Below are 143,279 nucleotides of genomic sequence, written 5' to 3' on the forward strand. Positions count from 1 at the left end.
TCTTACGAAGTTATCCTTCTGATAAGGATTGTATTTGTACTGTACTGCCAGATGAAGAAACAAACAATCAAATCAAGTGCTAATCAAATGAATGTAACCGAGCTAATTTTACTGCCAGTGAATAGGGTCTTTCACTCTGGTTTTCCCTGCCCTCTAGTGGATTTATTGGTTAAGGGTTGAGGAAACATGAAGTTATATTACATTATATCGTGAGATTATATCGTGCACACCTTTGAAACTGCTCAGGAATTTAATGGCAATACCGTCAGTTCAAGCTTGTATAATTTCGCCTTGGTTCTAATAAAGTTTATTCAGTCAAATTACTAGTATCACATTCATATCTCATATGTCCCCTTTAAAGCTTCTCTTCAGGCTGATGTCATCAGAGGTTCGACTGCTGTACCTAAAAAAAGAAGCTGCATCATCAGCTAACTGACTAGGCATCCTCACGTTAGACAAAACATGCTTCTTCTCCTTAAAATATACTTCTTGTCAGAGGTTGTTAATAAGGCTATAAAATATTCAGACAAAAAAATGCATCTAAACTTGTGATGGAAAAGGTGGAAATTACATGTAGTGAGCTGGTGATTGAACTTTTAACACAAAGCTCTTGTCCCTTGCTGAGAGTCTTTTTTAGTATGTCTTAGACCAAGTGCACAGATGTCAAGCTGCTTGATATGGGGTTACAGGCGTTGAAATCAAAAGTTCTAAGCAACAGCTTTATAATCAGCACAGACTCTAAATATCTACTTACATAAGAAACACTCCAGCTTCTAAACAGCCTGTGTTTCTTTTCTTATTATGAGGTTCCACTGAAATTTGAACTCAAATCATTGGATTCAGAGTGCCGGGAGCTACTCATTACACCACTAATGGCCCACTCAGGTTTGGTCTTCTTTATAAAGGCGGAACACGTTCCAGTCGCTCAGACTCAGTGTAACTCATGCGGCCCTGATATTATTTTCAGTGGAAGGAAAGCTGCTGGACTTGCGTAACCACGTACATAATTGGCCACACAAGATTTAAGAAGTAAGAAGCAAAGCCATTGCTTTGTATGTGTTTCCCAATAAACCTTGAAGGCCTATAGGCTGATATATGCTAGACAAAAGCAGATAATTCATGGCGTTACATTCAGCAACCTGGTCTGTAAAAACAGTGATATGCAAAATAGGTTTGTCACTGATTTTTGTGGTGAATGCACCATTAAGTAGGTTTCCTCAATGGTAATTTACAAGGTTGTTATGACCAAAAATAACTGGCTCATAAAGAGCTAGTTCTCCTTTGGTGCCATTTGAGAATCTGGTTTTAGCAGGTTTGAGAAGTGAGCATAACACATAGAAGCAACACACAGAGAAGTCAGCATAATATCAGAGAGATATCAGCTGAGGTTTCACAGAGCAGCATTGCTTAAGCAGTCTTTTTAGAAACACATCAAACATTTACACTGCTATGGAGATGAAGCCAGACAACATAAATGAATCTGTTAATCTACAGCTACGTGTGGGCCTGCCTTCTTTCATTTGAGCAATATTGTCAAAATTGTGAACATGCTGTAGAAGAGTGTATAAGAGTGATGTAGAAGAGTGATGAGGAAAAACTAGTTAATGCATTTATTACTTGCAAGTCTGATTATTGTTATTCCTTAGCGAAAAGCCTTCATTTGATCTAAAATGCTACAAACATATCCCTCACAGATCATCTGCTCTTTGTTTACTCCCGGCTACATCCAGAATTGAGATTAAAATCCCATTTTTTTCATACACAAAGCTCCGAATAACCAGGCCCAGACATTTCAAACACATCATATCATCAAAACCACCCAGCCGAACACATTTCTCACAGACTGCAGGCTAGCTTGTGCTTCATAGAGTGTCTAAAAGTAGAAAGGGAGGCAGAGTCTGCAGCTACCACCCCGCTCCTACAATGACTGATCACGTCTCCCTGTGTTTTTAGACCCCATGCATTTAACTTTGGTCTTCTCTCTCCCATAGACTATGTTTTGTCGCTGTTTGTTGCTTCTGGTCTTTCCACACTTCTCTTTTCTGTCATCATCAAAGCAGTTAAAATTGATAGCTGCCCATCCCTGAGCATGGTGCTACCACAGGCTGTAAAACGAGAGTTCTTCCTCCCTACCTTTGCCAGGGTCAGGTTGGTCACAGGAGATCATCTGATCTGGAACTGGAAACTCTTTATTTTGCAATATAAAAAGCCTTGAGACGATGAAATAAAAAATTGAAACTGCACACTCAGCTAAAATATAATATAATATAATATAATATAATATAATATAATATAATATAATATAATATAATATAATATAAATCTTTGTTTTTGTTAATGATGGTCTATTATCTTGTGTTACAAATTCTTGGGTGTGTAGAAGTGGGAGAGAGACAGAGAGATAGCGAGAGAGAGAGAGAGAGAGAGAGAGAGAGAGAGAGAGAGAGAGAGAGAGAGCGAGCCTGTCACTGGCCGGTGCAGTGCTTGCAGCAGTAGCTTGGCTCAGTCAGCAGACGGCGGCCAATCTACCGATTTCCTCCTCTCGTTTCTATTCTCCCCCTCTTCCCCTTTATTGCACACCTTTTATTTTCTGTAGCAGGCTCGCAGAAATGTCCGCCAGACCGGGATTTTACCGGCAGGAGCTGAACAAGACTGTGTGGGAGGTTCCAGAGCGCTATCAGAACCTGACGCCGGTGGGCTCCGGAGCTTACGGCTCGGTGTGGTGAGTGTGTGCGTGTGTGTATGTATGTGTGTGTGTGCTGTGAGAGTGGAGGGGCGAGGCTGAACAGTCACAACATTTACGGTATTTCTGTTCATGATGCATCAGTAGACTACAGCGCTTTATGTGTGTGTGTCTCTCAGGACCGAGCTGCTTTGTTAACTGATTGTTTGGGAGGTTTTATTGCCTTCACTGCTGTTATTACTGGCGTTTTTTTTAAATTATCATGCTCCCAATATTCAGCAAAACACCTTCAAATTCCATTTCCGCCCCTGTTTTTATGTGCATGAATAAGATTTCATTGCTTGCACTGATGTCAGCCTTATAGAAAGACAGGCAGGTCTGCAGGGCTTGTTTTTGTCCCACCGCTCACTGTCTGTGGGTCTTACAGCCTGTGTGTGGGAGGGAAAGACAGAATGAGACAGTACAGGAATTTCCCCAATAACCCTCTCCTCACCCCCACCCAGCTTCTACACACACAGAAATAGTCTTGGAAAAAAGTCTCGAATCTTAAGATTTAATTTGAGTAGCACCTCAGCAGATATTCATATATATGTGTGTGTGTGTGTGTGTGTGTGTGTAGCACATCTGGAATGGGAACACAGCTGCAAGTTTGATGCTGTATTCCTTGCACCTGCACACTCACTCTCCTTTGTTTATAACCCCCACGCTCTGTGTGGATGCACTATCAATTTTGCAAAATGTAACTGCCTTAGATTTGGATAAATCTGCCTCAGCCGGTGGGATGCCGTTGCCATGGCGATATGTCATGGCATAACCTCCTCTGACAGTTAATATTAATTAAGCTGTTACCAGGAGGCTATGAAAACGCAGACAAAATTGTTATTGTGTTTGTGTGACAGATCCCTGAGGAATAATCACATTGTGCCACGTATTTAAGCGGATTTGCATGTTGCCAGCTTCAGTGGTATCAGTGAGAAATGACTATTAAAGCTGTGAGTAGTCTGAAAAACCTTCCACTACAAACTGATTGATCCTGGCAGCTGAGCAAAACACTTATCTATGAGCCGAAACGCCCAAACACTGTAGAGAAGTTTACAGATATAATATAACGGACCTTCCTCCAATGACTCTAAAAGCCTTATGAGAGGTAGTTAAAAGCTATGCCATCACCTCCACATTAAACCGGGTAGACACCAAGTGACGACATCACATGACACAAGCCCACTCAGCCTTTTCAGGCTAAAATGAGAAACTCTAAAATTTTAGGTCAGCGTTGCTAAGTTCCCAAATCCTGTAAGTCTAAACCCAAATCCTGTGATGCTTTGTAGCAAGGAAATAAAAGAGGCAGATGATATAATATGATATAATAGCAGGGAGTCCAAGTTTCTACAGATGGAGCACTCACTCTGTGCAGCCAGTTTGGAATCGCCTGTCAAGTTTTGATGTGTCATTTTCTGTTTGAGCTTTCTCTGCACGGGCAAAAAAATGTGCCAATAACCGAACCCAAAACCAGGCTGAATTTCCTGCATCTTAGTCTCACTTTATTATCTCCTTCTTACACAGTAGTAGTGGGAGCTTGTGTCCAGTCACACACATATACAGAGCTCATATCTCAGCCCGTTAAACCACACCCAAGATGTCACTGCCTGTGTCCTCACAAAAGCAGTTTATGTCTTGATGGCTAACATCCTCTTCTGTCAGATTTGAATTAAGGCAACATTTGAACTGGGATGGGATGATGGGATGATGGGATGTGTGTCTCCCTCACTTACCTCACGTCGTGATAGAAGCTTTCACAGGAGTACTGAGCATTAGCATCTTGCCTATTTGCAGCTTTAGAGTTCTGCTCAGAATAGCAGCAGACTAAAAATGCACAGGGGTGGATCATGACTTTGCCTTTCAGCCTCGAGGTAATACTCACATGGACATTTTTTAAAGTAAGTTTAAGGTCTGATTCCCATTTTGGATACTCATGGTACAAAGGATGCATTATGAAAAAAAGTCCATTCAACACGTATCTTGTCCTTCTTGAGAAAAAAAAAATGCCCTAAGCAATTCACGCTTGTAACTCATATTCTCTAAAGGTGCAGTGAGCTTGTGTATAGACAGAAAAGTCAATGCCAGAAGCAGAGTTATTATTTATAGCTAGCTACTGCCACAAGACGCACTTTCTAGACTTCTTCTCTGGTTACATAAAAGGATGATTATGATTTGATAGACTGTTTTCTTGAGTCTTAATTACTGAAGTAAACATTAGCATTGTGAGTGACTCTCATAATCCCCCCTTTGAGGACAGATTCATGCTGAAAATGATGCATAACTGTTGCCAGTAGGCTACAGATATGAGCTATTCAAACCCTTCCTGGCTAACACACATCACCACAGCCCTGACAGGTGAACTCACAGAACCTGTTCACTCATATTACTCTGGATCATCAAACTATATTGATTTAAATGAATTTTTTCCCTTGTTTATATATAAAAGTGGACAATGACGCCCTCTTAGAGTTTGCATGTAACAGTTTATAGCCAAATGAATCCGTTTATCTGAGGTTTAGTGGTAGCACTTTAGAATAATGTCACATTACTAAGCATTATTAAGGTATTAGCAAGTGTTTAATTCATCCTTTATATAGCATTACTCCTCCTTAGTATGTGATTTAAAAATATTTATTTATTTATTTATAATTTTAGCTAACTATTTAATCCATTTAACACCTATTTTAAGTTAGCCCAGTTCATCCATTATTTAGCTTACTTACATTCTTTAAAAAAAAAAAAAGTAATAACCACTTATTAATTACTTATCCATTATCCAACGATCCATTTTTTAAAGCTAAATGCTTCCAACACTTATCAGCCAACTGTTTTAACCCTTTAAAGCCAAGCGTATCGTATTTGATACACGTGTTTTGGGGAGTTTTTGAGACTTCTGCATCATCAGCGGGACTTTTTTTTACCCCCCAAAATGATATAAATTGCATGACACATTTGTAATGACTAAATTGCAAAAATATGGCTAATGTAGCAAATGCGATACAAATGAAAACTCATATGCAGATTAACATTTGATGTATTTTTATATATATTTTGTCTAAAGGTTCAACAAACACTTCCTGGCAGTTATTTCATGGTTCAGGTTTTAAAGGGTTAATCAGCTTCGTTCTAGTTGTTTTAGCTAATTAATTTAACCATTTATCCACTGTTTTTAGCTATCAAACCTTTCTTCCATAGCAGGTCTCTTAATCCTTTTATCTTACTCACCTGCTTCTCAAAGCATAATTTCTAGACAGGCCAAGTGCGAATGGTTGAGCTTTAGATTATTATACAATTATACAAATACACAAAGGGCATTCCTCCACACACATGCTGACACCGAGTGCTTCCCTGCATTGTTAATGTTGATCTTGAGCTATTGTCACTGACTTTCTCATGGCAAGACTTGATTAGCAAACAGTAGGGGGATGGGGTTAAGGGTATGGCATCTGTATCTGTCGTGTCGTGATGGAGAGGGGGGGGGGGGGGGGGTCGATACTCAAGCAGTCCAGGTCTTGAAATGTGCACAAATGATCCATGTTCTCAGTGCAATCTCTCGAGAAAATAGGCCTTAGGTCAAGGACCCGACAAGCTCATATAATCCATTATAGCTGGAGCTGAAGAACATCTATCCCCCATCCTTACTGGGAGTAGGGGAATCAAAAGGCAGATTTAAGAGAGAAAAATGGAATAGTTGCATGGAAATACATAAGGAATAACTTTGGAGTACAGACACTAGAGCAAGTAGCACCAAGAATACAAAGCTGTTTTAATAATTTACCATTCACTGCTTCTTGAATTTTGCTGTCATACTCTATGTCTAATATAGCCTCACTGTCTTCTCAGCTTCCTGCCTTGAGCCATAATCCCAATTAATATTCCTTTTCTGCTTCGGTTTCTCGCAACCAAAAAAATGGGACAATTTTGGACCGTTTGCTCGAGATTGAACATCAAGACAGAATATATGTTGAGCTGATCAAGGCTGCTTTCATCTCATGTGAGCATATGTAACATCTGTTCACTAGACTTTGGGCATGAAGCCTTGCATTTGGATTACTATGAATAAAACATGACTGCTTCATTTTCTCCTGTCGAGATTGTTATATCTCTGCTTGTCAGATTGTTGATTGGAAATTTGATAAATTAGGGAGGAAAAAGCACACTGGGATTCTGAGTTGTTGTGGATCTTATGAATAAATAGCATGTGAATGATCGCAGGGTAAAAGCTGTGAAATAAGCTTATTGGAAGACAAATTTAAATGTAGCAGCTGTTTGCGTAGCTTTGCATAATTCCTATAAAAAAATGTAAATAACATAAAATTCTCTTAATGCAGACAACTTGATTTAGCACCATGTAGCAGCCTCCCTCAAATCATTTTTGGCTTTCTCTTAAATTTAATCTGAATATATCACTGTTTAGACTGCTAGCTATCTTATCTATATGAAACATTTCTCCTCATTGCAAAAACAGTTTACTTCCACCGTCTCTGTCTGAGAAACCCAATGTGCATTAAGAGCTGGGATATTAAAGGCATACTGAGACAAAAGGACAGTGGAGAAATCGATGCCTTTGCTAGCTTGTTTGTATTGAGAATGGTGCATCATACCCATGTATGGAAGATGGCAGGGGGGAAGATATGCTCAAGGCGGTGAGGCCTGCTTTATGTCAGACGGAGGAGGCTGGCTGCTGACCTGGACGTAGCCCAGCTGGGACATCCGGGCTGTCAGCAGGTGATTTGGAGACGGAGAGCCGCATGGATGCACTGAAGTGTGCAAAAGTGCAGCAAACTCAAGCACGTAAGCATTATATATCAGCAGGAAAAGATACAGCAATATTTATAGTATGTATAGGAAAAAAAAACAGGACACATGCATCATTTCATGGACACCTCTACTGTAACTGTCTGAAAGTAAACAGACGTCATACCTGCTGTTAGCTGAATCTTTGCAGGTCTTAAGGGTAAAAGAAAAAATGTATTAAGCTGCTAAATGGCCTAAGAACATCATCCACAATCTCTGTAGGGAACAGTACTTTTTACCTGCACAGGAGGACACTCAATTAAACAAAGATGTTATGAATTAGAAGAATAATTTGATGCTTTCTGGTTAAAAGCGTTTTCATTCCCTTGGCATCTTAGGTGAGAAGATGAGGCCACTATGTATATATACTAATCACTAACGTACACAGGATTTCTAAAGCTTAACATGTAGGCACCATCATGTCACCAATCACTTTACACAGTCCCACTCTGAAGCCTTGATTTATGCATTTGTGACTTGATCTTGTTGTGTTTCTGGAAATCAAGGACGCTACACAGTCATATGGTAACAACTTCCCAATTACAAAATGGAAAAATTCTGAATAAATGTACTATAACAATGTAATAATAATATATTAAGACTTAATCTGGAATGCGGCACTGCGCCCAAAGGAGTAACCCCCCCCCCCCCCCCCCCCCCCCCCGCTGGCTAGTAGACATAATGCAGGTTTTAAAGCACTTAGCTCTGGCTTTACTTATCAGAACAGGAAGCTTTGTCCATCCTTTATGTACAGTATGTTATCATAAACCGGAGTAAAACATTTCATCCATGCTGCCAGATGTAAATGATATTTGTTTTAAAATGTCAAATGTTTACAGTCGTTTTATTGCATCAGTTGTTTTGCAAGTGTTGTTCATCACACAAATTTTCAGGTCATAGTTCCTTTTCTTACTTCTTGGTCTATTTTTGCAATGTTATGCATTGTTACTCAATTCCCACCCGCTCTTCCTGTTGGTCTGTTCCACCCTCTGATGGCTGTATTATTATTCTTTCTAAGAGCGGTTGCAAAGCTGGCAGGCCTGAAAAGACACTGGCACCACAAAGGCATTCAGCATGAGCCGCAGCAGGGCTCAGTGTTCAATATGTGGAGTGACATCTACATTTCAAAAGAGATGAGATGAAAAAAAACCCAGCAGCACTTTTACAATATCTGACATCCTCGCTTCCCTTGTTCCACCACATCCTCTTTCACTCACTTCTCCCGTCTGCTTGCGTTTCAAACTCTTCCAGCCCGTTTCTCTTTTTATTTTCAACTTTCAGGCATTCATCACAGCGTGAAGTAGTAGCTTAGCCTAGCTCGTGTGTTAATGGCACTGCATTTAAGTATATCCACACACGTGTTAAATGCTTTATCTGTTTGCTCTTTGCAGTTCGGCGTACGATGTGGTCTTAAGGCAAAAGGTTGCGGTGAAGAAGCTATCCAGGCCTTTCCAGTCTCTCATACACAGTCGCCGCTCGTACCGGGAACTCAGGCTTCTCAAGCACATGAAACACGAGAATGTTAGTGCTCCTTATAAAAATACCCAGAGACAGACAGACGTGGCTCTCTGAATGTTTTTCGCTCCGTTATTGATCCGCTCTGCTTCTGTTTCTGTCTCTGCAGGTAATAGGGCTGCTCGACGTCTTCACACCTGCTGCCACATTAGAAGACTTCAATGAGCTGTAAATCTTTGTTTTTCCCTCGGTGTTTTCTACAAGCTGTACAGCTGTCCACCTTTTTAGATATTTCTCTTATTAGAGGGCATACTGATGCATATATACAGGCAATCCTAGGGGGATTATAGGCTTGTAGAGATGTCAGATGGTTGCTATGGCAGCACCTCCATGTTCTCCTCTGAACTGAAATGCCCTCCCCCATTCACTCATGTAGACTCTCTCCTCTTTTCCAGCTACCTGGTGACTAACCTGATGGGCGCAGACCTCAATAATATAGTCAAATTTCAGAGGTTGTCAGATGAGCATGTGCAGTTCTTAATTTACCAGCTCCTCCGTGGCCTCAAGGTAATTTACTGCATCACGAGTATCTCCTGCATGCCACACTGCAACATGAATAATCAGCTGTCTGTTTTAATGCCAGCAGACACATGTAACAGCAGCGAATCATAGACTGTATACAAAAGACAGACAGACTCTGATTTGAATACACAAACCTGGAATTTTGGTCATCGCCATCTTGTTTTTTTCTTTCTTTCTTGTTTGTTTGTTTGTTTGTTTTTTTAACTGGAGATCACTTTTTTGCATGTTTGTCACACTTAAATGCTTCAGGTCATCAAACAAATTTAAATATTTAGAGAAAGGTAACACAAGTAAGCACAAATTGCCGTATCTAGGTCACAAACGGATGGCCGGACATTCTCCTTCAGGATGTTTTGACAGAAAGCCCCAGACCATCACACTACCACCGGGACTAAAACATTTCAGAAAGTTCAGCTTTTGTCTTGTCAGTTCACAAAAGTCTTTTTGGCAAATGCGAGACGAGTCTTTCTGTTCTTTTTGGTCAGCAGTGGTTTTCTCCTTGAACTCTCCCATGGATGCCATTTTTGCCCAGTCTCTTTATTATTGTTGAACCATGAACTCTGACCTTAACTGAGAAATGTGAAGCCCGTCGTTCCTTAATGTTGTTCTGGGTTCTTTTGTGACCTCCTGGATGAGTTGTTGATATGCTTTTGGAGTAAATTTGGTCGGTTGGTCACTCCTGGGAATCATCACCACTGTTCCAAATTTTCTCGATTTGTGGATAATGGCTCAAACTGTGGTTCAATGGAGTCCTAAAGCCTTAGAAATGGCTTTTTAACCCTTTCCAGACAGATAGATGTCAGTAACTTTGTTTCTCAGTAGTTCCTTTAGATTGTGGCGTGATGTGTTGCTTTTTGAGCTCTTTTTACCTGCTTTACTTCGTCAGACAGCTTCTATTTAAGTGATTTCTTGATTCAACAGTCCTGCCAGTAATCAGGCCTGAGTGTGTTTAGCCAAACTGAACTCAAATTTTCAAAACATGGCGATTAATTACAGTTAATCAATCATTTAACAAGAAGGGAAATTACTTTTTCACACACGACCAGGTAGGTTTAGGTAACTTTTTTCACTTTATCAAGTTCATTTTCTATATACTCAGGTTATCTTTGTCTAATATTAAAATTTGTTTGACAATCTGAAACATTTAAGTGTGACAAATATGCAACACACTAGGAAATCAGGAAGGGGGCAAACACTAGGTCCACCTTTAATCTGTTGATGCCTAAAACGTGCTGAAGACTGGCTGAAAAAAACACATCATTTCTGACATTTTTCTGGTGACTTTATATAACAAGACATTCGTTCTATACATCCCATTATGTTTGGTTTTGTTTTTTGTTTTTTAAAAAAGTTCAATATGCTTTAGGGTGATTGACACACTGCTACCATAGTGTACCACTGACATGTGACTTCAAAAAACAAAAGATGGTGGATGGCGAGGCTTCAAAACAGTTCTGTGAAAATCAAATAGATAACTTTTGATCATTTATATACAATGTAACATTGAAATCACTACACTGAAGTGCACACAGACTTTGAAATCCACAATTCCAAGATTTGCCATCTAACACTGAATCATCCAGCTGCCTGTAGATGCTGGCTCTTCACTCTCCGATAGACAAAAGAGGCAGAAAGTTAAATTCTGAGCTGCACTGTTGACCCCCATCTTCTCTCTCTCTCCTCCCCCTGTACCCCTGCCACGCCACCTGTTGAACAGTACATCCATTCAGCTGGATTGATCCACAGAGTGAGTTCCTTCTTCTTGCCTTGGTCAAGAGACCACTGCTGCACTTTGGTGGTTGAAACGACAACATCTTAAGCATTTTCCTATTTCATTTCTTAAAATGTTTTAAGGTGATAAAATCACCTCCAGACTGTCCGGCATTATAACATAAACATATCAGCATGTTTCATTGGGTGAAATTCTGAGAGTACATTTCACATTTTGAAAAAAAAGTCGATCAGAAAATGGGATAATGGTTATTTTGCTCATGCTGCTGAGTTTCAGATATGTTGTAATTCTTGTGATGTTTCTCTATCTATTTAACCAACGTCTTCAGGACCTCAAGCCAAGCAATGTGGCAGTGAATGAAGACTGTGAGCTTAGGGTAAGACTGGTCTTTAGTTTAACCCTACAAATGCTACATTACACCCAATGAAATCCATCAATCTGGAAATAAAATGTTCACCTGTCCTACAGATCCTTGACTTTGGCTTAGCCAGGCAGACAGATGATGAGATGACAGGTTATGTGGCGACTCGCTGGTATCGAGCACCAGAGATCATGCTCAACTGGATGCACTACAATCAGAATGGTAAGATGCCATCGAATGAAAATGAGGTTTTCAAAGTATTTTGCATTTGGCAGCAATAAAATGGGCAAATGCTGAATGGCTGAACCTGTAGTGTTTCTGTTTCAGTTGATATCTGGTCAGTGGGATGCATTATGGGAGAGCTACTGAAGGGAAAAGTCCTTTTTCCCGGCACTGACTGTATCCTTATCATCGTGGCGTGAGTCCACCGCAATTTGCAGCTTTTCTTCTGTCTTAGTGGGAACCTTCCATTGCCTCTTTAAACCGTCCCATGGATGCGGACCTCTTGTGGATTTGCATTACAATCATAGGCCTTTCTATGGGGGGAGCTGCTTTAACAGAGAGAAACTGGGGAATGAATAGGAGCAAACACAAAAGACTGAATTGTCTAGGCTGTTGTATTCAGTGTCTCGGAGGGGCTCTAAAACAAATTTGATTTACTGATCTTTCTGTGCTGTCAGGCTTCGAGATGTCTTTTAAGCAGCGATCTGCCTCGGTATGTGAAAAGATACTCTAATGAGCCAAATCTTGCGAGTTGATGACTTCCGCAAATCTCGATGGCCCTTAACTCCTCCTGTGCTAAGATATCGACCAGCTGAAGAGAATCATGGAGGTGGTGGGAACTCCGACACCAGAGCTGTTAAAGAAGATCTGCTCTGAACATGTGAGGACTCTACAAAGAGATTGGGAATGTCAAAATAATGCTTTCCGCAAAAGCTGTTTCTACTGACAAAAGCAAACTGCTCTGATTGATTAGTCACTCCATTGACCTGGCTGTCAGTATGTCTGAGTGTTGGACATAATTGATCACCAGTGGTTGGACATGTTATCCAAATTGTGACTTGCCATGAGTGTAACATTGGTGTGTATTTGCAGGCACAGAAGTACATCCAATCTCTGCCCTTCATGCCCCAACAGGACTTGGAAAAGATCTTCAGAGGGGCAAATCCACTGGGTGGGTGATGGACTGCAGATTGGATTATCAGCTTCTCAAATTCAATTGAAAACCATTAAGACTCTGCTAAAAGTTACTCTCTCCAGCCTGCAAATTTGAAATGCATTTTAACCATATAGGCTTAAATTAAATTTTGGACCTCCTGCTATTTCCTTCTTTTATTTGTCTAGTTTTTTGTCTCTCTTTTAGCTGTTGATCTGCTGAAGCGCATGCTGGTTCTGGACTGTGACGGGAGGATCTCAGCTAGCGAAGCTCTTTCCCACCCCTACTTCTCCCAGTACCATGATCCAGATGATGAGCCAGAGGCCCAGCCCTATGACCAAACACTGGAGAGCAAAGACCGAACTTTAGAAGAATGGAAAGGTAAAGCCTCTTTTTAAAATTTGGTGATTTTATGATTTAAAACAGCTGACAGAAGATACCATACTCACGTCTTACCTGAAACACAGAATTCTGCTGTAGTCCCTGCTGTCAAACTAGAAAATATGACTATGAAAGACATTTGTCGAGGTTTTAGATTTGTGGTGCCAGTAGCAACTTCCTCTTCTGCAAATAAAAAAGTACCATTTGAAATAAAAGTCTGTTGGAACAAGAAGACAATATATTCAAGCTGCACTGATTTTCACATTTCATATTGCATGGGTGTTGCAGAAATGCACCATCTAAGCAATATGGTGCAATATTGGAGACTAGTATTCACCACAACACCACCTGCCTCATACTGTGCTGCCAAAACAACTCTGACCAGCCAGGGCATAGACACGTGACATCTGGGAAAACCTTGTGGTGTCTGGCAAGAGCACACTGGCAGCTAATTCATGGGGTCCTGTGGGTGGCAGGACGGGGCCTCTGTGGATGGAGTTTGTTTTGGCAAAACCAATAGAGGCAGTTTGGAGAGTTTTGAGCCTGGGTCTGTGCCTTGGGCTCTTTTTTCATCGTTGCCAAATCATTCTCTAGCAGTTTTAGGGGGTGTAATGAGATGGATTATTCTGCAGGGGGGGCAGCACTGTCATGTCTATAGCCCCACACGGTCTTGATCTTAAAACACCATCTGTACCAATGTTATGGTGGGTGGTATGTCTGTGAAGGTTCTCAGTCATCCAGGCCATCGTAGTCTAAGGAGCGAGGAAAGAAAAGCATCTGGACTTCTTTAAGTTTGTTGAAAACCTAAAGAAGGCAATTTATATTGAACACAGAGATGACCATCCAAGGACCTCAGGGCAAGCACTTGGCAAAAGTGGAAAGGAAAAACTTCCTTTTAACAGGAAGAAACTTCCAGCAGAACCAGGGAGGGGCAGCCAGCTTTAGTTTATGCTTTATGTTTGGGTTTTATCGACTGTAATATGTTGCTATATTGGACTAATATAGCAACCTGAAGAAACTTTAAAGTATGCACATTATATTATCCTGTGTTGTTGCCATGAAACATCAAGAAGGTGCTTTTGCAATGTCACAATTTCTATTGTTTCTATTGTTACATTCCGAATATTGAGCAGCACGCCTAACAGTGTTTCTTCTCCCTTCTTCTTCATTTACGTCCACAGAGTTGGTATTTGAAGAGGTGAACAGCTTCAAAGCATCTGGCAGCAAGACTGACAGCCTTCAGGTGGAGCAGTGAGACTTTTACTGCTCTGCCTCCTCTGCTTGAAGAAGGACCATGTAGTCAATAAATGCAAGGAGGGCTGGAAAAACAAGCAAAGGAAATGACTGTGTTTGATTTCCTGTCATGAGTTTGTCTGAGCAGCAGGGCAGGATGGTCTCCATGGGATCACATGTGAACATTACTATTACAGGGAACATTTTCGAGTTTAAAAAAAGGATTTCACCAGTGCAGAAAGTTGCTTCCTGTTATGGTTCCGCTCACTGAGGGTAAAATAAGGAACTGCTCAATATCAGGGGCCACGGAGGACGTGAGGATTCATGTGAGGAAGCAACTTTAAGAAACTGAACTTTGTTTAAAGACCAACAGAAGGTGTGGGAGGAGGAAAAAATGCACACTAGGATTTCCAAAGCAACAACAGGAATGCTGTGTCATCATCAAGACGAATTCCATTAAGCTTTCATATATAAAAATCATGCTTGCAGTGATACCATTTCACATCACAGAACAGCTTAGCATTCAGCCTGCATACTACTGATGCATGACTTCTGTGCATTTTATTGTTAAAGCATATTACTGGTGGTGTATTATAACCACTGCTTACTGTGTCTGCCACACTGCTATTAAACCAGTTTGGGGTTGAGAAAGAGGCATTACCAGGAAATGTAACCAGTGTTTCACCTCCTCTGTCTTTGTAATTCATGTCTGAAAATGTTCTTCCATGGATGAAAAGTCATCCCATCCTTACAGAATAGTAAACACCAATTGTGCTATTAATTAGCAAGATAATTAATATATGCCAAAGCTGAAACAGAATGATTGCCCTGCAGATCTGTGTTTACAGTGTGAGTCTCTTTCCTCATATACAGATTCCGCTGTCAACCGATCACCTGTTGGCTTTGGCCCTGCTCCGTAAGGTCTCTCTACTGCTCTGCTGTCTTATACAGATCCCCATTTGTGTTTACAACTGTTAACATTACAGACATTGTGCAAATTGTCAGAATCAGTTCCCAGAAGGTGTCTAACAATGCTGGATAATAATCTGTTATGCAACTTGTAGCTTCATCCAAGCATTGACCGGTCAAACACCACATACTGATGATTCACAGAAAGCAGCCATATTTGGCTGCTTGTGGCAACCAGGGAGCTCATTAGTTATCTTTCATGTTACCTAAGCATCTTTTTCTTTTCTTTCCATAATTCTTGGATCATCTCTTTTTTAACCTCCATTACGTGTATTTTAGTTTGCTGCAGTTAAAAGCTTGGTGCAACATTGTAACATAAATATTCATGCTTAGCAACTCTGACTGGAAATATTTGCGTAAGCACACAAGCCGAACGCATATATGCATTTTTCTAACAAATGGCTGACTTCCCCACTGATGTGTCACTCATCTTGCCACAAACTGGAGTTTCAGTTCTCGTAACTTTTTTTTTTTTTTGCTGCTGCTGCTGTTTTAATAATAGCATGGTATTAAACCACTGTAAGCACAGCCAACAAACCACAGATTTTGCCCTGAAGGTCAGTGAAAATATCAAGTGAAAGGTATTTGAAGTTGAATGCAACAAACTAAATAATAGGTTTAAATTGTAATTGAATCATTTTAATTGTCCATGTTGAACAACAGGATAAGAAGCAAAGTAAGCCAGTTAAACACTCTATTCACATTTATATCTGACTGCTGCTGATGTTTAATTCAATATGTAAACTATGTTGGCAAATGTTGGCTAGAATGTCAGGTATAAAACAAATAAGTGAATTGGCTTGCCTTCCGATGTCAGGTATTAGCGCAGGCATTCACAAGACTAGCTAAGGTGAAACTGTAGCTGTTATTGTAGCCTAGTTAGGTTTTTTAAACTAGCTAGAATAAATGTACTGATACAGTTCTGTCAGTAAAGAATGGTCTATACACATCATTGGCACTTATTTAAGGTTTAATACTACAGCATATGAATTGAATTTTAGCATGTGTCTTGACAGATAAACCACTCCTAGCTACATGAAGTGAATTGTATCCCAGACTTGCTCACATGTACGCGGGCATTTTGGTAAACATAGCTTCTTTCTCTGCATTTGGCCTTTTGTCCACTCATAATTAAGGTAAATGAGTGTGACACTGTGATTTTTTTTTAAATACATTTTTTTTTAACAACAAAAAAGCAGAAAAACGCTGTTTTAAAAAAATTACCATGTACCCGTGGACATATCCATATGTGCTCCATCGCAGTAATGCAAAGTCTTCTGAGTTTCTTGATTCAATCTGCTCACATTAAACTCAACCAGCAAGATTACTTCTGCGTGAAGAATAATTCTTTAAGGACACAAGAAAGAAAGTTTATTCTTTTATTTTTCCTTCCCCCCCCCCCCAGATTGGTTCACACTGGAGTGCTACATGTAGCCTTTTGTGCAAGTTGTCCACTAATACTGGATGAAAAATGTTGAATTTGAAGTCTAAATTAATCAAAACTGTGTCTCAGTCAAGGTGTGAGCTCTGAATGTTACAGTGTTATGTGCTTATGTTGTATATGTGGTGGATTTAATTAGCAACTGCAAACTGAATGTATATGTATGTATGTATGTTTGTTACAAGTTATGACTTTTGAATACATGGTGGCGTGTGAGTCAACTGTAGTCCTGAGTTTCAAATCGCTAAAATGAATGTCAGCTCTTAGTTTCCAAATGATTCAAAGGATTTTCTCGTCATCAGACAGTACCATGACTTTTAAGCTTTGGCTTCAACAGAATAAACTCGATCATCTCTGTTTGCCAAAATGTCTCACATAGAGTACACATCATTCTTGCATACTTCATATCATTAAACGTGTGATTTTTATAGTTTGGACTAGAACCATTAATTGTGAATAAAATACATTGTTGACATAAATATATACTGTAAAGACATAAAGCAATCTAGATGATGATGGTGGTTTTACATGTAAAACTCAGACACTACAAACCTCATCATTTAGTATTTGTTTTGCTCTGAAGAAAACAGGTTTTCCATTTTTGTTTGTTTGCTTTTTAATGGGGTGTTCCAACTGACTAAATGGGTTTTCTCACAGGGAATTTGCAGTATATTTTGTATATTTCAAAAATATACAGTGCCCCTGTGAGGAAAAATGCACTGCAATGTAAGAAAACACCAGCACTGGAAAAGTACACAAAGACGATCAAAGTTGAATAAAAGAGAAAAAAAAATAGCAAGAGCCCCCACACAAAAACCCCTCACAAAACACAGAATTTGTTATTGGGGGGTAGTAATTCATGATGACAGGCTAAACAGTAAATAGCAAACATAAACAGTATTTTATGAATAATGTGATTAAAAGACACATTGCCTAGCATCTTTTCTCCCTCACATCACCAGTGAATCCTCCCCTTCTTTTAAGCATGTTTAAGTAAAATCCTTCGCATATTTGGATTTCTGTCGTGTCTGCAGCTGTTCCATCACATCTTTATCTTCCCCCCCCAAACACTAGCATTTTTTCTACTTCCATTGTTTCACTTTTTCTGCTTTTGTTGTGTTTATTTAACATCCACTGTGTTTTTTGTGCTTTCCAGAAATTTTCTAAAGTTGCAGTGCGTTTGAACTCTCAGAGCCACTGTAGAAGGAATTCAAAAAAATAAAATTTGTGTTGCCAATAATTAATTAAGACGGCTGAACATGGATTTTGCTCAGACATCCTATATTTTGGATTTGGGGTCAAGGCACCCCATGCGCCCACTCTGGACATTCCCCTGCTAAAAGCACTGACATGTATATCAGGTATTTAAACTGAGGTGCACACAACCAGGTGTAAAAGAAAATATAACTTAACTCAAAAAAATATCAAAATCCTAAAAATCCCTAAAACAAAAAAAAGAAAGTTTACTGACTTTATGTTAGAAGCCAAGGTTAGCTCTGAAGGGACGCAGGGGGGACCTAACCTTATAGGGTGGACAGATGTTTTGCAGTCTTTCCCCCACATTGTAGACACACCCACGGAGTGCCATGGGCGACCAGAAACAACCACTAACAATTCAGTGCGCGTGAGTCTGCGTGTGCGTCCTGGGGGGCCGTGAGTATCGATCCTCCAAAGCGCACAAGAGATCGCATCTGGAGGAATTTTGCGCCCCAGCAGTTTCTACAGCTGCTCTTTACTGTGGAACTTTTATTTCTTCACATGAGAGTTTGGAGCGGAGCCGCAGCCTTGTTCGTCGGTAGGGTATGGCTGTGCGCTCCAGGACGGGGTTCTACAGGCAGGAGATCAACAGAACCGTGTGGGAGGTACCGGAGCGGTATCGAGACTTGAAGCAGGTCGGAACGGGAGCATATGGGACTGTGTGGTGAGTTATGCAAGCTGTAGCTGAAAGTTTTAAAAGAATTTGATTAAAAAAGAAAAAATCTGTTGTGTTGGACTGATTGTCAACAAACCTATCCTGTGCGTGTTATGCAGTTGGACAAGTCTGTTAGACTTTAAGCAACGTCTGTGTACATACTGTGAAAGGCTATAAAGTACAGTACGGTCTGAAAAGTCTTGAGCCTCCTTTCATTTCTTTATATTTTGCTTCCAGGGAGCCAGGCTTGCTTGTAATTTCTAAATTGTTTCCTCGGGATTTCTCAAAATCTTTCAACGTTTTTCTTTGGCTCCTTTTTGACCCATTTTCAGTCCAGTCCTTGTACCTGACCATTTTCAGAGGGATTATTTTCCCTGCTTACTTGTTCGCTGATTGGTCAGCAAAGCATGAAGAAGACACCTAACTCAAGTGTTGCCTACAGACAACAGTCAGCTTAGCAAATAATCAGTTTTGCACTTTGTTCCTAGCAGCTTGTTGCAAAAACACAACATTTGTTCCTGTTTCTTCAGTTGAATCTATGAGAAATACCAAAGTAACACAGTTGGACAGGCATGAAATGTTGCCTTGCACCAACAAGGTAATTCCCAAAGTGCTATTAGCCAAAAACTTGGCATGTCTTAGCAGCGTGTGCAGTGTGTTGTTAAAAAAAGAGTCCTGTCCTTAAGAAACTGGAAAAAAACAGGACCTGAGAGATGCACCTGACTCTTCAGTTGATCCATTTACTGTTTATTGAGGGCAGCTGTCAAGGAAGGAGGACGAAGAGAAATTACACCAGAACTGGACTGAAAATCAGTGGAAACGGGTGTTGTGGGCTGATGAATACAAATTTAAAAAATTGATTCAGAGGACAGCACAGAGGTACAACAGCAAGTGTCTACAGCCATCCATAGAACATGTTGGAGGTTCTGTCATGGTTTGAGGCTCCATTTTAGCCAGCTGTTGGAGATCTCGTCAAAATGGATATTGATAACAAACACATTGCCAATTGTATGTGTTTGCATTGGCCTCCCCAAGAGTCCGGACCTCAACACTGTCAAAGCAGTGTAGTATCAGTCAGTCAACATCCAAAGGAGAGCTTTGAATGTCCGTCCTGAAGACTTCTTAAAGAAACTACAAGGAAACTTGCCAAAGAGAGATCAGGCTGTGTTAAAGAATGATGTTGGACCTACCAATTATCCACTTTCAAGCTTATTAGAATTATAAATTCTGTTTTTGGCTTATATGCTTTATTTCCATGTATGTTTTAAGACTTGTCTCAATAAATCTCTGTTTCCATTTCCCATTTTTCTAGGAAATTGTAAATAAATGAAAAGCGACTCAAGATTTCTGCACATCACTGCATCTTATGTTGCAATAAAAGCCTATCTAAGCATCAGGTCCTGGTTGTATGTGCTCTTTTGGTCAGTGGTCTCTCCACAGATGGCTGTCTAGGGCCCCTCTTTGCATTGTGTACTGTGACTGAGGGTCAACAAAGAAAACCCACCCCCAACTCTTATTGTTAGGGTCAAGCTAAAGACCCTGAGTTAATTCCTCAGAATGCACTTTGTCTCCAGTCACATTGCAGTCTACATTTTTTTCCACTGCAGACACGGTGACTTGTCCTGCTAGGAAAAGCACAAGTTTGCTTAACTGGGAAATACATCCACACACACACTAAAAATGGGGCAGGTGCCTGACTGAAACCAAGAACACAACAAAAGAAACACATTTCTATGGAAAAAACATGGAAAGATGCAGTTGTTTCTGGTTTTAATTCAGATCATTAAAAAACGTTTCATTGTGCAATCGGGGTTTGTAATTCCAGTTTAAATTTCAGTCTGACAATAAAACCTGTTTTCTTGCTCATCAGTTCAGCATGGGACCGCCGGATAGGGACACAGGTGGCCATCAAGAAACTCCACCGGCCTTTCCAGACCAAACTTTTTGCCAAAAGGGCCTACAGAGAGCTGCGACTTCTCAAACACATGAAGCACGAAAACGTAAGACGCGGGAACAGCAAATACGACTCACATTATAGCAGATGTTGAAGTTCATGCTTGAAGGAGAAGAGATGTGATTAAATATCATTCCAGTCGGATTTTAATTGAGCTTTTTTTCCCTCCTGGCTTATCAGGTCATTGGGCTGTTGGATGTTTTCACTCCTGAAATCTCACTCGACCGGTTTCGTGACTTGTAAGTTTCTCTCTGCTCTCCTTAACCACTCTTAAAGAATCAGACAGAGCTCATTTGAATTGATCCCATGCCTCTCCGCAGTTATCTGGTGATGCCGTTCATGGGCACCGACCTCGGCAAGCTGATGAAGCTGGAGAGGTTATCGGAGGACAGAGTGCAGTTCCTCGTCTATCAGATGCTGAAAGGACTCAAGGTGAATGAAACCCTCATGAAATTTCTTGAAACAACAGGAAAGTGTTTCAGTGAGCTGATCTGATGCCCCCTCTCTCTGCTTTCTCCACAGTATATCCACTCAGCAGGGATCATTCACAGGGTAGGTGACCTTTGACCTTTTAGACTATGAGCTTTGGGGGTGGCGGGGCTACTTTCTCTTTTTTATACTCGGTCCCATTCATCTCGATTCCCACACAGGGAGCTTTGTTATGTGAGTGTGTGCGTTTCTGTCTGATACGCTGACTGTTAGATCGTGTTATTGAAATGTCTATTTTCAAAAGCCTTTCCTTGATTTTTCCTGCCTCTCAGAGAACTGCTTATTAGAGCAGAAAACGTATCAATTACTGCTAAAAAATGTGTCCTTTTTTCACCCTTGCTAGCCCTGCTAAAGAAACAAGCCTTCCAATTCCAAATCCTTTGTGCTGCCTCCCTCCGTTCTCTTCTTCTCCCCTCACCACCAACCACTCACGGCAGATGGCCGCCCCTCCCCGACCCTGGCTCTGCCAGATGTTTCATCCTGTTAAAAGGGATTTTTTTCTTCCTACTGTCACCAAGTGCTTTCTCACAGGGGATTATGTAATTTAATCTAATAAATTTTAGGGTATTTATGCATACAATATAAAGCACTTTGAGGCAATGTCTGTTATTGTAACGGCAGTCTGGCGAAGAAAGAGCGGCTAGTGGGTCCAGCGGGCATGTGGTGTGTAGGTTAGCTGGATAACTCGAGGCCAGTCAGTTAAATCGAACAACAGACCTTATTTGATGTTAGCAACATAAGACCATACATGCCAGGTCTCCACGGCTCTCCTCTGTCCATACTTACATGTGCGGGGATGGGTAGTCGCCGGTGCCATCGCGTTACAATGATGAGGTCTCTCTCTGAACAGACTGTTCGGCTGTAATGGCTGCCGCTGCACTCACACACACACTAGGAGTCTCCCCAACTACTACAATATCAGGACAACACCCCCTAGTGGTGCTGTATCACAATAATAAGGGTTGTTACATGGAATGTAAATAAAATTGAGTTGAATTCCTACTTTTAATGACTAATGTTAAACCTGAATCACATACTGTTTGTATCTCTTGGTCTCATTGGTCTCAACATTTCTTTTCACCACAGGATCTTAAACCTGGAAATTTAGCCATTAACCCAGACTGTGAGTTAAAGGTAATGCCGAATAGCATGAAGATGTATCGATGTGAAGTCTCTAGACGTAGTCACGTTCTGTGTTAAAGTTCAGTTATTTCCTCCACTTCAGATTCTGGATTTTGGCCTGGCGAGGCAGGCTGATTCTGAAATGACTGGCTATGTGGTGACACGGTGGTACAGAGCGCCAGAGGTTATCCTCAACTGGATGCACTATACGCAAACTGGTACAGCTATCTTTCTTATAGGGATGGGGGTAAAAATCAGGAGGATATATTTCTTTCTTAATCCAAAATTGCAGATAAAGATGCTTGGCTTTGGGTTGCAGTGGATATCTGGTCGGCAGGTTGCATAATGGCGGAGATGCTGCTGGGAAAGCCGTTGTTCAAAGGCAACGACCGTATCCTTCACCGTGTTAGTCTAGCGTGTAACCCTTGCCATCTTTTATATGCAGTCTATGTTTAAGACTAACCACCTGAATCCTTCACTTCACAGCAAAATTAAGACTTATTCCCCATTTTCCTATTTTTACTGTCTCTTCATGTTGATCCCATTATACTTGCAAGCTGAAAAGAAAGCTCACAATTGAATATCAAAAATCAGTTAAACACACCCTTCTTAACCATATTTCACTGTCAGACCTGGACCAGCTGAGGGAAATCATGAAGATTACAGGAACCCCATCTCCTGACTTTATTGTGAAACTACAAAGTCAAGATGTAAGTAATAACCCGGGGTTACAGTTCCCTTTGAGTATGAAACACTGGCTGTAAAGTTGAAAAAGGGGAGGGCTGTAAAAGATATGCAATTTGCTCTCTCAGACCTCAAAGGGAAAAGCAGCTGTGGTCAGTCTGGTTTCATAGTTGCTATAATGCATTCCAATACAAAGTTGGTCACAGCGTTTTCACAGTTCTCATCACAAAAAGATGCACAGAAGTTTATCAAAACCATTCCTTTTTTCTCACAGTATGTTTGAAACACATATTTTTCAGATTGAAAGCACAGGAGTAGCTGTGTTTAGGACTTTCTCGGCACTGGGAGTCGAGTGCAGTGCATCTTCCTTACCTATTTTCTTAGTTACTGTAATGCTCTATTTTTCGTACCATAAGGCGCACCGGATTATAAGGTGCATTAAGTGAAACAAAACAGTCAGATAAGTCAAACTTTACTCAACTCATTCTTCTCGCTACTTCCACTTCCGTAACATTGATTCATTAATGTTGAATTCTCTCGCAGCTGCTCGTTTCCCATGTTGTTGCAGTATATTAATGACTAACCTCATATTGTGGATGGATTATCTCAGTTGTTCTCCTGACTGAAGTTTGGTCAGTTTACAGCATCCTGCCATGTAATTGCATTTGTTCCTAACCATCGGGAACCCTCGCATAAACCTTTATTGAGTGGAAAAAAGTTAGCGTTCATCCTCCAGCTTCACTGTGCTTATGTTATGCTAACATAGCTGTGTTGCTAGTGATCACGTAGCACATCATTATATACCAGCTAGCCCAACTTCAGTAACCCTACAAACTTCACTGCTGTTTAGTTTTCTGTCTTCATTTATGTTGGAAGTGACAGCAGAGCTGTACGTTTGAATTTTTTCAGAAATCTCTCAGTCAGAACATGCTATATCATGTTTAGGTGGAAACTAGCGAGCTAACTTCCTGCTAACTTCTAACTCCATTAAATTTAATAAATTCTGTTTTCATGGATGCCTGGATATTAAACTTAATTGTTACACCTGGTAAAGCAGCCACGCTGATCATTTTATTAAAGATGAAAGAATTTAGACAGTTTTTAACTCTCAGTGATGCTGCAGTGTTCGTTTGACTTTGGGACCTGAAGCTGACGGAATTTTAGACCCAGATTACACAGAGTCCGCAAGGCTTCTGACTACGGTAGTCACAATTGTCCGACATTCCATCAAGCGTTGTGTCTTCATAGCTTACCAAAGTCGTACTAAAACATTTTTTGACAGATTTTTGAGCGCCGTGTACTACATAAAATCAGTTCGAGGTCAGTAATCACATCCAGAATTCATACATAAGGCGCACCAGGTTAAAAGGCGCACTGGCGATTTTTGAGAAAATTAAAGGATTTTAAGTGCGCCTTATAGTGTGGAAAATACGGTACATTTCGCCAAACTGGTGCATGCGTCTTATTCTTGTATTCTACATGAGTAGCACTCAGGTGACATTTGCATTGAATTAGACTTTAAAGAATTACTTTCCTGTGTAGACTTTAATCAAGCATGTGGAAAGGTCACCTCTTATGCTCAATTCCATTTCCAAAAGTTTTAATCTTGGTTTGCATTAGATTGATTTGGTGCAGCCCCCTCCTCCTTTTAAAGCAACTTTCTCATGATTGGCTGCCCCTCACAAATAGAAGGTTTGAGCAGTAAGTGGGTGGGGCTTGTTGAAATGACAATAGTAGACATATGTGCTGTCACTGATTTAATATTTCAAATGATCAACCTTCTTCCTCTCCCTCTGCGAACAGGCCAGAAACTACATCAGAAGCTTACCAAAAGTGCCAAAAAAGGATTTGCACTCAATTTTCTCCAAAGCTAGCTCAAATGGTACGTGATCATACACCATCCATAAATTACACTAAGCTACTATCATCCAGAATATGACATGTCTCTGCATTACAGCTGTATGTGTCTTGGAAAAGATGCTGCTTCTGGACCCTGACCAGAGGCTGAGCGCCTCTGAGGCGCTTGACCTCCCTTTCTTCAGTGAGTTCAGAGATACGGAGGAGGAGACCGAGGCGCTGCCATACGATCAGACCCTAGACAACACAGAACTGCCGCTGGACCTGTGGAAACGTAATAAAAAAATACTGGAGTTGTTCAAAAATATTCTGAAAGAAATATGACAGAAGTCTGTTGAATCCAGAATCGAATGTAAAATCATGTTATCTTAGCTTAAAAGACCTCATAAAACCGTGTCCCCTCTACATCACACTATCAGATTGCTGGCTTACTTGTGGTTCTGAAGGTATTTAAAAGTAGAATGGGAGGTACAGCTGTCACGACAGATGGCCCCGCCCCTCCCTGAGGCTGGTTCTGCCAGAGGTTTCTTCCTGTTAAAAGGGAGTTTTTCTTTCCCACTGTCACCAAGTGCCTGCTCAAAGGGGTCATCTGATTGTTGGGGTTTTCTCTGTATATTTGTAGGGTCTTTACAACATAAAGCGCCTTGAGATGACTGTTGTTGTGATTTTACATTATATAAAATAGAATTCAATTGAAATTAACCGAGTTGCAAAAAACCTATTACTCAGCTGTTAATGTTTTGGCACAGATCTTTACTGTTTTGGTCCTTTCCCCCCAATTCTCCTTTTTTTGTTCTAATCTGCAGCCAGCAGTTGTTCTTCAGGTTAAAAAAACAAATCTAAGAAAGCCTCTAATGCTTCCTGGTTAACACCAAACAACCAAACAAAGTGGGGCATTTAACTGCTGAAGAACCAGATTTTTCCTTTAGATAACCCCAAACATACAGAAAAGATGTATAGATAATAGGTAAAAATTGACAATGTGAATGACAGTAAAAAAAAAAAAAAAAAAAAAAAAAATTAATTCCATGAAGTTGCAGTACCTTCCCTAGGCCAAAAGAGGTCAGTGTACGCTAATCTTACTTGATGCAGATTTCAAATCTAATAATACACAGAAGCTGCCTTGATTCGTAACATAATCAGCAAGGCAGGCAGTGTCTTAGTTGTTAAACTTGAGTTTAGCATTGCTGTTAATAACAGTTTCCTCTTTTGTGTTGTGCAGGTCACACTTTCACAGAGATACTGACCTTCAGGCCACTCAAGGACTCGAAAGAGACGTCACTTTAAGAGCACACACACACACACACACACACACACACACACACACACACACACACACACACACACACACACACACACACACACACACACACACACACATTCTTACAAATAAAATTGCACCTACTTGCACCTACACCCACAAGTATTCTTTTCCTTTGACATTTAGTATTTGTGTAGAAAGACTGAATGTTATTAGTTTGTCAAAATGTTTGCTTTCAATAAATGTGGTCTATTCAGTTGTTTTAAGTTGTGTTAAGTTGTTGTGTTGTAGTTTATTATATGCATGTGTTTGATTAGTTTGAGATATATAAAGTGCTTTGAATTGTCAATAAGACTAGAAAACCGCTATATAAATGCCTTTCTATTTAAATGTTTGCTGTTCGAGTGGTCAGACCTGTGACATTTCCTTTTTGGGCTACTCTCTACAACTATCACCACCCTAGATTCAAAGCACTCCTTTTATCTGGCTCTGAGCCTGTAGCCCAAAGATGGGAGTACTGCTGCAGTGTAATTCTCCACTCTTTAAAATCAGCTTCTGGAAAATTGACCCAAGGTGCACAAACTCATCCATCTAAATCGGTTATACATAGCTGATGAAATTCTGAAACCTTTGTGTAACCACTATGGGTCGCACTGTGCTACGAAACAAAAGCAATGGATTGCTCGGTGACGAAGAAGGGTGATTTCTTTTCAGCTCTTACTGATATGAGCTGTGTGCTTAGTCATGTTGACTGGCTGCCTGACTGCTCTGTGTCAGTGGACTGTTTCCCGGAGATACACTTCAGCTTCGTACAGTAAAAATGGATAATACCTTCACATCCAAACCAAAAGGAGAAAACACAAATGTCATCAGAATTTCGGTGTTTCTGTTTCTGGCAGGTAACACAATCCTTCGATGAACTCAAATGTAGCTGTGATAAAAAAGTTAGCGTGGCACACTGTACATAGGGCTAACGCGTTTCTATTGACAGTTAACCTTTTTCTGCTTTTTCAGTTTTGTTGCTGTTTTTCCAAATTCTTACGTTTAACATTCTATATTTATCTACAAAAGTATGCTGAAAAAGTAAATTGAATCAAGTTAGACATTATGAGCACTATTATTTTTGATTCTTAAAATATGTTTTGCTATCGTATATTTTTTGTATAACTTTAAGCTCAACAGCTGCCAAGTTAGTAGTGGGTAACTTATGGATCCATGTGAAGATTATTCATAAAAACAATTTGAAGGCTATGCAATTTATTTAAGCCTCCCAAGTAAAATAGTTACTGGTAATATCTAGTCATCAGCCTCTGTAAGCCTATGCATCAGTAATCCAAGGAGCTTGGCGAGAAAAGCGGCTGGACTTCTTTATGGTGAGGTGAGGTGAAATGAAGTCCAGTTGTTTTTCTTTCCAAGCTCCTTAGATTAGCATGACCTGGATGACTGAGAACCTGCACAGATATATGCATAGGTCTATGGCCATGATTAACAAGATAATACTAACACGGTGTAATTATAAACACAAGTACAGAAGAAGTGTAAAGTCAGCACAAGGCCTGCAGTAATGCTACACTTTGCTAACGTTAGATGATTCTTCACATACCTGTTAGCTTAAGATAAGCAGCAAGTAGAGTTGATTAATAAAAACAATCCCAAATAAAAAACTTGTTAACAATCTGTTCCTTACCTTGTATGACCGAAAACAGCCCAAAATAGCTGAAACTTTGTTTAGGCCTACATTTCCTTGTAAACTTAAAAGCTTACATGTTTTATGTAGTTTGCTTTACTGGTTGTTAGGCTTTCACCCAGTACTGTCTTCAGATGGAAAGCCCTCTGAACTGGCTGACAGTGGTAAGTGATTTTACATTTACATTTACATTTATCAGATAACTATCATATCTGATATCATATCTCACAGTACAATAATATTGAATGGGTTGCATTGTTGTATTTTGTCATGTTTCTCAGGTCTTTGTCTGAATTTCTACGAACATTATTGCTAAGGATTGTCTTATTGCATTGGAGTCACACTGGGTTAAATATGTACACTTGGGTTTTAAGGGGTATTTATTATTTTCTTCTTTTTTTTTGGGTTGTATGGAAGCCCCAAACGCAATTTCATTGTTCTTGACAATGACAATAAATAAATAAATACTAAATACTAAATACTAAATTTAATTCAATACAAGTCTTATGCTAATGCTGTTCTAGGTATCATCATAAACAATATATAATAAATGAACTGTAGCTGTAAATAAATTTGAACATTATGTGCAATAAAGTACTAATTTTTGTGACATTTTCTGAAGGCTTGAAACCAGTCATTATTGGCCCAAACTATGTGACGGTGGGTGTGCCAAGCAGCATTGAGTGCGGTTCCAGTTGTGGGACATGTACCTACTCCATGTCTCTGGATGGACAAAGTGCCGTGGGTCAAAGCAACATGCTAGCCTTTACTATTAATAGTTGGGTACCTTCTTTAACAGTGACATGTACAGTCTCAGGCGACAACGGGCTGAGTGCTACGGCAACAAAGAACATCCAGGTTTTAGGTATGAGCTTGTTAGATCTTTTACAAAACTAAGAGCAGTTCACTGAGTTATTGTCATGTGAAAAATTACGGACACTAGCCCATACTGGTTCCACTAATGACAAATATATATTTTTCTATTATAGCTGGACCTACCAATGTTTCCATTTCAGGCCCCAGTTTGATGAATCCCACAGTGAGCCATACCTATAATTGCTATGCGTACTGTCAGCCATCCTGCTACTACAGCTGGAGGACAGATAAAGGCCCATGGATCCGTAGTCAAGGAAATGTTGTTTCTATCACTCCTCGGGAGATGGACACCTCCAAAACTGTCACCTGCAAAGCCACCAATCGCATCTCTGGGCTGTTTGCCACTGCTACTCAAAACATAGCTGTGACATGTAAGTCAAGATTTGGAGACAAATGCAAAACTGGGAGCAAATACCTTTACACAAAGATTATTTTACTAATAAAAGAGGGATATGGTCATAACTACTTCTTAAGTTCCAGTAATTTTTTTTAAATAGAAGAAATCTGGAAGTTGAATATTTAAAGAAGATTGTTACAGACGGTTAGCCTGCCCAAGCAGAACTGCAAGCCTTTCATTTGCTAACTCTAAAGTTTATAGGTTTAGATGTTTTGTACCATATTTAATCTTCTACAAAAACAGAAGTGTCAAAGGGACTTGTTTTATGTAGTGATGCACCAATTCATTTTTTTCTAAGAACCATAACTGACAGTATAGACAAAAAAATTTTTTCTTCAATGCAAAACTATTAGGTTCATAATAAATATTTACTCCAAACTGCAGTAAGTTCTAATATGTTACCACACTTAAACAACTTCAAACAAAATCACCTACTACTGGAAAGAGCTACAAATGATGAAAAAATGTTTTTCAGATATTAAAATAGTTGTTGTACATCCCATTTTACCTTACATATTCAACCATACCTAACAAAAGCAAGAGATTTGTGTACCAAAAGTTGCACTGATCCTCTTTATTCATCTCACAACTGCTTTGATGCTTTTCTTTTACCAACCCTGCTGGCTGGCTCTGACCCATGGGTAGTAAATTTGTATCTAAGAATTATAAATGGCTAACAATAACCATTTATATGTGTCCCAAAACGTAGGCTGTATCCTTTGGAGGCTGCATTTGAAGACCCGTTACGTCACAGCCAGGCGATGAGGGCTGTCCCAATTCATCGACTCCTTCAAATGCGGCCAACAAATGCGTCCTTCATTTCCCCAAATTTGAAGGATGGGTCGGGTGTGTCCTTCATGGCCCACCATATCCCAGAATTCATAGCGCGACCCAGCCAATTCCAGTTTCCAACAATGGCGGCAGCTACTAAGTTTTAATATTACTCTTATTTGGTCTGAGTGCAGTCAGTTGCCCATAGACATTGCCTGATGAGTGCTAATGACTAAATAGAGTGCACCTGTGTGCAATCTAATGTCAGTACAAATACAGCTGCTCTGTGACGGCCTCAGAGGTTGTCTAAGAGAATATTGGGAGCAACAACACCATGAAGTCCAAAGAACACACCAGACAGGTCAGGGATAAAGTTATTGAGAAATTTAAAGCAGGCTTAGGCTACAAAAAGATTTCCCAAGCCTTGAACATCCCACGGAGCACTGTTCAAGCCATCATTCAGAAATGGAAGGAGTATGGCACAACTGTAAACCTACCAAGACAAGGCCGTCCAACTAAACTCACAGGCCGAACAAGGAGAGCGCTGATCAGAAATGCAGCCAAGAGGCCCATGGTGACTCTGGACGAGCTGCAGAGATCTACAGCTCAGGTGGGGGAATCTGTCCACAGGACAACTATTAGTCGTGCACTGCACAAAGTTGGCCTTTATGGAAGAGTGGCAAGAAGAAAGCCATTGTTAACAGAAAACCATAAGAAGTCCCGTTTGCAGTTTACCACAAGCCATGTGGGGGACACAGCAAACATGTGGAAGAAGCTGCTCTGGTCAGATGAGACCAACATGGAACTTTTTGGCCAAAATGCAAAACGCTATGTGTGGCGGAAAACTAACACTGCACATGACTCTGAACACACCATCCCCACTGTCAGATATGGGGGTGCCAGCATCATGCTCTGGGGGTGCTTCTCTTCAGCAGGGACAGGGAAGCTGGTCAGAGTTGATGGGAAGATGGATGGAGCCAAATACAGAGCAATCTTGGAAGAAAACCTCTTGGAGTCTGCAAAAGACTTGAGACTGGGGCGGAGGTTCACCTTCCAGCAGGACAACGACCCTAAACATAAAGCCAGGGCAACAATGGAATGGTTTAAAACAAAACATATCCATGTGTTAGAATAGCCCAGTCAAAGTCCAGATCTAAATCCAATCGAGAATCTGTGGCAACATCTGAAAACTGCTGTTCACAAACGCTGTCCATCTAATCTGACTGAGCTGGAGCTGTTTTGCAAAGAAGAATGGGCAAAGATTTCAGTCTGTAGATGTGCAAAGCTGGTAGAGACAGACCCTAACAGACTGGCAGCTGGAATTGCAGCAAATGCTGGTTCTACAAAGTATTGACTCAGGGGGCTGAATAATTATGCACACCCCACTTTTCAGTTATTTATTTGTAAAAACTGTTTGGAATCATGTATGATTTTTGTTCCACTTCTCACGTGTGCACCACTTTGTGTTGGTCTTTCACGTGGAATTCCAATAAAATTGATTCATGTTTGTGGCTGTAATGTGACAAAATGTGGAAAAGTTCAAGGGGGCTGAATACTTTTGCAGTCACTCGGATAACTTAAAAATGTAATTGTTTGGCTTTTTTCGGTGTATTATTTTTTCCGGAGTAAATTGGTTTGGCTGAGATCAAAGTTATTAGATTAGATTAGATTAAATTAAACTTTAAACTCGGGTGGGTTCCTCTGGGATTTTCGCACAGCTGAATAAATGTCAAACAGAAAACTGACTAAACAGAAGTGTGAGATGGTCGAGAATTTACGCCAGCGTCCGGTTATATTTAGATAGCAAGGAGCAGATGGCTGAGTTTATTTAACTCCACCGAGACGGAGACGCAGATCTGAAGGCTAGACCGTCCCATTTCACAGCCTCGCACTTCCGGCCTTGTCGGTCTTCGAAGGACCCGATCCACGTAGACCGCGAAGGCCGGTCCGAAGGATGCGGCCTACGTTTTGGGACACCGCTACAGTATAGCCAGCTACTAGCTACCTTCCTAACCTAAGAAACAGAAGTGATAAGCGAATGTTTGCTGTCATGACAAAGGTTTGTTGGTAGTGTGTTTAAAAGAGATATTGACGAGGTAATTGTATATTAACTTTGTACGACAATGTGTTTCACAAATCATCTGTCTTTCAGTTGGACCATCAAAGGTTCAGATTGAAGGCCCAGACGTTGTAGAAATTGCGGAAACGTATAAATACGTGTGTACTGCCGAATGTCACCCTTCTTGTCGCTTCCTGTCGTCTGTGGACAGTCAGACCGTGAGGGGCAATGTGATCGAGATGACAGTGGATCATCCGCTTAAATCGGTGACTCTCAAGTGTGAAGCACAAAATACTGCCTCAAGGAAGACAGTTACAGCCCTAAAAACTGTACAGATGAAAGGTAGACAGTCTGAAAACCATGGTTTGATGTAAAGCTTACAAGATATTAACTGTTTTTACTGATACTTGACTCAGATCTTTGCTTTCTGCTTGTGTTCAGTGATAGACCGCAGTCTGTCCACTCGCCCTGAAGAAACTTCAGCCCTGCTGCTCCTTGCCTTCGGCATTGCTGCTGCCTTCACACTGTGATTGAGTACAGAACAGGTGAGGCTCTTCATGTTGCACAGTTTATTATCATTATTAAATATTACACAAATAGTTTTTGGCTGTAGTAGTAGTAGCATGTTTATTATTACGTTTGAGTATTATTATTATACAGTATTTATTAAGTGTCAGCATCAATTTAGTGTCAATAACATTTTTTTTCATCAGATAAATAATTTATCTTCTTGTCTCTGTGTTCTTTTCTCTCAGATCCTTTTTTAGGCGCTGAGGATCAGTTTTGCGAAGAAATGGCACTGAATTGCTGACTCACCTGTAGCCTAGTGCACATTGATCTTATGCATTTGCCTCACATGTTGTTAATAGGCGGATCCATGTTTGTACTTGATAAATTAACTTGAAATGTTGTATGCGAAGGGAGTGTTCGTACAAAACTGACATTCTTCTGCACTGATACAATTTAAATGTGTACAAAGAACACATTCTTCTTCTGACATGTACAAAATTATCATCTCTATTAATAAAAACGGACCTACTCTGGAACTCAATGACAGTCTTTTTTTAAATGGTTTGGGTAAACCTAGAGGCAAACACTTATATCTTTATAAATGGAAAATCAGTGCTAAAATAAATCACAACTAATCACTATTAATCCATGTGTGGTGTTATCAGCTTTACTACAGGAGCTGAAGCTTCTGAAAATCATAAAGACGTAAAATATATTTATATAAAGCGCCTTGAGGCACTATATAAATAAAAATATAAATAAAATTGAATTAAAATTGAAAAATTTAATATAGTTCAGTTACAAAAGTTGTACCTGGGAAATTTTTGCTTTGTCACCCAATCAACAAAAGAAAAAAAGCTGGTGAAGTCACACATACTTGAGTCATCTCAGTTTCCTACTAAATCAGTAAATAAGAAAAGTTAATTTAATGAGAAAAAAACTTTTTTAGTGTTATATTTTTAAAGGCGATGGGTGGCAGGTGTGTTTCACTTGGCCTTAGCAACATTTAAAGCCAGGAGAAAATGTGAAAAAGTTCAAATTTCTATTATTCATTTATTTTTAATATTATGCCGCTTTTTTACTGGTTTGTCACACTTGAGATTAAATGAGGCTGTTTGTGACCCGTGAACTGAAATGATTTTCACGCCCTGCTTTATCAGAAGAAAGAATGAGTAACCAGCACAGCCACAATTTCCTGTTGATAAGAATCTGCACTTAATGAGCAGTCAAGTGTTATTTAATTTCACAATGTTTGCAGTCTCAGGGAAAATGTCATATGTTTCATAAATCTTATCACATTTAGAACTTTATTTGCGGTTACCTATGAATTAATCTGTTAAGTGTTTCCCACACTTGTGCATTTAAAGGCTGTAATCTCATGTCACAAAGAGCACTGGCAATTAACACTGAGCTGCTAAAGGCGCATGAACTTATTACTTAACAAATGAACTTTTCATTTTGGTTTTATAAAAATAAATGTTGAAAACACCAAACGACACCTCCACGCTGACACTCTAAATCATCGCAGGAAGATGACCTGCACGTATTTGCTCTGACTGCAATAATTAGCAGATTAAGTATTTATTAATTCTATATCTTTTCTGCATAAAGTCAAACCTCTTCTCAGTAAAACTGTGGTGAATTATTTTGCTGAAGATGTGATGAATTTTAAGTATCCTAATGCACATTATAAAAAAGTGTAATATAAATGTCAAATGATTCAGCTCTGTATTAGGTCTCATTACTTTTAAGATGTGCAGCAATTTCCTCATCAGCAGTAAAAAAGAAAAGACTAGATAAAAACAGAAACACCAAATGTGACTTAAATTTGAAACAAACATTAAAACTGTGATTTCCAATCAGCCCAACTTTATATACATGGTTACACAAACAGAACTTTCTGTTTCAGATGTATGGCCTGTGGGTATAGGCATCCAAGAGTGTCAGAAATGCCACCGTGCCGGTGGTTAGCAGAGTTGCCTCACAGCAAGAAGGTCCTGAGTTCAAGTCCACCATCAGGCCGGGGTCTTTCTGTTTAGAGTTTGCATGTTCTCCCTGTGTTTGAGTGGTTTCTCTCCGGGTACTCTGGCTTCCTCCCACAGTCCAAAGACATGCAGTTACTGGGGATAGGTTAACTGGTAACTCTAAATTGCTCATAAATGCGAATATGAGTGAGAATAGTTGTCTGTCTCTATGTGTTTGCCCGGTGACAGACTGGTGACCTGTCCAGGGTGTACCCTGCCTCTCGCCCTAACACAGCTGGGATAGGCCCCAGCAACCCTGAAAATGATATGTGGAAGAGAATGGACGGATGGGAAAAAATGTGACTATGAGACAAACGGATACTGTAAGTGTGCTGTCTCATTTAAATCTAATTGAAGAGGAACTAGAGCCGCAAAGAAACAAAAAGGAAAATCTAAAATAAAGTGTGAAATACAGAAAAATAAATAAATAATCTTAGGAAAGAAAGCTGGACTAACCATTGTGTGTTTGGGATAATAATTTTGAAGTTTATAAAAATCCTGGCAACTTGAATTACAACATATCTGTGATTAACTAGGTTAACTATAACGTTTTAGCTTCAATGGCAAGTGTTTCTACCTTGGCCACATAATACATTTATTTATAGGCGCCTTTAAGACCCTCAAGGTCACCTTACAATAACACAAAAACAATAGCAGCAATAAAATACAATAAACATGGCAAAAAAAGATTTAGACTTAAGGTAAAAAAACAAAAACACAAGCATGAAAGTATAAAAGCTGAGTAAGGTAAAAATGAACTAAGACAGATCAGGTGTATGCAATTCTGAATAGATGGGTTTTGAGACGTGATTTAAAAGTGGAGAGAGACAGATCTGTGAGCACAGGATTAATTTTTTGCAGCACTGTTCAGAGAAAAAAAGAAACCCAGACAAAAGAACCAGCTGATAACCAACATGTACTTCTTTTACCCCTCGAGGTTGTTTGCTTTTTGTGTTGAGTGGTTGATAACAGTGGGCATACCATTTCTCCCATGTATTATAAGGACTGTACAGTCTTTATGATCATAAGAGAGTGGATACTTCAGCATCTGCGGACACCATGGTTCATCAGTCAGCCTGTCTGCTGCTGCTCACGTGTCTGCCTGGTAAGGAAGACACACACACCTCACGTCCGCTTGCATGAGTTGGAATTATCTAAGCGCAGGTTATCAGATTTTTATGAAAATGGTATGGTGAAACTTTTTTATGGACTTATTGAATTAAAAGTTGAATTTATTTATTGTAGTGTGACCTGGAACATATGGAATATATGGTGTTAATTTGACATGAAATTTGTACATTTTTCATGATAAAGGATTTTATGGCAACGCAACTGAGCTACTTAGAACCACAGCAGACTCTACATGTAAGATTCCTCGATCACTATGTTTCTAAATCTTTTAAAAATGATGTTTTATCTCGAACTTTTGTCAAAAATTACAATCCAATAACTTACTTGAATGTAACAGCTTTATCTGTTCAACCATTCCCAGCAGATGGACCATCCTCAGTGGTGCTCAGTGGGGTTGATGTAGTGACTCTGGGGATACTGTACAGTTTTCAGTGCTCGGCCAGTTGTTACCCTGCATGTCAGTTCACCTGGACCTGGGGGAATGTGACTTCCCAGGGCCCAGAGCTGAGCTTGCAGCTTACAGAACTACAGGCAGCCCAAAACCTGACGTGCACAGCTGTCAATCCTGTTACCAAAACAGCAGCCGCTGCCCAAAAGATGCTGCAAGCAGCAGGTAGTGACAGCAAGATTCAGTTTGATCTCGTAAGTTGTCTTAGCAGCAATAACTTCAAGCAAATGTTTTTTTATTTTCAAACTTTTCAGCCGGACCTTCAAACATACAGATACGTGGCCCAGGAATTCTCACTACAGGAGTTGCGTCCAACTTCACCTGCTCGGCTGAGTGCTACCCCTCCTGCAACTATATATGGAGAGTTGACTTCGATGGCATGACATTCAGTACTGTAGAAGGAAACCCGGTTTCCATCGTTCCACCTCCCAGGACTCTCTCTGGGTCTCTGACCTGCAAAGCTCAGAACTCCCTCTCACATCTTTACATCTCCACGACTCAGTCTCTGCAGGTGGCATGTACGTAAAGGTTTTTAAGTCTGCGAGTTAACAATAAAGACACTGAGAACTTCTTATTAGGCAGTGCATCATTTGTGTTGCTACTTGCTAAAGTTAAGTTAAAACCAAATATCATCTGATCTTGTGAGACTTCATTCTCTTTTGGAATCACGTGATCACAGTGAATCCCAGAAAGCTGATTGTGTTCATCTGGACGTTACATTTTCATTGGGAGTTTTGTGCGCAAACCTTATAAACAGTACATTTGCACAATGACTGAAACTTGCACTGCTGACGGGCTGTGAGGTCAGCTTCACGATCACTGATATGCAAATTGTTTCAGAGGTGGCGTTCCTCCTGGTCCAGGGTGTTTACACCCTCATCATTGTCATTGAACAAGAGTGGCCACTCGCCTGTAGGCGGAAAAGGACTGCAGAGTCCTGGCCTGAGTAGTTAGCTTTTCTGTTTTATACCATCTGCTTAACCAGAGGTTGTTTACTGTATAAATCCAGCTGGAAATCTTACAGTCTAAGTCCTAATAGCTGTGAATATTGGTTCAGTTTCTTCCCAGAAAGCTTCAACGCATTCAGTATTCTTGTTCTACACATGACAGGTATCAGAGTTCAGTTTAAAGCTGAAAGTTCGTAAGTGTTCATGAAACTGAGCTTACTGTTTGATATTTTAGCTGTGTTTACATGAGCATCCATCATGGTTTGCTAACCATTAGGGGTGCAACGATACACAAAATTCACGGTTCGGTTCGATACTTTGGTGTCACGGTTCGATATTTTTTCGATACAAAAAAAATGTTCATGCTTTTTTCATTTGTCATTTATTAAAATTATAAATATATTTTAACTCAAAAGTACAGTTTTAAAATTTAATGTTGCTGGAACAACAAAGGGATAAAATAATAAATCTGATTGAGGAATCACTCATCTTTGGAAAAGAGAGTTTATTACAGAGAAATGGCTCTTTCCAAAATAAAAGCTCTACTATACGCTTCTTCTGGGGTATACTCTCAGCAGCATATTAAACATATCAGGTCCCCATAAGGAGAATCAGGTGCTAACGGCTGTCTAAATGACTCGGGTAAAGTTTGTAGCATGCGTGCTTGTTGTTTTTGTCTGCTTCCACTTGTCTTTGCACTAGGATGATGTCGGCGTAAATGTGCAGTCATATTCGTTGTGTTCCCACTAGTGCTGTCAGCGTTAATCTGAAATGATGTTAACGCCACAACACGGCAAATCTTCGTTAACGAGCTACCGCGGATCGCCCTGTGCGTGGGGCTGGATGGCATCAACACGTTAACGAGCTAACTGTGCTAACGCAGTAGTTCCCACCCATGTAATTGAGCATTGCGTGGCACATCCGACATACTGTTTTACTTTTGTCCATGACGCGCTTACCTTCAGAGTCATACGTCACATGAAGACCAAAATAGTTCCAAACGCCAGATCTGAATGAGGGTGGGGGAGGTTCAATTTGCCATGTTGCAACGAGAGCTTAACTTCTGTCTGCTAGCTTGCCCTGCGCTCAGTGAATCTGGGTTCGACTACTCCGCCTAGGCTGCACTGTCGAGCGCAGATCCACTGAGCGCTCAACACAGACAGCATCGTCAGAAGGAAAGTTGATAAAATAAATTAAAAATTTTGTATTGTTCGATACATATGCGTACCGAACCGAAAGCACTGTATCGAACGGTTCAATATCGATACGAATATCGTTGCACCCCTACTAACCATGTGTATGACTATCAAAGCAACCTCTATTTCACTGACACCTCAGTCACTGCCTCTGTGTCAGACTACATTGATGCAGTAATTTGTGATAAAGGCAAATAATACAGTGGTTAAAAAAAGCAAAATAAGGAAAAAAACATATTCCACAATATAACTGAAATATGTATCTTTCTATTAGCAAAGCATTTGCCGCGTTGAGTAAGAAATTAAGCTTTTTATCTTGTCTGTTCTGCTTCTAACCTCAGATGGACCAGCGTCAGTAGCCATGAGTGTGGTTGATGTAGTGACTCTGGGGATACTGTACAGTTTTCAGTGCTCGGCCAGTTGTTACCCTGCATGTCAGTTCACCTGGACCTGGGGGAATGTGACTTCCCAGGGCCCAGAGCTGAGCTTGCAGCTTACAGAACTACAGGCAGCCCAAAACCTGACGTGCACAGCTGTCAATCCTGTTACCAAAACAGCAGCCGCTGCCCAAAAGATGCTGCAAGCAGCAGGTAGTGACAGCAAGATTCAGTTTGATCTCGTAAGTTGTCTTAGCAGCAATAACTTCAAGAAAATGTTTTTTATTTTCAAACTTTTCAGCCGGACCTTCAAACATACAGATACGTGGCCCAGGAAATCTCACTACAGGAGTTGCATCCAACTTCACCTGCTCGGCTGAGTGCTACCCCTCCTGCAACTATATATGGAGAGTTGACTTCGATGGCATGACATTCAGTACTGTAGAAGGAAACCTGGTTTCCATCGTTCCACCTCCCAGCACTCTCTCTGGGTCTCTGACCTGCAAAGCTCAGAACTCCCTCTCACATCTTTACATCTCCACGACTCAGTCTCTGCAGGTGGCATGTACGTAAAGGTTTTTAAGTCTGCGAGTTAACAATAAAGACACTGAGAACTTCTTATTAGGCAGTGCATCATTTGTGTTGCTACTTGCTAAAGTTAAGTTAAAACCAAATATCATCTGATCTTGTGAGACTTCATTCTCTTTTGGAATCACGTGATCACAGTGAATCCCAGAAAGTTGATTGTGTTCATCTGGACGTTACATTTTCACTCATCCAAGTGACAAAACTCCTGCTGAAAACGAGTCCAAATGAACAGAATCAACTTTTTGGGATTTCCTTACCTGGATGATTGAGCATGCATCAAGACAGGACTGTGTGTAGAGTCCAGCAGAAGCTGCAGGAAGTCATTTTTCCACAGTTAGTCCAGTCGTGTGGTTCAAGTGTTGACTTGACACATATTTTTGCTTTTTCCTGTTCAGCGGCAAACCGCAGCCTGGCCACTCGTCTTGAAGAATCTTCAGCTGTGCTGCTGCTGGCCTTCATCATTCCTGCTTCCTTCACACTGTGATCGAGTAGCGACAGAACTCGCCTGAGATATGATGTAATCAGCTGTTGTATTGTTGTTATTTTTGCAATTATCTGTCTTGTTAGTGGACCTTGAAATGAAAACTTACAATGTATATTTAACGAATATATGAAGCAACAGTCCAAATTAAAACAAAGTCGAAAAGGTAACAAAATCCAGGGAAAACATGAGAGCAAGGAAAAACTAAACTAAGAAACACATAGACAAAGAATGAGGGGAAACTAAAGCTGCTCATACACACAAGGCTAATCAACGGAAGAGCTCACAGCTGGGGAACAGCACACAGGTACAAACACTCAGAGGCATGGGGAAGTAAAGCTAAATACAAAATGCTAAAGACAAATAGGTACCATATTAAAACAGGAAGTAACTAAAAGTGGGAACATCTACCTTGGTGGTGGAGCCTTAACAAAATGGAAGGCACTAACTAAAAGCAGACTGAAACCAGACACTAAGAAACTATGAGAGAATGGACGTGAAGAAAACAACCTTGAAAATCCCAAAAGTACAGTGGCCCAGAGGGGTCAAACACATTGCAACTTCACTGCAACTTTTCAGAAAATAAATAAATAAGCTTTGTCAAAATACCAAGCACCGTGACAATCTGTTATTAATTTTCTAAGCATTTTTTACAATTATTATTATTTGCTACTATAGTGTTAACTACAATAAAGATGTGGAGTTTTTATCTCACTGTTAAATGTTTCTTTTTCATATATGTGTGTTTTTCTCTGTCAGATTTTCCGGCCTTTGTGAATCAGCTCAAGATAAAATGGCTTTGAGAGTGAATGACTCACCTGCAACCTGACAATGCAGCACTTTATGCTCGTCTCACTTGTTTACAATGGGCCAGTCTCTATTTGTACTTTCTAATCAGTGAAGCTGAAAGGACTTTCATATCAGAGTACAGAAGGGACGGCGCATACGAGGCGTAGCTATTAAGATATTTGTGACATTCTTTAGCATGTGAACAAGAACGTATGGGATCAGGACGACTTACATGTGGCAAGATATTTTCTTCTGTATCCTGAAAATCTGAACAAATAAAATCTGACCGTGCAGTGAAATCACCTGTAAGAGTGTGTGTATAGTCTTAAAACTGCTCTGGAACTGGAAAGCATGCCCAGTTTCTCATTTAGCTAGTCTTGTTTTAGCTTTGGCTCCACCTGCTGTACAAAAGCTAACATTTGCATTTTAAAAATATGCAGACATATGCAACAGTTTGGTAGGCATTCACACTGAAGGTGGTTGGGTGAGTTAGATTCATCAAGATGCTACTGTGTGTTACAACCTGCAACTGAAATAACTCCACTTATTGTAATTACAATAACAGGATAGGATCATCTTTGTTGTCGTTATACAAGTACAACAAAATTTAGACTGGCATCTCTTCTGTGCCCATCAGAAAATGGCTCGGTGTTTGTAGCTGTTGTTCATGTGCATTGATTTATGTGCTTTTCACTGCAGAGCCTCACTGACATGGAGACGCTAGAAGAACTGCACCCACTGGTCCGCTCTGCACAAGCATCAGTAACATATATACTGTATGTGCAAGGCTATGTTTACCCATTCTGTAGCTGCACTACCACATTTACTATTTACAACTACCACATACTCTCATCACCCACTTGAGCACAGACTGGGTGTCATCAGGACACTACAACATAGAGCCAACACCATCCCCACAGACACAGCGGCCAGGGAAGCTGAAGAACATGCTCCCTAAGCTAAAACCCTTAGTGATCCTTGATGTGTCAGGAGTATCAGAACAGTTGAGACACATTTTTTCTAAACACCGAGTCTCTGTGGTGCTTAAAGCCCAAAACACGCTGCGCCTAAAATTGGTCCACCCCAAGGAATCGGTCCTCCAACACAGTAATATAGCGTACGCTGTGCCAGGAGGATTGCCATGATTTATACATCGCGGAAACCAAACATCTGGCTAAGCGGATGGCACAACACAGAAGAGCTACCTCGTCAGTGGACACTCTTTTAATGATGGGGATGTACACATCCTGGACAGGGAGGAACGCTGGTTTGATCGGCAATCAAAGAGGTCATTTAAGGAAAAGGACATCTCTGAACTGGAGAGGGGGCCTAAGGGTCCATCTGTCACCATATTACAATGCTGTGAGTGTGTGAGTGATACTCAGGTCTTTGATCATGACAATTTGCATATTGATTAATGAACTGACCTCACAGCCCATTGTTCATTCAGTGGGCTGGTTTCAGTCATTATGCAAATGTACTGTTTACAAAATTGGTGAAACCTGCAGTCAGCTGAGACTGAAGAAGTCACTTGGATTGGACCAAACGTTTCTCCCACTGAAAACGCTGCATCCAGATGAACAGAATCAACCTTTCGGTTCCACATTTTCCTGGATTTTATTAAGACTCAACAGCTTGGGTATTTACTAAAACTCATTTTCTTCCATTTCTCACACCTGGGGAGACTCATCAAATTATCGAAGTCCAAACACATTAAAAAAAGATTCTTTATTTGGTGTTCAGTTTACTGAAAACGTATTTAGTTTTCTTGGCTTACTTCAAACTGCTCACACAGACCCATTCATATTGTTACAGAGTTTTAACACAACTAAAATTTGATTAAAACCTTTAATTCTCAATTAAACTTTTACAAACTTAAATTTGGGACAACAGGAGTGGTACGTTTAAATATCGCCTCTGTATGCCTGCCTAGATATTCCAAAAACCCCATAAAGGATCTGTGAGTAATAACTTGGTTCCATTTACATTTCTGAACAATTTCTTGCTATTGAAGGTAAACATCTGCTTTTATTGCATTTGCAAATTGCAGAGTCTATTTTAATCAACAGTCAAGTGAACCTCTGTGAAAAGTTTTTCTTTATTTTTTATTAAAATGCAGCTGAAACTGAATTCCCAGCCTCCAACTTTAAATAAACTCGCTTATGACAGAAAACGACAGCGCCTTTCCAGAGGAAAGATTCACATCTCTGCAGTCTTATTAAACAAAAGTTTATTCAGCAAACAAACAACAGATTTTTTTGGTTTTCTCTGAAATGCAAAGTCTGAGGCGCCAAATTTCCATTCAATGCAATTACACGCCATACTTCTTCTGCAAAGCCGTGATAGATGATCTGTCCAGGTCGGCTTGGTGAAGAAAGTCAAACAGTTCTTTGAGCACTGTGAGGAAAAGAAACCCCCCCAGAAATGATCAATATGCTGGAAAAATGTGGATGAAAAAGACAAAGTGAACCTATGAGCCGTTTGCAGCGGTGCATCATGTAAAGACTCCACCTTTCTTCTCTGGTGATGACATGAACATAACAGCCATATCGAAGCGCCTCACGCTTGCAAGACTCCTGAGAGTCTCCAGTATGACGGCCGGCTCTTCATTCCTGCAAACAAAGCTGTTTTTTTAAATCCACCACAGAGCTACACGTGTTCACTACTTTAAGAGTTTAGCTGCACCTATTTGTCTGAGTATGACTGAAAATAACAGGATGCTTAATGCATAATAATACTACGATTAACCATAACTTTGACGTAGACACCATTTAAAAAAAAAAAACAAAAAAAACAAACTTACTTGATGTAGAAGTCATGTAGAGTCCTCAGGATAAGACTGAGGATATCAGGTTCGAGGGAGTTGTGGAAAATCTTGGCGTAAGCCTCAGATTTTATTTGCTGTACATAAAAACACAAGACAAACAAAAAAAGCAAGAACAAAGACGACAATTTCAGCTAAAACAAACTCCAGCAGCCTATTTTCATTTTTTTAAACATTTGGTTCAGAACAGCTATTTCCTGTTAGCCAAAAATCTTTGATAACTTGATAGAAATTCAATTTTATTTTATTTATACTCGCCCAATCACAATAACAGTGGCCTCAAGGCGCTTTTTTATTGTAAGGTAAACACTCTACAAAAATATAATGAAAACAGAGAACGCCCCCACAATCATATGACACTATGAGCAAGCGCTTTGGCAACAGTGGGAAGGAAGAACTTCCTTTTAACAGCAGAACCAGGCTCATCTGCTGCGACTGGGTGAGGTGAGGGGAGGAAGACGGGACAAAGAAAAGCGCATGGAGGCTCACCTTCAGATATCTGTAAACAGTTTCGGGCTGGTTTCCAATCCTGCGGAGGTCCGCCTCCAGCTGGAAGCTGTTTGTTGGTGGAGGAGGCAGGTCTGTTCCTGTTGAGGAAGGTTCGGTTGATGGTTCAGGAGGAGGATGAACGGTTTCTGCCTGCTCTGGTTGTTTGGGCTGTCTGGTGAAATGAAGAATAACTTTTAATAGGACAAAAACTGATACAATAAAATAACAACTAGTGCAGAAAAGTTAAGAGCAATACTCAAAAATGCTGACACCTACTTTTCTGATGCCTGTGAGGGGACCTCTGACAGCTCCTCGATTTTGATCATCTTGGCGCTGGGGGATGTAGACAGGGGAGAAGACGCCTCCTCTACTTCCTTCACCACTTCCTGCACCAAGGGCTTGTATGCCCCTGATTCCCCCTCGGGCACCACAATCTTTCCGCTGATTTCCTCGATGTCTATCCTCCTCAGAGGTTTCTGCAGAGAAAAAAAAAGGTTTGTCAAGCTTTATAAAATTAAAAGGACCCCACCGTTGATTCTGGTCATTCCAGGAAAGATTAAAATTAACATAATAAAAGTCACATGTGCACTGAAGATTTTTATGGGCCTGCAAAACAAAACAAAACTAAACAAAACAAAATAGCATGCAAGCAATGGCAAAATAAGTGTTTGTCTTCTCTCAGCAGCGTGTTCAAACGGAGCTCCGCTGGATCACAAATCCACTTTCACATAGTTCATATTAGTTTACAAATACACTAGTCTAAGTGTGATGGCAGCAGCCACACAGGGGTAAATTAGTCCATTTTTCACTTTATTATTTTGCTTAGCAGTATTCTTCATTAATATAATTCATTAATCATTTGGTTAAACCTAACACTGGTATTATGAGGCGCGCACATAGTAGCATTGTATGGTTTTTCTAAAATGTTTTGTTATATTAATTATGTTTCTCTTTGAGTTACCTGGGTTTGGGCGGTGGCTGTTTCCTGTCTGGGCAAAAGGTGTGGCTGAGGACTCTGGGGACAAAATGCCTGCTCAGCAGGACCAACCATGGGCTTACCAGGAGCAGGGGTGTTTTAGGTTTAGTTAGGTTATTCTGTGCTTAGTTAATATTAGTGTGTGTTTTTGTTTTCCCCCCTATTGTGTTCAAATGGTTTGGCCAAATCATTATAAAAGCTACCCTCATGTGTCTTTGTAATTAGGTCAGTTTGTGAGTTAAGTTGTGTCTCACTTTGTTTTGTTTAAGTTTCTGGAAATTACTTTTTGTAGAGTTATATTTAGTTGACCTGTTTTATGGGCCTGCTAAGTATGGTTTTGAATTTTGGACTTTTTGAGGGTTAAAATAAAGAAAACCCTTTTTGAAGATATTTTTTTGCCTGTGTCCTCTTTGTTTTGGCTGCTTGGTCCCTCACAATAAGGGGTGCCAAGAGTGACGCTTGCAATCCAGGAAATGCTTTTTAAACAGACATTTGCTACTCACGGTTGAGCGAAGGTGTGTTGGTTTGTCTATTGGTTGGACTGTTCTCATCTGTGAGCCGTTCACAGCCTGCAGACGGCCACTGGAGCCTGTGTACTAACACCAGGAGAAAGATTAAAGTGAGAGGAGAAAAATCTCAAGCCCAATAAAGACATCAGAAGCTAATGGAGCTAATGCTTTTGACTCATTATTTAATTGTTTTTCTTCTTCTATGACTACTTAGTTTTGGGCTAATGACTGGATTTTGACACATACCATCTGCAGTTTCTGGAGTTCGTTAAGGGCTTGCTTGTTTCCAGGTTCCAGTTTCAACAGCTGCTGAAAGTCTGTGACACACACAAACAGAATCGAAGATTAAAACCAACCCAACAGCAAACAGACAGAAGACACAATGTCGTTTTTTGGGCTCATAAAAACACAAACACACTGCACCTTGTCTGGCCTCTTCCAGCTTTCCTAGTGCCACTCTGGCTGTACCTCTCCGGGCGAAAGCCTTGGAGTAAGTACTGTCCAGGAAAATGGCTTTAGTGCAGTCCTCCTCCGCCTCCTTAAACCTGCAGCAGAAGGAAAGGAAAAACAAAGCCAGTCAGAAACAAGAAGGCCTTTTTAATGTGTGTCAAGAAAAAGTATCCTTACTTCTCCAGCTTGAGATAAGCCATGGCTCTGTTGGCGGGCAGCAGCACGTTCATGTGGTCTGCCTCCATGCCTCGGGTGTAGCACTCTACAGCTGCTTCATATTTCCCTTCTTTGAAGTAGGCATTCCCCTAGAGACACAATAACCCTCATCACTTAAGATCTTTTGGAAGAAAGCAGAAACACTGCTAAAATCATGAAAACCTTCATGAATCATCATCAAAAATCCTACTCTGTCCTTCTGGAAAACCGCCTCCTGTCTCCTCTGCTGCTCCTCTATCTGTCTCTGTTGATCAGGATCGACTGCAGGGGCCTCCAGGGGCTCTGCAGCTTTGCTTGCAACGGCAGCCACCTGATGTCCAAGGGCCTGAAGCGGACACAGGAGAAGATCAAAGAGGATGAACCGCCAAGTTGACTGTGCGCACACAAACACACATTGTGCACTAACCCACCTCTCTGATTTTCTTTATTTCATTCTGTGCCTCCGTGTTGTCAGGCTCGAGCTTGAGAACCATCTCGTAATCTACAGAGGATATTTTTACTGTCATCTAAGGGCGCTCAAATTAAAATATACTGTCTTGTTGGTACGCTTGTTACCTTCTAATGCAGGTTCATACTTCTTCAGCGCAAACCGCGCTGCTCCTCTCCGCGCGTACGCTTTGAAATACTTGCTGTCAAGAGCGATTGCCAGGTTGCAGTCGGACTCAGCCACAGCGTACCTGCACAAACACAAAATGGAAAAAATAATGAAAAAAATAAAATTAAAAAAAAACTACACAAACATTCTAATTGTGTGATTTCATTCTTGGTGCTCCGACTCACTTTTTGAGCCTGAAGAATGATGTAGCTCTGTTTGTGGGAAGCACGGGGTTGTAAGGATCGGCAGCCATTCCTCTCGTGTAACATTCAATCGCGTAATCGTACTTCCCATCTTTAAAAAAATTGTTACCCTGAAAATTAAACAGAAACTATAGCTGTAAAGTGTGTGTGTGTGTGTGTGTGTGGGGGGGGGGGGGGGGGGGGGGGCTTCTGATCTTTGTAAATCCTACAACATAACGTATATAAGTGCTCATTAACCATCTGCAGATATATCGGTATCTAGGCTTATAAAGGCCAATACATGAAATTTTAAAAATTAAAGATCAGACGAGAGAATCACTGCTCATCCATGTTATGAGGGGAACATTGGATATGGAACGCCACAAATGAATAATCAACAACATCTGACAAAAAAAAAATGTTGTTAGCAAGGATAAATGAATACAAGTGCACACTCTCTATAAGAAACTTGGAATATAATGGGATAAATCATAGTTTCAGGTAAAAACTGCAATAATCAAATGTCTGTGACAAAGAGTAATCAAATAGCTCACATGTTTGATGTGTTTTTACCTGGAAAACACTTTAAAAAGGCAGTTTTTGGTTATAATATAATTGTATTAAAAAAAATTTATATTGCCCTTGAAGGAGTATCAGACCCTTTCAGATTATATAACTTATTTTGATGTATCCTGCATGATCACCTGATTGGAGATTTATCCTTCAGCAGGACATCTAAACCTACATCGTGACTGCAAGCCCCTGTAAAACCCTATGTCGTACATTGGGTTGATCATGATTGGCCTGTACAGTACTACATCTATTTTTCCTTTTTTTAATGCCTCACATATAATATCCACCTTTTCCTTCTCGGCCAGCGCTTTCTCTGGATCTACTGAAGCTTCCTCCGAGTCTGACTCGTTGGACTCTGCAGGACAATCTTCCTCCTTATCCATTTCTTCCATTACCTTTTCCTGCCACAACAAATCAAACAAATTAAATAAAAGTTGTAGCAGATTGCATACAAGTTTTACTTCTAAAGCCAAGTGTGTTTTATAGGTTTTTAAAAATACCACATCAAACTTGTCCCAGGATTGATAGTCGTATGATTTTATTCTTGAAGCCTGTTTGGCCTCCTCTGTTTTTGTGTCACCATCTCCAGTAACCTCCTCCTCCTTCTTCTTCTTCTCCCTTTTCTTGGCTCTGTAGTCCCTGTTCCTCACTGGAGGGAGTTTTTTCTACAACAGAGACAAGAAGCTGCTGACACCTGGACGGACTTCAGTTCACCAAGAGCCTCGCGAGCTGTCTGCAGCGGGGGGCATACCTGAACCTCCTGAACCACCCCTGTCCTCAGCTCCTCATCCTTCGTCTTGATGTCCGCCTCCCAGTTCTCCAGCTCCCTCACAAAGCTGTGCAGCTCCTCCACATTTTGCCGCATCTGAAGCTGTAACTCGGCGGCTTTGTTTCCCACGGACATGTCCCTCCCTGTGAAACACACATTTGTTTGGGGGACAAACTCTTAGCGGCACTTGTCGCCTTTGGGTTCGTGCGGCAGTCGGGAAGAAAACACGAGAATCACGCCGTCACGCTTCTTTGGCTAGAAGCTAGCTGGCTAGCAAAAACATTGCTTTACTTAAATAAAATAAACGGACTGTTGCTGCTCAAAACGTGTGAAATACCTGTTACTTCTCTTCCCGCTTCACAGTTAGAGTTTAGCTTCCGTTAGTTTGGCTAAAAACTACAAGAAAAAAGTGCCGTTTATTCACAGCTTTCTGTTTACGTTCGCAGCCATGACAGCAAGGTCCCAGCAGCCTTTGCTCTGCGTGAGCAGCACTGCACGTACCCAGAGATCGTCTATGTTAGTGTGGGGTCACTTTGGTGACTTTAATGTGCGCCCAAACATGAGAAGTTTAAAATTAAAGGCAGTGTATTTTTATTGCAAGTAAACATATCTAAGTTCCCTGACTGTGGATGATTTCAAGCTGTCACTCCAGTGAAGACTCGCCAGTGGATGGCTAGCATCAAAAGATAAAATCTAAAACTTTTTGCATTTTGAACTCACATTTCCAAACCTGCACGGACTCTGCCTCCAATCTATAATCGCAAATCTATTGACTGGATAATAAAGGCACAAATGTCACTCCATATAATTTGTTATAAGCTGACACGCCTGTAGATTGACAGTACATTAACTACGAAACACAAAATATACTCAGCTTATAAATGAAAACGTTTGATACACTGGTTTAATTTTGGTCCTCAGACCCACTTCGAGTTAACGACTTTTCTGCCCATTCCGAATAGACGATCTTCACTGTAGTCTAGCCAATTAACTATATAAAAGGCTAACATTTTATTGCTCTCCGCATTTCTTTGAATTATATTTCTATATTTTATTTTTATTTTTCATAATAGTGACGTCAGCGATAACAAACTCAATTTCCATATTCATTACCTTTGACCTAAATGTCCCACGTGACCTACAAAACAGTGACGACCCCTCCTGCTAGCTGTCTGCAGCTAACCAGGAGGACCTTCATGGTGACATTTTCATACTCTGGGCATTTCGCACAATGGACCAGACTAAACAAGAGGAGGAATATGGATATGACTTATTCCCGGAGAGAAAACCGGGAGAGCACAAAAAGACCTCAATCGCAGAGAGCCTGTTCACTTTCAACCACAAGTGTCAGGTCATGTTACAGTTCGCAGTGGAAACCAGTGAGTATCAGTGTTAGCTACTTTTTAAAAAGGGAACGTCACCTCAGCAGTAAGAAGCAAATACCTGCCGGTTCGGGGGACTGCATGCCTTTTGCAGTGTACAAAGTCACAGTCTATATTGGCAGCACTTTTAGCGTTAGCTGATTCAGTTAGCAGTGAATGATAATGCTAACTAGCTTGTGTGCTTCTCTCTCAGGTCCTTACGCCAAACTCCTCCTCAGTGCCATGAAGAGTTCAGGATGGTACGTGCCACTTCAAAATAAAGTACCACGCTTGACCTTCCACTGTTAGTCTCATATTACTGTAGTGATATCTATATACAGAGCAGTCCCAACAAATGGGAAAGGGGGGATACTCTTGCTGTTGCTTTTTATTATTAACAAGCAGTCGAAATGAACAGTTTTACAAGTTTAACTTTGCTGCAGATTATTCGTTTTACAGCTACTATATACATATAAAAATCTTAAGTACAAATGCTTAAAAAGCCATTTCAATTTTTTCCAGAGTAACAAATTCACTAACATTTTCACTTCCCCAAAACATAAATACATTTTTGCCTACCCAAACCTTCTTGGCCCTGTGTGAAAAAGTAATCGCCCACCCTACATGAGTTACCTGTCGATAATATTTCAACGTTTTTTTGTTTTTGGAAAGCAGAGTTCAATTTCTTTAACCACATCCAGGCCTGTTTACCACCAGACCTTTAAGAAATCTTTTAAATAGAACCTGTTCAACAAAGTGAAGTCGTCTAAAAGCTCTTAAAAAGTGATGTGATGAACCTTCCCAGGAGTGCCTCTAAGAGTGCACTGATGTCTCACCCAGGAGGTCACAAAAGAACTCAGAACAACAACTATAGAACTGCGGGCCTCAGTTGTCTCATCTAAGGTCAGAGTTCATGATTCAACAATAGGAAAGAGACTGGGCATCCATGGTAGAGTCCCAAGGAGAAAACCACTGCTGACCAAAGAGAACATAAAGGCTCGTCTCACATTTGAGACGAGGATTCCCAAAACTTTTGGGAAAATATTTTCTGGACTGATGAGACAAAAGTTGAACTCTCTGAAAGGTTTTGTGTCTTGTTACATTTGGTATTAAACTAAGGAGAATAGCATACCAACAATCAAACATGGTGGTGTGATGGTCTGGACTGCTTGTAAGCTCGGTCATCATTTCATGCTCTGAACCTCAAGCACACTTGTGTTCTGCAGCACGATCCAGCAAGTCCACCTCTGAATGGCTAAAACCCCCAAAATAAATTACAATGCTGTAAAGAAGAGTGGGACAAAATTCTTCCCCAGTGATGTGAAAGACTCATTACCAGTTTGTTTATAACACTTGATTGCAGTTCTAATCGCAGTTACTTTTTCACAAAGGGTGAGGTAGGTTTGGACAGTTTTTTCCCTTAATAAATGAAATAATCTTTTAAAAGCTGCACTTTGTATTAACTAGTGTTATCTTTGTCTAATATTACAATTTGTTTGCTCTTAAACATGTTAGTGTGACAAATATGCCAAAGCACAGTTTTACAAAATAAAGAGCGTCACAGTGTTTTCACTTTTCCTCTCTGGATGCAGTAAAGTGTTTAAAGATCGGCACTTTTCCTGTGAGGACTGTGACGGGACGGTCAGCGGCGGATTTGACGCGGCCTCGTCTCAGGTAGGAAACACAAGAACAGAGGTGTTGCAGACCGTGCGGGCCTATGAGAACTGACCGTATTTGTGTTGGGTTTTTTTTCCCCCAGATCGTTTTGTGTCAGAACAACATCCACCAGCAGTCCCACATGAACCGAGTAGTCACGCATGAGCTCATACATGCCTTTGACCACTGCCGGGCCCATGTGGACTGGTTCAATAACTTCAGACATCTGGCCTGTTCAGAGGTGAGTGGTGAAGTCTTCTTTTCACAAGAAAACTGGGACTGAATAACAAGAGTAGTTCCATAATACTACTAGTGTCCAAAAGCTCCACTGAGAATGATCTGGAATTTCCAACAGTAGGGAGGCATCAGCTGTTTAGATTCCCTAATGTTGCTCCCCCCTGACTAAGTGTCTGGAAGCATCGTGAAACTTACTGATGAGTAGTGAGACTGGATTCTGGGAGGATTTGGTTAAGCCTCACAGAGTGAAGCTCCTCAAAGATTCTAGTTTTTGGTGCCTCTGTTTCAGATCCGGGCAGCTAACCTGAGCGGAGACTGCTCCTTCACCAACGAAGTTGCTAGATTCAACTTCGGCTTTAAGCGGCATCATCAGGTACTTTCACCGGTCAAAAATTATTTGCAGATTTTAGCTCGCAGCTTCCATTTTCAAACCAAACTCGTGTGCTTTCCTTGGACAGGAGTGCGTCCGAGGCCGCGCCCTTCGCTCCATCCTGGCCGTGAGGAAAATTAGCCGAGCCGAGGCGGAGAAAATAGTCGATGAGGTCTTCGACTCATGTTTCAACGACCATGCGCCGTTCGGACGGATCCCGCACAGCAAGAGAGACGCCAAGTTTGCGTACAGAGATTACATGAACAGGGACCGATATTATGCAAACCTTTAGTGTCGCCGCATTTTCATGAAACTCCCAAAGGGTGCTGCGCAGGGCCGACTGCAGCTTGGCAATGTGGTCAGCCTCAGCAGAATGACTGTGTGTCGAAACAATCGTATCCCTTCAAAAGGGATTTTCAGACGATGATTTGTCCTTGGAGGAGAAAACAAAGGAGCTGCGTACAGATACATTTCACCTGCTACCTTTTGGACACTAATTCAGCGTAGTGGGATTGTAAGGACTGATTTTACTCTGGAAGTGTTAGTGATTTTTGTCCTTTGTTTTTAGGTGATTAATGGGTGCTGTTAAGGAAATACAGGATTGCCTTTTTGTACATCGGTGCGTGTGCTATGATGACAAATAAGGATGTATTTCTCTTGGTGGCTCATCAACTTGTTGCCACGTTGACCTCGATCAATTTCCTCTAAATATACTTGATTGTATGTATATTAAATAGAATCAAATTGTATGTGAATTAAAGTTTATTTCCTCTGGAAATGTTTGATTTTGGGTTTTTGTGTGTAGATTTTTACCCCTCAGCTGTAAGAATCTCATGGGATTATTGTCATCGTGGCTGGGACACTTAACTTTGTGAATGAGGTAACTCAAGAAAGAGGCCACGTAGGAGCTTCATATTGATGTCATAGGTGTGTCTACTAAAAATCTCGGCTGAGTTTGAATCTCAATGACCTCGACCTCCAGCTCAGAGTTAAGTTTTCTGAAAATCATGTGAGTGCGATAACTTGACAATGAGGTGACGTAGGATTTTGTGTGTCTACTAGAAGGCTGAGGGGTACCGCTGGTGGTTGCCAATATTTTTTTCTAGCTAGACTCAAGCAGTACCACAAAGTTATTTTGAGGACAGGACATACCTGTTGCATCTGACCTTGTTTGAATATAAGAAGGATAAGTAAGTGTACGTGTCAGAACGTTATGTTTAATCCCAATAAAGGATCCTTCAAATTAACATGTGAGACAAGTAAGATGAGGCGAGTGGGAAAAGTTCTTCCACAACAACACAGTCAACCTTGTTCACATCTGTGCAGTCACTGTAAAATGTCATTGCTGACATCTTTATTGGACATTAGCATTTAAAGAATCTCATGCCCTCCAACAAAATTAATGAGGGGAAAAAGTTATGAGGGAATTAGTCTCATAATCCCTCCTCCTGTTTCTCCTCCACCACTTCAGCCTATCTCAAAGACAACAGTTCCTGTGCCTAATGACTAGTGTCTGAGTGCAATATGCTACTCAATATTCTCCTCTTAGAAGACACTACAAAACCACACGATAAGTGGGTGGGACGGGCAATAGAGATTAGGTGAATTTTAAGAAGCCCAACAGAGAAAATGAAGCTTCAAGGCAGTGGGATTAATGTGAAGAAAACAAAGGACAAAAATGATATTTGGATTTGTGCAATGTCATACACACAAGTAATAAATAAGTACAAAACAATAGAATTACTAGTGGAATTGTGTACATATCAAATGCTAGCTGCCAAATACTTTTAATTATTACGATGACTTATTTTAGTTTTCCATAATGTAGTCAGGATTTAAGGTCATTCAAACTCTCTCACTAGTTTAAGTCTCTTAGGAATACGTTCATTTATAAATGACAGAAATTGGCTGATTAAAAAAAAATCACCATATTAGCATTTTAATTAAAGAATGCTGAATTTTACTCAGGTTTCTAAAGTGCCAAGTAGGTAAAAACTGCAGAGGATGTAACCTCAGTGATACAACAGCCCTGCCGTTGTATTCTTAACAATATAAAGATGCATATAAGGGAGACATTTAGGATTACGTGCAAAGAATTAAGGTTTAAAGTTGAGCATTTTAAGCTAGCAGTTACTACTTTGAATATGTAAAACGCACAAAACATGATTAACATTAATTTGGAGTTTTGTTTCAGGCCATTTAATGACTGTAAACCAAATAATAAGTGTGATTTTAACCTTGCTTTGGTCTCCAACATCTCCCGAGGGAAATTGTATATATTTTAGGTGTGTTGCAATTACTTATTTTACACTACGAATAGCCTTCAGTTTTTCTGTTTATTCTCTTAATACTAATATCTTAAATAGTGTAGCTATAAAAGAACATAAAGGTATTGAATGCCATTGAGGTTAAAGATTTTTTGTAGGTACACCTGTTCAAAAAAAAAAGAGAGAGAAAAAATATTCGGAGAGCAGCAGTTTGCTGGGTGAAAATGCCTTGTCACACGTCAGAGGAGAATTGTCGGAGTGCTTCAAGCTGATAGTAAGGCAACCGTGATTCACCAGGTGGCACTTCTGTAAGATAAAGACAGAAAACATACTACACACTCATCAAAACTCAGCTACACATTATAAAATCATTGCCTGCTCTGATGAACTCTGTTGCCACATTCACATGGTATGATCAGAATTTGCCATAGACAACATGGTACTACCAAGGTGTAAGTAGTGATAATAAGTGGCCAGTGAGTATTTTTAAGCAAAAATGGAAGGAGAACACACAAACACTTTGAATAAGAGCTTAAAACCTTTGTGATAACGTGTTTTCCATTTTTATTATATCAGAAATGATTTTTATTTATAATAACAGGATCATACAGGACATGATACTGATGTCAATACACGTACGTTACAATTTTCTTACAAATTAAAGGAACGTTCATTTGGAAAATCACATTATCATGTTTTTTGTATAGAAACTAATTATTCTTAACACTTATGTATTACGGTTGTTCAAGAATAAAACAGACTGTGCGAAAGAGATGATCATGATCTCTGTAACTTTAGATGCAGCATTTGTGTATTCCTCTGCCGCATGCTAATTACTAATTTCTCAAATATGGTTTGTTAATTTTGTGTCCAGAAACAGTAATACCTTAACCTCGATGCGTAACAATGTATGACTGCAGTACTGTCTTGGTCCTTTAGATGGCAGTTTTGGCCCAAGAATTCTGATCATCACAGCCAAGTTAGTCCAACTCAAACTTAAAAAGAAAGTGCTGTTGCTGTTTTATTGATACATATAATTGAATTCCTTTCACTGAGTCCTGTTCCAGGTGAATGTGAGCCTTTTATGAGCAGAGATAGGGCGCAGTAATCAAGTTGCTGCTGAGAAGAGTGACGACTTTCATTATTCCATCTATTTAAGCAGGCAGCACCCACTGTGATCTAATTAGGTACTCCAGCAAAAGTGAAATCCCTTCACTAATCTGTGGAGGACAACACATTAACCCCAAGAGCAGTAATGAACTCATCTCATTAATTAGAATAATGTCAGATTTAGTTGTAGCATAGAGAGACAATGAAAAGCGAGGACGCCCACTTGCCTTTGTGAAGTTTTAAGGTGTCTGCTCTTCACGGGAGTGGAGCTGATAATGAGAAACCGTTGAATTATTTAGCCTTGAAAGTAGTCTGAGACTGTTTACACAACGCTTTTTTCTCTTGTTCTTTTTTCAGAGAAAAACATGTCATTTTTAAAACATTTCAGAAAGAAATATTTTTTCCCTTTCAAGGTCTCGGGTGACTTTGAAATGACTGTGAATGAAAGAAAGCAACACAGGAGAGACCTAGGGAAAAGACTGGTTGACTTGGCAGGCTGTGGCCAAGATGGTCATTTTTCTGTCCTGACTCCAGTACTCTGGGGAAAACCTGTGAACAATAGCAAATACATTGAGCCCAGTCTCCTGTCCTTTAGCCTAAGGAGAACAATCACAGTCAGATGATTGAGGACAAGAGTGCATATCTAAAGATGGCCACCTTGTTTTATCTGCTGATGCTATGGTGTAAGGCACAAATGTGACGTGAAAAGAACAAGCTACAAAATAGACAGCTATATAATGGGGCAGTACAATATGACTTGCAAAGTTTAACCTTGTAAAAACAATACAATGTAAGAGTATTACCACTGCAATTATTACACAATTACACTGTGACAGCTATTATTGTAGTTGTAATACTAAAAGTAATTTAGAGATATTTGGAGGTTGCTTCCTTAACAAGAGCTAAATGAAAGGCTAATGCTAGCTGTTCAGCACAAAAACTGGAAACAACAATTAATTTAATCCTCCTACTATCAACATCAGAGCTACTAAATCACAAGTGTTACTAAGTGACAATTCTAAGTAACTCATTAGTTTAATATCAACAAAATGCAGAAAGCAAAAATAGCATACTGTGTTTCTATCTTTGCGCTAACTAAGCTAACAGGCTCTGTCGGCTTGACAGCTACAAAATTGTTCCGTAGTTACGTAGAATTGTTTCATTTAGATTTAAGAATTAATGAGTGTCAGAGCCTGAACACAGAAAGGAACACCCAGGTGGCTAGGATGGTGTACAGGAACATTGTAAATGGACTGGTTCTTAAATAGCAGTTTTTAACTCTACTTGAGCACTCAAACCATGTTATACAGCAGATGTCATTCACCCACACACGTACATACAAGCACTTTTTTCCTACATCTAAGTGCTTTCTATCTAACATGTACACACAAATTCACACGCCGATGAAAGCATTGGGAGAGCCACAGCCACCCCATTGGTGCCACATATGGATTTGTCCCCAATGAGCGACACTGCCGAAGGTGGTTGAGAACAACATGGCTAGGATTCTGTGGGACTTCAAGTTCCAGACAGATAAGCAGCTGCTCCCAGCGGACAGCAACATCAGACCTGTCTCCTTAGCACTGCTAGCATTTCTTTCGGATGTAGTCGCTTGAATTCACTGAATGTCATTGACTTTCTGTGGTGTGTGGTTGCCACAACATTACAGATTCCTTCCAGTGTGGATGCAACTGAAGACGCTAAAGACAATGACAAGTAGCAGATCTTCTTAAAACATAAAACAGCCTCCCCCTTAGCAATAAAAGCAGAAACATTTCTTGTTGTACTGTACCCAGTACAGCCAACAAATAGCATTTGTTGTGCTCCATAAACTTCTTTATGTAAGTGTCACAGGATAATTCATTAGGCTGTTGACTGCCAAAACGCTGGGAAAAAAGTTGAAATTATAATTCAGACTGCAAATTCTCAGGGGGTGGGGGGGGGACTGTCTAACCTGACAATTAACTTTCCCAGCAGGAAAGCACTGTTTGAGACTGCTGTGGGGAGGTGAGCATGTAAATCAATTAATTACGTGTGCAAGAGGAGGATTAATTAAGGAGCTGTTTAAAGTTGGCTGAGATCATCTTCATATTGCTATAGGTTTCTAGAATTTTAACACAGCCCTCTTTGGCTTGACTCCATTACTGTCGGGGCACGCATAATTTAAATATAACAACACTGGCTGACCCAAATTACAATGCCCCCCCCCCCCCCCCCCCCTCACTGTTTTCATTCTTTTACCACAGAAATGGTGCTGACATAAATTGCTGTATCTTGAACTGTGCTGACCTGTAGGCACAACCTAAAAACCACCAAGCTGTACTTTCCTTCCATACTACAACTATATATTCCTACTGAGTAAGTCTTTATTGCTCATTTGGATGCAAGAGTTAAAAACGTGAATACATTGAAAATATCTGCATGCAGACTTATCACGTATAGTCGTTTGAAGTCAAAGTACAAGGAGGTGAGCCAGGTAAGTGCCCTTTTCCTTTTCCCACGTTGCCTCAATAATAACAATAAGTCGAGGGATTTGTGGCTCATTGAATGGTGTTTGTTTAGAATGAAAGGACTGGAGCTTAGATCAGGAAATCCCTCTAAAACGCACACAGGTATGCCCACCAGATCGTGGATCATCTCAAACAACCATTAAACATCCTGTGTACGAGTTAGGCACCGTTTTAGGATGGACAGTCAAACAGCAGAGACACTGAAAAGCACACAGGTAATATGAATTCTGCATTAAAGAGATGCAGTTCAGTAACACCTCAAAGTTGCTGTTTTTTGTGGGGGGTTTAAATGCACATTTTATCCTCCATCTCTCTGTTGACTCTGTAAACTTATACAATAATTTCTGGCGCTGATGAGAGGGCTTCAGGTAAATTAGCACTGGCAGACTGTCAAAAATTCACAAGAGAAATGTAGGCTAGAGGACTTCTGCAGCAGTAATTAACGCATGCTGGCATTTGAATGTTCATTTTGCTAATAATATGCATGGTATTAATTAGGCCTAAGTGATTAACATAACAACCGCTGGACAATGTCCCAGGGTAAGAGCAGGGCTGTTTTTTCTTTTTATTAACTCTCCCTAAAGCCACAGGCTCATTAATAAATCCTAGCAGCCACCTCTGCTAACCTTGACAAGTGAGTCATGTATTTGTTTGAAAGTAATTTGATAAACTCTGCAGGCTAAACTAAAAGCCCAGGAAGATGCAGTTGAAGTCATTGAAGAAGGACAAAAACCCCGAAAGCTGAGAGAATTATAACCAACAAAAGAAAGGAAGCAGATGCATGATTAAACCAGATAAACAGAGAAATTAATAAAATAAGGCGAGAAAAGAAGGGAGGAAGAAATCTTGAACACAAAAGAACACAAGGTTGAACTGAAAAGCCGATTAGAGAAAAGCAAAATTTTGTGTTATTAACTTTTAATAACATTTAGAGGGTAAATTTGTGACTTGAACCTTGCCACACTTTGTCTTTGCTCATTCAAGGAGACTGTAAATCAGAGATATGAAACATTAGCATTCCCTTCCTGGTATCCTAAGAAAATTTAACAAGAAGAAAAATCGAAATATTAGAAAAATTAAGCTGGCTTGACGTTGGGTTTTAGGGACAGAAAATTAAATGTTGTACACAATAAAGATATTTGGGCTGCATGCCAATCTCACACAAAAACAAACACTAGCTTTTCTAAGTAAATCTAACTGATGTCCAGAAGTAATTTCTTTATATTTTTCTTCCAAGGAAGACCATGACCTGGTCTTCTTCTGTTTTTTAAGCCACAAAACACTGACCTATGACTCATTTAAGTGTAATGAATTCAAGGGGTAAACCACAGACAACTTAGCAACAAACCAACTTTAAATTGTATCTTCTGTTGCAAAAATGCAGATTTTGTTTTCACTTCTTTCTTCTGCTTTTGCCGACATCTGCAGTCAGTGCCTACAACTATCTGTAAAACACAGTGGTGGCTCTGTCATGGTTTGGGGCTCGATTTCAGCCAGTGCTGTTAAGGATTTTGTCAAAACTGATGGCATTATGAACACACAAAAGTTCTTTTAGATTTTGACCGTGTATGCAGCACCATCTAGAAAACATGTGATTGCCAGTGGCTTCATTTTTCAGCATGACAATGATCCCAAACACAATGCAAATGCAGTAAAAGCATACCTAGATGGACCTCCAATAGTAAAAATGGCCTGTGTTTGTATAACGCTTTACTGAGTCCCTAAGGACCCCAAAGTGCTTTACACATTCAGTCATCCACCCATTCACACACATATTCACACACTGGTGATTCTACATGGATTAGTCTTCCCAGAGCTCGGACCTCAACGTTATTGAAGCGGTGCGGGCTCATCTTTACAGACAACAGAACAAAAGGAATTCAGCAAGAAGAGCTTTGAAGCCAACCTATTCTTAAAAGAACTATTCCTGAAGACCACTTAAAGAAAGCTTGCTTATGAGAGTTCAAGCCATGTTGAAGAATAAAGGTGGTCATACCAAAATACTGATTTTCAAGCTATTGTACAAGCTTGAAACTTTTCCCCTTTCCACTTGTTTCAATAAATACACAAATCCATTTCCTGAAACCTAAAGAAATGAGGGGTGGCTCAACTTTTGGACAGCGGTCCCCAACCTTTTTTGCACCACCGACCGATTTATGTCTGACAATATTTTCACGGACTGTCCTTTAAGGTGTCGATAAATACAACAAAATAAAACCAGTAGAGGTACCAAAAAAAGAGAAGCTTCATTCATAACACACGGGAAAGACCCGGGGAAACCGAGTTAACGATAAAAACGATCAAAAAAATAATGCTAAAAACCCTGAAAATCATCATTTTCACACCCGAGTCTCAACTCTCGCCGCCTGGTATCAGTGAGTCAGGTCGGTGATCTAGAAGACATTAGTATAAATTTGCAGTGTAACCATTTCTTTATCTTTTAGCTTTGTTTTGGTCTACGTCAACTATGCAAAATACACAGATTATTAATAATCTCTGGGTCTCTTCCACAGTGTGTCTTTTGTCTCCTTCCTGAGATGGCTGCCCTGCCCTGAGCCTGGTTTTACGAGCGCTTTTAAAAGGATGTTTTTCCTTCCTACTGGTGCCACGTGCTTCCTCGTATGGGATCGTCTGATTGTTGGGGCTTTCTCTGTAGGGTCTTCTGGGTCTATCTAACATAAAGTGCCTTGAGGTGACTGTTGCTGTGAATCGGCACTATCAAAATTGAATTGATCGAACTCAAACTGTGAAGTTGTGGGCTGTCAAACATAAACAAAGGTACTTAAATCTCTCTGGAGAGTTGTGTTAAAATTTCACAGAGAATTTTGCAGATTATTCTATGTGGGTTTGTCACCAAAAGTGACAACTATAATATAAATGCAGGCAATTTCTCCATTGCCTGTACAAAAATATCAATTAGTGCAGCTTTAAAAGAACACATATCAGCTCTAAAGTCACAGCCTTTGTTGTAGCAATCAGCTTGGCATCATGCTGAGAGGAAGCTGTGGAGTGAGAACTTAATTAGGTAGCATTCAAGATGAAAGACTCTTGAGGATCAGTGGAGATGTTAAGAGCCCTTTCTGTGCAACCCTGTACTCCTCTATATACATAAAAATTCGACTGAATAACTAATATGTTCAACTCTCTGTTTCTTCAGGAAGAATTATTGATTTTATTATCAAACTCTGACATATTTTGTCGTTTTTCTTTGTTGTCCAAGGGACCAGATCAGCGGTCTGGAGACTGGCAGCCTTGTGAAGACAGCTAAGACTGAATGCTCTCCTGCCTTTCAATACTTTGTCATGCAAAACTCCAAGGACGTCGGAGGATCACCTCATTCTCCTCCTCGCCCCATTTGTGAAACGTGTCCGGCCTTCTCGGAGCCAAAGCGTGCCACCGGTGGGACTTCCAATTCATTGAAGGGAGGAGTAGGAGATTGCCTGAAGGGTGGACTCCACTCTCTGGTGAGCCAATTTAGTCTGACCTCTTGTCTCTTGCGTCCCAAGTCCAGATAAGTGTCCTCCAATCTGAAGGCTTTGTCACAGTTGTGTGACTGAGCTCTGGCAGCGGGCGGAACAGCTGAACCTGAACATCCACAACTGAAGGGATTACCGTGTCTTCCTTTTTTCTTTTCTTTCTTTTTTGCTGACATTTTCCTGTCTCTGACATCGTAGATAGGAATTGGGACAACAGACTGAGCGTTTGGCAAGACACAGGCCTACTATTCGATAACTGAAAGGTCAAATTTTTGATCACTTCAACTGCTACACTGTGTTCTTGAGCTTCATACATGCAAAGACTTGGCAACAAATACACTTTTGCTTTTCTTTATTGGTATTTACTGGTAGTTTGTGTCTTTTCACACCTTTTCGGTCCAACCTGCCCAGTAACCTGGGCTTATAAAGGTCACACACCTCAGAGGCACTTGTGCAGTTATTGATTCTCAGGACAAATCACTGGAGTCCTGACCAGGGGAAGAGCACCACAACAACCTAAGGTTACGATGTTGCCATTTATCATCAAAACACGACTTTAAATGAGAGCACATCTCGAACTCCTGCAGCATTCTGTCTCATTATCATTTCCCAGAGAGTTAACATGCACTCTAACTCAGCATGGGGTTCATGAGGATGACTCTGACCCTGTATCTTCACCACACATCACACTCATTAGTCAGCGACGGATGAGGCAGGATCGGCCCGCTACGCCGCTTTTAACGCTGCACCCACCGCTATTGATCAGCCACTGGCTCGGGCACTTTTCTGTCTCTCTCAGTCGACGGGCAATTACAGAGTAAACAAAAAGAAAACACACATAGAATATGACCTTAAAACGCTCTACTTATCACACGTGCTGGAGTGAGAGAAACACATCGATCTTGGAGTGAACTTGGGTGGCTCGGATAAAGGCTCAAAGTGAAGTGACAAAGGCAGCGCACGTACAAAGGCTGCATTGACTGCAACAATACCAAAAGGAAATGTGGTTAAAACTGATTCTCTTTCTATAAATGATTATATTAGAAGGCTAATCTTTGGTCATTTTGCCACTGGCTATCCTTGTGGTTGAATACAGACATTGATTAAGAGCCTTGCTTGAGGGCAGCTCTGCTAAAGCTGATGAGGAAAGGAAGAATATTTTGATTTCCCTGGAGACACTTGAGCCTGCTTCTTAACCTTCCACACTTTCATTAATAACATCTGTACATGTCTTTCTGTATTTCATTTGAAAACGTCATCAAATTAAAACGTGTTGTCACATTTCTCAGGAGAATAACATCGTTTGCAGAATCTGTACAAAACACTCCCCAAATTTTTCTTCCTCTTTTCTCTGATTACCTACTAAAATTACACTTGGATCCACTAGAGGTCGCTCTAACGCTGCTTTCTGTATCATATAGTTCTCTGTTTTGCCTTAATCCACCTTATTAACCCTTGCATTAACATGAGGAACAGTCACACAGTGCACACCAAATCCTGTATTTGCATACAGTGTCTATACACCCAGCATGTGAGGAGGTGTAGGAGTACAGAGGAGTACCTGAGCATCAACCAGACCTCCTGAATGATTTGTTTGCATTTTAAATCCCTGCATTAAGTTATAAAAACTGCACACAAGACTGAACCTGAAGTCAGGACAAGACGCCAGACTTCTTGCTAAAAAGCCCTTCCTTTAATGTAACTTGAAGTGACTCATCTCACAGTTCATTAGTTAGGAAAACACTCTTGATTGGTTTTCTCCCACAGGCCAGGTTGACCTTCTTTAAGTTGCCCGTTCCCATCAGTAAATTTTGGTCTGCGCAAATTCAAGACTTTGTTGTACCAGCGTGTACGAGGCACGTCTCACTTTTATCTGCAGCTCTTACCTCCCAACCCCCCTCTCCTTCCTCCCCTTCCCGAGGAAGACAGGAAAGAAATCCATCTCCTGAAACCACTTCTGATGGAAAATGCAGCTGTTTGCAAGTTTGCTCGCTGACAGAGCATGGAAACGGCTTGCAAGGCACGCTCCGACAGTCCTGCAGGCCTCCTGGCAAACTAACACAAGGGCACAGAGCTGTGGTTTCACATGGTTCAACATGCTGCATGAGTCACCCCCCCCCCCACAACATGGTGAGGCTCGCTAACTCAGACAATAATCCAGGGGTTGAATAATAACATGTGTGAACGACACATACATACACAAGGAAAAATACATGTCAAATGTTTGCTAATGCTGCGAGGTGACCTTTAAAAACACCGCAAAGCATGACAAGCCACCCAGTGGGAGTTGACCTGAAAGCACAATACATTTTATTTTCCATTAGGTGTTTAAACATTTGTATTCAATTAGGTCACACTGTTAAACCTTTAAAAAAATCAAGAAACAAAGCTTCTGTTGTCGATATTCTTCTTCTAACAATGACTAAAATGAGTGACTTGTAGCAGCAAACACACAAATGCACTTCCCTTCAGCTCTTCAGAGAGTTTTCATGTTTCTTAGTTGTTTTGATTTTATAGCCCACAATTTTACCGTTTCACACTCCCTAGTCTCAGAATCATTTTTACACGCAGCTGTTTTCACTGACAAGGCTCTAAAACCCTCTAATTGTAGAGCCCAGTATGAAGCTACATTTTCAGCTAGGTTAATGCTAAAAGTCACGGCTGTTCCGGCTATTCCAAGGACAAAGTTTAGGTGTCAGAACCGCAGTGGGAGGTAACGTAGCTGTATTATGACTACTGTGACAGTAGGCATGTTTACTAACTCTTTCAAGCTGCTAAGGAAACAGGAGATACAATTAATTCAGAAAGTATACAGTATATAGTGCTGTGCAATACTGCACATTTTGTTATGGATCTGATACCAATTAAATACAGGGCCAATATTGCCGATATCAATACCGATACAGCTTATATAGGGGAGAACAGTGTGTCATGACTTATTACATGAGTCAACATCAATTTGCAAATGCTGAACACACTTTAATGACCACGAAATCAATGCAAGTTTTCAACAATAATTAATTAAGACAACACAACAAAACTTAAGTTTAAGCTTTTCATGTATTTTGAAACTGGGTTTTTTGAAGACCTGCAATGTAAATGTGCCTGTCTCATAGAGCACTTTGGGTCAACTTCTGTTGTCTCAATGTGCTATTAGCTATAAATAAAATCAAAAAGGTTCAGATATTTTTCATAGAGCATGTTTGGGGTACAGTATTTTCCGCACTATAAGGCGCACTTAAAATCCTTTAATTTTCTCAAAAATAGACAGTGTGCCTTATCTATGAATTCAGGTTGTGCTTACTGACCTCGAACCAATTTCATGTGGTACATGGTGCTCATGGTGCTGCTTCAGGTCCCAAAAACAAACGAACACTGCAGCATCACTGAGAGCCAAACACTGTCTAAATTCTTTCATCTTTAATAAAAATGATCAGCGTTGCTGCTTTACCAGGTGTAACAATTAAGTTTAACATCCAGGCATCCATGAAAACAGGATTTATTAAATTTAACGGAGTTAGAAGTTAGCAGGAAATTAGCTCGCTAGTTTCCACCTAAACATGATATAGCATGTTCTGACTGAGAGATTTCTGAAAAATTCAAACGTACAGCTCTGCTATCACTTCCAACATAAATGAAGACAGAAAACTAACCAGCAGTGACGTTTGTAGGGTTACTGAAGTTGGGCTAGCTGGTATATAATGATGTGCTACGTGATTGCTAGCGACACAGCTATGTTAGCATAATATAAACAGTGAAGCTGGAGGATGAACGCTAACTTTTTTCCACTGTTAATGGCAGGGTTCCCGATGATTATGGACAAATGCAATCGCATGGCAGGATGCTGTAAATGGACCAAACTTCAGTCAGGAGAACAACTGAGATAATGCATCCACAATACGAGGTTAGTCATTAATATACTGCAACAACATGGGAATAGAGCATCTGCCAGATAAAACAATGGTACGGAAGAGGAGGAAGCAAGAAGAATGAGCTGCGTAAAGTTTGACTTATCTGACTGTTTTCTTTCGCTTAATGCACCTTATAATCCGGTGTGCATATATATATATATATATATAAAAAACACCCAGCACGCCCCTGCGGGCGGTTTATCCTTCAAGCTCGGGTCCTCTACCAGAGGCCTGGGAGCTTGAGGGTCCTGCGCAGTATCTTAGCTGTTCCCAGGACTGCGCTCTTCTGAACAGAGATCTCCGATGTTATTCCCGGGATCTGCTGGAGCCACTCGCCTAGCTTGGGAGTCACCGCACCTAGTGCTCCGATTACCACGGGGACCACCGTTACCTTCACCCTCCACATCCTCTCGAGCTCTTCTCTGAGCCCTTGGTATTTCTCCAGCTTCTCGTGTTCCTTCTTCCTGATATTGCTGTCATTCGGAACCACTACATCGATCACTACGGCCGTCTTCTTCTGTTTGTCTACCACCACTATGTCCGGTTGGTTAGCCACCACCATTTTGTCCGTCTATATCTGGAAGTCCCACAGGATCTTAGCTCGGTCATTCTCCACCACCCTTGGGGGCATCTCCCATTTTGACCTCGGGACTTCCAGATTATACTCGGCACAGATGTTCCTGTACACTATGCCGGCCACTTGGTTATGGCGTTCCATGTATGCCTTGCCTGCTAGCATCTTGCACCCTGCTGTTATGTGCTGGATTGTCTCTGGGGCATCTTTACACAGGGGTCTTGCCTGGTGTGATAGACCCCAGCCTCTATGGATCTTGTACTCAGAGCTTGTTCTTGTGCTGCCATGATTAGTGCCTCTGTGCTGTCTTTCAGTCCAGCTTTGTCCAGCCACTGGTAGGATTTCTGGATATCAGCCACCTCCTCTATCTGCCGGTGGTACATACCGTGCAGGGGCCTGTCCTTCCATGATGGTTCCTCGTCTCCCTCCTCTTTCTTGGGTTTCTGCTGCCTGAGGTATTCACTGAGCACTCGGTCAGTTGGGGCCATCTTCCCAATGTATTCTTGGATGTTCCTTGTCTCATCCTGGACTGTGGTGCTGACACTCACCAGTCCCCGGCCCCCTTCCTTCCGCTTAGCGTACAGCCTCAGGGTGCTGGACTTGGGGTGAAACCCTCCATGCATGGTAAGGAGCTTTCTTGTCTTTATGTCAGTGGCTTCTATCTCCTCCTTTGGCCAGCCTATTACCCCAGCAGGGTACCTGATCACGGGCAGGGCGTACGTGTTGATGGCCCGGATCTTGTTCTTACCATTCAGCTGACTCCTCAGGACTTGCCTGACCCTCTGCAGGTACTTGGTGGTTGCAGCCTTTCTAGCGGCCTCTTCATGGTTCCCATTTGCCTGCGGGATCCCCAGGTACTTGTAACTGTCCTCTATGTCTGCAATGTTGCCTTCTGGTAGTTCAATCCCCTCAGTTCTGACTACCTTCCCTCTCTTTGTTACCATCCGACTACACTTCTCCAGTCCGAACGACATTCCAATGTCATTGCTGTATAGCCTGGTAGTGTGGATCAGTGAATCGATGTCTCGTTCACTCTTGGCATACAGCTTGATGTCATCCATGTACAGGAGGTGGCTGACAACTGCTCCGTTCCGTAGTCGGTATCCGTAGCCAGTCTTGTTAATGATCTCACTGAGGGGGTTCAGGCCTATGCAGAACAGCAGTGGGGACAGAGCATCTCCTTGGTAGATCCCGCACTTGATGGTGACTTGTGCTATGGGCTTGGAGTTGGCCTCTAGTGTTATACGCCACATCCCCATTGAGTTCCTGATGAAGGCTCTTAGGGTCCCATTGATCTTGTACAATTCTAGGCATTCCAGTATCCAGCTGTGGGGCATTGAGTCATAGGCCTTCTTGTAATCAATCCAGGCAGTGCACAGGTTGGTCAGTCTGGTCTTGCAGTCTCGGCTGACTGTTCTGTCTACCAGTAGCTGGTGTTTTGCGCCTCTGGTATTCTTGCCAATTCCTTTCTGTGTCCCACTCATGTATTGACCCATGTGCCTGTTCATCTTAGCCGATATGATGCCTGACAGGAGCTTCCATGTAGTACTGAGGCAGGTTATTGGTCGGTAGTTGGAGGGGACCGGTCCCTTCTTGGGGTCCTTGGGGATCAGGACCGTCCGACCTTCGGTTAGCCATTCCGGGTGTCTCTCGTTAACTAGCAGCTGGTTCATTTGTGCTGCCATATATATATATATATATATATATATATATATCCAGCAGATCCTGGGAACAACATCGGAGATCTCTGTCCAGAAGAGCGTAGTCCTGGGAACAGCTAAGATACTGGACCCTCAAGCTCCCAGGCCTCTGGTAGAGGACCCGAGCTTGAAGGATAAACCGCCCGCAGGGGCGTGCTGGGTGTTTTGGTTTTTTTTATATTTATTTATTTATTTTTTTAGTAATTTACTGCAATTCAGTTTATCAGTTTCAGTTTACAATTGTTTGGAAACCCCACAAATTATAGATCTGTGCTGAAGGAATACCTTTTGTATATGCAGTGTGTTGAACTGCACTGGAAGAAGCCCAGCTGTAAAGTTACAGCAGCACAAACTGTAAACATCACATTATCACTGGAATTTGCATGTATACAGCTTTTTATGTTTGGTCATCATCTGCTGCCAAGTCTCTCTTGGAATTCTCTCTGGAATTGCAGCTACAAGAATACGGATCATTTACACTGGTAGGCTTATTCATCTTTGAGAACACATATTTAGTCAGTAAAGTGAATTACTTCTGAAAAGACTGAATAACCGCTGATGTTTGAATGTATCACTATGAGCTCTAATGTCGGGCTTTTATGTTAGAAACAAACAGCAGAATATGTTGAGTTGACTTTGTAGGACTAGCACATAAACCCTATGCAGTCAGTGAGGAATTTTCATAGTAGAATACATCAGTAGTTGTTAGCAGAACATGCAGAACCTCATTAACAGATGTCATGGTGCTGCCCTCTTCTGTTTAACTATCTAATGATTTCTGGGAGGTCAAGTACATAAGCAACACATTTTACAAATTCCCCGTGGTTGAAACCCATGTCATTGTGGTCAAGTCTAAGATTACACAATGTCTTCCTGAAAGATCCCCCCTCCCCGTGTCATCAAAATGGGAAAAAAAACACTACATCTTTGTGTTATTATTTGTGGATTGTGGAGCTGAATTAATGTTTTGTTTTTTATTTGCCTGCGTTCATTCTTTTCAAATTTACTGCAGGGAAGAGAACTAAACAACACAGTCATTTAAGACTGCTGTGCATTCTATAAAAAATAAAATAAAATGAGCTGGTGGCTGTCATGTGTTTTTTTTCTTCATTCCCCGCTCTAAAAATTATAGTTTTTAATATCCTACTTTTCCTCTTTCAAGCATTTAGCTCTCAGCTATTTTGTGGGTGTCAAAACGATTACTGCGGCCATGGGGAGGTGATTAAAGTCAGGTGTTGCCGTGTGATTGATGCAGTGTGTGTCACATGTGCGCTGCATTCATGTTGGCAATTACAACACTTTCAAAAGATGTAGATTTTGCTTTTGATGTTGCCTACATCTGGGACTGAAAAGAAAGGGGGGGGAGAGAGAAGGAATAAGTGTTTCTGTCACATTAATGTCTTGCAAAGGGAATGTGGCATCCAAGGCTGCATTATGTGCCCGTTGGATGTAGTGAAAAAGCAGAAAATACAGACGTTAAGGTTTTTTTTTAACATATATGCAAGTAATTTGTATGATATTCTTAAACACAACTTCTATATAACTAAAGGTTATCTTAATGTTAGGTTATAGCCTTTTTGCTTAGCAATTTATTATTAATTAGATGTTAAATGTTGATTGTTCAGTTAAATTGCTATAAAATAATCACAAAGCCGAGTAAGAGTAGGTGCCTTTCCTCCTGTAACTGAAATGGTCAACACTGGAAAAACTAAGGTTTAGTGTAACTTCAAACAAATGTTCTCATAAAATAAAAGACAAATCCTTTTGGAGAGAAAGCAAAGAGTAGGAAAGAAGCCTAAGAGCAGTCTGTTGCAGCAACATGTTTCAATCTCTTCTTTGAAGATTGGCCAGGAAGACAAAGCAAATTCTAATACATCTCCTGCAAATCTAAAATATTCTATTTAATGTTCTGGGTAAAGATCTCGTGTTAAATTCTTAACTCACAAACCTGCACTGATGTTCAGCAACCCACTTCCTGAAATACATTTAGTAGTAGCGGAAAACAAGCCAGAATTTCCTTTGTTTTAAACAAAAATGTTGCTCTTCTTTTCCTTCAACCCTCCTTTTACTTTTAAAACTGCTGAGAGCAACAAGTCCAGTCATGTTCCCTTTGGGGTAGTTGGAGGCAATTCTGGGAAATGTAGGAAAGTATGTTGAGAACAATAAATGATTTCAGTAATTAGATTACTTTAATGAGATATCCTTTCCTCATAGTTTAAATAAAGACATGCAAGTCTACATCTTACACGGCAATAAAAATCTCCCACCTCACCAAAGCAATTAGCATCAATCCTGATCGTGAAACTGCACAGAAATCCTCGACTTAAGGCAACATCTGGCTGGTTTTAAGAGTCATGGACAGTTTGCCGCAGGTGGTGGTGGTGCTGGGTGGAGGTTCATGTGGGTTATATGGACCGTGGAAGTTTAAAAGGGTCAGTACCTGCAAGTACAACATAGCTTATGCTCATGTTAACTGGAAAAAGGGGGAAATAAGAAAACAGCAGGAAAAATGTGCATTCTTTCCCATTTGTTTTTATGAAATGACCTTTAAAGATAAAGTAATATCATTTAGTCAGCCATTACAACAGTAACTAGAGGTATAACACTGTTTCCTGAAATGTTGGGACCCAAAGTAAAACAGAATGCAATTATTTGCAAGACATTTCAAACATATATTTAACTGAAAATGGAACAAATTAAACATAACAAATATTATAACATATATATGTATATATATACACCTAACATTAGTTTTATAACAGTCAAAAGTGCAAAAACAATCCATAAGACATGACATAGACAGCTAAAGAAATCTGTTATTGTTTCAGCCCTAATTGAATATTGTTCAGCCGTCTGTGCCCTAGTTGTTAGAGGCTAATGCACTACATTGCAAGTAGGTAAAAAAAAAATTTTTTTGCTTCCTAAACAACAGAAACTGCAGTAATTTTCAAAAATCAATCAAACAAGAAATATTAAACTTCACTAACTTGCTTTCATCAATCATCTGTTTTGTAGTTCCTTTTGTTAAGGTTTCATTCAACAGCAATTGCAGACAAAAAGTGTGCAGCAACAGAAAATGCAAACTTCAAAATATAACAACCAAAATCCAGAAACAGCAAAAGGTCCAAACTATAAAGCATGAAGACACAAAAATTTACATGGAGGAAACAGGTTACACAGTAAAGGCTCAGACAAAAACCCAGAGGAAGACATGATTATACACCGAGGCAGCAGCTTTCTGTCAGGGCAAGCAAGACAGGCAGTGCTTGCCCTGTGGTCTCTGGTGTGCTAGACAAGCTGCTTCTGAGGTACAATTTGAGCTGTTTTGCTATTTTTAAAGATGCATTCTCACATCCTAGCCACTTGTCAATCTTATGATTTCTCTTTGAATAACATTTGTTAGTGGAGATATAAAGTATTTGAACTTTTAACTTAACCTGAAGTTTCTGCAGTGGTAATACTGATCTATGTAACACTAGTAGGAACATTTTTCTGCAGCATAAATAATATGACTTTTATAATTTGATCCTTTTAGTTAAATTTGTAAATACAGTTTTATGTGCTGTGAGATATTTTAATAATGTGCTACACTTAATAAAGGAACTGTTCTAAAACAATTCTCTTGCATTATTGTCAGCTAATAGTAAAGTAATGTTATAATTCTTTAGCCTAAAAGGAGTCGACAAGGCTGTTAACATAAACAGAATATGTACAGCAAGTGTGGTTGAGTGGTTGATATCCCATAAGCAAAAGTTATTTCTTTCTTTTGCTTTATACTCTTCAAGCGTGTATACTAACTATCACAAATGCCACCAGTTTGGTTGAGAAAGGGCACTGTCCTGTTTGAAGCCGAGATGGAAATGATTATGTTTCCCCGCTATCATGGAAAGTAATGCTTGGCAGCAATTTGTCCACCTGCACTTCTGAACAGCAGGCTTGGTAACAATTACTGGTTCAGGAAAGAAAACATTACAGAGTCATTACAATAATGATAGTAATTCAGGCCAGAAGACATGTTAGCCTCTGCAGGGCCGTCTTTCCTCCCTTTTCTTTCGCTCCAACCCTTCCCCACCTTTACCTTGACTTTCAATATTTTTCCTTATATGAGATGCGCCCTTTAGCTTGTTTGAAACCATTATTAATTTCATTTTAAGTTACTCTGCTATACTCTGCAATCATAGCACATCAAATGGTACGTTTTCATTCATTGCTTTCATTGCTGTTATTTTACTTAATAGCACCATAAATCCACATATATTGTAAAAATTCACTCTGGACAGAAATAATAGATTGCTGTATGCCTTAAAAAGTTATGCTACTTAAAACAGAGAACATCTACCTATTTTCAGCAAACAAGAGCATGTGAACACCCCTTCCCCCAAAGAGAGGGGGCACTGAACAACTAAGTAGGAGGCTTGTTGGAGCCCCTTTCCAGCAGGCAGCCAGTACTTGTATTTATGTTTCAGAAATCTATCCGAGAGTGCCAAGACATCATCCAAGACGCTGATGGAGTCGCCACACGGAGGCTGCTGCCATCCAGTCTGGAAAACATTTAAAAATCTTTGTTATGAAAAGAGTGCAGAGATGCCTGTCCTGCATGCTGGGGGAAAGATGGCTCCATTTTCCATCTGGAGTTCGCTTAGTCAGCGTGGGAGGATGTGTGTATGCTTTCTGTACAACACATTGGATGATAAAATAGTTTATGAAAAAAATACAAATGGCTGCAAGTTACTCTTCTGGGTGGGCCCACAAGCGCATAACATATTAAGCCTGTGAGGGATTATTTTTGTATTTCTCAGCAGTTTTTTAATACATTTGGACTGATGTATGGGCCATTAAGTATCAATCATGGATGTTCTGCTTCAATATGAGGCTGTTCTTTGTCAGATTGTTTTTTAGCAGTTATTTAAACAGTTTTCATTCATATGTCTCTAAACATGGCAAATGAATCCCAGACTTTCAAGAAAGGAAAAGTGGCATGTGCGTATTAGTTTTAAGCTTTATTGTACTTTATGACTTCTTGGCAATCCTAAAGAAATAAGTGGAAATATTAACACAGAGGCATCAGATGTTGCCTTTTGTCCCTGTGAATGTTGGAGTTTTATACACATCAGCTGTCAGCACAAAGAGGAAAATTGTGGATTTACATTGATTCGTTGAGTAGTCCTACGAGATCTTTTGGGTCTTTTAGTCTTTTGGGATTGTGAGATATACAATGATATAATCTGCATAGGCAGATATTTTTGGTGATAGTTAATGGTACGCTATATTGTTATACTAATTGTAATGAACAACTGGTGCTATACTCAAAATACATCATTGTTAGCATAAGCAGACCATGCAGCAACTCACTACCACATCCACTTTCCACAATCTCTATGCCTAGCTTGGAGAGTGTGCATCCATGTTTGAAAGCCTGGTGAGTATAGTGCCGCTACCCAAATGCTACTACATGTGTCTTTCTGAAAGATCACAGTATCAAAACATTCACATTCTGCCACACAAAAGTCAACTTTAGAAGTTTGAAATCACTCCAGAGTTGTTGTTTTCTTCTTAAATATTTTGCACAGATACTACACACTACATATTTCAGTCACATCTCCTGGGTGGACATCAAATCTTTTATTGTTTATGGTGAGCAGATTACCTACCATTCACAAGGTTAGTGGCTTGATTCCCAGCTCCTGCAAAAGGAGGTGTTTTTAGGCAAATACCATGTGGGTGTGCACAGTGTATGATGAGCATTAAAAATGGGTCTGTGGATGTAGCTTTGTGTGCTAAGAGAGAGTAAAAAAGAAGAGTAAAAGTTGCAGAGGACACAGATGTGATTAGATTAGTTATGTGATGCAGCCGATATAGCAAATAACTTGTGCACTGGTTGCTTTGACATAGGACGTTTCTTGGAGTGAACCCATCCACAGACCTGCTTGTCAGATTAATTGGTGATGTTAAAGTAGTTGCTGGTGTGACACTAAATAGTTATCTGTCTCTCTGTGTTAGCCTGTTACATAAATAAGCATTGTGCCAGCAATGAGAGAGCTGAGCCAAGGGTAAAGGAAAGCCTTCATGCATCAAATACATGACATTCGGGAATAAATTAGCACTGGATGAATGTTAAATGTCTGAACGTCATGGTGCTGTCAGAAAGCTTAAAGGCCAATACTCTCATACTGACCTGTCATCGGACCATTGGAGCAACATGCAGCATATGTACCACTGCAATGATTTTAAAGACTCTCTGGCAAAGTTATAAATTTGACTTGCAGTAAAAATGACAATTCAAGAGTAAAACCTCTGAAATGTATCTAGTGGTTGAAATGTTGCTTCCTAAAATCGAAATTATGGCCAAATAGGAACATTTTGAAATTTTAAAACTTCAAAAGGCTAATGATATTTTTCAAATGAATGGCTCCAGAGGGCCAAACACTGCAAAATCTGGTACTTTTATCCACTTTGGAAAGGTTGATTCAGTTAACGGCTGCACTAGTGCGACTGTTTGGGAGTTTCGAGAATGTCTCCAAAAACCAATTTGTTAAGTGCAGTGAAAAGGTGAAAAAGTATGCCCAATTAACTCCATCAAAGGCTTTTTTCCCCTGTATCCAACTTTTCTTTTGAACTCCCCTGCTGTTGGTTTATAAACTATTAAGACAGTGTTCTGAATTTATCCGACCTCTAAGGTGAGAACTGCTTTTTAATCACTCAGGTTTCAGGAGAGAATGATGCTTTATCACCCTGGTCATTAAACTGCTTGTTTCAAACCCAGAATATTAGCACACGGTCGCTTTGAAAAGCCTGTTTTAGGTTAAAAGAATCAGTCAAAGACAGACCCATCAGGCCTCAGTGCAGTCCTTCTGGACAGATCTGTGGATTTTGACTCAGACAGGGTTTGTCTGAGGAAAAAGTGGGAAATCCCCCCTTTCTCTCCCATCTCCTCAGCTCCTAGCTGTTGCTCCTGTAACTGATGTCATAATTTCTCACTGAACCCTTAACCAAACAATAAATATTTGACAGCTCAGTTGCTTTAAAAAGCCTGAGCTGTTTGCACAACAGTGCCTGCCAGAACATGCTCACAAAGCTCACTGGGTATGATGGTATTGTCAGAGACCAGGTTAGAAATGCAAAGCTGCGTTTCTTCTGTACAGCAACTCCTGATTTCTGTCCTTACACTCTACTCGAGTTTAACTTCTTTGGATCTGGATTCACTTTCCACCCAGCCAAGATGGAATCCAGCGGACAGACTGGCCACATTGTACTCATTAATAAACTGGCACACATGAAGAAAGTATCAAAGAATTGCTGTGACATTTCAGCTAATGTATAAACTCAGCGGTCTAAACATTCCTTCCCAAAGAAGCCGTTGAAAATCCAAGTGAGTTGTAGGCCAACCATCAGAACATCATTAAACCTTTGTTTGGAAGTGTCGCTCCCCAGTATAGCACAGCAGGTTTCACATGCACCATTTGGCGTCCCTGGGTCTCAGTAAATAGTAAAGAGGTTAACTTGTGAAAACACTCACACCCCGTTATCAGATTAGGACTCTACAAAGAGCTCTCAGCATCAACAAAAGGGAGAGATTTTTTTCAAAGAAAGAGGCTCGATGAACACTGTGTCCTGTTGGTCTTTGCTGCCCCCCCCAACCAATCCCCATTCCTTCCTTTGCTTTCATTTGTTCGAGCTGTTGACAGCAGGCTTGGCCTGAAATTAAAAACCTTTAGTGTTTGTTTGCTCGTTGTCAGCGCTAGGCTTTTCCCATCATTTCCCAGAGACAGCATCACTCACGTCTTTTGAGAACAGCTTGGTGGAGGGGATAGCATCCAAAAAGGCAAGGAGCGTCCAAATATTAAAGAATGCATGAAATTGATCATTTTTTAAAAAGGAATGCAACAGGAACACAGCATTTGCTAACTAACAAAAAAGCATAGTTTCTATGGCAAGTTTGCATCAGCTTGTAGGTGTGAGATTTTTAGCACATAATCTGGGGTCAAGCACACACTCAGTGTCAGTGTGTTTGATCCAGGAGTGTCTGAAGTGTTGATGCTCTATAAGGTCAAAAGTCAGGCGAAGAGTGACGACTGAGCTATTCTACCAAAGGCCCCTTTAAAAACAGTCTAAAAGCAGGGAGGGTCTACACAAATCCATTTGTCGTAGTTTTTATTTGACAAATTTTAGCATTTTTTCCACTGATATTTATTATTCGCTTTATTTGAGTCACTACTTGCTGCTGTGCATTACCCCAAGAGGATCAATACATTGTTGTATAATTGTTTAAATCCCTCTTCTACCAGCGGTGTGCAGAAAAGATACAATATATCACAAAAGGCTCTCTGAGAGATTACTTAAGTATTCAGTAGGAAATAAGACAGTAACGGCAAAATAAGCACTTTGCACTGAAAAAAATATGGATAGATGTGCAACTGAAGCAAGAGCCCACATGTAAAGATTTAGTAAGATTTAGAATTGAGTCAGCGTTGGGCGTGTTGCAACACGACATGCCAAACTGATTAGTTTGCTGTTGTGTGGATCTTTATTTCTGCCTCTTAAAGGTATTACTGCAATCTGCATTTCTGTCTGTCTGAAATATACAGTATGGGGCTATCCATAATTCACCTTCTATACTGTATCTGTGGGTGTTTTTATCATCATCTGCTTTGAAATGGCTCTCCATATACTCTGTCAAGGGGATCAGACAAACTGAAAAGATAATTGCAGGCCGTTTGCAACAACTACTAGCCACCATAGCACAGCTTTCTTTACATACAATGAAGGAATGCAGCCTGTCTGAAGCATCAGATGGGCAATGACAGGATGAGCGGAAACCACCTGGATCTTAAACTTAACCCACAAGGTCACCTTTCTTCATTTATCTCCTACTGTGGCTTGTAAAAAAGGAAAAAATGTGGGTTAGTGCTTCACCAGACCTGATTTATCCAGACCGAATGGTTAACCTAAGCTAAACATCAACAGCAATTACTTCCTAATTGGTAAAGTGTTTGAGAGTTTCTGGGTGTGGAACAATGGAAACAATATCAGTTGTTCTCAGTAATGTTCCTTTCACTTTAAAGATAATTTCAGATTTAATAGAGACTTAATTATATGGTATCAAAATACACAACATACAATTTGTTAGTTTGGCATTTGCAATATGTAAGTATTCGAGAGATAATAAGTAAGAGCTGTTAAGAAACAAAACAAACAAAGCAACTATATCCCAGGTGCAGGGAAACAGCTAACCCTCGGGCAGTTTGTTTTCAGTGTCTTGCTTATAAACCTCCACTCTCATCACTACCAGACCTCACTCCCACCCACCAAAACCTTATTATAAAACACCGTATCTAAAACAAGGCTAGAAGAGCACAGCTGAACTTTGTTAGAGAGCTAAAGGTAATCTAATAGCATAACTGAAATGATTTATGCTAAGCTAACTAGCATCCTCATCATAGAGTTCTCCAGGCAGAACCTTTGCCCTTAAGATGCCATAAATTTAAGATGCCAATTATAGAAAGTTTAGTAGATAAATAAAAGAAAAAATAAACAAGATTTAACCTAATGCGCTAATTAATCAGGTACAATGTTTACCACCTTCAGTGTACCTTTAGACAATTATGTAACTTTATAACTTATAATATATAAATATAGCAGTTGTCAGTGAGTACAGTTGTCCAGTTTTTTATTTCATTTTTTAAGTTTTGCTATAGGTGGTGCCAAACGCTTTTAGCATGCTAATATTTGATCGCTTCCAAAAGGTTAAGCTAATAGGAGTGCAAAGTAAATATTTGTTTATGAACTAAAGTTATATTGAAGCAGATGACTCTAGATGAAGCATTAAGGCATCACTAAAGTTACTACAAATTAGTCAACATTGAACAGGGATTTTTGTCCTCTATTTCATGGCAATACATGCATAAAAAATGTTGAGTCATTTCTTTTGAAATCCTTTATGTCTTAGGGGTTTTAGAGGAAAAGTCAGGGGATCACCAAAGTAATTAGGATTCATCCTCTGGGTACCTTGGATATCTGTACAGAAATTTCATGGCAAGTCATCCAACAGTTTTTGAGACACTTAACTCTGAACCAAAATACTTCCATCCCTGGAGCCCGCCACTATCTCTCTTGTTAAATCTGTGCACTAACTCTGCTCCCACTCTATATGATAAGCTAATCACTCAGCACTTAAGCTTTGTGAAAATTTGGATATTTTTTAATGTATAGTACGATGACTGATCCAAACTGCCAGACACTTTTCTGTAACTTTTGAATCCCATGATTTCAAACTTTCCATCCAACTTTGTCAGCCACTCCTCAAATCAATTTACAGCGTAAAATAACCTGCAGAACAGGAAAAATTGGACTTCAACTGTCCAATTCCAGCGGCCCTTAATTGGCTTCCCCTCCTTGTCAATATCAGTGTAAAACTTTTAAAAGTTGCACGGATGGTGGTGAGGATTTAAGCTTTGAAAGTTGCCTACAGACAGCATTTTGCTCCAAAGCCCCAGAGACTGTGATTCACAGCCTGGTCTCCATCTCAGCCATTATGGTCACGTCTTTTTTACGGGCATGGGGGTGTCGGTTACAGACACACAGGCAGACTGACTGATTTAGCTCTTTAGATTTGTGTGGAATTAGTCACAGTGGAGGGCTAGCCAGGCCAGTGGGGAGTTTAAGACATTGTGGGGGAAAGAGAAAGCCTGGAGTGGGCGGGCTTCTTTTCTTTCTAGTTTTACGACCCCTCAGGTTTCCACCTGTGCTGACATGGCTGAGGTTTTACAATAGTCCTGAAAGAGTTACAAGCAGCCGGGTAGAAATTCCAGACTTCTTTCTTTTTTCTTTTTTTTACCCCCCTTTTCTTTTTTTCTCTCTCTTTTACTGGAAGGGTGGGGTGGGGGCTGTAGTTATTGTGGAGCATTTGTCAGGCAGCCAGTTGCAGAGGCAGGGCCAACTGGTGATTTATGGTAACATCTGCAAGATGCAAAGCTCTTGTATATGCTTTTAATCATACAAAGAGCTAGAGATCGAAAAGAGATGGGCTGATGGAGGTTTATGGAGTCCATGCTGGGATTCACACTGATGGCAACTCGTGTGAACGTCACACACGGCCAGGGGATTTCTCCAGCTCAGTGTTTCCAGGCTGAATTTGGCACTGGTGTGTTTTTGCCAAGCAAGTGCTGTTTCTCTTGTCTGATACGGTCAGTAGATTCTCTGCAGGCTTGAAGATAATCTGCAATGATTGAAATGTTTGGCTACATAAAAGGATAACCCAAATGGACAGCCAGGAAAGGTGAAAACCTTCCAAGAAAACAGCACTACACAAATCTCTCTGGATTCATCTGTCAGCAGTTGAGAAGTCAGAGTGAGTGTGACCTTACATACCAACAATCCAGGGTCACCTCATTTTTTAAATCTGTATTCTAGTATCGACGAAGCATATATAATCCTGGAAAAACAGCTCAGCAGTCGTAAATTTCAGACACCAATCCCTGAGCAGCTTTCCCGAGCTTCATAATAGAGGAATAATCATTTCTATGAGCCGCCTGTAGCTATTTAATATAATAAACATCTGTCTGCATGTCACCACATCTGGTAATAATGAAAGCAAATTAGCTACAAAATTCAGGGTGTCTGGCAGTTTGATAAGAACATGGCATGCTAAATTCATTTTCTTGGCTCAGACCCTGGGGGGTCGAGAGCAACGATGACCTAAGGAGCTGAACCTAGATCGGCATGCGACTGCTATTGTGTATACAGTACAGTCTGAAAATGGAGATCAGAGTCTGATCTGAGACCAGGATTAGTGAGCTCCAATGTTTGTCTGCCAGTCATTGGTGGTCTGGAGGAACAGTCAGCTTCCTGTCTCGTTTCTCTGGACACAGAATCAAAGAGGGGAAATTATTCTGCAATCTGGTGGGTGTTTCCCCCGGCTGGAAATGGGAAGGTTGTCACTGACTGCTGGAGACTTCTGGATACACAGTCTTGTTTTTTTTTTTTTTTGTTAGAGTGGGAAACTTCCATGCCTCAGTCGCTTGTTAGGCCACAAATTGTTTTTTGGTTGCAGCAATTTCAGAGACTGTAGGAGTAAATAAACCATTCTGAGGGGAATTACATCCACCCACTTAATTGTAACATGCATAGTGTAAAACCTTGCTTTCAAGAGGCAGATCACATATTGTTGATAAGAAGACTTGAATCCACCAGACCAGCTGTAAAATACTAAAGTGGAGTTAAAGTTGTTCCCTCTGTTACAGGAAAGGACCTCGAGCACAGCAGTTGGGGTGAAAAAAACCTTGAGAATTTCTTGCTGTCAGCAGACTTGAATCTGAGCTTTTTAACATAATTCTTGCAGGATTTTATAGGTTGTGAAAAAGGTTGTTTTCCATCAGCCTAGCTGGCCTATCTCGTCACCAGCCAAAGATATATACTGAAAACTCCAGTGAGATAGATGCGGATATTCCATCAGCTGTATTTAGCAGGTAGAAAATGGTGGCTTTTAATAATAATCAAAAACTATTTATCAAAGATGGATGAAGCCACAGCGATAGAACCCACTGTCTTGTGGACCACAAAATTGCCCCAAGCATTTTGGATATGAACATTTTGGTGTTTAGGGGCCAGAAATTAGGAAAAGGTCCAGTAGTAGGCTATCGGCTAACGTCCGTTAGCTTGGTTTTAGAAATGTGAGCGCATAGACTGTATGGGTGTGTTTCAAACATACCAGCCAATTTCCTATTCATAAAATACTGAGAAGATTTTCTATTTGTACTCTATTGACTACACAGAAAGTTGCAATTTGCTGAATAATAACATTAAAAATACTACCAACACCACAAATATGATTGGGAGATTGAGGACGCTGAGTTTGGTTAATCAAGGCAGTGTCTAATGGAAACCTAGCAGCTGCCAGCACTCACTTGTTACCTAAAGCAGTATGGCTTGCTATGTGGTTAATTGTACTAACAGACCTCTCAGGTCTGTGGTCCATTTTGGATAAGTGAAATTTGATTATATGTATCTATTTCATAGCAACAATTAGCAGTAATAAGTGTTGGATGTGTACACTTTATTGCACTTTGTTAATCGAGCTTGTTTCAATTAACTGATTACTTAGTGCTACACCCTCAAAAAAAAAAAAGACTGGCAAGAGGCTAATTTCCCAGTTGAAACGTGAAGTCCAAAAACTAAAGGTGATGTCACAGTAGCTAAGTCTAACTTTATTCATTTTCTATATTTTATTTCTGCTCTGTGATTTAACATGGAGTCAACAGATGGGCACACTTTTAAAGCCAGCATGGTAAACTCTGAATCTGCTGGAAAGGTTTTATATGTCTGTCATGCATGGCTTGGGAATGCTTTGGGATACCCCAGGATGAACTGGAAAGTGTTGCTGAGAGGGGGAGAGGGACTTCTGGAATACCTTGGCTCGTGCACCTCCCCCGTGACCTGACTTTCGGTAACTGGAAGACAACAAATAGATGGATGATGACTGTATACTGTATCAATCATGATTTGTGTTTTCATTTTCTACAGAGATCTAAAAGATCTCTAGACAGGAATATCTGTAATGTTCTGCAACACACAAAGCCCGTTGTGTACCACGGTCAACTTGGGTGCACCAGGGCCAGCGTGGAAGCTACTGACTGAAATATGTTACTTTACAATGCAAAAGATTTCTACTGTTTATGCACAGATTTTGCAACAAAAGACAAAGCAAAAGTTGCCAAGATAACTCTCCAGATTTCCAAACTTCTCTTCTAAAGTACTTCTAAGTATTGTGCAGTGTTTGGGTATCTGATGCACATTCATAGTCATAAATCTACCATTCAAACTAGATTTTTTTCCCCTTTCTACTTCTTCTTTTTCTTCACCACTACATCTCCTGAAAGTACATTTTCTCTTCTGTTCCAACATCTGTTTATGAATGCCTTACATACAGCACCAGATCACCATATATCATCGAGCTCACGCAAAGGTTTGACTATTTACTTGCAAAACAATAAAATGTGACACTCCTATAAATATCACCACATTTTGTCGAACAAGAAGTGTAATCAGAATCCACTGAGTTTATCATTTATCACTCCCCAGTCCCATTTTATCCATGCTTCAGGCCGTGTTTGTGAGAAGTCCTTTTGTGAAGTGAACTAGCTCGGCTCTGCGCTGACTTTAGATTATTAGACAAAAGTGGACCAGTCCTTGAATGTTGCTTCAGCAGCAAAAGCACGGCAGCTGCTTCCCAGGTGTTTGGATGTGTGTGGCTCCACCATCTTGTCTTAATCGCAGCCTCCTCGAAGAACTGGCAAGACTTCCAACAAACCCCCTCATTCCTTTAGACTGGGGTAAAAGCATACAAACCAGACCAGCGTAGCCAACAGCCAGGTGTACTTAAACATTAGTCAACCAGAAGGATGAGAGAGAAATAACACATCCTATGAAAGCAAGAGTCTACATCAGTGTTTCCATACACAAACTGAGTGCATGAATCCAAAGAACTTTACGGTGAACATGACTACAAGAAAAGCAGTCAGTTTCACTGCTTTCCTCTACAATGCTTTTCACACAGTAGACCGAGTGCAAGACTAAAGTTACTGCTCCTGAATAGGGGATCTGATTAAATCCTCTTCCAAACTGCCGGCACCACCATCGTGAATCTGCCATTTCATAAACACACAGCTCCACTGTGGCAGCCAGGGAGCCGCAAGACAAGTTCCAAGTGCAAGTTTCAACAGCTAGCCCGGTGCACAAGCACACCTTTTTTCCTCATGTTGAAGAGGAGAGGCCTGAAACAACAAACCGCCAGGCAAGAAGGGCTGGGGGGATTAGGGGAGGGGGATGAGTCATCCAGCAAACAGAGAGTCTAGTATGGAGTAAGGTATATTGTGCCATACTGTTCTAACGGCAGTTTGTGGGTTTAATGCAAATTACATGTTGTTACTTAGTTATAAGCACCGTTATTTAAAGAGCTATTATTAATGATAGGCTACTGGCCCCTATCATAGTTTCTGCTGGTTTATCTTTTTGTATGACATTAACACTTTGTTTTCCTTGATACTTTGCCTGCTAAGCTGAGGGTGGAGGGGTATTAACAACATTTCGGACTTACAAGATTTATTCGTGTGGTGCAGGATGGGTCTCTTCAGTATCCAGACATAAAAACGTATAAGCCAATAAAAGGAGGCAAAAGGCCAGTATTCTTCCAGTGACACATGCCGTCTTCTCGTTTCAATATTTATTAGCTCTGACTCTAATACAGTCCACTCATGCAGGATTTATGGCCCCGCATTGATCTTCTTTGTTTGCTTTTTGGCTACGTAGAGCGACAGAGGGATTTTGAGAATTCTCATACATTTCGGTTTTTTTGAGCAGTCCACCAAAAAACCAACAGCATGTAGCCCCATGGTGATGACACTGTGAGTAAATTTAATGGCGATTGGTTTAAAAGTTGGCTTGAACATGAAAGCAAACCACAGTGGAGTTGACTACAAAGAAGGATTAAAAAAACAAAACAAAACGCCATCAAAGATCAAACAGGCACACACGAAAAGCATGGAGAATGGCTGCTGTCGGCAGTTTAGGTTGTTGTTTCTAACACTCAGTTTCACTCTGACACAAAGAAGGGTTTTCTTTTGGCAAAATATGACTTCTGCCCTTTCTGTGGTATGCCACAAATCCAAAGTATCAGCGACAACCGAAGAGCAGCCCACCTCGTGGGTTCAAGGCTCACTTTGATAGACAGCTACAACACATAGATACTGGTCTGCAAAGCTTTGTTAGTGTGGCACACCCAAAATGCATGGCCACTTTTGTGTTAATCATTTAATTAATTAATTTAATTTGTTTATCAGTTATTTTCTGTGGCTATTAATATCCAAAATGACTTTGACAACATGACCAACCTAACCAGTGCATTATTTTGTCACATAAACTGTATAGAAAGTACAAAGAAATGGAGCAACACCCCAGGCGGAACTATTATTCCAAGACAGGTGCAACCCGGTTGCTTTAGGAGGATGGACTTCCGCCCACGAGTCAGATGCAATCTGAGAGGCAAACCGAGTGCACTGTCTTCATTGCTCCTGAACTTTACCTGTGTTTGCAGGTTGGTACCTGGTAAAGAAATACTACCACTGTTTGTACATAACAATGTTTTATCTCCATGTTAACTTGTGAAGAAGTAGAACAGTACCTGTAACACTTATGGGCACTGCCGCGCGGTCGACTCGCATCAGTGTGAGACAGCGGGGTCAGGCTGCGCAGGCCGCTAGCAGAAATGGCGCGGTAATGTTTTGTATCGTGGGTCGTAGCGCCCAGAGCGTTGTCTTGTAGGAAGGTCATTCATATAGATTTATTTTCTTTTCATTATGAAAGTTGGTACTCCCGCACACTTTACTATTCTATATAAAGTTTATGATACAAAGATGTTTTATTGTTAAAGTGTCATTGAGGTTTGGAAAAGTATAAAGCTGTTTAATATGTGAGTGTTAATGACATGTGAAATAGAAAGAGGTTGCCCATGCTATGCAAAAGTGAGTTTCATCCTCAGTGTGCTGTAAATGTGTGTCTAATTCTGCTCAATTTCAGTATTCAGAATCTGTACAGTCGTATATTGCTGTAAATTCATTGTAGATTACAGTGGCTTCCAACTGCTTAAGTAAGAGCAGGTGTGTACTTTTGTTTTGCTTAGACTGAGCGATCGCGTGAAGTACATGTAAAATAGTGGAACGTGTAGAGTGTGAATTCATTTATTTTTCTACTTGTGACTTTGGGGAAATGGACAGATATGGACACTGGGACTGAAAAAGTCATGCACACGTGGATATTGTTAATGCTGTTCATGTTTATTGAAACTTGAATAAGAGATGCAATCTGAGAGGCAAACCGAGTGCACTGTCTTCATTGCTCCTGAACTTTACCTGTGTTTGCAGGGATTTCTTCTTTGTTATTGTGGCACCATTCCTGGGGCCCGTAACAAATTGTGGGGGCTCGTCCGGGATCCACTTCCTGTTGAGTCTTCTAAGGAAGAGGGTCCAGAGATACTAGAACCAGAAAGTCAACGTGAGATGGCATCGCTGTAGCCGAGACGACAGCTGGTGGGTGTCCACAAAGAGAAGTCAAGATCTGTACAAGGGTCTTCACTCCACCAACGGAACTGCACCTCTGTGTCTCATTAGATGAAGCTCATCATGGCAGCAGCGCGCAAGGAGCTGGTTTGGAGCATCAAAAAGAACTTGTATAAGCTTTCAGGTGCAGAAGCCTATCAGCTCGCAAGGGACCTGGTCACAGACAGCCAGAGTAGTGAATTAGAGTCCACTGATGAAGAAGGTTGTGTGGATTGCATTATTAACTATATGCAGTCAGATGCTTTGTTAAATTCTGAGGATGAGGGAATGAGTCAGTTGCTGGTGCTAAATGATCTTGTATGCAGTATGGTTGAAAATCGTGGCCTATTGAACACTGCTAATGGGGTGGCGCAGCCACTGGAGTCACCAGTTGTTAGTGCTAAGACAGTCGAGCGCACTACAGTGACACATGCTACCTTAGGCCAGTTACCACCAGTTACTAACACTCAACAGCATACCACCCCCTTACTTTCCATCCCCAGAGAGCCTACAACATCACAGCAGACTGACTTTGGTGCACAGGCTCGCACCACCAACCCAGCCTAGAATCATAAATGATGAGCGGGGTGGAGAGCCACAGCATTTTAGAAATGCAAGTAACACACATCCTAGTGGGGCACACAGTATAGGTGACCCAGTAACACATGCAGCAATACCTCACCCCTCATCACATGTAACCACTGAGAGAATGGTTTCCTTAAAGGACCTCTCTTACCTCCAACGGAGGGAATTTAAGGTACATGGTGGCCAGATTGGGGACCACAATGCTGACATAACTTACAGCAGCATGTGTAAACAGATAGATGAAGGCATTAGAGAGGGTTTCACAGAGACTGAGGTTATCCGGGGTGTACTGAGAATTGTAAAGCCAGGTGTCTTCAAGGATATGCTCATCAACAAAGATGAAATCACTGTGAATGAACTCAAGGGCTTTCTCAGATCACACCTGGGTGAAAAGGCCAGCACTGAATTGTTCCAAGAGCTTATGTGTGCAAGACAGAGTGAACAAGAAACCCCACAACTGTTCTTGTACCGCATGATTGGACTCAAACAGAAGATCCTGTTCCAATCAAAACAGGTCAGTACAGACATTCGTTATGAACCCAAAACTATTCAGGAAGTCTTTCTTCACAGTATCTACCAAGGCCTGGGCACAAAACATACTGACATCAGACAGCAACTAAGGCCACTCCTTTCAAACAGCGACGTCACTGATGAGGAGATTCTCAGCCAGGTTATGAAGATGATTAGCGATGAAAATGAACACCAGCGTAGGTTAGGTCATGCCCCCCGTCAAAAGACAACACATACACATAGTGTCCAGGTGGAAGGAGGAGATGTGAGTGCAAACAGTGGGGATAATGATGCGATCCAACAGCTTAGTGCACAAGTAGAGGCTTTGACTAACATGGTTGCGACTTTAATGGGCCAACAAGCGGCAGCTATTCATACAACCCAATCAAAGACTGCACCTGTCCAAACGCCAGGCCAGGACCAATTCCATGGCACCCAACCTCTTGTTAACCAGGCACCCACTCCTCCACCAAGTCAACCTTCAGCTGCAAGGAGAGGTAAAATACCCAGCTGCACCAAATGTATGCAGCAAGGCTCAGAAAACTGTAATCACTGCTTTGTGTGTGGGGATGCCGGGCATAGGGCAATTGGCTGTTTAAAACGAACCAACCAGCCGGGAAACGGGAGCCGGTCTCTGTTGAGGGACAGACAGAGACCATCCCAAATCCCCAGTCCCACTCAGTAATGCCCACTAGCAAACTGAGACGTTTGAAGGGAAAGGAAAAAAAACGCTGCAAAGAAGAAAGCCAGCCCTCCCCACCGAAAAGCCAAGCAGTTACTGACAGTACAGCCCGAACAGTGCCATTGATTGGTAAAAAGAGCCTACTAAATTGTTTTGTCAACGGCTATGCTGTGACAGTACTATTTGATACTGGCACACAAGTGAGCATCATTGATAGATCCTGGAAGGAGATGTTCATTCCCCAATATGCAGTGAGGCCCTTACAAGAACTTCTTGATCCTGGGGAAAGCCTTGACCTGTGTGCAGCAAATGGACAGCCAATCCCATATGATGGGTGGGTGGAGCTAACAGTTAATCTCCCGTGGAACACCGATCCCAACCTTACAATGGAAGTACCCTTCCTAATCAGCCAGCTCCCCCTCCCCCAGCCACTACTGGGAGCCAATGTCCTCCAAGGGATGATTAATAGTCATAAGTGTGATGCAGATGCACACACTATGATCCTCAGCCTTCTCCGCAAAGCCCTAGGAGTGGAGGAGGAACAGGCAAGAGCCATGGTCAACTTTATCAATCTGCAGAAAGAGTCAAACCACAGTATAACCACCATTAGGGTAGGGAAGGAAAATGTTTATGTTCCACCTGGTAAAACGGTAAATGTGCGATGTAAAGTACCATCTACCTTTGACATTTCCAACCCTGTTGTCCTGTATGAGCCACTAGAGGATAGCGCCACGCTAGAGCAGCTGAGTGTGGGGGAAGGATTGTTGGAAATCAGTAACACCAAACAACCATTTGTTAGAGTGCCAATTTCCAACCACACAAACCAAGTAATCACTCTGCCAAAGAGGTCCCAACTTGGCTCCATCCAACATGTTGCCAAAGTTCTGGAGCCAGGCGAACAGGACGTTGGAGATGGGGGTCCAACACAAGCTTGTGTATTGAAGGCTGAAGTTAATGTGGCCTCTCCTGGTACTCCCCCTGCTGACCTGTGGCGACCACCGGTTGACCTCAGTCACCTTAGTTCAGAACAGCAGAGAATAGTCGAGAAAATGTTGAATGAGGAATCAGCTGCTTTTGCACGGGACGGCAGTGACATTGGATGTATACCCTCTCTCCAAATGTCAGACTCAAAGATGACACCCCAGTCCAAAAGGCTTATGCGTCAGTCCCAAAGCCATTGTACAGGGAGGTTAAAGAATATATACAGGAGTTGCTTGTGAAGGGGTGGATTGTAAAATCACACTCGCCATATGCTGCCCCTATTGTTTGTGTGAGAAAGAAAGACGGATCATTGCGCCTGTGCATTGATTACCGGCTTCTCAACAAAAAGACTGTGCCAGATCGGCACCCCCTCCCCCGCATACAGGACCTGATTGACTCACTCGGAGGCTACAGGTGGTTTTCCATCCTAGATCAGGGCAAGGCTTACCACCAAGGCTTTATCGCGGAGGGGTCCAGGCACCTGACTGCATTCACCACCCCATGGGGCTTATATGAGTGGGTCAGGATCCCGTTTGGCCTTTCTAATGCACCAGCAGCCTTCCAAAGAAGCATGGAGGAAATGTTGGACACACTCAGGGATGAGTGTTGCATCCCTTATCTGGATGATGTGCTATGTTTCTCCAGGTCCTTTGAGGAACATGTTGAGGTCTTGCGGCGTGTACTTCAAGCTCTGCAACGCCATGGAGTTAAGCTCCGCCCTGAGAAATGTGAGCTACTCCGCAAAGAGGTCAGGTATGTAGGCCGCCTGGTGTCGGCAGATGGAGTGAGGATAGACCCAAAGGACCTAGAGGCAGTACAGGCGCTAAAGCAAAAAGCCCCTCAAACAGTCGGTGATGTCAGGCGGCTACTGGGTTTTCTGAGCTACTACCGGGCTTATGTGCAGGACTTCTCCTGCATAGCCAGACCGCTTTATGAATTGCTCAAGACAAACCCCAGCCCACCTCTAACTAACCTTGTAAGAGAAAAGGGGAAGGGGCCGCAGTTATCTTCACGGACTCCAGTAGAGTGGGGCAGCCAACACCAACAGATTCTTGAGCGTCTCATAGACATTCTAACAAGCCCACCAGTGCTAGCCTACCCAGACTTTGATCACCCTTTCATACTGCACACAGACGCGTCCCAACAGGGCCTGGGGGCGGTCCTGTACCAGAAACAAGATGATAAGATGAGGGTGATAGGTTATGGGTCACGCACACTGACCCCAGCAGAACAGAATTACCACCTCCATAGTGGGAAACTGGAGTTTCTGGCCTTGAAATGGGCAGTATGTGAAAAATTTGTCGACTACCTGTACTATGCGCCCCATTTCATGGTCTTCACGGACAACAACCCCCTGACCTACATTATGAGCACAGCCAAGCTCAATGCTGTGGGTCATCGCTGGGTGGGGCAGCTTGCCGATTTCCATTTTGAAATCAGGTATCGGCCAGGCAAACAGAACATTGATGCAGACACGCTTTCACGCTGTCCACTTGATATCAGTGTTTTTATGGATCAGTGCTCAGAAAGACTACCAGAAGAGGCAGTGTGTGCCACTTGGGAGGGAACTAGGACTGCAGAAAAAGGGGATGTAGCATGGGTGGCAGCCCTCAACATAACATCACAACACCAGACACATGCAGACACTGGAACATTTCCAGTCATCAGCTGCAAAGAGCTCTCAGATGAGCAGCGGAAAGATCCTGTTATCAGCAAAATGTTAGAGTTAAAGGAGAATAACAGAGATCTAACTGATGAGGTTCGGAGAACATTGGACAAGTCCACAAAGAAATTGTCACGAGAATGGGAAAAAAAAAAAAAAAAAAAAAAGAGAATGGAGTAGGCTGCAGGTGGAAAATGGCTTACTCTATAGGAAGACTCCCAGCTGAAAGCAGTTAGTCCTGCCTGCCATCTACAAACAAACTGTCCTCTCACACCTCCATGACAACATGGGACATGTTGGCGTGGAAAGAGTCCTTAGCCTAGTAAGAGATCGCTTTTATTGGCCCTTTATGAAGAGAGAGGTTGAGGAATATATCACCAGACAATGTCGTTGCATTAAGCAAAAAAAGCCAGCCTTACCTGACAGGGCACCTATGGGGAGCCTTACATCGAGCTCGCCCCTAGAGCTCGTATGCATTGACTTTCTGCACCTTGAGACCAGCCGGGGTGGGTACGAATACATACTGGTTGTAGTCGACCACTTCACCAGATTCGCACAAGCATACCCCACTAAAAACAAGGCTGGAAAGACCGCTGCGGAGCGAATCTTCGGTGACTTCATCCTACGGTTTGGCTATCCAGCTAAGCTTCACCATGATCAGGGCCGGGAGTTTGAGAATGAGTTGTTTAGGACTCTCAGGCAACTGGCCGGTGTAAACCATTCTAGGACTTCCCCATACCATCCACAGGGCAACCCTGCAGAGAGGTTCAATCGGACTCTGCTACAAATGCTCAGGACGTTGGGCGAGAAAGAGAGAGAGAACTGGAAAGATCACCTGTCTCACGTTGTGCACGCATACAACTGCACCAAACATGAGTCCACTGGGTTTTCTCCATATTACCTCCTTTATGGTCGCCATCCACGTCTCCCCGTCGATCTCCTCTTTGGGTTGGTAGCTGAGGACGAGGCCGACACTCCAAGTGGATATGCAAAACGATGGAAGGAGAAAATGATCGAAGCATACAAGATAGCCAGCACGAACAGCCAACATTCGAGTGCCAAAGGCAAGCACTATTATGACAAACGGAACAGGGGTGTAACCCTACAACCAGGTGACAGGGTTCTTGTTCGCAACGTTGCAGAAAGGGGAGGTCCATGCAAACTGAAACCCTATTGGGAGAAAACTATCTACATTGTCAGAGAGCAGGTTGGTGACAACTCAGTTTATAAGGTCAGCCCTGAAAACAGAGGTCACCATACTCGCACCCTCCACAGAAATTTGTTGCTTCAAGTTAATGATCTACCAGCAGACATTACAGATGATCGCATGCCTGATAGACCGCCAAGGGCAAAAGGAAAGTCAAATCAGCCACGTGAAACGGTCGACCAAATAGAGGCTGGTGATGTAAGTGGATCTGAAACAGATGAGGAGGCACCTTGTTACTGGCTGCGGGTACCCAGAGAATCATTAAGGACCAATCGGGACATTCCTAATCAGGTCCCAGTGAGCGGGTCATTGGTTAGTCCTGAGACACCTGGTGACATGCAGGGTGGCGATGTTCCTATGGGATCAGAGTTTGACCGAGTGAGTGTAGGAGAGATGGAGCAGGAGAGAGAGAATGACATTTCGCCCCCTGTGGAGGAACCAGAGTTTGGCGAAGAGCAGCTGGCGCCCCAGACCAATGACTCCAGTGAAAACACTCAAGGGTCTCAACCTGAACCTCAGCCCGTACTAAGGAGATCTACAAGGCAGAGGAGACCTGGCCAGATACTGACCTATTCTTCCCTTGGCCAGCCAACGTATCAGCCACGTCTTGCTGTTAGTTCTGTGGGTGTACAGCCAGTGTTCTATATGCACCAGTGTCCACAATCGTACTGGCATTCAGTCCAACCCATCCATATTATGCCTGGTGTACACTCCGCTGTCACTTACCCGATCTGCTGCTGAGTTTAAGACGGGCATAGGACCTTGGGTACATATAGTGTTGGGTATTCAGAAAATGTAGAAAATCATTGCACACCCATATGTATTTGTAATTTGTGAGTATATTGAGTGAAGAGTTAAAGCTTGATTCAGAGTTAATGGAAGTTTACACTGTTAATTGCAAGTGTCGGGAGCCACTTTTGTTTGTAGGGGAGTGTGTGGCACACCCAAAATGCATGGCCACTTTTGTGTTAATCATTTAATTAATTAATTTAATTTGTTTATCAGTTATTTTCTGTGGCTATTAATATCCAAAATGACTTTGACAACATGACCAACCTAACCAGTGCATTATTTTGTCACATAAACTGTATAGAAAGTACAAAGAAATGGAGCAACACCCCAGGCGGAACTATTATTCCAAGACAGGTGCAACCCGGTTGCTTTAGGGGGATGGACTTCCGCCCACGAGTCAGATGCAATCTGAGAGGCAAACCGAGTGCACTGTCTTCATTGCTCCTGAACTTTACCTGTGTTTGCAGGTTGGTACCTGGTAAAGAAATACTACCACTGTTTGTACATAACAATGTTTTATCTCCATGTTAACTTGTGAAGAAGTAGAACAGTACCTGTAACACTTATGGGCACTGCCGCGCGGTCGACTCGCATCAGTGTGAGACAGCGGGGTCAGGCTGCGCAGGCCGCTAGCAGAAATGGCGCGGTAATGTTTTGTATTGTGGGTCGTAGCGCCCAGAGCGTTGTCTTGTAGGAAGGTCATTCATATAGATTTATTTTCTTTTCATTATGAAAGTTGGTACTCCCGCACACTTTACTATTCTATATAAAGTTTATGATACAAAGATGTTTTATTGTTAAAGTGTCATTGAGGTTTGGAAAAGTATAAAGCTGTTTAATATGTGAGTGTTAATGACATGTGAAATAGAAAGAGGTTGCCCATGCTATGCAAAAGTGAGTTTCATCCTCAGTGTGCTGTAAATGTGTGTCTAATTCTGCTCAATTTCAGTATTCAGAATCTGTACAGTCGTATATTGCTGTAAATTCATTGTAGATTACAGTGGCTTCCAACTGCTTAAGTAAGAGCAGGTGTGTACTTTTGTTTTGCTTAGACTGAGCGATCGCGTGAAGTACATGTAAAATAGTGGAACGTGTAGAGTGTGAATTCATTTATTTTTCTACTTGTGACTTTGGGGAAATGGACAGATATGGACACTGGGACTGAAAAAGTCATGCACACGTGGATATTGTTAATGCTGTTCATGTTTATTGAAACTTGAATAAGAGATGCAATCTGAGAGGCAAACCGAGTGCACTGTCTTCATTGCTCCTGAACTTTACCTGTGTTTGCAGGGATTTCTTCTTTGTTATTGTGGCACCATTCCTGGGGCCCGTAACAAATTGTGGGGGCTCGTCCGGGATCCACTTCCTGTTGAGTCTTCTAAGGAAGAGGGTCCAGAGATACTAGAACCAGAAAGTCAACGTGAGATGGCATCGCTGTAGCCGAGACGACAGCTGGTGGGTGTCCACAAAGAGAAGTCAAGATCTGTACAAGGGTCTTCACTCCACCAACGGAACTGCACCTCTGTGTCTCATTAGATGAAGCTCATCATGGCAGCAGCGCGCAAGGAGCTGGGGCCCGTAACATTAGCATCTGTTACCAGCTTACAATCACGATGGGCTCAACTATGCTGAAAACATTCCTCTGAGAATCTGGTTCATATTGACATGACGGCATCATACAGTTAATGCAGATTTGCATCCCTGTTGCACCATATCCCGAAGTTTCTCTTTTGGATTGAGATCTGGTAAACATGGAAACCATTTTATTAACAGTGAGCTTATTTTTTTCAAGAGGCCAGTTTGAGCTTTGTGCATCTTGCTGGAAGCACCATTGGAAGATGGATGCACTGTGGTCATAAAGGGATTGACATGGTCAGCAATACTCAGGCTTTTGTGTCTAAATGGGTTTAACTCTTCAAACCCTAACCCGTCGTTAGCGACGGGTTAGGGTTTAAGCAGTAGTGGCAACTCCAGGCCTCAAGGGCCGGTGTCCTGCAGGTTCTAGATCTCACCCTGGGTCAACACCCATCCATCCATCCATCTTCTTCCACTTTATCTGGGGCTGGGTCGCGGGGGCAGCAGCCTAAGAAGAGAAGCCCAGACCTCCCTCTCCCCAGCCACCTCCTCCAGCTTATCCGGGGGAACACCAAGGCGTTCCCAGGCCAGCCGAGAGATATAATCTCTCCAGCGTGTCCTGGGTCTTCCCCGGGGCCTCCTCCCGGTGGGACATGCCCTCACCCGGGAGGCGCCCAGGAGGCATCCTTGTCAGATGCCCGAACCACCTCAGCTGGCTCCTTTCGATGTGGAGGAGCAGCGGCTCTACTCTGAGCCCCTCCCGGATGGCTGAACTTCTTACCTTATCTCTAATGGAGAGGCCAGCCACCCTTCGGAGGAAGCCCATTTCCGCCGCTTGTATCCGTGATCTCGTTCTTTCGGTCACTACCCACAGCTCATGGCCATAGGTGAGGGTAGGGACGTAGATCGACCGGTAAATTGAGAGCTTCGCTTTTACACTCAGCTCCCTCCTCACCACGACGGACCGGTGCAGCGTCCGCATCACCAATCCATCTGTTGATCTCCGGCTCCCTTCTCCCATCACTCGCGAACAAGACCCCGAGATACTTGAACTCCTCCACTTGGGGCAGGAACTCATCCCCGACCCGGAGTGGGCACTCCACCCTTTTCTGGCTGAGAACCATGGCCTCAGATTTGGGTCAACACACCTGAATCAAAAGATTAGTTCATCACCAGGCCTCTGGAGAGTTTCGAGACATGTTGAGGAGGTAATTTAGCCATTTAAATCAGCTGTGTTGGATCATAGATCTAAAACCTGCAGGACACCGGCCCTTGAGGCCTGGAGTTGCCCACCCCTGATTTAAAGGGTTAAATGGTGCTGAGTTGGTACAAAGGGGCTCAAAGCGTGCCAAGAAAATATCCCCCTACTATTACATCACCACCAGCCTGAATAGCTGATATGAGCCAGGATGGATTCATGCTTTCATGTTGTTTACAATAAATTCTGACCCTACCATCTGAATGTGGCAGCAGATATCAAGACTTTTCCATTCTTCTCTTCATCTTTGTGAGCCCGTGTGAACTGTAACCTGTTCCCTGTTCTGAGCTGACAGGACTGGCGTTGTGGTCTTCTGTTGCTGTAGTCCGTCTACTTCAAATCTGAGCTATTGTACATTCAGAGATAATTCTCTGCATATGTTGGTTGTAACGAGGTTATTTGAGTTACTGTTGCCTTCTTCCCAACTCGAAGCAGCCTGGGCTTTCTCCTCTTACATCAAAAATAATAATAATGGATTGCATTTATAGAGCGCTTTTCAAGGCACCCAAGGCGCTTTACAATTCCACTATTCATTCACTACAAGCTACAGTTGTAGCCACAGCTGCCCTGGGGCAGACTGACAGAAGCGAGGCTGCCATATTGCGCCATCGGCCCCTCTGGCCAACACCAGTAGGGTAAAGTGTCTTGCCCAAGGACACAACAACCAGGACAGAGAGCCCGGGGATCGAACCGGCAACCTTCCAGTTACAGGTGCGCTTCCCAACCCCCTGAGCCACAGGATATTTTCTCCTTTTCTGACTATTTTTCGTAAACCCAAGAGACGTGTGGGGAAAATCCCAGCAGGCCAGCAATTTCTGAAATACTCAAGTGATTTTGAGTCGCATTTTAATCACCTTTGCTCCCCATTCTGATGCTCAACTTCAGCAGGGCATCTTGTCTACATGCCTTAATGGACTGAGTTGCTGCTGTGTGATTGTTTGGCCAGATATTTGTATTAATGAGCAGCTGAACAGGTGTACCTAATAAAGTGGCTGGTGAATATCCCAATATGGCACTGAAACATGAATTTGTATGATTACGGTACTATGAAAGTCAATAAACAGTAATACCCAGTTGTTCCCAAGCTGTTTCTGGAGTCAGACCGTGATACTTAACAGTTAAATATCCTCTCTGTGTGGGGGGGCTCACTGATGACAGACCTAGACTGTCCTTGGTGGTTTGTGGTTCTAAAAAAAAAAAAACAGACTGGGTATAAAAGCCAGCATTAACCTCCCACCCCCCGACATATGCCACATGGCCACACCTCCATCTCTTGCAAGATGAAGCGAGTAACATCGTGAAGCCTTCAATGAATTTAGCAGCACACATTTAGGTGTTTTTATTGTTTACATAATGTATGTGCAAAACAATGCTTCATTCAAAGCTGGAATAAGTGAATAGGCAGAGCTGCAAAGTACTCAAAATGTAAGCAAAAATAATGAAATCTTTTTTATATACAATTTACAAAATATAATAAACTTTGATAAAAAAATGTATATATTGATCTTTAATATTTAACAGAATCTGTATCCTCAACAACAGCTGGTAATATGTTTCTTTTTCTTTCTGCAGGAACATTAAATTGTCCTTTACATTCACTCGTTGTCCACATGAGGAGTCCTTTTATTGCAAAAGTGTACATTCAGTGAGGTAGAAATGTTCTTTTTTTGGGTTGTTCTCTTCATGAAAAACACTAGCTCACTGGAGCTCAGTCACTCAGCTAAGTGCTCGATAGACACTGTGAGGTGGAATCAGTCCGCGTGTTGTCAAATGGCTGTTCATACACACTGTTGCTCTGCTCTGATGAAGAGTCGTTGAACTCCTTGTGGTCTGACTCTGCATCCGGAGCAGTATAAGGATTCTCGTGCAGAGTTATGCCATTCTGTGTTACTGACAGTGGGGTGAATCCTGGATGAAGGTCCTGAGGCCTCCAATTGGGAGCTTTCCCAAATGTTCCTGAGTGAAAACGTGCAACAAGAAGTCAGGCCGGAGCACAGGAAATTCTGAAGTAAGAACGGTTTGGGAAACATGAATTTAAGACCTACCCATGAAGGTGTTGCAGGGGGAGAGACATTCATTAGGTCTCCCATAATCAACCGTATCCCCCTCCTCCACTGATGAACGATGGTCGCTCTGATGGTAGGAGGAAGCATGATGCAAACTAGCATTGGGAAGCTGGGTCAGGACAGTGGACGAGCAGAGGTCAAAATGCTCGGTCAGGAAGTAGTCCCTCCTTTTAGAGTTTGTCAGGCTGCCGTTGTAGGAGTCCATACAAGCTGACCTTTGGTCAGTGGAACAACCTGAAGGGTTTGAAAAACAGTCAGAATCTTTATAAAGAGTCTGAGATTTTTAAAGTACGTCACATACACTTGAATAGATTTTTATAGCTGAACAACAGTAATGTTGCCAGACTATTTTGCAGACCTGTGAAGACTTCAGTTGGGTCAGTCAAGTACATGTTATCTCTCTGAAGCAGTGAGCCAATTGGACCTTGGTAATGGCAAAGCAGAGGATCAGTGGCCACTTCCATGTCCACTTCACTTCCTGTATCCAAATGACAAAGACCTGTCAGGACAAATGAATGGGCTCGACTAAAAAACCCTACTGTTTCTACAGCTTTCCCTTTGGAAACAAAGAAGAAAAGGCAGCTTTTTACCGATCATTTCTTTGGGCTGCAGATAGAAACCACTAATAGAAGACGTCATGTACTGATGGCTGCTACCGCTCTCAGACGGTATATAACCATCCTGTCGGTCTGCTAATGTGCCCTGAGAGGACAGGTAGCTGGGGATGTCGGCAGGCAGGTTGGTCTCATCTAAAGCATAAGAACACTTGATTAAGTTTTGCTTTCATTATTATATATTAAATATGCAAGGAAAAAGAAATCAGGTACTGAATGATAATTAAATAAGCCCCATGAACTGACCTGTGTTGGTGACACTGCAGTCTTCATTCCTTCGACGGGTGTGGTAGATGATGACTACCCAAACCAGGGAAGTACCAACCACACAACACACCACCGCTATGATGACGATGCCTACTGTGGTCCACCCATCATCGTCAGATCCTGCCCCAGCTCCAATACCCACCCCAACGACGCCCTGTGCTCCAGAGTCGCAGTTGGGATTCGGCACAACCGTCAGTCGAACGTTGCCCCTCTCTGTGCCCAGAGTGTTGGACATCTCACAAGTATACTTTCCTGCATCTGCCTCTGCGGCGTCAACAATGATAAGGAGTTGGTTGGCAGCTGCGAAGAAGTGGCGCTCTGTAACCACTAATGGACTGTCATCTTTGGTCCAGTTCAGCTTTGGGGGAGGACTACCGCCAGCAATGCACTGAAGGACGGCGGTCTCGCCTTTGGCCACGGTGCGATCCATGAGTGGACGGAGAAATGACGGTGTTTCTGTAAGACAAGCACAAGAATAGAGTTTAAATGGGCCAACAACTTCTACATATAAGACTTTGGACCTGAAATTGGTGCCTTTCTCTCACCTAGAACTGTGAGTGTAGCATTTGCAGAAATGGCTCCAGCTGTGTTTTGAGCTGTGCAGCTATAAACGCCAATGTCTTCAGTCTTGACATCCACTATGAAAAAGACATCATCCTCAGGCATGACATGCATCCGGCGTTCACGGGCGGCAGGAAAGTCGGTGCCTCCATCTTTCTGCCAGGCGATCTGGGGGGAAGGGTGGCCAACAGCAGCACACTCCAGCCTAGCTGTTGCCCCGGCGCGGATACTCAAGTCCATCGGTGTCTTCGTGAAGGAAGGGAGCACTGGAAAAAGACCAAAATACATTCTGATTAGGCTGTTTAGGATCTTTAAAGGTGCGTGCCCATAAAATGACACATCCCACTCCAAACTCACTGTGGACGGTGAGTCTGGCCTTGGTAGAATACGAAGATCCAAAATGGTTGGAGATCACACACTGATACCTCCCCTCGCTGGAGAACTCGACGTTTCGGAGCTGCAATGTGGTCGTATACTCCGTCACCTCCGTCTCACCTCCTGCTCCCCCCTGCACCCGTAGGTGGGCCTGGTTGTGGATCTCCGCATCATTAAGGACCTCATTGTCTTTTTTCCAGGCGAAGGTCATCGGCGAGTCGCTTGAGCTGGCCGCAGAGCACACAAACGTCACATTGGCGCCTTTGAGGGCCGATTGGGTTTCCGGCTGCACAGTGATCTGAGGCTTTGGAAAATCCTCTGTGTGAATAAGAAAAAGGAATTTTTGAGCTGCAAGTACATATATAAATATATAACGTGTTTATATTTTCTTAGCTCATTCCAATTTCCCATTTTTTAAGATTTTGGATTTTAATAACTGACATTATATCCTCAGTTGCAGAAGGTTTGAGGACCTCCTATATCTCTTAATCAAGAAAGTCTTTCAGATAACTTTTTAATTGTCAGGTTAAACGACACCTTGCAGATCAGGGGCCTGTTCTTCGTACCGCGCTAAGTGAGTTAACTGGATGAGATTGTTGACGATTTCGCGTGATCCTGGATCGTTCGGTTCCCCGAAGCCCATCCGGGACTTGCTGTCATAGCAACAGAGCCGTAAGCGTAAACCTGCTGGGGAGCAGGTTTACTTTATGTAAACAGGATTAGATCGCGGCCACGCAGGTATGTCCGCGTCATTCATACGAAAGCAACAGCGATATTCCACCACTGTTTCACCATAAATAAATAACATCAATGTAACTAAAGATAATGCAGCACTTGATCCTTTTATTGATTTCACACAGATACATACAGGTCATTCCCTAAAAAAGGGAAATGTACTATTAACATTCTATTACATGTATGTGATTATTACAGATGTAATTCATATTTCAGAGTAGTAATTGTAAATTACTTCGTGTAATCAAGATGAGAGACCACGGCTATAAAAGCGAAGGTGGATTTGGGAAGTCTGTCGCAGTCATATCCTGTCCGTTTACGCGAGCAACCCATTGCGGAAGGTGCAAGATTGATAAGGAGAGTCCTCAGAATTCAGCGTATATTGCGGGATAGACAGGATCCTTTAGCTCAGCGCGACAGTGTGCTCATAGAGAGATATCGATTTTCCCGTGAGGGTATTATTCACTTAACCAACTTGTTGACGAGGGGGTGCAGGACCACCACCTGTCTTTTTTTTTGCTCTGCCCTTTTCTTGGTTGCTGTTATGAACAAACAAACAGATTATTCCAGGGTCTCTTTCCAAGAGACGACAAGCAATATAAGTGATAAATATTACCATTCTGTAGCATATTCTTATATTTCACTTTTACTTGTTCCCATGTTCTAGTGGGTCCTGTTGTGGCTCTAATGTGAAAGGGGATATAATATAACATATTATAATATAATATAATGTAATATAATATTGGATAATATGGTGTGATATGATAAATCTACCCTACCGCCTACTGGTGTTGGCCAGAGGGGCCGATGGCGCAATATGGCAGCCTGGCTTCTGTCAGTCTGCCCCAGGGCAGCTGTGGCTACAACCGTAGCTGCCTCCACCAGTGTGTGAATGTGAGAGTGAATGAATAGTGGCATTGTAAAGCGCTTTGGGTGCCTTGAAAAGCGCTATATAAATCCACTCCATTATTATTGTTATTATTGAATTACTTACGAGTTTGATTTGTCAGCAACTTTCTGCCAGCCCTCTCTCCTTGCTTTTGCAGCCTTTGCAGTGTTCCCTTGCGTTTTAATTAAACTCCTGAAATCCCTCACTCAAGAGTTCTTGCTCTGCTGCCGAAAAATACCGAGCGCGCTCCTTCGACATTTTCGCCGACCAATCAAAGGGTTGCCGATCAATGTTTCTACTATCGATGCGTAGCCCCTGTTGGGCCACCCAGTGATCTCACATTACTTCATCCAGCTATACTAATCGTCAACAACAGGTGTGTTCGGGGAACCGGAATAGCGAGCTCAGAGTTAGCGCGATGATTTGGTCTTGGATGTTTCATTTGATCTTGGATGTAGTAAGTGACGTACGAAGCACAGGGCCCAGCTCTGATATGATGTTATGTTTTGTTAGTCCTTATCATTATTTTAAAGAGCCAAGACACGAGCGTAAATCTTAGGATTTTATTTGTAACTAAGTGCAGATGGGGCCCTGGAGGAAAAACGTAGTAAACTTCTATCATATTCCTTCTCGAAACCCAGAAGTCAAGGAGGAAAATACCCAACAATCTGGGCCAGTCTGTGAGTGGAAAACCTGTCGTGGATAAATGGCTGTTTCTCAGACATTATGGGACATTTGTGTCAAGGTCTCGCACCAAGTGGAAGCATCACTCACCACACACAAACTCCTCCTGGCGGACGGCGAACACGCTCCTGCCCTGCAGCATTTGCGGGTGGGCGCAGCTGGCATTGACGCAGTACAGGAAGGTTTGTTCTGCCACCCAGATGGGTAGCCACTTCAGCTGGCAGTCGCACAGGAGGCTGGAGGTGTTTAGACGCCTGCCGGGGGGAGAAGATACCAGAAGCGTTTAATTCACTTTGCAGTAATATTTAGAATGGCTGGTAGTCTGCGTTTCCTCACACAGCCGATGAAGGTAAAGCCGTGTGTCAAATAAAGACCACAGTGGAATCTACAGAGGGAGATTTTTATCAGTACAAGACCATCGGTTTGTGTATATGAATCAGGTAAATGTAGAGTGTTTTTCTTAGGAGAAGTGAATACGTTTAGGAAAAAAATAAGATTCATATATTGTTTGGTATTTATACTGGATATTTAATGTAGATATAGACGAACAGACATACTAAAATATCACCTAAAATCCAACTACAATGCACCTGTTTTCTTTAGGAAACATTAATCCGGTGTACTGTGTATGTAATTTGTCAAGACTTGCACTGAATTTGAATAAATTTAAAGATTGCTTTGCTTGGGTTTTTCAGCGAAAGCTATCCTATAATGAAGGACACAAAGAAAACCGTGAACCCGTTATTAACACTGGAGTAAGCACTGTTTGCTGCAGACTTTTCCCAGCAGACCATAATGAGTTTCACCTGGTGTTCTGTCCCACATCAACATTGGAAACACTAACTGAAGCTGCCCGTAGACACTTACAGCTCCTGCAGGTTCTTCATCTGGGAGAAGGCGTTCGCTTGGATGGACATGATGGCGTTATTACTCAAATCTCTGCGGAGCGGAAAGAGAGAAGAAAATTAGGGCCGCTAAGATCCCCACACAAAGATGGCAGCTTTTTCTGCCGACATCAGCCGTGTGGAGCGAAGGCTACAAAAACTTCAATCGAGTGAAGAAAAAGTCTGGGCTCCAGAACAATAAAACTCTGTGCAGCAGTTTGCTGCATTAATCAAGAGAGGCCCAACGCTGGGCTGCTTTTGAGCTTTGGCAACGGCTGGGAAAAAACTCTAATTAGAATCAAATGCAGCTGTTGCACCACCATCCCCAACACACACACATTTACACACACAGACTTATCTCCACTTGCCTCAGTGATCGATATAGTCTGGCACACATGTAAAGATACTAATGGCAGAGTTTTCTTCTTGATTCCACATCAAAGCGGAGGAATGGGAGAAGAAACAAACAGCCTCTCTGTCTTAGTGTGATTCATCCTGGTTAGTTTACAGCTCGGACTTTTGGAAACAATCAGTGAAACACGAGGCCGACTCACAGGTGCTGCAGCGCGTCCAGGCCTGAGAAAGACTTCTTGGTCACCGAGCGGATCTGGTTCCTCTGCAGAAATCTGGGAAAACAACAAAAGTCTTATCAATTTCCAACCTCACTTTTGACTCGGTGACCTTACATTGTTTGTGTTCCACTAGGATTATGGCAAAATGATCCCACACTCACAGTTTTTTCAGCTTGTCCAAAGCAGAGAAAGGTCCATTCATGTCTTCGATAGTCCAGGAGATTTCATTATTTTGGAGATCCCTTTCAGGAGAAGCAAACATAAAAAGCACTTTAAAAAAAAGGAAGAAAAAAAATCCACACCCAGAAAACAACTGCGCTTGTGATGTTAATAAAACTTTATGCGGCTTTACATTTCGCGTGATGGAGGGAAAATGCTCGAGATGTTAAAATTACAAAGTGGCCCCGTGCCCAAACAGGAAGTTGCATCTTGGCCGTGGTGGCACTTTTTAAAAGTCTGCTTTGGCATTTCTGTGTTGCATAGTGGAAAAAGGTTTTACAAGGAAGCTCGGCAATATAAGCTGTGCTGCATTTCATTCGAGGGGATGATATATTCCACGTGCAATTTAAATCTGTACGTGATCATCCCCAAAGGAGTTTACCAAAATCTTAACATACACAAAGACACTTTGTTTATTCTAAAATGGACCAAAACCAACATATCCTTCTATATTTACTGGTTAAGCTCGCCTGACATTAATTGCTTATTTTGCTATGTCCTTGTGAGTTTACATATTTCAGCCATTTTCAGCGTTATATTACGTTGGCTTTGTGGAAACAACTCAAGTAGCTAGCAAGTCTAGTCTCTACATGCGAACTACTTCAGTGAGAACATTAAGTTTCCACTCAATGTTTGAGTTAGAACTTTGAACTTCAGAATTACTCCCGTGGGAATAGAAATAAAACACGAGGTTGAAAAAAAAGAAACATTACACAGAAAAAAAAATGTCTCTTTGAAATCGAGAGACTGTAACCAACTGTTGATGTTGATGAAACATTTTCTGCTACCAAAACTAAAAATTCCTGGAAAAAATATGGTTACATTTATCCTGCTATCCACAGAAAGAAAAATACACGCAAAACAACTAAATACACAGTTTTAGGGTATGAACATCAGTAAAAGCAAAGCATTTCCCTGAGAAATTGCCTGCTTTGATCCCCGAGCGGCTTTCCTGCTTTCAAACAGTTCTTTTTCTCCTCGACACGCCTGCTAGGGCTGATACAAACTGAGGAAGTATGTATGTGTGTGTGTGTGTGTGTGTGTGTGTGTGTGTGTGTAGGGGGCATTTGGTTTGAAGGCCTGAAGCAATCTACATCTAACTAGGTGCACACCTGCCCTACGATGACCTAAGGAAGACATTTGGTTCTAGTTAAAAAGACCTAACTGGGAAAAATGTTAGGGAGCCTCTCTGTGGGAACAGGGGACGATGGGTGTATGGTGTGTATGTGTGTGGGGAGGAGGGGGGTGTTGAGGTTGGGTTTGTGGCTCTCTGAAGGTTTTTTTTTCTTTCTTTCTTTTATACAAGCTGTGTTCTTTTTCCCTAGCACGGAGAACCTGAAAAGAAAAGTTTGAAATCTATTTTGCCTCGATATGTATGCCAATGAACTTTGGGTTAAGACTGGGTAGGTAAGGATTTTCTAAGTGTTCGAGCAATTTAAACGAAACATGATTAGTGGTACTGCTGTTTTTAGAAAGGTAGAGAAATGAAACATTCAGAACAACAGTGTGAATAACGTTCTACACGATGATCTAGAAACTACTTACAGTAATCAGTGCTAGATGTCAAGCAGTAATCACATTACATTTACTTACATTACATTAATTTTTGTTTGTAGTGCAAGAGGGCAAGACAATAAAGTGCAAACCGTGATTAGGCCACGAAAGACTATCCACTGCTGCTAACACAAAACTGACACTTTGCTTGCTCTTGCATAAAGGCATAAAATGCATTTTATGGTAACATAATATGGCTGCTGATCCCAGCCAAAATTTGATTTGTCTTTTAAACTTAAATAAAAGATCATGTGCATGTTCTTATTTTATATAAGGATTTATGTGTGGGCACGGAGCAGCAGGTTTATAATTTTAACTTGCAAACATGTAACAATTCATCTCAGGTATAGACAGTATAAGAGATGCACGTAGATGCCGTGACACCATCCATTGGTTCATGCAGTCCTGTTTTAAAGTATCCAGATTAGCGTTTTTACCATCTGCACCTTGGCTTCCAAAACCAAAAAGACCTAGTTGTTTATTCAGTATGGCCCGAAATGACTTAATACTCATAAGCTCATCAGGAAAGAAGACTGACAGTCTTATTGTAACCCCGGCTATCACCATGGTGTGGTCGTCTCATGGAGGGCAGCTTGTACTGTCTATCATCTCGGGCCATGTAAAAGCAAAATATAAGTCAACAAGCTGTGTAAGAAATTACTCTTGTTAAGAGAGTAAGGCACTACTTAGTCAACAGTGAATACAACTTACAGCATCTGCAGGTTGGAGAGACCACGGAAAGCTCCATCAGCGATAAAGCTCACGCGGTTGTTTCCAACGTCAAGCCTGTCAAGCACGCCGAGATTTGCGAATCCCGATTCGTCCAGCCTGGACAGGTGATTGGAGGACAGGTTGCTATGGAAAAAACAAGAAGGTAATAATAAATACATTTCTGCAAAGCGCTGATTACAAACTGGCTCGGCTGTTGTGATGCTTCATGTTTCATATTTTAAAAAAACAAACAAAACAGAACTGCCATTTTTTTTACTCTTTATATTTCCAGACCAACCTTATCTCCAATCAGTCTGCAGAGATCAAATTTTGCATCAAAAAAGAATTTGTGAATCACTCCGAATATACTTTTTTTTCCCTCAAAGTAAACTCTGATGAGAACAAATCAAGATAGCTGAACACGTTCACAACCCACAGGCGACTTGTTTACTCTCAGGCTTGTGTGATAAGAGCGAAAAAAAGTGGGGAAAGAGAGGGAGGAAGAAGGAAGAAAAGAAAAAAAACAAGCTATCCGTGAAAAAAAGCTCCAGACATGGCGAACACTAAAACAACAACCACAACAAAGGAAATTCAATCCGCTCGCAGGAACGTGCGTTGATGGCTTGAGAAATCAATTTTGTGGGTATTTCAAAGAAACGAAAATGCAACTAATAATGGAATTTCCAAAAAAAACAAACAACTAACGGGACTTCCAGAGGCCAATGTTTTGGCTCAAGTGACAGCAGAGCAGAAAGGAGGCAAAGGGGTGTGTAATATTTTGGCAGTGCTTTAATGTTGGCACTGACTGGCAGAGCACAAGAGACACTGCTTTGTCTACGTGTGTGTGTGTGTGTGTGTGTGTGTGTGTGTGTGTGTGTGTGTGTGTGTGTGTGTGTGTGTGTGTGTGTGTGTGTGTGTCGGGTTCGGGGTGTATTGGCGACGGGAGGAACTGGAGTGTGAGGAAGGGCAGGCGGGAGTGCCAGAGAGGAGGAGAGGGCAACACGGAGAAGTGTTGGGAGTTCAGAGTGTGAATAGAAAGTGGGGGGAAATATCCAGAGGGACGGCAGGGAAAGAGAAAAAAAAGGTGGACTCACAGCTCACTGAGTTTCGGGCAGGGCTCCCAGGCGTCAGATTTGATCTTGCTGATGGTGTTGTGGCTGAGGTGGAGCTGCTGCAGAGACAGCAGGCCGTACAGCCAGCCTTTGCTAACCTCTGTCAGGTTGTTGTAGTCCAGCTGCCTGCACACACACACGTGCACACACACAGTGAGACTTTATTCTGCAAACAACATTACCTTTCAGGAATAAAACATATCACAAAAAATGCTTACAGGACTTCCATATTACTGAGACCCCAGAAACATCCGTCCATCAGGCGGTTGAGGCTGTTTCTCTGTATCTTCAAGGAGCGAAGACTTGGGAGGTGTTGGAACGTCAGCCCATCCACCCTGCGAATCCGGTTTCTGCTCAGTTCTCTGAAACGCACGCAGAAAGTTTAAAGTGGAAACAGGACTCAAACTATTTTCACAGTGAAAAGCAGTACAAGCATGCCCCGCGCTCACACTACAACTCAGTCGAGGAGGACAGCTCTATTGTCGAGGTGTCACCAGCATGCATCTCTCACCACTGGTGGATACACTATACTGCTAATGGTAATCACGTCCATGGCCACAAGTGGATGAAATCAATCTCTCAGGCATGGAGACTGCTTCTACAAACATTCGTGAAAGAATGGGTCGCTCCCAGGAGCTCAGTGAATTCCAACGTGGTACCACGATAGCAACCTGTGCAACAAGTCAGGTCGTGGAATATGGCAATAGAGTGGGCGAGCTTCCTTCAGGTGGAATTTAGTATAAAGAGACTGCCTGTGGATTTTCCACATGAGCCCAACATGGCAAGTGACAGGCGATGTCCAAAATTGGGAAACCAATACCAAAATAATCTAGATGGATAAACAGCCCTTAGAAGCCAGAGGAAAATGTGGAATTATGGGGCAACAAAATTTGGGAACACCTCGATGGTGGCTGGGATGGGGGACATCTGGGCTTTTCTGTTTAGACTATTACCCCGATGACCCAGAGCCGTAAGTCCTACAGATGGATGGATGGTCAAACTGTCTAGCAAGCCTTTGTCATTTTTTTGCTTACAGATGCTGTAGGTGAGGCAGAGTGAAGATCTTGGGTCCTATGTTGGAGAGGCGGTTGCGGTTGAGCCGGAGAACCTGCAGCGTGCTCGACAGATTGGTAAAGCAGCCAGGCTCCAGAGAGGATAACCGATTGTTGTTGAGGAACCTGAAAAAGGAAGATATGCTTGTAAAATCTGCTTTAAATAAAAATGTACTGCAGAAAAACTGCAATATCTACTGTTGAACTAGATGGAGTGATTAAACCTGCCTACATTTAGTGTGCATCTGCAAGCTGCTTTGCAATCCACCTCCGCCCATTTTCATGCCATCTCTGACTAATAACTGTCATCTCTGTTGTGATCAAATGTATTGTGTTATGTGCCGACTGACTGCTGTGGGGTCCCAGAACAGAAATATGCTGCCAAATATAAATGACTACAGCTGGAAACACCACCTTTCTTTGGCTCTGAATGAATGAGTTTCATGACAGCGCCATGCTTGTGCTCTGATCTGCATGTTTTTCTTAAGATAAAGAAAATCATAACACTCACAAGTTCTTGAGAGGCAGAGCAGGGAAGGAGCCGGACTTTATTTCCACAACATTGTTGTTACTGAGGTCGAGGGTTTCCAGGGCAAGAAAGGGCCGGAGCTGAGCCTCGGAGATCGCAGTGATCTTGTTGTTTGCTCTGAAAATACAGACACCATTGCTCCAATAAATGACAAAAACATCATGTATTTGGCTAGCGGTGCGCATCGGTTTCACATTTCCAGATACACAAGCACTCGCGTTCCCAAAATTCGGCTGCGGAATTAAAAAATGACAAATTCTCGCGCTCTTAAAGCTTAAACTTACCACCCAACATGAAGTTATGTCATCTTTTTTTTCTGCTGAGGTTGCACGCGCATTTCATAAAAAAAGCCAACAAATTATTCAATATGATTAATGTTGCTGCTCTTCACACCAAACAAGCTTTCACTTTACTGATGTGTTATTTTGTTTATAAGGTAATTACCAACAAGGTATTTAAAAAAGTAACCTGCCAATTACTTGGCTGATGAATACCATTCCCTCAGTGAAAGCATGCCTCAGCAGAGGCCAGCAATTTCCTGAGCTGCACGCCTCCTAAATTGCAGTGCAGGGACTGCTTAGTTATAAACAGAGCCTCTACAGTGCCCTCTTTGTGCATGAGACTCTGCACCAGAGAGGGAGAGAGCAAGTGGAATGGAGGGGGGGGTTTCCCTCCAAAGCAGCAGACTACAGGCCTAGTTTTCATTACTTACAGTCCCTCCTCCAGCTACACCTTGCTGACCAGGAGAGAGGTTTTCCTGAAGCCTCTTTCCAGCAGCCAAAAAAAAAAGAAAAGAAGCAAGGACAGTTTTATAATTTAGGTTTAATATGAGATGCGGTTCCATTAATGTTTAACCAATGCAAATTAGCTGAACCTGCATCACATTGCTATGAAACTGTGGTGTGCTGCAGATTCATAGAACTGGGTGGGAACTGCAACACCTTTTTGTAAACTTCTCATTCACGGGGTGATATGATGGGAAGCAAAGAGTCGGGAGAGATGGAGGAGTTTGGCGGGCATGGAGGCTACGTCCACACTAATACATTTTCGTTTGAAAGCGCATCTTTTTCTCTCCGTGTTGGCCTTTTGTCCTCACTGAGACGGCGTTTTTGGTCAAGGAAAACTGAGCTTTTTGAAAACGCACTCCAAAGTGGATACATTTGAAAATGCTGTCACAGTGTAGACTGCAAAAATGGGGGCTTTTCGAAAACCTTGACACATTTTAGTCATGTGATGCAGTCATGTGACCAATTCAACCAAGATGGCGGACGGCATCGTAAAGCAGTTGTTTTGTTTGCTCTCAATTTTGACAGCCATAAAAAAGATTAAGGTTCAAGGTTCTTTATTTGTCACATGCATAGTTATACAAGTATAACACACAGTGAAATGTAGCCTGACACGCTCCTCGACATGTGCAAAAATTGGGGGGGGTGTAGAGGAAGAACATTATATATATATATATATATATATATATATATATATATATATATATATATATATATATATATATATATATATATATATATATACACATATAGTATATACACTGGGTGAATGTGCAGTAGTAGCAGCAAGCAGGTGAATTCTGTACATTAATATGAATAGACATCTGACTATTTTACAGGATAGACAATATAAACATATTTAAAATTAAAGGAATTGAAATGTACATTGTGCCTTGGTTTAGTGTCTGGAAGAGTCCTGTCTCAGTCAATTATAGATGATGTGAGAGGGCGGGTGTGTGTGTTTAGGGCCTGGGTGGCTTGGGGATAGAAGCTCCTCTTGAGTCTCTCTGTCCTTGCCCGGAAGATGCGGAACCTTCTACCAGATTGCAGAAGTTGGAACAGTTTGTTGCCAGGATGGGACGGGTCCTTCAGTATCTGCGCTGCTCTAGTCCAGCATCTCCTGGTGTAGGTGTCCTGAAGCGGGGGGAGAGCAATCCTGCAGCAGCGTTCTGCTGTACGGATCACTCTCTGGAGAGCTTTTTGGTCCTTCACACAGCTGTTGTACCTGCTCCAGAGAGCTTTTCTTCAAATTCTTTAATTCTCACTCGCTTTTGCAACTTTGTAACCCATTTAAAAAACTCAGTGCTTTTCCTCAACATTTTACCACGATGTTTCAAAGAGCTGGAAAGTAAATAAGCAGCAGATGGAAATGACACAGGTCGAGTACAGTGAAGGAACGTAAGCATTTCTGGTCGTTTCAGCGTGGATGAAGAACTGTTCGGAAACGATTGAAAATAGTGTGGACGCGGAGCGTTTTTAAATCAAAACACCATTTTCAAATTTATCCAGATTAGCGTAGACGTAGCCGGAGACTCATATGTTCATGAAACACATGAAAACATTGCTCCATTAAACTGTCACACAGAATGGCGAGCGTGCCTTCACTTTCTTTTCTTGTTCCACTTTTTTCGAATTTGTCCGGTCTTCTTCCTCTCATCCCAAACCAGTCACGGCAGATTGCCGCCCCTCCCTGAGCCTGGGTTTGCTGAAGGTTTCTTCCTGTTAAAAGGGGGTTTTCCCTTCCCACTGTCGCCAAGTCCTTTCTCAAAAGCAGTCGTCTGATTGTTAGGGTTTCCTCTGTATTATTGTGGGGTCTTTACCTTACAAAATAAAGTGCATAGATGTGACTGTTGTCATGACTTGGTGCTATATAATTAAAATTCAACTGAACTGAATTGTCAAACCTAAACATGTGTTGCAGTGTGCACGAACTACATCATTACCGAAGTAAAACACATTGGCTCACTGTCAGCAACTTTTGTTTGGAGATTTGCAGCGAGCCTTCCGTGCATCACAGCCCTCGGGTCCCAAACAAAAGTGCCGCACACCACCTGTATCTCAGTTTTCATGTTCCCCTGACTGGTCGCTGAGAGAAGGAGGGCTGCCTGGTGAGACAGAACCAGTCTTTCCAGTTTTGCTCAGAGAGAGAGCTCAAACAGGGGACAGGTGGAGGGGCTCGGTGCCTGCTCCTCGCTCCCGGGGAAAGAGCTTAGCCTTCGATTTGACTGCTAGATGGTATCATCGCTGTCTCCCATGTAATTATTGCACAATCCTATCCGTTATTTCGCAGTAGAAAATATCTTCCGCTGTTCATCTTTAAACATTAACCCAACCGTGAACTCTCTGTGTGACTCTCTGTGCGACTGCATGCCCAGACAATTGCGGGACTGTACGTCGAGACCGTGCTTTCAGTCTCAACATCTGCACTGCCACTCAAAGAGTCCTTGCCACACACAAACAAACAGCGCTCTGTACACTTTAAATCCACTCACTCCAAACTTGTTCATTCAATCTAATGTGATTATGGAGTCATTACTAGTGTGATTGCAGGGCTTTGCTGCAGCTTCTGGAAGTCCGTGGAAGGCCAAGCATGTGTCAATAACAGCCCAATGGATGCTGAATACTGAGGAAATCTGCAATAATTATTAAACTATGGTAACGCCCCATGACAGCTGGGATAGGCTCCAGCACCCCCGCGACCCTGAAAAGGATAAGCGGAAGCGAATGGATGGATGGATGGGTAACGTTGTTGTTGCGCAGCTTTCGTGGCTACAAAACGATTTAATCGCATGTAATGGTCTTTTTTTCAAACCTTCTCAAATGCTTGCAATGTGCAATATAATCAGGTAAAGCCTTTTTATACTCACAGGCCTATTACACCAATAAGACAAAGGTTTCACACAAGCTTATACCTGTCAGCACTTGTTGCATAGCTCGATAGTATTTCTGGCCTCAGCCGCCATCGAGCTGACCACATTTACTCACTGCAAAAACCTGAGATCCTCGTCGAGGCTTCTTATTGTTACTGCCCCGTGTTCAGCAAAGCTCGCTGCAGTGACTGGCAAATAATACTTTTGGAAGGGGAAGTTCTTTAAATGGAAAGTTGCTTTTTTTTCTAAATGTATCTTGCCTGTGGTGTGTGTGTGTGTGTGTGTGTGTGTGTGTGTGTGTGTGTGTGTGTGTGTGTGTGTGTGTGTGTGTGTGTGGTATTTCCTATTGGAAAAAGAACAGTTTGCAGAAGCCATCTGATGACTCTCTCCCTCTCTGCAGTGGCGCCTGTAATGAAAACCAGCGCTGTGCTTCACTGTTGAGACGCCATATTAAGCTCCGCACATATCTGCATATCTCACTTAAATGGCAGATCGTCTTAACACGTCAGTCAGTGAGAAGAACACACTGTGTTAACGTGAACTGAAGGACGCTTGTGTAGAACAAGGATGTCTTTAAGGCTGTACGTTTCTGCACTGCACAAAGTACTAAAACACATTGTTGTATTTCTTAAATTCTATCAAATACATAATGTTAGAATGCTGAATACCAATAGTGAACATAGTCAAATAGTAACAATTTCAGCTAAAACCTCCGGTTTCAGACTGCTCTAAGAACTCTGTTTCTGACACTTTTTTCTGCTCTTGGCTCTGTGTGACATCAGTAAGAGTGTATAACCCTAATATGGTCAACCTCTGACCTACACACAGGAGTTCTGCCCACAATCTGTAAATATATATTTTCTGGTGATGAGGGGCAGCCAATCAGAAGAAAGTTGGCTTAAAAAACAGAGTGGCCTTTCTCCGGCTACACATTCACAGGTATTTGTTTCAAACAAGTTCATTTTGAAAAACATCGTTGTCCACACGAAAAAGATGAGACTGTCAAGAACATGCCAAAGCAACTGGTGGCCATATATCCTTAAACATATACACATGTTTGCCAATTAAAAGCTTACAAAGACTAACACGGCACACAGTATTACATTAGTAAAAGAGATACAGGCACACTCCTTTTAAGATATAAGAGAAACTCTGATTTCTTTGTCTACATACAAACGTAGAAACAGAAGGAACCCTAGAAGGAGCTCAATTTTTAATTTTTAAATGTGGCTGAAAGGCCAAAACACAGAAAAAGTAACATTTAATAAAATGCCCGAGTATGCATGGACAGGGCCTAGGGTAGAGGAGCAAAAACTGCTTGTATCAGAAAGACGAACGAGGGCTGGTATACGGATTCCTCTCAACTATTAATCATACAATTCTACTTAAGCAGACCCCAACAACCAAAGTATGGAGCTGGAAGTGAGCATGGGTAAGAGCGAAAAAGACAACGACAACAAGAAACAAACTTTTAATCCCTCATTTAATTGCAGTTTCTCAAGTTTAACTGTCCATCAAACCATCTGGTTGAAGCACTGAGGCAGACATTTTTAACTTTGAGTTTAAAGAAACGCTACAGTGACACACTTTTCTAAATCTAACACAAATAGTGTATATTTGAAACCAGCTAACACAACTCACACTAACCTCACAGCCGTCTTCCTCACATAACAAAGCTGCCATAGTCTTTTATCTGGAGTACAACCAACAACTCAATTAGCATCAAATCATGTTTAGCTTAACCCATACTCAGGCAAAAACAACTAAACACCTTGTAAAGGAATACCGCCGGGATTTTTAAAGAACAGATTCAACAAAACCCTGATTTATCAAAAGCAAACCAACAAACATTTTCATTAGCAGCTGAATCACATGAAAAATTCAACAAACAATTACTTTATCTGTGCCAATTTTGCTTTGGATCTCTTCATTTCAACAAGGTTCCCATTTCCTGAGGAACACAGAGGTTCACCTCCTTATACACCTAATCCAACCTGGAATCTCTGGTCATTTGTTGAACCCTCCTTGAACACAAGCAAAGGGATTTAGTGGTGGTGGGGTTCACCCCCTCCATAAATTCCTGGGAAATTGTTCAATTAATTAAACTGATCACGACTCAATTACTACCAGCTGCAGGGTTATTGCCGTTTGTTTTTACTCAGAGCAACGGGGTCAAAGAAGTCGACGAGAGCTGCCGCTATGTCTGACTGGCTGTTTGAATAAGTGGTATTCGATACCCCGAGGTCTTTCCCCCCCCTCTTTACAACCATCCCAGCTTGGAGAAACTAAAGGAGGGAGAGAAATTCTGGAAAAATATTTCACTGGAGGGAAAAATCACACACTGTGCCATTTCATCTGAAGGAGGAGGATGGCTAGTGAGAGAGCAAGTGTTCACTTCGTTTTCTTCTGCGTGAGCTCGTTTTCTTCACTCTGGTTTTTGCATATTTCAGATGAATTGTGCTTGACAACAATAACAGAGTTACAATGCGGTGTGTTTTGGGTTTGACAAATACGGGAGTTTTTGAATGCTGGCAAACCCGCTGATAACCACAGTTTTGCAATGTGATCTTTTTTAAGGCAAAATAGCCAGTATTTACTTAATTATATAGCACAGGCAATGTTTCACAGAACATTCTTTTATGTTTCTCAAATTAAAACAGACCTTGAACTGCATATTGTGAGCTTTTTGGTTAAAAAAAATTGTATGTCAGCAAAATAGGATTCATGAAGCTCCACGGCACTATCCACTTCCAGAAAATTAGCATGACAAACTGTAGCTATTAACTAGAATAGTTTGTTTAAATGAAAGACTGCTCAAAGATGGACGTAGCCCTGCGTGGGCGTTGCCATCTCATTGAGTTGAATACGACCGAGACAAAAGAGAGCTCACCTCACATTTACTTGCTAACGTGTTGTGATTGATAAGTTGTTAGCCAATGAGCATAACTTTGATATTTCTCCTTTCTGACTCTTAGAATTACCAAAATGTACAAAAATAAACTTCAATTTTTATTTAGCATGACCTAAAACTAGTGACTGAACCCATAAACTCATCAGGAGAATGTTTGCAAGAAGGAAAACAAGAGCTGTTTTCTTTTAAACCTTATGTCCTTTTGTAACCCCAGAAGTCGCCCCCTAGTGGCAATTAAATAGAATACAGTTTAAAGGTACTTCAACACTGGCTCCACCTCTCAAACCTGGAAGCTAGTTCCATCTGTTATACAGTTCATGGTTAAGACTAGCAGAAATGTGTATTAGCTAATATTAGCTACAGCTTCTCGCGCATCCTGTTTTTCACTAATTGTCAGCATTAAATGGTATGTTTTATTTCAAAAATGGCTCAAACATTTGCAAAACCATTTGCAGAATCATCCCAGCAGAGGCTCCAATCTGGCCCACTGCATGGCTTTGAACAATACGAAGGAGAGAATGAATTTTAACTTATGTTAACAAAATTTAACATCAGTTTCCTACTGATAAACACCTCCCCCTTGGCCATTCACACTAGACCAAAGTAATTATGTAATAGACAAACAATTCACATTCACTAAGTGCTTAGAAAGGGTTTTTAAAACAAACAAACAATGGATTCACAGTATAAATAAATATATCAGACATTTTCTCTGAATGAACAAAAACTTTGTTTTATAGTTACAGGACAGTCTCTGCAGTAGGTTACAGAACTTTTTCATTTACCATAGCAGCATTTTTAAATCATGAATAAAAACTAAGATGTACTGTTGCAGTCGCACTTGTTTACCTAAAATGTGTTAGCGATTAAATGTGTAGTTAAACTTCTTTACACTGACAGAAAACAGAGTTTCAGTGATCCGGCCCACTAAGGCTCAAACTGGGCTGTAATGTAAAATGAGTTTGACATCCCTGCTCTAAAGTATGAAGGGTTTTTGGGTTTTTGGATTTAAAAAAAAAGTCTACCCTACTCATGTTTCTGTGCTAAGAAACTTATAGCTGGAGGTGACGCTCCTGAGTGAAATCTGTAAACAAATTGTCAATTGACTGACTGAAGACTGCACGCCCTGTGGCGACCGCGGGGTTTCGTGTTGGGGCTTGATGAGGAGAAGGCCTCATCTAGCTCAGAGTGGAGGCACATTCCTCCACAGTAACTTCACTTTGGCTGGTTTTGAGAGACGTGCCACAGAAAGCAAATAAAATTGTTGCAGTTTCACACACTAATATCTGGCGTTGCCCCGAGAGCACGTATTGCACAACAATACTGGTTAAAATCTGACAGGGACCGACTACGACAAGTCAAATCGCCTTCTGCATACTCAGCATCACTCAAGCACACGAAGTGATCGTTCTCAACAAAAGTTAGAAAAACTGATACAGATACAACAAGACAATGTTAAAACTTGAAGAACTTTCTTCCAACTCTCTTTAAAGGACTGGACGTGACCCATCCACTTGGGATCACACCAAAAAAAATTTTTTTTTTCACATGACAGATTTTCTTTCTTCCCAGTCTCACGTCACTGCCTCCAGTTTAAAAATACACCAACAAGCAGTGAAAGCCACCAAAAAAATTTTTTTTCCCCATTTCTGTTGATGGCATTTGTCTCGAAACACGTGACCCGTCTGGGGCTGACTGCCATCTCTCTGACTGCCCCGTCTGGGAACCAGCTCAGTCAAATGGGTTGCTCTCTAGAGAGGAGGAGGAGGGGGAGGAACCACTTCCCCGCTCGCTAGTTTAACCAGCCATGACAGCCCCGGCGGAGAATTACCCTCCACACCACGCTGAGGTGAGAATCCAGAGAAGCTTTCGATTTAAAGGAAAGGTTTACTTACAGAATAAGAACTGTGATGTTTGAGGCGTAAGGGCCCAGATCTGGTATCTCCTCCAGTCCATTGTGGTTCAGCTTTCTGAATATATCATCAAAAAAGACACGGTGAAAGAAGAGTTAGAGACACACTGTTTTGGAAAAGCCCGAGTTTGCTCTGAAATGTGCTGCGAAACACGAGGCATACTCACATTTCTTTTAAATGTTGTAGTTTGGAAAACAAAGTGCTGTCGAGCACCTGCAATTTGTTGTGGCTCAGGTCCCTGCGGGAAAAAAAAAGAAGGAAAAATTAAGGGAAAAGTATACCCCACGCACTGTAGTTTTCAGCTGCTACAGTCTTACATTTGGGTCTGCGCAGCAAACATAATTACATACAAATTTGGTGTGTTATTGTGCCTTAAAACTGTGAACAGTGAAAGCGGATCAAAGAAAAACTCACTGTAATGTAACTACGAGGTTAAAGCTCCACGACGTAACAGAATGCTTAGAGTCGCAAATAAAGTCGCAAATTTTAAACAAAGTCCCTCGACTGGTTTGAATTTTAGTTCCAGTTGTTTTTAAGGGTGGGCGTGACTTTGGTTTCAAACCACAGGTATATCCCTTTGAAATACAGTCAAATAGCAGCAACATTAAGATTGTTTGAGGTGTTTTAGAGAAGTGCCCAATATTGGACAACATCTCAAAGCAAGAGAAAAAAAAGTTCCAATACAACTTTTTCCCCTCTGAATGCTTCACAAGTTAAAAGGCTGCTTCTGACATTTGGTCTCTCCTTTGAAACACAGCAGAAAAAGCTGATGCCAAAACAGCTTCCTTCAAAACCAGACGTCAGCAGAGAAAGCCAAAAACCTACAACCTGATAACTTATTGTGTGTGTGTGTGTGTGTGTGTGTGTGTGTGTGTGTGTGTGTGTGTGTGTGTGGTGGGGGGGGGAGAGTAAAAGGGACGAGTGGAGTCGGCAGAGGTTTGTTAGTAACTGAGTCTCTGTCTGGACGTCTTTGTTGGTGTCTGGACTCGTAAATCCCTTTTTTCTGACTTCGATATTTACAAATCCTGAAAATCAAATCTAACATGTATTGAACATGTACTTTCAGTGTTATTTAGTTGTGTAGTTGACCTCAAAAACCCCTAGCAATCACAACTCCTCTAAAGTTTTGACAATTTTGGAAACTCCTGAATATAATACTCTATTTAGAAGTATGAGTATGAGTATGTTTGTTTTAGTCTTGAATATTGCTCAATTTGATCTGGTCTATGTCTTGGTTTTGTCTGAGCCCCATTTGGATGGAGGCCTGGCTCAAAACGAGCCTGGTCTTGGACTCGTCTGAAGCAGCTTTGGCTGCAGCTCACTCGGGGTGAGACTCTTGTTTTTGCTGCCTGTTTTTTTGAAAAGGAGCCTGAAAACCAGCTCAAGAAATCTGGCAAGCAGAGCCTCGTGCGCCATAAAGCACTGGAGTTATTGATGCTGCTGCGCACGATCGACGCTGTGGTGCCAGACACTTTTTTCTTTTTTTTTTTACACCTCCCCTCCTCCTCTTCGCCCCCCTTACCTCCCTCATCTGGAATCCATCAAGCAGCTCTGGAAGGAGGGGGAGAACCTAACAACTGCTAATGTATTCTCAATGCCGGGAAAAGTGAGAGGGACGCCTTTCATACGCCTGAAACACCCCTGTTGAATTTTCTGGGGCCTGTTTTTGTTCTTTGGTGGAAAGTTTCTCAAGCCACTCAACCAGAGTTTTACTCTAACTAACCTCCTTCACCCCCTCCCCCCATTTTTTTCCTCCAAGCATGCAGCTGTGTGTTGTTGTTGTTGTTGTTACAGCTCCAGCGCTGGGGGCCATAAGGGAAAGGTGCCCTATCATACTCCTGAGATAAACCGTGAGTAGCCATGACACTTTCATATCCCTCACAAAGCAGGCTCTGAGAGGAGCAAGATAACAGGCAGTGCTGCGTGCAGGCTGCACAACTATATCTGCTGGGCTGGTGAAAATGTACTTATCACTCACTAAAGAAAATGAATGAGCTACTCTACACACTACAAGAGCTGTCATTAACATTTTACAATAAAAGGGGAAATAACAAGATTTCAAATTAAATATGACAACTGTTTCTCTAACGATGCATAAACACCACAAGTTAGCCACAAGTTTCTGATTCTGAAATCTGACTGTCACATCACAAACTACAGTTAAACTTAAATTATTCTCAGCTTTAAAATACCAACCACAAAAAATAGGATTTTGGAAGGCATGTAGCAACTACTGGCTTTCAGATTTTAGACACCACACTAAGGAATTAGCTAAGCAGCAAACAGATTTAGCATCAGCTATAATGGAACGTGACTTTTAAGAAAATGTTCTTATGGTTTCTACCTGGTCAAATGAATGTCTCAGTAAAGTTATCCAATAAATGTTTAATCAAATATACACTATTTGTCACATTTCAAATGTCATAGAAAAACTAATAGTTTAACTGGATAGCAGCTGGGGTTCACTAGTTTTAGCTAGTTAAACTCATCAGGTACTGTACTACTAATTTTTTCACCTCTTTTTCAGCGTTGCATGTTCTAACAAAGTTTGTGTATGAGGAAGCAGCCCAAAGTAAAAGTAAGTTACCACAACATTGCATTGTTTAGCACTTCAATACTTTATTCAAGTACTAAACAAGTATCTAGTTAAAATTAGGCTAATTTTAAAATTTGGCTAATGTGCTAGAAAATTCACATTTATGACGTACTATCAAGTCATTACTACATTTCAGAGACCAGTCGACTGATACTGCCACATGACAGATATATCTATATCTTAAATGTGGTGTCTGAGATTCACTCACATAAAAACTATTTTTAAAACATAAAATGCAAAGTAGACATTTTAATGTAGAAACCCTGTCACTATCAGTATATCTATCCATCTGTGATATTGGGTCTCCCTAAAAATCATGTATTTGTCGAGGTACAATAAAGTTACCTTGACTTGACTATATATGTTTAACATTATGCAACTGAGACTTTTTTTTAAAAGGAACTAAAAATCAAATGGTGCACTTTCCATTTAATAAATATGTTCTCAGTTTAAAAATTGGACTAATCTTTTGCCTTTTCTCTCAACGTCCCCTCATATATGTGAGGCTTAATCCTACTTCTCCATACTTTCTCCATGCCCCCCTCCTCTTTCTGAGACTAATCCTACACGCTCCCCCTTAATCAGTACCATCGCTGGCTCTTGTGTTGCTAATTCAGCAGAAATAATGGGGTGCTGGAAAACAAAGGGTCGGGCGGTCTAAGGGGTTTAAAATGTGCTGGAGAGCCACTCGTAAATTAGCATGCCAGAGTGAAAAGAATTTTTCCCCCCATATGGAACTTTTTTGTTTTTTTGGGAAGACTGGGCCTCGGTTATGAGGCTCAGGCTGGGTCTGTTTTCTCTGGCAACTTCAAGTTTCCAGAGCAGCACATTTTAGGGAGAGAGAAAACTCACTCAGCAGCAGCAGGGCAAGAACTACAACCAAGCACCGAAATCAAGCGCTGTAACACGGGGCAATAAAAACCAAGCACTCCACCTTAAAGCCAGGATGTAAAAAAATAAGTCACTAAGAATAATTATCTAAGTAGAACACATCTAGGATCACGCTGTTACAGCTGGATATGGTGTCCCAGCTTCAAAAAAGGCCGCAGGCCAAGCTCAACCAAAAGCAGCCTGTGGACAGAGTAATGGAGGTCTGAGTCGAGGAAAGACTTCAGTGCTGCAACCAGACTGCATCTGGTTTACGCTTATATGGCTGTGGGGAGGCCCGCGGGGGTTTGTGACACTAAAAATCTGGACAGGGAAAACACCCAAACAGTGCGGATAAACGTGTAGATGCTCGTCTTTCAAATCGAAACGCAATATTCTTCTTTATTAACAGCACTTATGCTCATTAATAACTGCTTACTGGCAGCTTCTGCAGCTGCTTCTATGATGCGATCGCCCATGGGAGAGCCTGACTAAACGCCCAGTACCTGCAGTCGCTCGGCGGATTTGTTCACAATTAACTGCAGGTTATGTAGAAAGGGGGGTTTGGTGTATGTATGGTGTGTTTAACGCTTCCCTCACATAAATGGCACGTTGCTAAAAAGGATCAGTGAATATAACTCACACAAGCGGATTCATGACTAAGGTCACCATTACGCGCAACTTTTTCTGGACTCCTGACTGGATCTATAGCAAATAACAATAAAATCAAAGCAAATTAAGTCAGTCTTCTTCTACTTTTTCTACTTTACAACCCGCTCCCTTTTCAGTGCGACAGGAATGCGGATCATCCCATCTCATCTCAAGAAAACTAAACTTGTTCCCCAAGAGGTGCGCAGAGCTTTAAACCCTTATTCACAGCGATTCAAATCAAAAGCTGATCCAGTAGACTCACAGTTCAACTGTCCACTCCGGGATCACGGCTGGTAGTGTTTGTCCCCTTTTCAGCCGACCGCAGTCCACGAGCTCCCTGAGACAAGCGCAGGGAGACGGACACGTCCTGGCGTTAGTACCAGATCCGCTCTCCACTCTCAACAATAGCAGGAAAATCACAGCGAACTTTGCAAAAGTGCGAGGCAGCGTGGAGGAACGCATTTTCCCCCCAAACGAACACCTCCCAACTTGTTTTGCTTTTATCTTCAGATGAATCCAAGTTATCCAAGTTATCACCCCCAGAAAAAGAAACACGAAGACGAAATAAAGTCCAGATCTGGAGCTGTCTGTCGGGGCGCAGTCGACCCTTATATCCAATCCGTTGTTGTTGTGGGGATCGCGGGGGTGAGGTGTAAAAGAAAAGCGTTCTTCTCAAACTTGCCCATTCCTGTGGAGAAACTTTTGTACCGTGAGCCTCGCTGCTTCTGTTGGGGCAACTCGCGCTGAGCAGGATCCCCACAGCGCAGCGTGAGCGCACGCCAGAGGTATGTGGGCGGGACGACAGGGGTGCACGGGAAATGTAGTCCATAGGACTGCTGCTGGCGTTAAGTGCTGTGTACTGTGTCCTTTAGTGCAACAATAATAGAATTCTGCTTATATTTTATGTATCAGTAATTAAATATTTGTAAAATGTAGAGTTTAATCGTTTTTAATTACACACACTTTGCACATACTGTTGGTAATCCTCCTGGAACTTGTATTTAGGGCTCATAATCACACTGGATTGCGGTCTTGCTTAATTGATTATGTTTTTAGTCTATCAAACGCCTGATAATTGCGGAAAAATCCCAGCTGTCAAATAGGAAAATTTGGTAACAGTGACAAGTCCAAATGAAATTCACTTTATTCAAAGACGGGCAAGAGAGAACCTGTAATATTCACATTTAGGAGCTGGAAGCGGTGCACATTAAGCGTTTATCCTCAAAGGAAAGCAACAAAGAGATTAATTTTCTGTTGCCTGACTTGATTAAGTGACTAATCGTTTCAGCTCTACTTGTAATTGGGTATTTTCCATCGTGGCCTCATTACTTTTAATTAAGGGAGGCTCTGAAATCTTCCTTTGCAGGTCTTGTTTGTGCTGGTCGTTGTCGCAGACAACAGAAGCCACTGCCTGGTGCAATGGTTGATGACACCCACCTGTAACCTATCAGTAACATGTGGGTTATGGACAATAATAAACCTGCAAAAGTGTTGAAAACAGACAAAACTACAAGAAATGCTTTGTCATTTAGACGGTGGCTGGAATTGATGTTTTGTTTACATTCACTGTGTAATAGTGCAGGGCTTAATTCATGAGCAATGCTAATTACACAGAAGGCAATATTTCTCCTTGTAGGACACCAAACAGTGTCCTTCACCTTACAGATAGAGTTATTAACAGAGGATTTAATTGGCATTCAACACTTGAAAGCCCATTGATATTTTCTAATTTGCAATTTAAAAGGTGTGAGTTCTTTTTAAAATTTCCACATGAAAAGACCCCTCATAGGAAATTCATGGCCAGGCAAATGTGTTAGTTTCACCTTAGGCAAAGTGTGGAGCAGTTTCCTGTGTGGCCAAAGGCATGCTTTCTCTGCTGACTGACCATTCAACTTCTCAGTGAGGACACAGACTCATTATTACTTATCTTGATGCTGAATAAAACTAAATGCCATCGAGTCACTTTGTATGCTATCTGTGGCTCAAAGAGGCATAATATGCTTCAGACAAAGATCATGTGTTTATATATTTTTTTAAAGTGCCCACTCGAGGTATGATTAATATTCAGCTCTGTATTATTTAAATGATGGGCATTTTTATTAGACTGTGTTGGAGCCGCTTTTGCAGTTTGTGTGCTAAAACCAAAAAATAAAGGTTTTACTGCTTAACATGATGTAATCTCCAAACATTTATTGACAGGTCATTTTTCTGAAAATCAAAAAAAGTCTAAAAGATACTGAAGACTGCTGTTTGTTTTCAGACAAGCTGATGATATTTGTTTAAACCACACCGTTCAAAAACTTAAACTTTCCTTGCTGCAATCAAGCTTCTAATATTTGAAGCTTTTCTACGGGTCCTATCAAATAGTGTGAACCTTTAAAGCCGACTATTTCTGAAGACTTATCTAGCTAAGCTAGTTAGTAGTATAAATTTTAGGTTGTTACATGTAACAACTATAACTATGCTTATCTTAAGAGTCAGATTAGGGCACTGTAGGATTTTCAACTTGCTCACCCACCATAGCCTCTGCAAAATTGCAGACTATGTAACTGTGCTATATTTATAGCTTGTGTTTTATTTGATCTTTTAACTTCGAAAGTGCTTTTTAAATGAAGTGTTAGTTCCATCTCTGTGGTCAGCTCAGCTAAAACACCTTTCTGCAATATGTCAATACGCACCAGTGTCTGTGCCTCACCAATAAACATCCCGTTTATAGAATACCCGCCCGTCAGTACTAACATTACTCTGAGCTAATACACTTCAGTAAATTCAGAGGTTCTTGTGTGATGGCTGTTGTGATTTTACAATGCAGGCAACTGATGGTAAGCAGCTCCATTGTTTTTGCTTTGTTTTGTTTGTTGCCTTCTGAGTGGGTTTTATTGTCTCAGTAACAGCTACCTATTGGTGCGAGAGTCATCCTCTAATCAAGCAGCAACTCATTTATGTTAACAAAAAAGCAAAGCGAGAGCAACAGCTAACGGAGACACATCCCTGCACACTGCTAAGAACTGTGAGGATCATTTATTAAAATAGACAACACTGTACAAGCACATTGTACCAGATAAATGTTAATAAATATCCCCGCATTTAATATCACAGTTTAATCAGATGTTTAACTCGGTTGTTTAATGTGTTTATGCCTCTTTCAGCACCTGTCAGCTGCTTCCTGTTGCTCCATTTGCTGCCAACTTCAGTCATTTTTAATTACAAATTTTCAATAAATTGGATTGTGCCAAAAAAAACCCTGAAAACAAGGTTGTTGAGCAGTGTATCGATTCCACTCCTATGAAGCAGGATGCATTATCAATACTAAACGGTTACAGCTGGAGAGAACGCAAAGACATTAATCGAATGAACCAAAATCCGTGTTCGTTTTTTTTAAATTAAAGCAAAAAAACATCTCCTAGCATTAGCAGAAAAATAATTAAAAGGCAACCAATTCACAGTGGATGGCACAACTTCTTAGGAAATACACAAATAAAATCTCTCTCTGGTGGTTAAAATAATGAAAACTAAATTTCTGCAGTTGTTTGCGGCGGCATCAATCTAAACTATTTGTGTAAAGATAAGTTTGTTTTTCGTTTGAATAGATGAAAAGTTTTTCTGTTTGATGTCAAATTTGATGTAAAAGCCATGTGGCGTGACTAACTGGCAGAAACTTAATAAAATTTAATCTTTACTGGAGCTGAATAACAATAAATGTGCCAATAGACTCAACAGATCAAAACTACGAATAATAACTCACTTTTTTTTCAGGGAACTTGCTGTTCTTCACTAGCTCAGTATACTGATTTGACATTCGGGGGAAAACAACTGCAAACTTAGCAGGAATGCAGGGCAGAAATGGCATGTCTGGGTATTTATCCTGCTTGTAGTGATTGATTGGATTTCAGCAGACTCCTGGAGGATTTTGGAGAGCGGAGGAGGGGTTCAGACATCCCAACAGGCCCACTCATCGATGGGCTGATTGCTTCCTCATGGCTTCATCTGCTTGAGGTCTCAAGCAGGAAACCAACACCGGACAGCAACAACAACAGCAGCACCTCCCTCCAAGCTTAACAACTTGCTTAATCTCCAACCGAAGGAGAAAATCTTCACTGAGTATGTAACAATAACTTGGGGTAATTTCTCCCACTTTTTTTCTTTTCTTGAAAGTTTTGAACAGCCTAAAATCAAAAAGCACAACTGCAAATGTTCAGCCCAGACCCCCTGAGCACTTAGATGTCCTTTAACGTGAGCCTTCACCAGCTGCAGGCCCGCAGAACCTCCTCATCCCATCCTGCCGTCGTTCTCACACAGCCATACAGTGTGCGCCAGCCTCGAAGCGTCTCAGCTCCTGCATTCCTCCCCTGGTGAAATCATATTTTCTAGCCGCCGCTGATTTGTTTGGTCACAGCGGCGCCTGCATGATAGATGTTTTTCTGGCTGTGAAACACCTCCTGTACCCCTCTCTGCATCCCCTCCTCCACCCAACCCTCGGCCCCAGAAAGTTTGGAGGTATGTGGACCTGAAAAGAAAAAAACGGTTTGTCAGTCTCTGCAGAGTCTGTGTGAAGCACCTACAGATGTTGGCAGTGAGCTCGTGGAGCTGCTAATGCTGTGCATGGCTGGCCGCCAGACATTATACTCAGAATAGCAATGGCACTGAAAAATGCTTTTCCAGCATGCTCAGCTCCAGGTATCATCTCTGCCAGGAACAACATACAGCAGAGGAGTGGAGCGCTAGGAAAGGTTTGGCTCGGTCACTCAGGCGCAGCTGGCTGCCGGCGGAGCTCACGGGCGCGTCACTGCAACTCCCCCTGGCTTCTGCTCCGCGGCTGCTGAGTGAGCCCTCATCGGGGACTCTCCTCAGCTCTTACTGGAACAGTGGCGCGGCTGCCCCTCTGTTGGTCTTCCTTGGTCTCTTGTGTTCTGGGGGCCTCTGGATGTCTGGAGTTTTGATCTCCTCCACACCTGCTTCACGCCCTGGAGGACGGGGCTGTGGCCCCCCCACACCCTCTAGCAGATTATTACATGAAGGAACCTTTTAAAAAAACAAAAAACAAGCGCGTCCATGCTCACAGGTGTACACACGGGTGATCACACCCACAAACTACACCCTTTTTGGCTCCTACCTCAAAGCACACTGTGTTCTGTTGATCTTATGTGCTGCACAATAATGTTTAATATTTAGTATTTACTGTCATATTCCCATATATCATTGTGATGTTGTTTATTCTATTACTCTTGTTCTCTTCTGCTTGCTTTCTTTTTTCTTTCTCAGCAGGTGATCCAGGTGATTGATATATGCATTTTTTTTTCTCTGCCCGTTCTGTTGGTTTTTGTCTTTTGCCCTTCTCCCCCGTCCCTCTTCTCAGCTGTTTCTCTTTCCCTCTTTCTTTCTCCCCTTCTTTCCCCCAGTCAAGTCTGTCCCATATTCAGTAAGTGAAAATAAAATAAACAATAAAAGGTGAATCAAATGGACCATTACGGCAAGGCTGGGATGGTCAGTTTGGTAAAGTAAATCCGTTGGGCATCTTTCTTTGCCTTTAGACAACAATTCTGAGGGCAAAAGAGCCAAACGGGACAGGCCAAAAAAAAAAAAAAAAAGGAAAGGTTTGGCTGAACACGCAGCCAAACTTTAAGATTATTTCCTAAATAAATGAGTAGAATTCTGCAGATGCACATTGTCAACTCATCAGTTTTTTTTCTTTTTCTTTTTTCCCAAAAGAAGAAGAAGAAAATCATCTGGGAATATTTTGGGTAAACTGTGGCATCTTCATTACGTAATACACTAACCAGTCGTTTCATTAGGTACCCCTCTTCAACTGCTTGTTAACACAAATATCTAATCAGCCAATCATATGCCAGTAACTCACTGCTTTCAGTCATGCAGACATGGTATAGACGCCCTGCTGAAGTTCAAAATGAGCATCAGAATGGCGAAGAAAGGTGAGTTAAGTGATAAAGTATTTCAGAAACTGCTGATCTGTTGGGAGTTTCCCACACAATCATCTCTAGGGTTTACAGAAAATGGTCCAAAAAGAAATGAACGTCAGTTTTCCCAGCAAAAATGATTTGTTAAAGTCAGAAGAGAATGGCCAGACCACTTGTTACAGAACAGCATCACTGAATATATAACACATGCATGTTTAACCTTGAAGCAGATGGGCTACAGCAGCAGAAGACCGCACTCCTGTTAGAAGATTGGGGGGAAAAAAGGGTCCGAATCTGGCGTAAACAACACCATCCTGTCTGTGGTGTAATGATGTGTGGGATGTTTTCTTGGCACACTTTGGCCTTCTTAGTACAAAGTGAAAAATATTTAAATCCCACAGCCGACCTGAGTGCTGTTTTTGACCATGTCCATTCCTTTATGACCACAGTGCACCCATGTACTGACGACTGCTTTCAGCAGGATAACGCACCATGTCGCAAAGCTCAAATAATCTCAAACCGGCTTCTGGAACATGACAATGAGCTCACTGTACTCAAATGACTCTGGGTTCCTCCGGCTCTGGAGGTAGAGGAGGTTCGACACCCAGCTAGGGCTGCATGTGGAAGTATCCTTGGGCAAGATACTACAGAATAAGTTTCCCTGATGCATCCAATGGCGTGTGAATGTGTCTGCAATGTTAGACAAGGTGCTTGTGTAAAATTGTGTGTGACCAGGTGAATTAAGTTTATAGTAAAAATGAGTGCTCAGTTAGAGAGAAAAATATGGAAGTCCATTCACCCTTTTACCATTTACCACAGTCAGAAGATCTCCATCCAATAAAGTATGTCAGTATGGACCACAGTCTCTCACAGTGTTTCCTGGTAGAGGAGCCAAGATTGAGGAACGCAAACATGTTTTAATGCTTTTAACAATTTCTGACTAGTTGTCCTTTACAAACAGAAGGTTTTCATGGTGTGGAGTGAGACTGCTTTATTAACCCATTTAATCCCCAATTTTTCCCTGCAAAATAAGTGCATGTATTTACCCCTTAGACTCCCCCTACACACAATGTGTTTAATTTGGTTCATGTAATAGGGGGTTAAAACGGTGGGATTAAATGAATATGTCTTCTCTATGACATCATTTAGCCAAATACTGTAAGAAGCCAAATATTTAATGCAGTCTGAAGGTTGAAATTTTGGCCAATGTGATGTACTTGCACATGCATTTACCTCATTTAAATGCTGTAAATATAATATTATGAAGTTTTAATGGAGGTTTCTGTTTTGAGGTAGGGTTTAGACAACGTGAAACGGGTCTGTCACTAACATAACATATGGCTCCTGTAAAGTAGTCCTTGGCATGTTGTTTAAACATCCTGGTTAGAGTCATTTTTCATTCACAGGGTTAAAGGTGTGAAAAGGTGCACTTGAACCCAAACTATAGTTTAGGTTATATGCGGTATAGTGTAATGCTAAAGTTAAACACAAAACCCGTCTGAAAACTGGGTAAAAAAAGTCTTCAACACAGTGCCTCCCAAACAAGACGCCTCCAGCGTTTGGCCCTCTTACACTGCAGAGGTTATTTGCTCTTTACTAAAGGACTGTTTGCTCTCGGTCAACAATATTATAACAATAACAGCTGATAACAATTGATGTGGCCTTTGAGTCAAGGCACAAATGCCAAAGACCACTTAGTACAAGCAACGCCTGACTGAACTGACAGCCTGACGTGAGCATTCACTGAATTTACCTTGAAGTTGAATCTTCTTCATTTCTGGCTAAAAAATGACTGAATAGATAATTTGGGGGATGATTAATAGGGAGCATCAAATTTCTAAAGCAATACATTGTACTGCCTTACAATGTATGGTGGGTTTATGCCTCATGCTACTTGACATTTCCTGAAATGAAATAGTTTGCTCATGTAAAGTGGGATCCCTTTTATGTCATTTCAGGAATACTCACCTGGGCCGTTTTAGTTTAGAACCTTTACTGATTTTGCTGAGAGTCACAGCTCTCATTGACATTTACAGCTATGTAAAGTTCAAACAAAATTAAATGGCAAACATGCAAAATTAACAGCTAGTGGGGTGGGATTTAAAGGCTAAAAAGAACGTTTTCACCCAAACAGAAGCTAAACGGGAAAAAAACTGGACTGAAATTACAAGAAACACATAACTACATGACTGATAATGTTTCTTTGTCTCTGCCAAATGTGTAGCTAACTTTTCATCATCATCATTTACTGAAGACAACGTCAGTATTATATTAAGACTTGTTTTGGTTTAATCCAACCAGCATCATCTTCTACCACATCACTTTCACAAATGAAGCCCAAAGAAAGTTGTGTCAAGGAATTTGGTTAATGAGACTTTTGGGAATTCTCGTGTGCTCATTTCTTTGTCAGCAAGTCAGAAATCTGGTTTGATTTGTAGCACGGTTGTAAACTTTCTGTTGCGTCATTGAGTGCTTTTTATTAATATTACAAAAGTCTGTCTTGTTTTTTTTAATGAACCTGAAGTTGTGCAGGTTTAATCATGTGGTGGTCTGACTGTTAATGCAGAAGAAACCCTATTTTGGTGGTGGGGTGATGCTGAGGGTATCAGTGCTCCACCATGGCGATGATTTGTGTATTTTTAATGCTACACTGGTGCAGGAGATGTTCCGTGGATCGTGCTGCATCAAGTCTCATTCCAGGTGTCAAGCCATATTTGTGTTCTCGGTACCTAACACAGGATCTTTCAAGCATTAAAACAGTGCGTGTGTTGTCAGGGCCGAGCCTGTGCGAGGTTGATGTTGACGGGTGGCTGAGAGGCTCCAAAGTGGCCCGTGTTAAGGTCTGCGCTGTGTGGCCTCTGCCAATTACAAATCTCCGAGCCCGAAACAAAATGTCTGCTGTGCGAACAGGTCAGCAGGAATAAACGAGGCAGTGTGCGGCACTCGGTGAGGGTGCCTGCCTCTTATAATTAATGGGACGATTGACTTTGGCATGGAGTGTGCCGGCCCAGACTGATGGCCATATGATTTGTCAATATGTGTCCTTTCACCTCATAATTCCACCCCCACCCCCGGCAAAAACACACACATACAAACACTGCCTGAAAACCAAGCAACAGTTTCGCCTTTTAGCAACTTTCTTATCATACAAATCGTACCTATTTTCACTATCTTGCCCTTGACACCAGTGTGAAGGGAAATTTCACTTTTAATATGGAAATAATTAACTACATCAATACCATTAATTCAACTGTGAAAAAAAACCCCATTGCATATACGTCAGGCTCAAGGTCAGACGATACAGGACTTTAGCGTAAGGTTAGTATTGATTGTAATTATCTTTCACCCTGAGGTAGAATTGTTGCTCATTTGTAACCCAATTGTCCTGTATTTGCTAGCTCTTATTAGACAGGCACGGCTATCATCCAATAATCCTGACACACTGACCGAGATGCACACAGCTCAGTCAGCTCAATATCCAATTTAACTTCCCAATCAACCTTTTGCACTTTCCTTCACTGACATTTACTTCACATCATACTCTGGTTCTCCGTTTAATGAGCGAGTATGCATTTCTAAAATGTTAATTCACATGGATAAACATATCGAAGAAGGAGCAGTGAATGGGCATTTGTCAAAAAAAAGAGTAGTTATAAAAATATTTCCTTGCAAAAGATATATCAACAATAAGCAATATAATAGTGCATCTTTGGAGATGTGAACAGTGAGCGCCTCGAGACGGCTGAGTATGTGTGCGCCATTATTTTGAAAAGTAAGATGCAAGCAAGTCCACACATGCTTTCAGTCTAGCTGTAACTGTGTTTGCCATATAATACAAAGCAAGAGAACGCTACAATATTAGAAACAAAATAACAGGATATTTAACACATAATATAAAGCATGATTAGCTATCTGTGTCTTTGCATTGCATCAATACTGGTAGCTTTTTTGTCCAAATATAGTAACATCTGGCTTCCAAGAACAATACCATGGGCAGCAACAACACTGAGGCTTCAAAATGTTCAAAAATGGGTTAGTGCTGCTGTGCCTCCATCTTTTATATACAGTCTATGGTAGACATTGACATCAGCATTTTTGCCCAAAGAACTGCTGCTCACTGGATCTTTACTCTTTTCAAGAAAAAACGATTCTTGCAGGATTTCTTTGAACCACATGTTGGCCAGGGCCTGAATCCTTACGTGACCTCCTGTAGTCCACAGTGGATCTCTGTCCTGGTGTTTGTGAGTGTGTCCTGTGAAAAATAAGGTGTTATTTTTCTTTTCACTAATATATATTAAGCACTTGTGCTCCAGTGTTCATGATTAACCAGAGTAGTGTAAATCTCTTGGTGATGCCTTATCCTCGACTGAGTTTGGCCAAACAAGGCAGTAGTCACAGCCCTCCTTCCTGCTGAGTGCTTCCAACCTCGGGACCCCCCACCTTTACTTATTCACCTCACTTACCCCTCCCAGCAGGAAGAATCAGCGGTAGGTCCACAGCGGTGATAAAGAAAGCCCAGGTGTTAAAACAGTTGGAAGGAATACAGCGGGGATGGTCGGAGGAATACATCAGCTTATTTAATTTACAGAAATGAATATCCATGCATATCAACAGACCACTGATTAATCAGAGCAAAAGCCTCACGTCAAACATGACCCTGAAACCTGTCTAACTTGGTGAGATTCTGTTTGCCCCTATTTCAATTTCTAACTAAGAGACACATCTCCGAGAAGATGTTTTAAATGTTTTCCTCTCATTGCAAAAAAGTGCCATATTTTTCTTGTTTTCATGGAAAACTAGGGAACAACTTTATCAGCAGACTAACACGCTTAGGTTTGTGGCCTTGATCTGGGCCATTACAAAATACAAAACAGTTAGTGTTTAAATTAAAAAGTATACTACAGAAAAACAAAATCAAATGAACCAATCACACATTCACACATAAACAGGCTGACTAATTGGTATTTAAGGGGAGGGTACTCGCCTACCGGTCGAACCAGAGCCCAAATAAGCGCTGGATTGAACCACTACAAATTTAAAGGGTAAATCACCCACAAAGTCAACCACGGAGTAAACAGTGAGCCCCCAGCATGACGCAGAACTTAATGCAAGCTCCACATAAGGATAAAAATAGAATCAAAGATGTCCCTGAGTTAGCAGTTGGGAAGGTCTCGTGCTGCTTGAATGCTGCTATATTGAGGTTTCTCATGTGACATCAAGTGCACAGTTCTCAAGAGTTAACCCACTATATTGGATCAGATAGCAAAGTTGCTAGCAGATTGCCATGGTAGCCTGCAAATATTCACTAACCACTAGCTGAATGATAGTAAAATGTGCAAAAACAAACGAGAAATGAAGAAGCTTCGCCTTCAATGCAAAACCTGTGCTGTAGCTAACATGTATGAAAAGCCCCAACTTTTACTTTGAAGGAAAAGGGTCTCAATTTCCAGTTCCTGTTTACAATTTCACTGCAGTTCAGAGAGGAGCTGATCACCCTTTTTTTGAGTGCATCACTTTCATTTAAACTAGGCTTAAAGCACAATGTTAGCCAAACCAAAGCAATCACGAGGATGTTTTTGCTAACTTTGTGGAATACACGTTTTCCCCTAGCAACAGGTGGTTGCCAGCTGGTTACTGTCATGTCTATAGGCCTATGTGACACAGGCCTTATTCACTTTATGTTACAGTGATGGTCACACATTCAAAATAGTGGACAAGCTAACACCACATGACTGTATAGCATGACATACATTACATGCAATAGTGAATCTTAACAGTGCAGAAGAAACATGTCTCATCTCTTCACCGTTTTTAATAATGCTAGCTAACACACAGAGAACGAACCTATGCTGCCTGAAGACATGGATACAGTTTTGTTAAAATCCATGGATGTCATTAATTACAACATTTTTTCACTGGCTATACAGAAATGAGTGTGTTCCAAAATGCTACCGGACCACTGAAATGTACCTTTTTGGCAGTTAGCTCATTGCTCAGATTATCCTTCATTTAATTTTTCATTTAATTGTTAATATATAAATGATTTTGAGATAGTATCAACAGCCATGGGGGAGGTCTCTCAGTAGAAAACGCTGTAAAAGTTATGAAAATACACTTATGAGTCCAAAACTTATGCTGTCCAGTAGGGAGTCTTTGCTTATGTTTGACACCCCCTTGTTATAGTGTCCGTAACAAATACGCTAGGATAGGGTAGGTTTTGAAATAAGATGATCAAAAAAAGAAAAGCTGTAATTAAAAAGGAACCTATATTCAAGTATACAAAGCCAGGGTCACACATTTGATCTCGACAGCTTGTTCAGTGGCAGCCCCGGGGCAAAACCCCTCACTGAAACCCACAAGTAAGAGTTACTGAAACAAAATATCAAAAATAGTTGATCTCGCTCACCTGCTGATCAGAGCTGAAAACCCCCCCAAACAGTGTCCTTTTGCTGCTGACAGGACTGTGTTTGCGCATGTCTGCTCCGGTCATTGCTTTTGCATTTCAAAGCATAGTTGTTTGATTTAATAGCTTGGCTCTCAAATCAGTAATGGGTTGAAGGGTCACTGCGGAAAACAATGTACCGCTAATAAGTGACTCATTTTGAATAGAATAGAGGAAGCAAGCATATCTGATGGGAGATAACAGGGAGAGGGCCTGCAGGGGACACACAGTTAATGAGGACTTTTATTATAACACAAATATACAATGGATGCTCTTTATGTTTTCATTTGATATTTTTTGAAATGTTCTGTGTTGAAACAAAAGACTCTGAATGCCCTCGAAATGATTTTGCATTTTAAGTTTTGCATTTCTAAACATTAACTGCTACACATTATCACTTGTTATAGTGTAACACCTTTACAATAGTTAACTATTAGCAGTCTAATCAGGAGTGGGGCAGTGCACCTTCACAGGGATTCTGACATCTCAACCCAGCACCCCCTCCCGGCTTTTATCCCCCAGGAACCTCCTGCTGCTTGTCTCCTGAATGCTTTCCCTCCTCCTTTCACCTCTTCTGTTTTTCCATCCTGACCTATTGTTTGCTGACTGATGAAGCACAACATTCAAACCGGCTTGAGCTCTTTGTTTCCGGAGCAGCAGGAGATACCTGGTCAACCACCTGAAAAAAGGAAGGTAGAATCTTTAGGTTTGTGGTAAGTACATTCAGTATTGTTTAGTTACTTTCCAAGAAAGAGTATGAGCTCTGACTGTCAAACACTAGACTATGTCCTGCTGAAAAAACACCCCTGAAACATCTGAAGCAAGATTTTCATTTGCAGTGACCAGAATCGACATGGAGTTAATCGTCAGAGAGACAGCTCAGGTCAAGGTGTTTGAAGACAAAGTTAAAGAGGCGAGACGACGATAGTTTGCACATATGCAGAGAAATGATAGTGAATACATGGGACCAAGGATGAAGATGAAGGCAGGAGGAGAAGAGCAAGACCTCCGAGTATGTAGTGAATGAGGACATGCACAAGGTTAGAAGTGATTTCGATTTAGACCTGACGCCCCTCTTAACCCTGAACGTTGACCTGATGAGTAGTTACATTTCTCAGGAGGTGGACGTCAGGTTATGTGGAAGGTAGGTATCTGGGTTTGAATCCACCATATGCCCCATGTCTGGGCTCTCTCCGGGTACGCTGGCTTATTCCCACAGTCCAAAGACATGCAGTTAGTTTGGTTAGGTTAATCGGTGATTCCCATAGGTGTTAATGATAGTATCAATGGTTATCTGTCTCTGTGTCGCAGCTATGCAACAGACTGGTGACCTGTCCAGGATGAACCCCACTTTTCTTATTCTATAGCAGCTGGGACAGGCTCCAGCCCCCCTGTGACCCTGAACTGGGTAAGCAGAAGAGAATGGATGCATGGATGAAAATAAAAAAAACCATTTAGTGCGAGGTTCAGTAGTTCAGTTTTCACTTTGCTTTTCTCTTGGTTTTTGGTCTCCAAGGTTTCATTGTGTGTTAGCCGTAATATCTGCACATCCTTTACAAAGAAAACAGCAAAGTCAGTATGATAAAAAGAATACCTCAATTTCAACTTTGTCAATATTCAGTTTTGTGTATCATACTGTATTGGGATATATTAGAAGTATTTGTATTTGCTAGAGCTATTTTGTAATATATTGTATTATTTAATATTATGATCACTCTTGGATTAATGAAGGATTCTGATCAGGATGGTTTCAATGATTATTTTTTTCCATTGATCTAACCAATATTCAAATTGAAAGTACTGATTTGTATGGTGCTATGTATGAATCACTACTTAACAAACTTAAGAAAACATCAACAAATAGAAAAAAGCTGCAAAAGCACACAAAACAAAACAGAAGTTGAATAAAACACAATTACAAAAAATGAATGAAAACTCACAAAACACAACCAAAGTGTTCATGGGGAGACAATAACGTGAAAATATCACATGTGGAAGTGACAAGCTAACAGTTATCGACTAATCAATGAATCCTTCCCTTTGGGAGTCGGTCTTGTTGCAATCTCTGGCATGTTTTGGTTCCTATCACTTCAGAAGCTGTTCTACAACATTATTGTGCCCCCCGAATACACCTTTGTTGTGTTTTTGTTATTTTTTATTTTTTACATCCGTTGTGTTTTATTTAACTTCCATTGTGTGTTTTTTTCCTAGGTTACAGTGAGTTTGACCTCTCAGGACCACCATAGATCATGCAGCTTTTCAGCATTTTACATAAATGTGAAAACGTTCAGCTCAATGTATTATCGGACAAAACTCTCATCTCAGGCGTGCTGCTAAATAGACCATGTAAGGGAAAATTTGCAGTTCTTTTAGAGTTGCTTTTTGAAGTGTATTGAATGGTAATTTGACTGTGCTGTAAAATAGGAATGTGTTGGTGTGAAAAGCAGAGACAGGTAGCTACAGCTGTTCGGTGTCTCCTCTCTCCTTCATCCCCACCCAAGTGGGAGGTGTTGAGGTGAGAATGAAGCCCTCCCTCCAGCTGCAGTCCCTCTGACCCAAACAGTCAGGGCACTCCCAGCTTTTGTGGAAACAAGCTGACAGGAAAGGTAAACATCAAGGTGTGGAAAGAGCCTCTTCCTTTGGTGGTCTCATCAGTCACAGAGCCCCGCACCAGTTTAACTGCAGCTTTAAATCACGAGCGGAGGCCGTGAATTCAAACATCGGCCAGCAGAGATGAGAAATTATGATGTGAGAGCTGACGTGATGATGTGAGAGAATGGAGCTGCTTTTCGCCTGTTGTCAAGGAGATGTCTGGTGTATTGTGACCTCTAGGGGTGGAGACCATGGAGAGGACATCAATTTTAAAAACTACACTGCATGTTTCTGTGTTCTTATATATCTGTACAAAACACTCCAGTGACCGATCTGCTTTATCTTTATCTTACTGCATACTGTTTTTTATAGTTTTTTTTTATTAAAAACTTGTTTTCATGAGTTTCTTATTTTCTTTATTTTTTCCATTCTTATTTAACTTTTTATTTTTTATGATGGCAAAGCTGTCTTTAAAGCAACGCGCCAAAAACAAACTTATAACAACAAATACAACTTGATACAACTGATTTCTGGTAACCATCCATCCATTTGCTTCTGGTTGTCCTTTTCAGGGTCGCAGGGGGCACTGGAGCCTATCCCAGCTGTCATAGGGCGAGAGGCGGGGTACACCCTGGACAGGTCACCAGTCTGTCGCAGGGCCAACACACAGACACATTCACACCTTTGGGCAATTTTAAACTGCATGTCTTTGGACGGTGGGAGGAAGCCGGAGTACCCGGAGGGAACCCACGCAAACACGGGGAGAACATGCAAACTCCACACAGAGAGACCCCGGCCTGATGGTGGAATTGAACTCAGGACCTTCTTGCTGTGCGGCAACAGTGCTAACCACCATGCTGCCATTGATGTGCAATAAAATGATAGTGGGAATTTAAACTGTTAAAATGACTTTTTGACCTAAAATCAGTCAAAAGTACATAAAACTAGGGATTCCAGTTGTCCTGTTTTATTCGGGACATCCCATATAATGAGCAAAATTGGTTCGTCCCTTATTCTACCTCAAATGTCCTGTATATTGCCATTGCCCGCAATGCCACAGATGGCACACTTACAAATACCAAATCTGATTTGGCCGCAATTGTAACAGACGAGTGCTTGTATTTGAATATTTTTTTATTTTTTTTCCTTATTTGTCGAAGGAACTGCCCATGTGATTTCTGTCATCATTTACTGCAGCTTTGTATATTGCTTTAGATGAGGTATTGATTAAACTGAAACCAACATTGTACTGCATTTTTATTATAAGAATATGAACATGCATTTATATTTACACTATGCCCAGCTGTCTGTGCATTGTGCTTCTGCCATACCAGAGTGTCCCTTATTTGGTAGTTATAAAAGTGGCAACCCTAGGTCAAACATATCTCTCATGACTGATATCAAGTCATTTTAAGCCAGACGTAAGATTCCCATCACCAAGTAGAAGCTGCAATCAATTGTTGGCAAAATGACTCTTCTGTGTAATTTATGTAACTGGGTAAAAAATCTCATTGACATTAAAAATGTGTTTTTTTTTTAAGAGAGATCTGGTCAAGAGAGCACCAGAAATTGTAAGAAATATAACATCACAGTTCTATAAGCACAGTTTAAGTTTCCAAAAAAGGAGAGGATTGATTGTAATCCGGTACAATGAGTAGAGTAAAAAACATTTTTTTATATATAACCCCTTCATAAATACTCTTTACTTCAGTGTATTTACTCATTTAAGTAAAGATATTATGCATAAAAATCAAAGAAAAAAATCAGTTTTAGTAAACGATTACCAGAACAGTGTAGTTGTCCGTAAGTTACGGTCATGGTATTTCAGCATCCAGTTAGCGCTGCCAAAGCATAAAGGGAGTACCATTAGTTCCGCCCAAAGTTTTTAAATTCAACATTTCTATTAGCTCAACAAACATCAGCAAACACACAAACTGTTTGTGTGCAGTTTGTCGTACAATGTGTTGCTAGCTAAAATTCCAGCAGCTGTAATTCCCATTTGTACTCACATTTTTTTCAAATTCTCTTTCACTGCTTGTGTCTTATGGAAGAAGATGCATGATTTATGAAGTTTAACAGAGTTAGAAGTTAGCAGGAAGTTAGCGTGCTGTGTTCCATCAAAAGATGACACACTGACCGTGGGATTTCTTGAAAACTGAAACGTATAGTTCTGCTATCAGCGTGAACATAAATGAAGACAAAAAACTAAACTGCAGCATTTTTTAGGATTACTGTTGTTTGGCTAGCTGGTATATAATGGTCTGCTACGTGGTAGCTAGCTATGGCTAGGATAATATGAACACATTAGCATAGTGAAGCTGGACAATGAAGGCTACCCTTTTCCATTTTTTTTTTTTACCCTTTTCAATAAAAGTTAAAGTGAGGGTCCCCAATGGTCAGAAACAAATGTAGTTGCATGGCAGTAAAAGATGCTGAAAATGGGCCACACTAAAGTTAGGAGAACATCTGAGATGATCCATCCATAACACAAGGTTCGTCATTAATGTACTACTGCATGGTTTGGGTGAGTGCTATCTAAAATTCTTAATCCTCAGCTTCATCTTTCTTTGGACTCAGAGAGATTCTTTTGTGACCTGTTCAAATATTTGGTGTCTGGCAAACCATGGGGTGAGGGACAAGCTTTTGAAAACTGAGCTTTAAAACATGCTGCAGATTAATACTGCTATTAAAAAATGCAGAGAGGCCAACAGTGATCACTGACTATTTTGGGGGGCTTCTTCAGATTAAATGGAACGAGACAACAGCCTTGATGAACACTATCCGGTTGTTCAGTGATGACGCGACGAATCCTACTTCCGGGTCTAAAGTAGTCTGCGTTTAATATGGCTTTTGTGTTGTTAACATGTTTAATGTTATGTATTTTCTTCTATTTGATCTCAAAAAGCTCCTAAAACAGTCAGTGATCACTGTTGACCTCCCTCGGCTTTTATTATCGCTAACCATTTATTTAAGCTCAGTTTTTAAAACCTTAGGATGTAACTACAGCCCAGCCCATGCAGCAGTATATGAATGACTAACCTCGTATTGTGGATGGATTATCTCAGTTGTTCTCCTGGCTGAAGTTTGGTCCTTTTACAGCATCCTGCCATGCGATTACATTTGTTCCTGACCACCGAGAACACTCACGTTAACTTTTATCGAGTGGAAAAAAAGTTAGCTTGTTTATATTATGCTAACATAGCTGTGTCGCTAGCGGTCACGTAGCACATCATTATATACCAGCTAGCCCAACTTCAGTAACCCTACAAACGTCACTGCTGTTTAGTTTTCTGTCTTCATTTATGCTGGAAGTGATAACAGAGCTGTACGTTTTAATTTGTTTCCAAAACCCCGCAGTCAGGACATGCTATATTGTATTTAGATAGAAGCTAGCGAGCTAACTCCCTGCTAACTTCTAACTCCGTTAAATGTCATAAATTCCGTTTTCATGGATGCCTGGATGTTAAACTCAATTGTTACACCTGGTAGAGCAGAACGCTGATCATTTTATTAAAGATGAAAGACTTTAGACAGTTTTTCAACTCTCAGTAATGCCATAGTGATCGTTTGATATATGGACCTGCAGCGGAGTTTTAGACCCAGACACGGCTAGTGACGTCAGACTGAACAACCGGATAGGTGTTTGGACCCAGAAGGACAGTCTATGGGTTATCACTTAACAACTGATTACAAACTGTGGATGTTATCACCCCAACTATACAGTCAACACAAGGCTGTAAATGTAGGGCTACGTCCACGGGTATTTTTGAAAACGCAGATTTTTCTATGCGTTTGCACCTTTTGTCCACATGTAAACGGGGTTTTCGATCACTGAAAACTGAGATTTTTAAAAACTCCTGCCAGGGTGGAGATTTTGGAAAACTCCGTTTTTGTGTTTACGTGTGGACGAGGAAAACTGAGATTTAGTCACGCAACATCAAAGCATGCGATTATTTCTACAATGGCGGAGAGCGACAAAATACTGCTGCTGTGAATCTGACTATCTGCAGTTTTAACACACTTGCATATACACACGCAGTTACTGTCCCTCCATTTACAAAGACAGAGGCGTCAGGGTGAACTTCAGACGTGGCTTCTACATTCAACACAGCCGCTGTCACAACCCAAATCCCAACATCAGTTTTGAATAAATTTACTTTTTTTTAAACATTTAAATTTATGTATACTGTGGGCATTTTGTTCATTCCTAAGTTGTGAGTCTATACCAACCAAAATACTCTCTTTAGTTTTTAACATGTGAAATATTGGAAGGCACTTGAGAAAAGTAACACAAAATGATCTGCCTTTCCAGGAAAACAAAAACTTTTCAGAAGTACTTAAGGTTCTGAGAGGGTACAAAACCCTGTTTACTCTTTCCCTCCCAGGCTTCTAGACTTCTGATTGGCCAACATTTCGTTTTTAGCGTTTACATGTGGACGGAGATATTTTTCAAAACTGCACGTGGACGGGATCTAAAAAAAAAAGGAAAATCTGTTTTCAAAAATACCCGTGTAGACGTAGCCTAAATCTCTAAATTAATATATTTTTTAAGTTCAGCAGGTCCAGTAATGGTGAATAATCTTTAACTTCCTGTGACAGGATATAAAAATACCAAGAAAGTAAATAATAAAACTCATGCTTGTTTATTTGTGAACTCTGTTGTATCTGATGAGTGTATTTATGCTGGATACCTAGTAAGCAAGCACTGTTACCATTAGCTAAAATGGTCATTCACGCTGGTTTTTGTTCTGCCCCTAATGAGGAATGAGGGATTTCTGTTGATTTCCTCGTTCCTCATCAATCAAGTGCTAAATAAAGCTTTGAAGGAGACTTGGCTCTCTGTGGTGTGTGTGGTTGTGAATCCAGCATGGTGGACTGGAAAAACCCGTATGGGTCATATTTAAAGAGCAGGAGCGCTTCATCGGAGCACTTGTTGGTTCACATCATAAAATATACTGTATGCATAAAAAAAAAGAAATGAAGCTTAGCTATTAATTACTGTAACATATTCATGGATTATGTGGTAATTCAGTTCAGTTCATTTTTATTTCAAACATGTGCATTCACAATCATTACAAAATACAATTCCATTCTTTTGTTTGAAAAGGAGTAGGCAGAAGTATACACTTATTAGTCCCTACCCCCTCAAATTAACCTTAATTAACCTTATTGTACATGAACATTGTTTGCAGCTGCAAAATCACGAACAAACAACAACTTGCTGAATTTGTTGCAACACACAGATGTTAAAAATATGGGTTAAACTAGGGTTACAGCTTACAAAAAGCTATTTTTTTCCTTTTTGAAAAGAAAATTTGAACTAGTTTAAAAATAAACTTTAAGAAAAAAAGACAAAGTAAAAATATTTTTATTTTAGACACATGTTCTAATGTACAATTGTTTAGTAATTGCAGTATCTCTAACCAGAGACCTGCACTATATGCATTTACACATTTACAGACAGCAAAGCAACAGGAGGAAAGAAAGAAAAATATATAAAAGGGAAATAACAGAAGATGAAGAGGTGGTTGCAGGAGGGTTGATGAGCGGGACACAGGTGCAAACAATCATCTGATTTTAAATCCTTATGTTTCGATTTTGCAGCCAGGAGTGCTGTTGACTTTGTTCCAGTGTTGCTCACTTTAATGGACTTTGAGTCAAACACATCTGCAAAAAAAGCAGCGATCAGGATGGAAACTTCAGTGATAGTTTGGAACTTGTAAGTAAAACATACTGCACGGCGTTAGCACCAAAACACAAGCTTTCCTTCCATTTTCAGTCATGGTCTGGGTGAGTGGCTGGAAACTTCCACTAGGATCCTGAACTTCTCTGGTCTCCACCCATGGGCATGGCCACCACACCCTCTACCACCTGGAGCTGATTGAGCTAATTAGGCTGGCAGATTTAAGCTCTGCGCTGACGTCTCTTCTCCGCCAGTTTGACTACTCTACGTTGGTAACCAGGCTGTATGGCTCACGCGTCTGACTGTAGGTGCTTTACTTACCTTGTTGTTTTTGTGTATCAGTGCTCCCAGATGCTCCATGGCTTTAAACCACACATCCTTTTGGTCTTTCAATTTTCCCCTATATTTCCTGGGATTCACTCCTTGCCTAACCTGCCCGCCCTCCTGCTGTCCCTTGGTCTTGGAACCACAAGGAACTCCGGTCAGCTATATTCACATAATCAAACTCACCCGGACCTACGCCGGCTCTCCTTCAACGCATCCATCTCTCACCTGCAAATTAAGCCAAAAGAATAATTACACATACTTTCTCTGGAACTCCCCTCTTGCTAAGCGCTAATTTGGTTTTCCTCAATTCCCAGTGTGACTATTTCCACTCGGTTACCTTCTCAGTCCTGCCCCTTTGTTTTACCCCAGCCATGTTGCCACATCACCCAAATCCTGTATAGTTTGTCACTATCAAATATTATTCTTGTGTTGAGCAATAAAACTGTCAAAACCTTTTCTTTGCCTCCGCTCTGGGTACTGCGCTTGGGTTCAGTTCCACTTACCGGCCTCTGGCCTTCATAGAGATATTTTCTCAACTTGGGACATCTCAATATTAAAAGCAATTGTCGTGCAGAGACACTTGGATGTGGTAAATTGTTGCTTTCAATCCAGCATGTCATATAGCATACATGCCCAACTGCCAGACTGTGGTGGGACCTCATATCTCCCATGGGTTAAACACAAAGACAAACAGTTGCAGAGCTGAAGAACAAACTGGTTCCTGTCAGTGTGGCAGCTATCAAACAAACAAGCTCTGTGGAGCTTCTCTGGGAAAGTCTACAACACAAATCTGTATAAAACTAAAAAAGAAAAACTTCCTTCACCCCAGCTTCAGTACCTTCTCCTTTACACAGGGGACTCTCTCCATGATGAGAAGAACCTTTTTCTCAAGCTCATACCAGTCCAGTATGGAGACGGCGGCAGATTTCCCTACAGAGGTGGCCCACTTCCCACTCTAGTCATGGGTAGAACTTCAGTGGAACTGTTCAGGTTTTCCCACAGAAACTGTAAAAAGAATAAAAGTGAATGAGCACACGAGTTTTTCAGACAAGAAGGTGAAACATCTTTATTAAAAAGTTCTGATCACTCACCACTTGTTCACATTGTACATCTTCTTTGTGGATGTGTTTGATCACCACCTACAGGCCAGTCAGGAGTACTTTGGTTACTGCAGGGAACGCTATAAGAGATATATAAGAATATGTATGTTATTACTCACTGGCAAATTATCTCTTTTGCTTCTCCCAGCAAAAACGGATCCAAAGTCGCCGCCTCTGACCATTTCAAGCTTTGTGTATTCAGCCTCAAAGTGGGCTACACATCCAAAGATACATGTTTTACACACATGAACTTTGGATAATGTAAAAGGTTTCTCCTTCTGTCAACTTTATCACAAAGCAGGCGTTTTTAATTCTGATGAACCAGGTTCCTTTCTGTGATATCACAAATACACAAGACTGAACTACCCAAATGAAGAAACCAAAGACTTACTAAAAGAAATGTATTGTATGGCATTAGGCAGTTTGAAAATGAATGATGATCAAACTGTGTTGGGTTTCTTTCCAAATGCAACCCTAGGACACAGAAACTGTAAGAACTGACCACAAACAGAAATACTGTACGTACAGAGTACCAGTAAGAATAGATTCCTAACTTATCCCATTAACCTTCTATTGTCTAGTCTTCTTTCACACGTTAAAAACAAGTCTACATTTTTAAGCTTTTTTTTTTAAATTTTTTTTTTTTTATATATAAATCCTGTCCACATGTAAATGTCTATATCTCCGTTTTCCTCGTTCACATGTAAGCGCAAAAACTGAGTTTTCGAAAACTCAGCCACGACAGCCATGGTAAGCCGACGGGTAAAGAGATCGGTTTTTATCAGATTACGTCGTGGAAGAGAAATTGTTTAAGCCATGTTTCCGAAGTAACAAAGAGCCGACGGATGGTCTGGATTGCAGCCATTCCAAGACCAAATATAACGTTCCAGAACACTCCAGCTCACATGTTAGTCTGCCCCAAGCATTTCCACAAAGGTAAGTCTTCTGTTGTAGTTGTAATTACGTAATTTATCATAACATAATTGTTGATGTAGGTTACAAATAAGTCTTCTATTGATTTGAATTGAATTCGTTGTGCTATGCTGCTTTGTTCACTGTGGCTTTGCGGGCTAATGTTTGTTGTGTTTTGTAGGAAAACCAGCCTACCAAATGCTGGAATGCGATCCAGACTGGGCCCCTCTATCAACCTGGGTCATACCGAGTTTAAAGCTGCTACCGCAGCGAGATTTGATCGGTTAAAAGAGAGAGCGATATCAAAACAGCCACGAAACGTCCCGCATATATGTGCCCAAGGGAAGCAATCGAGTGATGAATAACTGTTTTCCAGTATGTTGTTTTGATATGTGGTTTTTTTTTTTTTTTTTTTTGTTTTGTGTTGATTTGTTTTTCACCGAAACTGCTAAATAAAGCATAATGGAATACAATTTTGCCTCTTTCTTGTAAGATTCTATAATAGAATGAAACAATAATGCCAGTTCTAAATAAAGACAATAAATTGAATGAATTACAAAACACATTTTATTTCTATTAGCTCTGAAAATGTTGTGTAATACTACAACCTGAAACGACAGGTTTGCGTTTGCCTGTACAGGAGATAAGGGGGAAAAAAAACAACAGCTGTTAAATGGAATAGTCTAAATCACCAAAGTAAACTGGACCTGGGCTTGTTGCAGGGATCTGAAGTTAATAAACGTGAAGTGCATACACTCACGCTTAGGACCATATAATAATAAATATGTGCGTGATGAAAGTTGGGCAGCACACTAACGTCCTTACTCCACTCTGTATGCTCGTATGGGTCTGACTCTTTCACTCCTTTGATTTTTTTTCCTCGTACTTGTTGTTTGCCTTTTCATCAAGTCTGTCTTTGTACGGACCTGCCGTGTTCTCCGTCGTTTTGTACATAACTTTTTGGGGGGCAAATAAAATTGATGCTTGATGCAGTGTTTTGATTTTGTTGCCACGGGTACCCACAAAGCAATGCGCGAAAGTCACGTGGTCTGTCAATCTCTATAGTAATCATCCACAACTATTTTCAGTTGGGTATGATAAAGGATTCAGAAGGTTTATTCATGCGGGCCCATATGACAGAATATGCATCTTCTTTATGTTTTCATATTTTAATTTATATTTAATTGTGTTGTGGTTTGCAGTGTTTTGTGTTGTTTCACTTTAAATTTGTTTAAAGGGAAAAAGCTGAAAATTTAAATACTTAAAAGTTGAAATGTGAATAGTTGGTTTTTGTATTATATGATTTATTTATTACATTTTATGTGGAGTGAATAAATAAAAGTATATTTACGGTGGCCCCTAGAGACATTGCACGTAAAAACTCCAAAACACGTAAAAACTCCA

At 41.3% G+C, this 143,279-nt stretch overlaps 6 protein-coding genes, 1 long non-coding RNA gene and 1 pseudogene across 14 annotated transcripts; 6 read left to right on the plus strand and 2 right to left on the minus strand.

Annotated features, from left to right (window-relative positions):
* Positions 1-2,476: 2,476 nt before the first annotated feature.
* Positions 2,477-18,069, plus strand: mapk11 (mitogen-activated protein kinase 11). The gene is made up of 12 exons (XM_085387925.1): positions 2,477-2,722; positions 8,911-9,040; positions 9,144-9,202; positions 9,430-9,541; positions 11,274-11,303; positions 11,617-11,664; positions 11,757-11,871; positions 11,977-12,048; positions 12,453-12,532; positions 12,745-12,823; positions 13,013-13,186; positions 14,368-18,069. Exons 1-12 carry the CDS (start codon positions 2,610-2,612, stop codon positions 14,439-14,441), a joined length of 1,086 nt encoding a protein of 361 aa, XP_085244051.1. The 5' UTR covers positions 2,477-2,609; the 3' UTR covers positions 14,442-18,069.
* A 366-nt stretch (positions 18,070-18,435) lies between these two features.
* Positions 18,436-26,242, plus strand: mapk12b (mitogen-activated protein kinase 12b). 3 transcript variants are annotated; one of them, XM_085386050.1, is made up of 12 exons: positions 18,436-18,750; positions 20,612-20,741; positions 20,876-20,934; positions 21,016-21,127; positions 21,218-21,247; positions 22,271-22,318; positions 22,410-22,524; positions 22,599-22,697; positions 22,937-23,016; positions 24,794-24,872; positions 24,948-25,121; positions 26,070-26,242. In XM_085386050.1, exons 1-12 carry the CDS (start codon positions 18,632-18,634, stop codon positions 26,132-26,134), a joined length of 1,110 nt encoding a protein of 369 aa, XP_085242176.1. In that variant the 5' UTR covers positions 18,436-18,631; the 3' UTR covers positions 26,135-26,242. The 3 variants fall into 3 exon arrangements, with proteins under 3 accessions (XP_085242176.1, XP_085242178.1, XP_085242177.1); XM_085386051.1 differs by having other exon boundaries at positions 18,438-18,750; positions 22,626-22,697; XM_085386052.1 differs by lacking the exon at positions 22,599-22,697 and having other exon boundaries at positions 18,437-18,750.
* Positions 26,243-26,424: 182 nt separating this feature from the next.
* On the plus strand, positions 26,425-32,937 carry LOC146650194 (uncharacterized; annotated as a pseudogene). Its single transcript, XR_014908097.1, has 7 exons — positions 26,425-27,007; positions 27,906-27,959; positions 28,418-28,660; positions 28,785-29,042; positions 31,992-32,240; positions 32,340-32,443; positions 32,654-32,937. The product of XR_014908097.1 is annotated as an uncharacterized LOC146650194 (transcript).
* A 2,554-nt stretch (positions 32,938-35,491) lies between these two features.
* Positions 35,492-39,603, plus strand: LOC146650195 (uncharacterized). Its single transcript, XM_085386137.1, has 7 exons — positions 35,492-35,537; positions 35,928-36,176; positions 36,266-36,529; positions 38,315-38,344; positions 38,454-38,744; positions 38,833-39,096; positions 39,515-39,603. The coding sequence occupies exons 1-7, from the start codon at positions 35,492-35,494 to the stop codon at positions 39,601-39,603; spliced, it is 1,233 nt and encodes a 410-aa protein (XP_085242263.1).
* A 2,862-nt stretch (positions 39,604-42,465) lies between these two features.
* On the minus strand, positions 42,466-49,452 carry rpap3 (RNA polymerase II associated protein 3). Of its 3 annotated transcripts, none has more exons than XM_085386781.1 (17): positions 49,416-49,452; positions 47,955-48,115; positions 47,704-47,868; positions 47,491-47,604; positions 46,634-46,761; positions 46,409-46,530; positions 46,264-46,334; positions 46,044-46,178; positions 45,815-45,942; positions 45,611-45,732; positions 45,434-45,504; positions 45,182-45,274; positions 43,979-44,178; positions 43,703-43,874; positions 43,193-43,290; positions 42,901-43,001; positions 42,466-42,786 (listed from the first exon to the last, which is right to left on the minus strand). In XM_085386781.1, exons 1-17 carry the CDS (start codon positions 49,435-49,437, stop codon positions 42,701-42,703), a joined length of 1,989 nt encoding a protein of 662 aa, XP_085242907.1. In that variant the 5' UTR covers positions 49,438-49,452; the 3' UTR covers positions 42,466-42,700. The 3 variants fall into 3 exon arrangements, with proteins under 3 accessions (XP_085242907.1, XP_085242908.1, XP_085242910.1); XM_085386782.1 differs by lacking the exon at positions 49,416-49,452 and adding an exon at positions 48,310-48,466; XM_085386784.1 differs by lacking the exon at positions 45,182-45,274.
* atp23 (ATP23 metallopeptidase and ATP synthase assembly factor homolog) lies at positions 48,954-52,393 on the plus strand. The gene is made up of 6 exons (XM_085386785.1): positions 48,954-49,351; positions 49,548-49,593; positions 50,926-51,007; positions 51,093-51,230; positions 51,516-51,599; positions 51,685-52,393. Exons 1-6 carry the CDS (start codon positions 49,204-49,206, stop codon positions 51,886-51,888), a joined length of 702 nt encoding a protein of 233 aa, XP_085242911.1. The 5' UTR covers positions 48,954-49,203; the 3' UTR covers positions 51,889-52,393.
* A 42,418-nt stretch (positions 52,394-94,811) lies between these two features.
* On the minus strand, positions 94,812-119,664 carry lrig3 (leucine-rich repeats and immunoglobulin-like domains 3). The gene is made up of 19 exons (XM_085386043.1): positions 119,167-119,664; positions 114,957-115,028; positions 114,773-114,847; positions 106,294-106,428; positions 105,765-105,908; positions 104,949-105,092; positions 104,713-104,856; positions 103,619-103,762; positions 101,296-101,376; positions 101,117-101,188; positions 100,546-100,617; positions 99,769-99,932; positions 97,353-97,688; positions 96,980-97,261; positions 96,414-96,890; positions 96,144-96,302; positions 95,912-96,031; positions 95,533-95,787; positions 94,812-95,443 (listed from the first exon to the last, which is right to left on the minus strand). The coding sequence occupies exons 1-19, from the start codon at positions 119,364-119,366 to the stop codon at positions 95,208-95,210; spliced, it is 3,312 nt and encodes a 1,103-aa protein (XP_085242169.1). The 5' UTR covers positions 119,367-119,664; the 3' UTR covers positions 94,812-95,207.
* A 12,175-nt stretch (positions 119,665-131,839) lies between these two features.
* LOC146650199 (uncharacterized) lies at positions 131,840-135,286 on the plus strand. 3 transcript variants are annotated; one of them, XR_014908216.1, is made up of 4 exons: positions 131,840-131,974; positions 132,101-132,405; positions 132,573-133,607; positions 134,426-135,286. It is a non-coding gene; the product is annotated as an uncharacterized LOC146650199 (long non-coding RNA). The 3 variants fall into 3 exon arrangements; XR_014908215.1 differs by lacking the exon at positions 132,101-132,405 and having other exon boundaries at positions 131,846-131,974; positions 132,573-132,669; positions 133,473-133,607; XR_014908214.1 differs by having other exon boundaries at positions 132,101-133,607.
* Positions 135,287-143,279: the final 7,993 nt, after the last annotated feature.

The sequence above is a fragment of the Rhamphochromis longiceps genome, linkage group LG17 (assembly GCF_057381845.1).
Source record: "Rhamphochromis longiceps isolate RC_006_pf linkage group LG17, R_longiceps_female_GT1.1, whole genome shotgun sequence".
In the NCBI taxonomy this organism is placed as follows: Eukaryota; Metazoa; Chordata; class Actinopteri; order Cichliformes; family Cichlidae; genus Rhamphochromis; species Rhamphochromis longiceps.

Excerpts from the sequence above, each read along its gene's own strand:
- mapk12b (XM_085386050.1), top strand. The coding sequence starts at position 18,632 with ATGGCTGTGCGCTCCAGGACGGGGTTCTACAGGCAGGAGATCAACAGA. Across the intron at positions 20,742-20,875 it reads AACACATGAAGCACGAAAAC|GTCATTGGGCTGTTGGATGT; the intron begins GTAAGACGCGGG and ends CTGGCTTATCAG. Across the intron at positions 23,017-24,793 it reads TGAAACTACAAAGTCAAGAT|GCCAGAAACTACATCAGAAG; the intron begins GTAAGTAATAAC and ends CTCTGCGAACAG.
- mapk11 (XM_085387925.1), top strand. The coding sequence starts at position 2,610 with ATGTCCGCCAGACCGGGATTTTACCGGCAGGAGCTGAACAAGACTGTG. Across the intron at positions 11,665-11,756 it reads ATGAAGACTGTGAGCTTAGG|ATCCTTGACTTTGGCTTAGC; the intron begins GTAAGACTGGTC and ends CCTGTCCTACAG. Across the intron at positions 12,533-12,744 it reads AGAAGATCTGCTCTGAACAT|GCACAGAAGTACATCCAATC; the intron begins GTGAGGACTCTA and ends GTGTATTTGCAG.
- lrig3 (XM_085386043.1), bottom strand. The coding sequence starts at position 119,366 with ATGCGTTCCTCCACGCTGCCTCGCACTTTTGCAAAGTTCGCTGTGATT. Across the intron at positions 101,377-103,618 it reads CTCTCCAACCTGCAGATGCT|GGATCTCCAAAATAATGAAA; the intron begins GTAAGTTGTATT and ends TTCTCCTGAAAG. Across the intron at positions 100,618-101,116 it reads CTGGACGCGCTGCAGCACCT|AGATTTGAGTAATAACGCCA; the intron begins GTGAGTCGGCCT and ends TCCGCTCCGCAG.
- rpap3 (XM_085386781.1), bottom strand. The coding sequence starts at position 49,437 with ATGCAGTCCCCCGAACCGGCAG. Across the intron at positions 46,762-47,490 it reads CGCTGGCCGAGAAGGAAAAG|GGTAACAATTTTTTTAAAGA; the intron begins GTGGATATTATA and ends TTTAATTTTCAG. Across the intron at positions 43,291-43,702 it reads CTGTTTACAGATATCTGAAG|CAAATAAAATCTGAGGCTTA; the intron begins GTGAGCCTCCAT and ends TTTTATGTACAG.
- atp23 (XM_085386785.1), top strand. The coding sequence starts at position 49,204 with ATGGACCAGACTAAACAAGAGGAGGAATATGGATATGACTTATTCCCG. Across the intron at positions 49,352-49,547 it reads ACAGTTCGCAGTGGAAACCA|GTCCTTACGCCAAACTCCTC; the intron begins GTGAGTATCAGT and ends CTTCTCTCTCAG. Across the intron at positions 51,231-51,515 it reads GACATCTGGCCTGTTCAGAG|ATCCGGGCAGCTAACCTGAG; the intron begins GTGAGTGGTGAA and ends CCTCTGTTTCAG.
- LOC146650195 (XM_085386137.1), top strand. The coding sequence starts at position 35,492 with ATGGTTCATCAGTCAGCCTGTCTGCTGCTGCTCACGTGTCTGCCTG. Across the intron at positions 36,530-38,314 it reads TCAGTCTCTGCAGGTGGCAT|ACTACATTGATGCAGTAATT; the intron begins GTACGTAAAGGT and ends CCTCTGTGTCAG. Across the intron at positions 39,097-39,514 it reads TCAGTCTCTGCAGGTGGCAT|CGGCAAACCGCAGCCTGGCC; the intron begins GTACGTAAAGGT and ends TTTCCTGTTCAG.